Here is a 144,179-nt window from a genome sequence, read left to right as displayed (position 1 = left end):
CTCAGGAAAACTCAGTGCTGACAAGCTGTTTAACTCCGTGAGTGAAAAGACACAGGATCCAGGACAGATGGCAGGGGTAAGTCACCAAATATAAAACCTACAGTCAGGATTGTGACAGTATCCCCCTCTTCAAGGGTGGACTCCGGACACCCATCTTGAATCTTAGAGGAACTTGAGAAATTCATACAGAAGAATTTAGGACCTTCGTTGATGCAGATTCCAAAGGTTTAGGACTAAATTCTTTAACTACAGCGTTACTGAAAGTCTGTAAGTCATGGAACACAGGATCATTACTCTCAAAGAGCATGTTGGCCCACTCCAAAGCTCTTCCTCTGAATGCCAGGAACAGATATCGAGTAACGTTGGAAGGAGTTATTGCACCTAAAGGATCAGACTCCATCCGAGAGAGAAATTGTTCAACCAGAGCGGCATATTGCAATAAATCTCCATCAAAGTAAATAGGTGGAAAACCATCAGACGAAAGCTTAGAGGATGAAACTGAAGAAAGCTTTGGCTGGACGAGTAGGACTGGATTGGATCCGAAGATACTTGAATTGGCTGGAGCCAAAGGAGACGGACCAGGCTGGTCCTGGAGTATTGCTGGACCGGCTGGAACCGGGACGGACTGACCAGGCTGGGCCTGGAGTATAGCTGGACCGGCTGGAACCGGGACGGACTGACCAGGCTGGGCCTGGAGTATTGCTGGACCGGCTGGAACCGGGACGGACTGACCAGGCTGGGCCTGGAGTATTGCTGGACCGGCTGGAACCGGGACGGACTGACCAGGCTGGGCCTGGAGTATTGCTGGACCGGCTGGAACCGGGATGGACTGAGCCCTTTCTTCACGGGGCTGAACTAAGGCAAGAGCCCCCTCTTCACGGGGCTGGGCTGAGGCAAGAGCCCCTACTTCACGGGGCTGGGCTGAGGCAAGAGCCCCCACTTCACGGGGCTGGGCTGAGGCAAGAGCCCCCACTTCACGGGGCTGGGCTGAGGCAAGAGCCCCCACTTCACGGGGCTGGGCTGAGGCAAGAGCCCCCACTTCACGGGGCTGGGCAGCACTCTGTAGAATCTCTGGCTGGGCAGCACTCTGTAGAATCTCTGGCTGGGCAGCACTCTGTAGACTCTCTGGCTGGGCAGCACTCTGTAGACTCTCTGGCTGAGCAGCACTCTGAAGACTCTCTGGCTGGGCAGCACTCTGAAGACTCTCTGGCTGGCTCTCTGGCTGGGCAGCACTCTGAAGACTCTCTGGCTGGGCAGCACTCTGAAGACTCTCTGGCTGGGCAGCACTCTGAAGACTCTCTGGCTGGGCAGCACTCTGAAGACTCTCTGGCTGGGCAGCACTCTGAAGACTCTCTGGCTGGGCAGCACTCTGAAAACTCTCTGGGGCTGGACGCTCTGAACCCCTCACTGGGGCTGGACGCTCTGAAGATGCCCCTCCTGGGGCTGGACGCTCTGAAGATGCCCCTCCTGGGGCTGGACGCTCTGAAGATGCCCCTCCTGGGGCTGGACGCTCTGAAGACGCCCCTCCTGGGGCTGTGGACACGGACTCCTCTGTGACTGTAAATGGCTTGAACATTCTTCTCTGGACACCCAACTTGGGATAAGGTCTTTTAACCACTGGACCCCAGTCATAAATTTGAGTCTCTCTCAGAAGAGTAGCATTCTTGATACCCCCGTCAGCAGCAGGAGGATCGGATACTGTGGATGACTTGTAGACATAAGCACTATGATACTGAGATTTGTCACTATTACCTGGCTTGCGAAGAATGCAGTCTTTAACAAAATGACCAGAATTTCCACAGTAAAGACAGAGATGTAGCTCCTTACGCCGCTGACGTTCAGCTTCAGAGAGCTTGGGCCGTGGATAGCTCTGATGAAAAACTTTCCCTTGCGCAGAGGAAGAGACTCTATTAACTGGATGGGACAAAACAGGATCAACAACGTTGGTAGTATTCCTGAAGAGATCAGGCATCACAGAAGTCCTAGTGCAGAAGGTCAGAGAATCTCTGAAGGACGAATTCCGCTGCAGACACTGTGCCAATTGATGCTGAGTCGACTCCAGACCTTCCAAGCGTCCTGCAATATTGCTTAGGAGGTCATGCGTCAGACAAACACTTTCGGCCGGGTCCATGTGGCCAGTTCCTACTGTCATGACTAAGGTTTTGTGAACCCGGTGTAGTGAAGTCTGTGCGGGCGACTGGAGGATTATGTGAATACTACCACTGACCTGGTTTGGAAATGTTGTGGACTCGAGGATTCTTCCGATGACTGGGAAGAGGAACCGCGGCAGAGATGGCCGAATCTAGGCTCTCCTCATACAGGATTAGGTCGGCAGACAGGAAGCACGTGGGGGCGCTGAAGGTCTCCTGAAAGACAGAACTGGAAAGGCTCTGATGAATCAGTGAAGAATACCAGGTTCAACTGTGCTAAAGGGCACGGGGTGCTTGGAGACACTGAGGTGCTTGGGGACACTGAGGTGCTTGGGGACACTGAGGTGCTTGGAGACACTGAGGTGCTTGGAGACACTGAGGTGCTTGAGGTGCTTGGAGACACTGGGGTGCTTGGAGACACTGGGGTGCTTGGAGACACTGAGGTGCTTGGAGACACTGGGGTGCTTGGAGACACTGGGGTGCTGGAAGCACGGAGATGCTGAGGCACGGAGGTGCTGGAAGCACGGAGATGCTGAGGCACGGAGGTGCTGAGATACTGAGGCACGGAGGTGCTGGAAGCACGGAGGTACTGAGGCACGGAGGTACTGAGTCACTGAGATACCGAGGTGCTGGAAGCACGGAGGCACTGAGGCACGGAGGCACTGAGGCACGGAGGTACTGAGGCACGGAGGTACTGAGACACGGAGGTACTGAGTCACTGAGATACTGAGGTGCTGGAAGCACGGAGGTGCTGAGGCACGGAGGTACTGAGGCACAGAGATGCTGGAAGCACGGAGGTGCTGAGGCACGGAGATGCTGAGGCACGGAGATGCTGGAAGCACGGAGATGCTGAGGCACGAGGTACTGAGCCCTGGAGATCCCAACTACAACAGTAGTAAAACTGAAACACGACAGCTGTGGTTTTCAGTGGAGAACACGGAATTCAGTACTGTGCCTTTAAGACGAAACATTGCAGCTGTACCTTTACATTGAGACTCAGGGAAATGGTGAAATCAAATGGCAACACACAAGTAAACCAAACGGTAACAAGGGAACAGAGTTTCCACAGGAACTTAGGAACAAAGGTTACCTTTAGGGAGCTCAGCTTAAGACCCACACAAGGCTGTATGTGACACAAGGAACTGGCCCAGATTCTAACTCAGCCTCCTGATTTATACTTCCTGGTCCTTGATGATTGGTGGGCAGAATTAGGTGATGTAGAGAGTCTCAGGCTGGCAGAGGATTGGACAACTCTGGGTCTGGTGAAGTCACTGTCATGTGACTACTCTAGAGGAGGCTGTGAAGTGCAGCGAGGCCTAGCAGGCCGAGAGAACACTGAAGCCTGAACTTCAGATTACTGAATTCAGCCTCACACAGGAGATCACCACAGGTGGAGCTAATTAACTATTACCTCTCAGGCAGAGAACTCAGGAAAACTCAGTGCTGACAAGCTGTTTAACTCCGTGAGTGAAAAGACACAGGATCCAGGACAGATGGCAGGGGTAAGTCACCAAATATAAAACCTACAGTCAGGATTGTGACAGTTACTAGCAATGCTATCGCAGCAACGCTTCGAAGCATGTGGGGAGGGATCGCGCTACCGTATCTAGCTGAGCGCTGTAATATGCTACCGGCCTGCTGGCATCACCGTGCTTTTGGGTTAGTACGCCTGCCGCGCAACCAGCACTTTCTGTTCCGTATAGTTCAAAGGGTTTCCCATAGTCAGGCATACCTAATGCTGGTGCCTGCGTTAGGCACTGTTTAAGTCTCTCAAATGCTGTCTCAGACTCGTCTGTATGCGAAATCCGATCAGGTTTGTTTGAGGAGACCATCTCCTGCAAGGGTAACGCTAGGATGGAAAACCCTGGGATCCAGTTACGGCAATACCCACACATTCCTAAAAATGTTCTGATCTGTTGCTGAGTTTGTGGCAGAGTCATGTCTCTAATTGCTTGAATTCTATCAGCGGTCAGGTGTCTCAGTCCTTGTGTTAAACAGTGTCCCAAATATTTTACCTTAGTTTGGCATAATTGCAACTTGTCTTTGGAAACCTTGTGTCCTGTGTCTGAAAGATGAAACAGGAGCTGTTTCGTATCCTTCAGGGATGCTTCCAATGAATCAGAACACAGTAGTAGATCATCCACGTACTGTATTAATACTGATCCACTCACTGGTTGGAAATACTGTAAACAATCATGCAAAGCCTGAGAAAATATACTTGGGCTATCTATGAATCCTTGTGGTAATCGAGTCCATGTGTATTGGACTCCTCTGTATGTAAATGCAAACAAATATTGACTGTCAGGGTGCAGAGGTACCGAAAAGAAAGCGGAGCAGAGGTCAATAACAGTGAAAAATTTCGCAGTGGGAGGGATTTGCATTAGGATGACAGCTGGATTTGGCACTACGGGGAACTGACTCTCAACTATTTTGTTAATCCCCCTTAGATCCTGCACTAGCCGGTAACCCCTCCCCCCACTCTTTTTAACAGGGAAGATGGGACTATTGGCAGTGCTGGACGTTCTTACCAGAATGCCCTGTTGTAGCAAGCGCTCTATTACGGGATACACTCCTAGCTCCACCTCTGGTTTCAGAGGGTACTGTGGGATTTTTGGAGCTATCCTACCATCTTTTACTTGTACAACTACCGGAGCTACGTTTGCCATTAATCCAGTGTCCTGTCCATCTTTAGTCCAAAGTGACTCTGGTATCTGAGATGTCATTTCTTCTACTTGGGAGGGAGTCCTATTTGTCATAATGGTATGTGACATTAATTTTGACGGGGAGTCTAACATGTCTCGCACTTCCTGAGCGTGATTCTCAGGTATGTCCAAGAATACACCTTCAGGAGTACAATAAATGACGCACCCCATTTTACACAGTAAGTCTCTTCCCAGGAGATTAGTCGGTGCCGATGCAGCCAGCAAAAAGGAATGCTTGGTATGTAAAGGCCCTACTGTAATCTCGGCTGGTTTGCTAACAGGGTAGTGCTGGACTACTCCCGTTATCCCTATGGCTGGAATTGTCTTACCAGTGGTTCTCATGCCCACTGTCGAATTTATCACTGATTTGGCCGCCCCTGTGTCTACAAGAAAGTTTAATGATTTACCAGCTACATTGATTGCAATTTCTGGTTCACTTCCAAGACTTGCAATCAATTTTACTGGCTGCAGATTACAGGTATGGCCACACCCCTATTGGGTATGGTGACCTCCCTGAATCCCGGTGGCAGCAACTACTTGTGATGGAGTTAATTGGGAGCTACCAGAGGCTTGCCAGTCTCTGTTCGGGGGGTATCTTTTTGTTTCCCCTGTATGTGGCTCATAACTCCGTTTCTGCGGACCTTGCTCCCAATGTCGTGTGTCGTGTCGTTGTCTAGGGGGTTGGTATGAGTTTCGTGAATTCTTCATTCTACAATCTCGTGCCATGTGTCCCTGTTTATGACAAGAATAACAAGTAACCACACTTGACTTACCCACAGGGTTTGGTGATATAAACAAAGGCTGCCTTGTGGTCAGGGCCTGTATACTTACTGACATTAATTTATCACCTTGTTGTTCCCTGTGTCTGGTGATGTTCCTATCGTGATCAATAGCAGCCTCTCTCAAAGTAGCCACAGACAGACCTCGCCAACATGGTTGTGTGGTCTGTACCCTAGTCTTCAATGACTCTTTTAAACCATCCATCAGTACCGATACTGCTACTTCTCGATGGTTTATGTTTGTTTTAATGTCCTCTATGCCTGTGTATTTTGCCATTTCTGATAATGCTCTGTGAAAATACTCTGCAGCTGTTTCTGACTCCTTCTGTTTAATGGAGAATATTTTGTTCCATTTAACTACGGCTGGGAAATACTCTTTTAACTGTAAGCTTATTCTTTTTACATTGTCTTTGTTGTACACATCTGTAAGAGGTACATCCTGATCTAATCCACAGTCAGCTAAAAATTGAGCTGCGTCGACATTGGAGGGTAAACATGCTCTCAGCAATATCTGCCAGTCTTTGTTGTTGGGCTCTAACGTGTTACCTAGGTCTCTGATGTATTTTTGGCTGGCAACTAAGTCTTTTCTAGGGTCAGGGAATTCCGACACTATGGTCCTTAATTCCATTCGGGAAAATGGGCTGTACATGGCAATGTTCCTAACAGGAGTGACTCCTGAAGTGTCTGTTTTCCCATTTGGAACTACTATTACCTTAACAGGATTAACTCTAACAACCTCATTCTGTGTAGATTCTACAGGCTGTGGTGAAATAGTTTCAGCATAGTGTATGGTGCCGTACTTACCCGTTGATACGACCTCACCTATCCCTCCGCTAGGGGCCTTTGTTACTAATCTCGGGGGTGGAGCTGTGCCTACTGTGGTCTCTGCTATGGTGGCTGCTAGAGAGAGCGCTGAAATTGTTGCCGATTCGTCCTCTTGATCACACTCCTGAGGAAAGTTCAAAACAGGGTACAACTTGCACGGGTTAATACTTGCATTGGTTAATTGGTTAACATTATCTTTAACATTTACACAGTTGCTAAGTGTTTGTTTGTTACACCTTAATGCGTCATTCTCCGCAACCAATTTTTCTCCCGATATATATGGTGGCGGTGGGGCCGTGGCTATCAGTTTTCTGATCGAGCCAGATCCCGCCGCCTGAGCCAATCCTCTCTGTATGTCACCCTCCTGTTGCCACAACTGTAAATAATCGTAATGCTTGATTCGTCTCTTTGCTGATTTAATGAGACATATCCTTCTCCTTAAATTCGTTAACACTTCTGTGCTGAAGCTACCTACTCTTGGGAATTTCTCCCCGTCATGTACCGTCATTCTCTCCCATTCATCACATAAAGCTTCTGTGTGACTTCCGTATTTCTCACACATTACGTATCTTGCCGACCCGACTGGTCGGTTCACTGAATCAACCCGAACCGAGGTTGATCGCCCCCTACCTGAACAAGTGGCCCCCATAGTTCGAAGGTGTTGCTTTATTCAACCAACCCTTACACAAACCAAAATGTTCAAAATAGGCTGACGGTGGCGGTTTACCGAGTACCCCACTCACTCGCCCACGCCGACCAATACGACCTGATCACACCGATATGGTGCTGGCGTACTCGACCCAGGGCCCCTGCGACCTGAACCTCTATTTACTGGAACCTGTGAGGGTGATCCGAAGAACACTTACTCTTTCCAGTAACTATTGGTTGTTGGATAGTTCCTGAGTGAGCAGCGAACCTCCCTTAAAATAAAAAAAATTACACAAATCACGTTAGAATGTACAAATAGCGTTTATGACCTTCGTACACAAATAGTACCGGTCAGGTTTACTAATGCACACAATTACGTGCGGTACAATCGTTCAGCACATAAGCAACTAATCTTATGTACGGAGCGACCAGTGGAATCGAAAATTGCGGCTGCGAATTCCTTCAGCCAGAGCTTGTATGGCCTATATGGGTGTTGCACCAACCCTTTCTTGGTGTTGTGCCTGTGGACTGTATAGCGGACTTCCTTGTCTGCTGTACCTGAACCTGCTGGTCTGCTATGACCTCCTGGTCTGTTACAGTATGACCTCCTGGTCTGCTACACTCTAATGCTCAAATTGAATGTTTTAACCAGGGATGCCTCCCTAGCCACCATGTACGTCACTTACACGCATGTACCTCACGAGAACTCGACTTTTCTTGTGGTTCAACCTCAAAGATTGTAAAAACAAACACTCACTCACCACATATACACTTTTGTTTCTATTTCTATTTCTGCGCAGAAATTTCTCTTTAGACCAGATGTGTTACAAATTAGGAGAAGGATCTGTTAATTTAAATTTCGAATGTTAAAATAGATTTGCGCGATTTATCGCCTTGCGTTATTTATCGCGTTGAAAAAAAAATTAACACTTGTGATTTGAGTTACGTGGGCGTACCCGTATGCTCCGTTGCGTAATATACGCTGCGTGCGTCGGCCCTTGGGTTGCGTACACAAGTCTCAGTCCTTTGTTAGAGACACGTGTACGCAAAGCAAAGATCCACCGTAACACAATTTATACGTTTATCAATGTAGATGATCCTTTATCATCTACCACGCACCACACTGACTTCGCCTTGTCTCTCAGGCACAGCTGTGTGTTTGTCTATACTTTAACTATATTACCTTTACTCTTAAACTATGAAATAGCGGCAAATCTCTCTTAGCACGTTTATCAACTATAAAACTGGCAAACAGGAGAGTGATATACGAAAATACACAAATGAAAAAAAGAAATGCAGATATATATGTGTGCGTGCGTGTGTACGCAAGACAGAAAAATAAACAGTTTTAAAAGAGACTAGCGTGTTGTTCTTACCTCCGGTTCCCGGATTCCTTCAGCACCCTTTACTAAGAGAAGCAGACGTTTATCCAAACAGCACTACGAGGAATATGATCTCCCGCCCTTTGCTGCTGGATAATGTCTGCTGAAATTACCTAGTGCAGATATGTGAAGGACAGGACGAGCCCGCAATTGATAAAGCTAAATATTTATCTTATATAATACCCTTTATGAGGTCTAAGAACACTGTACGCTATCTACGTATGAAGTACCGTAAGGGTACGCACGTTGCGTAACAATCGCTTAGCCGTAGTCGAGACGCTCAAGCGTCACGTTCGCTCACGGCCAAGAGATCACAGGCAGGCACGCTATTGGCTGCTGACTAACTTAATGATTCGCTATAGCGTAGCGGACGCTCGGGACCACGAGGAGATCACCAGCGGCGCTGACACTCACAATGTTAAACCTTTATATCTAAACCATAAACAATGAAATATGCTGTAAAACCTTAGTGTAGAGATAGGGTGTAGATGCAACCTAGTGTAACCTTATTAACTCAAAAGCTGTATGAGCGTCACCGACGCTCTGAGAATACTTAACACTATAAGAATTACACAGATACCGTGCTTAGGGTCCAACGCCTAATATATATATTATGAATGATATACTTGCAAAAGAATTAATACAAATACAAATCATACACTACAATATAACATAGACTACCTAACCAGATAACTACACAGGAAATATAATACAATTACTATTTAAAGGAAAATAAGAGAGAAAGAGGAGAAGGGAGAGAGAGAAATGGCTCATAATAACAAGAAGATCAATATGGTTGCGGAGAAACACTTACGCACAAGGGGAAACGATCGCATGCGCCTCGATATCCAGCTCCCGATTATCAGCAATGAGAACCGTTGAAGAGAGTGAACTGGATATGGTCGGCCTGCCTATTTATGCCCCGCACACAATGCAATTCAATGGTCCCTACAATCTCATTGTTCATTGGACACAGGAATTCGGCTTCGCATTATAACAAAAGGTCATAGGTTGATTCATACAGGTGGGCTGTGACTGCTTCCAACTGGTCAGGTGGGTGGGATACTGAGTTTCCCGCCGCATGACTAAATAAGAACAAATAATAGTAAATGGACATAAACTTCTTATGTCCATAACTATTCGCACGAGCGATTAATCCGCTCCAAACCAACACCGGAATATTGCTATTTAAATACTCTTCCGATGGGTACCAAACACCACTGTATGACCCCTGTTAGACCCTTCGTACAATACAAAGAGGGATCTCTCTGTTCAGGAACATGCTATGTTAACTAAACTTTCAGAATCTATCAAAGGGACCATGATCTACAAAATACATTATATAGTGAAAATATGTAACGATTGAGTCGCACGCTACGATCACATAAACTCTACCGTAAATACGCATACCGTGCGCCTGCGGGTGCCCGCGACTGTGAGTATGTGCACGTACGGGAGAGCGCACGCATGCGCAGCACGGACCTGTGTGAGGTGCAAATATGGTAGTGTGCATAGAGATATTTTTCTGACTTTGACACCACTCACACAATTATGATTGGAGGTAATACTCCACAAGGGTGTGCAAGGGTTAAGAGGGCATAGCACCTTACGGCGGTGTGAAGAGCGCCCACAGGGCGCGATGAATCACCTAGTATATATATATATATATATATATATATATATACACAGTATAGAGATGCCCGGCACTCCCAGTATAGTATGGCAAATCCAGGTGCCCTCCGCATTCAACAATAATGCAGAAAAAGAAAGAGAAGCAGCGGCACTCCGTCGGTGTAAAAAATCATGTGTATTCAAATCAAACACATAACAATGGTCACATAGAGAACCAACGTTTTGGGGTCCTGAGACCCCTTTGTCAAGGCGTGAACAGTAATTAAGAGAGACCCACTTACCTATATAGCACCCAGGTGAAACCCGCACGTGGAGGAAGACACAGGGCCGGGTGCCATAAGTCACGGGGGTCGCCGGAAGTCCTCCGGCGTCTCCAGAAAGTGACGTGGTGTCGGGTGTGCGGCGCAGCTGCCATGGTAACCAGCGGCACACGGCGCGGCCGCCATGGTAACCAGCGGCGCTTCCCGAAGCACCCGCGCCGGCCCTGTGAGAAAAAGTGAAAAAGAGAGAGAGTAAAGTTAAGCAACAGTGATAAGGGCACAATATATTACAAGCACACAGAGGGGCAGAGCTAAGAATGGCATAATGAAACTCCATATATGGAATGAGTAAAAACATGTTATGTAGTGCATAAATTAGTACTATGCGTGAAGTATGCAGGACCACTGTATTCAGTGGAGCAGATGGAGGTACTGTCCCGGGGATGGGGAGGATAATATAGAACAGTGAAGCAGGAGGGAAGGGCCCATTGTGAGGCCGTGGAACAGACATTATAAATAAGGAGAAAGGGAGGAACTAGGGGGGTAAGAAAAACTAGTGCAGTGAAAAGGAAAAGGTAAAGAGTAGAAAAAAGGGGCAGGACCATGGTTATAGGAAAGAGAAGAGAAAGGAAAAGAAGAGGGGTGGGGGTGGGGGTCACCTGTGTGCTATGTGTAGAGTGAGGCTGAACATGGGAAACTGAGTCTAGGAGTTTAGAGAAATCGGGGCTGTGAAGAAGGAAGGAGGAAGAAGGGGGGAAAGAAGAACACAGCCTACTGTGTGGTGTGTGTAAAGCGATGCTGGGATGTGAAGAGGTGAAACTGAGAATTAACGGGCAGAAGTGTAATGGATGTGGTGTGTACAAGAGAGTTGTGGGTGGGGCACCAAAGTGAAATGTCAGGTTGACTGGTACACTTGAACTGGGTGTACAAAGTGGAGAAGTGAGACATGCTGGAGTACAGGGCAAAGGAAACAAAGGCCCAAATACAAATAAGGATAGAGATTGGTGCTGAAAAGTCTAACCATGATTAGAGACAGTACTGTCCACGTATAAATTAGACCTAAAGCTGATTAGGCATGAGAGAATTAAATTAAACAAATTAAAGGCTATTCCACTGGATTTTGTCATTAAGTCCCTTCGGTGGGAAAGTTTCCAGTTTGAATATCCAGCGGGCTTCCAACTTCAGTAGTGCGCCGCTCCTGTCACCCCCTCTGAGATTGGCTGGCACATGGTCGATGATCATATGTTTTAGTGCATCTACTGAATGTCCCTTGGCTGCAAAGTGCTGCGCCACTGGCTGATCAGAACTTCCCTTCTTGATGGCCATATTGATGGCTGATCTATGTTGTGCCATCCTTGTTCTGAAGCTGGTGATGGTCTTGCCAACGTATCCTAGCCCGCAGGGGGCAAGTGATGTAATATACCACATGGGTGGACGTACAGGTCATAACGTGCTTTAATTTGAACACAAGTCCTTGGATGGATGTTTGAAGGATGGTCCACTGATCATGTTCTTACAGGTGGTGCATCCCAGGCATTTATAACAGCCGGGCTGTTTAGTAAGAAAATGGGATGGTGCAGAACTGTTGAAGCCCGTAATGTCAGCATGCACGATGGTGTCTTTGATATTTCTGGCCCTCATGGAACAATTCATGGGCCTCTTATTTTTAAAACAGGCAAGTTTTTCATCAGTGGCCACTATGGGCCAAAGCGCTCGAGTGGCCCGTTGGAACACACTGGGCTAGACGTGCAGAACTGGCTTTTCCAAGGTATTATATCATCTTTCCTTCTTACTGTTGGACGCAGCAGATCCCTCCTATCCATCATCATGACCTCATTCTTGTGCTTCAGCAAGTCAGCCTTATTGTAACCTCTCTGAAGAAATTTGTCAATGACTTTGTCCAGTTGGACTCCCAAAGTATTATGGGTACTGTGGATCCTGGCTGTGCGTATTAACTGAGACCGAGGTAGACCTCTAATGAGAGGTTTAGGATGGTGGCTGCTAGCCAGAAGCATTGTGTTCTTGTCCGTAGGTTTGGTATAGATGGAGGTACAGATGTTGTTGTTGTGAATGGTGACCTGTACGTCCAAATAGCTGATGGTAGAGGCATCACATTGGTAAGTGAATTTGATATGGACCGCTGCTTGATTGATGTCTTCCATCATATTGGTGAATTATTCTTTGCTGCTGGTCCACAGCATGAAGACATCATCGATGTAACGACAATACGCTAGAATGTTCTGGAAGTATGATTGATTAGTAAAAAAGATTTTCTGTTCCTCCTTAAACATGTAAGTGTTAGCGTATGACGGCGCCACATTACTGCCCATTGCGCATCCCGTTAGTTGGAGATAGAATTTACCGTCGAATAGGAAATAGTTTCTTTTTAGAGTAAGTTCCAATAGGCATATAAACAGCATTCTGTCCACATCCTGCATGTTATTCTGTACTAGAAATTCTTGCACAGCAGCCAAGCATCCTTCGTGTGGTATACTGGTGTAAAGGTTGCAAATGTCCATGACGCACAAGAGTGCCTGTAGGAACGGAGGAGATATCGTCCAGTAAATTAAGAAAATCTGTGGTGTCCTTGATGTATGACCGTTGTTTGGTAACCAGTGGTTGGAGAATGCTGTCCAAAAATTGAGATATGGGTTGGTATAATGATGATCTGGCAGAAATAATAGGCCTACCCGGGGGCCTGTGGACATCTTTGTGGATCTTGGGAGTAGTGAAAAAGACTGGTGAAACTGGGTGCCGCTGCTTCTCTTTCTTTTTCTGCATTATTGTTGACTGAGGAGGGCACCCGGATTTGCCATACTATACTGGGAGTGCCGGGCATCTCTACACTGTATACAACGGGCTCCAGGGTTCTGTCCCTGTTGCCCACCCGAGCTAAGGCACCCACCTACAATTCAGTTCTTTTCAACGGTTCAGCATTATTAGGACACCTTAGTAGCAAGCAGAGCCGGCCATAGGCATAGGCAAACTAGGCAATTGCCTAGGGCATTTGATATGCCTAGGGGCATCATCAGCTTCTGCTGATTAAAATGATATGCGGCATGCCTATATTCTTTATGTAGCATTTCATATGCAGATACAGCCACAGTCTCACACAGTATATAGGCATGCTGCATATCAGTTTAATCAGCAGAAGCTGCTTGTGCATCCTATCCACATAGCAATGCAAATAAGATGTATTTTCATTAAAAAAAGGTGCCTGACGTTAGCATTGATGCAAGATTTGTGAGGACACATCTGTATCAAAGTAGAGGCAGAGGTCACAGTGTTAGTGGAAGTGTGAGTGCTGTGTGCATGTGAGTGGGTTGGTTGTGCAGTAGTGTTCAGAATATGTGTAAGGAGCATTATGTGTGTCATGTAAAAATGCATTAATAATGTGCAACATATGTGTAAGGGGCACTATGTCTGTCATTATGTGTGTAAGGGCATTAATAATGTGCAGCATATGTGTAACAGGGTACTACTGTATGTGTGTCATTATGTGTATAGGGGCACTAATAATGTGCAGCAAATGTGTAGGGGGCACTATGTGTGTCATGTAAAAATGCATTAATAATGTGCAGCATATGTGTAAGGGGCACTATGTGTGTCCTTATGTGTATAAGGGCATTCATAATGTGCGGCATATGTGTAACAGGGTACTACTGTATGTGTGTCATTATGTGTATAGGGGCACTAATAATGTGCGGCAAATGTGTAGGGGGCACTATGTGTGTCATTATGTGTATAAGGGCATTAATAATGTGTGGCATATGTGAGGGACATTATGTGTAAAAGGGCATTAATAAAGGTTGTCAATGTGTAAGGTGCATTATGTTTATAAGGACATTAATGTGTCTCATATGTGTAAGGGGCATTACTGTGTGGAATTGTGTATAAATGCATTACTAATGTGTGGCATTATGTGTATAAGGTGCTCTACTATGTGGCGTTGCATATAGAAAGGGCACTACTGTGTCGTCTAATGTGAATAAAGAGCAATAAGGTGTGGTGTAATGTGAATAAGGAGCAATTCAGTGTGATGTAATGTGAATAAGGGGCTCTACTGTGAGGAGTAACATTTATAAGGTAAAGTGATACTACTGTGGGATGTAATATGAATTATGGACACTATCGCAAGATAAAATGTGAATAAAGTTGCAGTACTGTGTTGCGTAATTGGAATTGGGGTTACTATTGTGTGGCCATGCCCCTTCCCAGCAAGAAGATGCCCCTTTTTGGGCTGTGCGTCAAATGTGCGAACTGTTCCTATTTAAAATATAGGGGGTACAAGGACTGCTATGGGTGAGGGGTGATGGTGCTGGGAAAGAGGTGCAAGGTCAGAGGCAGAACCAGCGGTGGTGCTAGGGGGCACCAGCCAAAATCTTGCCTAGGGCATCATATTGGTTAGGGCCAGCTCTGGTAGCAAGGCGGTGTCATCCAGCACCTCTGGACACTTTTCGTTTTGAGGCACTTTTTTCACTTTTTCAAGCAGCACATATACTACAAGCACAGTATGGACAAGCTGCAAGTACCAGGAAATGGCCACCAGGCGGGTTGCCAGACCGGACAGCACTTAAAGGGGACATGTTCAGCTTCAATACGGAGGATGCCATGGATATATATCTGGAAATAGCAAAAGAAGGAGAATCCGCTCATAGTGCAACTCAATTTAATTCATAAACCACATATATGCACAGGATAGGTCAAATGAATAGCAGTGGACTCGTACCCTGATAGCCCACTCTGTGGGCTATGTATCACATGAAAAGTAAAACCACAAGGCAAAAGCATGCAGCCCGCTGCACCTGGATCTGGTACTATGCACCGCACCAGCTTCAGCGACCGATCCGTAAGGACACCTGTACCGGGTAAAGTCGGGGATGACAGCTCATGTGGAACAAAAAGTGCCTGGTAAGCCCCACCTCAATGCATTTCGTAATCACTTCGTCAGGAGGTTGGCTTACGAGAAGTCAGCACGAGCTTTATATAGCAGTCACATATCAATAATGGTACCATTAATTGTTAATTACCATCAGCCGCTCTAATTCACAGCAGCAACAGCCTCACTTAAAAGTGCTAGACAGCAATCATTAATACAATCTGATAAAAAACATCAGTAAATAGACGGTTAATTTCATAAAAACTACGCTAAAGCTACAAGACTGGTGGCTCGTCAGCGACAATTTTCAAAGATAATAAGCACACACAATTTAACACAATACATAAATACAGAATACAAATAGACTTATTTAAAGGTGCAATAAAAAATTAATTAATGCACACCGATATAAGCATTTTGTTTAAAAAACACCGATATAGGCATTTTGTTTAGAAAACAGCAATGCAGTATCATCTCAGCGGTAATACATCCGATATACAGAACATTAATACACATACTAAATAACATGCATAAAGCATTAACGATAAAGTCCATGTCATATCATAAATGCTACAGGCACTATTTAAAGTGACATGAACATATAAAAAAATGACCTGCATGTAATAAGAAAACCTACAGTACCCTATGTATTTATATTACCATCTTCACAGAGAAAAGAACAATCATCAAATATGTTGGAGTTACACAAGAATTCTCCATTGGCTCAGAACGAATAGTATGAGACCCCCACTCATCTCTCCCTAATAAAGGGGGTGATCTCATATTTCTCATTAAGCCCATGGGGCATAAGTGTATTAAGAGAGAGTATCCAGAAAGTTTCTCTTCTAAGGAGTTGTTCTTCCCTATTTCCACCATTAGTAGACACTGTAACATGTTCTATTCCCACAAACTTCAGGAGAGAGGGATCTGCATTATGTAGCTCAGAAAAGTGACGTGTAATACTATGATTCATAAACCGATTTTTTATGTTACGAGTGTGCTGTAGAATTCTAATTTTCAGCACCCTTTTAGTTTTTCCGATGTATCTTAAGCCACAAGGGCATGTTAGAATATATATACAGAAATTTGTATTGCAATTGATGAAAGATCAAATGATGTTAGGACGTGGGTTATTACAACCAATAAAGGATTTTACATTTCTTTCTGCCAGAGTACATATCTTACACTTTCCACAGTGATAAAACCCTTTAAGTGGGGTCAGAAAGTGGTTGGTCTTCTCACTCTGTACTGTGGTTAGTTTGCTTTTAGAAATGATCGATTTGACAGTCGTAGCTGTCCTATAAATAATGTCTGGTTTATTGGGAAGTTCTGGACCAAGAACCGGATCTAACTGTAGGATATGCCAGTTCTTCTTGGCAATTTTTTCTAGTTCTCTGAAGCCAGTACTGAACTGTCTAACTAATGGGCATAACATTATTTTACATTCCTGGATGTGGTTTTACTTTTCATGTGCTACATGAGCTATCAGGGTCAGAGTCCACTGCTATTCATTTGACCTATCCTGTGCATATATGTGGTTTATGAATTAAATTGATTTGTACTATGAGCGCATTCTCCTTCTTTTGCTATTTCCAGATACTTTGCTCTTGAGAGTCAGAGCTATATGAGGAGAACTGCTGCGTTGTGAATATACTTCGGTGCTACAGCCCAGTGTTGTGCTTATACCTGTGGACTGAGACTAACTTATCACCAGCGCACCTGTACACCTCTCTTTTCTGTGGACATATATATATATATATATATATTATAAGGGCACGGTCGTGCCCTTATATTAAGGCTGAATCGAACAAACGGAATTCTCCCATAGGGAACTTCCGAGATGGGGGCATGGTGTTTGAGGGGCTACACCTCAAAAATGATTGGACGTACTGAGCGGAAATTTGGCATGGACGCGTAGAATCGTCACCCGGTGCTGCATGCCACATTTCAGGGCAAAATAATAAAAAATGAGGAATTGGGAGTAACCTAAAGTTTCAACTGTCAGTTTTTTTCTGTTACTTCCTGGTTGGCTTTTGAGGATGGTTTTCCCATAGAGTCTATGGAAAGTTTTTTGGGAAGGCATAACTCAGGGTAGAGGACGAATTAAGACTTGGGGTTTGTTTTATTAGATAGATCTTGTCTCAGTGTAGTGCCTTTTGGGGTTAAGGTTTTTCGGAAAGTTATAGTTTTTTTTTATTTAGTAAAATATGCCCCATTTTAAAGATAGGGCTTTTCAATTTGTTACGGCTGCGCAGTGGCCGCCAGCAGGGGGTGTACAGAGAGTAGCTTCACTTGAGTGGAGCAATATGGCTGATCACTCCTCACATAGCCAATTTATTTTGTGATTATAAAAATAATTAGCTCTATGTGTATTATACAAAATGATTGGGGGGTGTTTTGGGACTGAGTGGATGCACTCTGAGTCTTTTTTTAGTTATGGTGTTGTTTCAGTAAAAATAAGATTTTACTCACCGGTAAATCTATTTCTTGTAGTCCGTAGTGGATGCTGGGACTCCGTAAGGACCATGGGGAATAGCGGCTCCGCAGGAGACTGGGCACAACTAAAGAAAGCTTTAGGACTACCTGGTGTGCACTGGCTCCTCCCTCTATGACCCTCCTCCAGACCTCAGTTAGGATACTGTGCCCGGAAGAGCTGACACAATAAGGAAGGATTTTGAATCCCGGGTAAGACTCATACCAGCCACACCAATCACACCGTATAACTCGTGATACTATACCCAGTTAACAGTATGAAATATAACTGAGCCTCTCAATGGATGGCTCAACAATAACCCTTTAGTTAACAATAACTATATACAAGTATTGCAGACAATCCGCACTTGGGATGGGCGCCCAGCATCCACTACGGACTACGAGAAATAGATTTACCGGTGAGTAAAATCTTATTTTCTCTGACGTCCTAAGTGGATGCTGGGACTCCGTAGGGACCATGGGGATTATACCAAAGCTCCCAAACGGGCGGGAGAGTGCAGATGACTCTGCAACACCGAATGAGCAAACTCTAGGTCCTCCTCAGCCAGGGTATCAAACTTGTAAAATTTAGCAAATGTGTGTGACCCCGACCAAGTAGCTGCTCGGCAAAGTTGTAAAGCCGAGACCCCTTGGGCAGCCGCCCAAGAAGAGCCCACCTTCCTTGTGGAATGGGCTTTCACTGATCTAGGATGCGGCAGTCCAGCCGCAGAATGTGCAAGCTGAATCGTACTACAAATTCAGCGAGCAATAGTCTGCTTTGAAGCAGGAGCACCCAGCTTGTTGGGTGCATACAGGATAAAAAGCGAGTCAGTTTTCCTGACACTAGCTGTCCTGGAAACATAAATTTTCAGGGCCCTGACTACGTCCAACAACTTGGAATCCTCCAAGTCCTTAGTAGCCGCAGGCACTACAATAGGTTGGTTCAAATGAAAAGCTGATACCACCTTAGGGAGAAACTGGGGACAAGTCCTCAATTCTGCCCTATCCATATGGAAAATCAGATAAGGGCTTTTATATGACAAAGCCGCCAATTCTGACACACGCCTGGCCGAAGCCAAGGCCAACAGCATGACCACTTTCCACGTGAGATATTTCAAATCCACGGTTTTTAGTGGCTCAAACCAATGTGACTTTAGGAAATCCAACACCACGTTGTGATCCCAAGGTGCCACTGGAGGCACAAAAGGGGGCTGAATATGCAGCACTCCCTTAACAAATGTCTGAACATCAGGCAGTGAAGCCAGTACTTTCTGGAAGAAAATCGACAGAGCCGAAATCTGGACCTTAATGGAACCCAATTTTAGGCCCATTGTCACCCCTGACTGTAGGAAGTGCAGAAAACGGTCCAACTGAAATTCCTCCGTTGGACCTTCCTGGCCTCACACCACGCAACATATTTTCGCCATATGCGGTGATAATGGTTTGCGGTCACTTCTTTCCTAGCTTTAATCAGCGTAGGGATGACTTCCTCCGGAATGCCCTTTTCCTTCAGGATCCGGCGTTCAACCGCCATGCCGTCAAACGCAGCCGCGGTAAGTCTTGGAACAGACAGGGCCCCTGCTGCAGCAGGTCCTGTCTGAGCGGCAGAGGCCATGGGTCCTCTGAGATCATTTTTTGAAGTTCTGGGTACCAAGCTCTTCTTGACCAATCCGGAACCACGAGTATAGTTCTTACTCCTCTCCTTCTTCTTATTCTCAGTACCTTGGGTATGAGAGGCAGAGGAGGGAACACATACACCGACTGGTACCCCCTCAGTGTTACCAGAGCGTCCACAGCTATCGCCTGAGGGTCCCTTGACCTGGCGCAATATTTGTTGAGGCGGGACGCCATCATGTCCACCTGTGGCCTTTCCCAATGGTGTACAATCATTTGGAAGACTTCTGGATGAAGTCCCCACTCTCCCGGGTGGAGGTCGTGCCTGCTGAGAAAGTCTGCATCCCAGTTGTCCACTCCGGGAATGAACACTGCTGACAGTGCTAACACATGATTTTCCGCCCATCGGAAAATCCTTGTGGCTTCCGCCATCGCCATCCTGCTTCTTGTGCTGCCCTGTTGGTTTACATGGGCGACCGCCGTGAAGTTGTCTGACTGGATCAGCACCGGCTGGTGTTGAAGCAGGGTCTAGCCTGACTTAGGGCATTGTGAATGGCCCTTAGTTCCAGAATATTTATGTGTAGGGAAGTCTCCTGACTCGACCATAGTCCTTGGAAGTTTCTTCCCTGTGTGACTGCCCCCCCAGCCTCGAAGGCTGGCATCCGTGGTCACCAAGACCCAGTCCTGTATGCTGAATCTGCGGCCCTCTAGAAGATGAGCACTCTGCAGCCACCACAACAGCGACACCCTGGCCCTTGGAGACAGGGTTATCAGCCGATGCATCTGAAGATGCGACCCGGACCACTTGTCCAACAGATCCCACTGGAAGATCCTTGCATGGAACCTGCCGAATGGAATTTCTTCGTAAGAAGCTACCATCTTTCCCAGGACTCGCGCGCATTGATGCACCGACACCTGTATTTGTTTTAGGAGGTCTCTGACTAGAGATGACAACTCCTTGGCCTTCTCCTCCGGGAGAAACACTTTTTCCTGTTCTGTGTCCAGAACCATACCCAGGAACAGTAGACGCGTCGTAGGAACCAGCTGCGACTTTGGAATATTCAGAATCCAGCCGCGCTGTTGTAGCACTTCACGAGATAGTGCTACTCCGACCAACAACTGCTCCCTGGACCTCGCTTTTATAAGGAGATCGTCCAAGTACGGGATAATTAATACTCCCTTTTTTCGAAGGAGTATCATAATTTCGGCCATTACCTTGGTAAATACCCTCGGTGCCGGGGACAGACCAACGGCAACGTCTGGAATTGGTAATGACAGTCCTGTACCACAATTTTGAGGTACTCCTGGTGAGGAGGGTAAATGGGGACATGCAGGTAAGCATCCTTGATGTCCAGTGATACCATGTAATCCCCTTCGTCCAGGCTTGCAATAACCGCCCTGAGCGATTCCATTTTGAACTTGAACCTTCGTATATAAGTGTTCAAGGATTTCAATTTTAGAATGGGTCTCACCGAACCGTCTAGTTTCGGTACCACAACCATTGTGGAATAGTAACCCCGGCCTTGTTGAAGGAGGGGTACCTTGATTATCACCTGCTGGAGTACAGCTTGTGAATTGCCGCCAGTACTACCTCCCCTCGAGGGCAGCAGGCAAGGCTGATTTGAGGTAACGGCGAGGGGGAGTCGCCTCGAACTCCAGCTTGTATCCCAGTAATACTACTTGCAGAACCCAGGGATCCACCTGTGAACGAGCCCACTGGTCGCTGAAGTTCCCGAGACGCGCCCCCACCGCACCTGTCTCCACCTGTGGAGCCCCAGCGTCATGCGGTGGACTCAGAGGAAGCGGGGGAAGATTTTTGATCCTGGGAACTGGCTGTCTGGTGCAGCTTTTTCCCTCTTCCCTTGTCTCTGTGCAGAAAGGAAGCGCCTTTGACCCGCTTGCTTTTCTGAAGCCAAAAGGACTGTACCTGATAATACGGTGCTTTCTTAGGATGTGAGGAAACCTGAGGTAAAAATTTTTCTTTCCCAGCTGTTGCTGTGGATACGAGGTCCCAGAGACCATCCCCAAACAATTCCTCACCCTTATAAGGCAGAATCTTCATGTGCCTTCTAAAGTCAGCATCGCCTGTCCACTGCCGGGTCCCAAATACCCTCCTGGCAGAATGGACATTGCATTAATTCTGGATGCCAGCCGACAAATATCCCTCTGTGCATCCCTCATATATAAGACGACATCTTTAATATGCTCTATGGTTAGCAAAATAGTATCCCTGTCCTGACAGGGTAATAGACCACGCTGTAGCAGCACTATCCATGCTGAGGCAATTGCAGGTCTCAATATAGTACCTGAGTGTGTATATACAGACTTCAGGATAGCCTCCTGCTTTTTATCAGCAGGCTCCTTCAAAGTGGCCGTATCCTAAGACGGCAGTGCCACCTTTTTTGAGAAACGTGTGAGCGCCTTATCCACCCTAGGGGATATCTCCCAACGTGACCTATCCTCTGGCGGGAAAGGGTACGCCATCAGTAACTTTTTAGAAATTACCAGTTTCTTATCGGGGGAAGCCACGCTTCTTCACATACTTCATTCACTCATCTGATGGGGGAACAAAACACTGGCTGCTTTTTCTCCCCAAACATAAAACCCCCTTTTTTGTGGTACTTGGGTTAATGTCAGAAATGTGTAACACATTTTTCATTGCCGAGATCATGCAACGGATGTACCTAGTGGATTGTGTATATGTCTCAACCTCGTTGACACTGGAGTCAGACTCCGTGTCGACATCTGTGTCTGCCATCTGAGGTAGCGGGCGGTTTTGAGCCCCTGATGGCCTTTGAGACGCCTGGGCAGGCGCGGGCTGAGAAGCCGGCTGTCCCACAGCTGTTACGTCATCCAGCCTTTTATGTAAGGAGTTGACACTGTCGGTTAATACCTTCCACCTATCCATCCACTCAGGTGTCGGCCCCGCAGGGGGTGACATCACATTTATCTGCATCTGCTCCGCCTCCACATAAGCCTCCTCATCAAACATGTCGACACAGCCGTACCGACACACCGCACACACACAGGGAATGCTCTGACTGAGGACAGGACCCCACAAAGCCCTTTGGGGAGACAGAGAGAGAGTGTGCCAGCACACACCAGAGCGCTATATATACACAGGGATTAACACTGTAACTGAGTGATTTTCCCAATAGCTGCTTGTATACACAATATTGAGCCTAAATTTAGTGCCCCCCCTCTCTTTTTTACCCTATGTAGTCTGGAAACTGCAGGGGAGAACATGGGAGCGATCCTTCCAGCGGAGCTGTGAGGGAAAATGGCGCCAGTGTGCTGAGGGAGATAGCCCCGCCCCTTTTTCGGCAGACTTCTCCCGCTTTTTTATGGATCTCTGGTAGGGGTATTTTTCACATATATAGCCTCTAGGACTATATATTGTGATTTTTTTGCCAGCCAAGGTGTTAATATTGCTGCTCAGGGCGCCCCCCCCCCCCCCCCCCCCAGCGCCCTGCACCCATCAGTGACCGGAGTGTGAGGTGTGCATGAGGAGAAATGGCGCACAGCTGCAGTGCTGTGCGCTACCTTGTTGAAGACCGAAGTCTTCTGCCGCCGATTTTCAGGACCATCTTCTTGCTTCTGGCTCTGTAAGGGGGACGGCGGCGCGGCTCCGGACGATTGAGTCGGGCCCTGTGTTCGATCCCTCTGGAGCTAATGGTGTCCAGTAGCCTAAGAAGCCCAAGCTAGCTGCAAGCAGGTAGGTTCGCTTCTTCTCCCCTTAGTCCCTCGTAGCAGTGAGTCTGTTGCCAGCAGATCTCACTGAAAATAAAAAAAAACCTAAAATATACTTTCTTTTCTAGGAGCTCAGGAGAGCCCCTAGTGTGCATCCAGCTCAGCCGGGCACAAGATTCTAACCATACCTCCCAACTGTCCCGATTTTCGCGGGACAGTCCCATTTTTTGGGGACTGTCCCGCTGTCCCACCCGCGGGCCGCAGTGTCCCGCGGTGGGGGGGGGGGGCAGTTGGGAGGCTCTGTCACCCGCTGCCCTGCTTAGCAGAGCAGCGGTGAATAGACGCTGTGCGCATGCGCACAGCGTCTATTCAGTGCAGACGGAGGGATAGGGAGCATGCCAGCGGCTCACAGAGCGCTGGGCATGCCCCCTCAGTGACGAAAACGGGGGCGTGACTCGCGATCGCGGGTCCTCCCGCGAAACCACGCTCCCTTTCCGTAGGCCACGCCCCCTTTTTGGGAGCGCGCGCGGCTGTCCCGCTTCCCAGGAGAAGAAAGTTGGGAGGTATGTCTAACTGAGGTCTGGAGGAGGGTCATAGAGGGAGGAGCCAGTGCACACCAGTTAGACCAAAAGCTTTCTTTAGTTGTGCCCAGTCTCCTGCGCAGCCGCTATTCCCCATGGTCCTTACGGAGTCCCAGCATCCACTTAGGACGTCAGGGAAAATATATTACATCTGTATATGCTGTGAGCGTGGCCAGGCAGTTTAGATGACGTCACTTAATTTATTCATATGTGTGCCGCAATGCCAGATGGGGCGGCAAATTCAAATGTGCTCTTCTACTCTATGTGACTGTGTCATTGCTGTGTAGCGGGCATGGGTACGTTGCTGCCTGGCCGGCCGCCCTGTTACTGCTGAAACTGAATCTGCCATACAGTAGCAGCAGCACAGGACATCTGACAGGAAGACAGGGCGGGCAGCTAGTCGCCCCTGTCCCCATTACGACTGCCTCTCAGCGGTGACAACCTCGGCAGAGTGTTCCCGGGCCGGGCTCCCAGCAGCGCTGTGCACTAGTGATTCATGCGCTCGCTGGGCCCGGTGCAAAGACTGCAGTTCGCCGGCGGGTAGCCTGATCTGTGTAACCCACTGGAGCTGCAGTACTTCCACTACCTGCGGGAGCATGAGAACCAGAGGCCAGCTCACAGCAGCTACTGGGGAACCTCTGTGACCCTATGTCCCGCTCTATGCTCCTCCTCTACCTGACACTAATGTGCTCCTAGAGACGGGAGGTCACCGGCCACCTGTACCGCCCCCTGCTGCTGACAGTATTTTGGGTGGGTTACTATGGTGCGAGTGCCGGGCAGGAGGCACAGGACACATGCCCACTGTCAGCGCCCGTCATATGCTCCGGAGACCCGGCCCTAGCTATAGGCAACTGCCTATGGCATCGGGAAATCCTAGGGGCATCTGGGCAGGCAGAGCACAGCATACTACTGTCAGTGTCAGCACAGCTGTGAAAGTGAAACTACAGAGGAGTCCGATCAGGGGGCGTGGCTACACGGGTCACTGCTGCCTTCTGTGCAATGTGGGAAACTGAGGGGAGGAATGGCTCTGAGCTGCTGTGTGCTCCTGTAGTGAATACTGAACATTGTGATATGCTGCCATGTAATTGTGATGTGTTAAGGTAAGGGATGCACCATCTATAAGTGTACATGTATGTATAAGTGTGTGGCTGTGAGTATATATGTGTATAAGTGTGTGGCTGTGAGTATATATGTGTATAAGTGTGTGGCTGTGTGTATATATATGTGTATAAGTGTGTGGCTGTGTGTATATAAGTGTGTGGCTGTGTGTATATATATGTGTATAAGTGTGTGGCTGTGAGTATATATGTGTATAAGTGTGTGGCTGTGAGTATATATGTGTATAAGTGTGTGGCTGTGAGTATATATATGTATAAGTGTGTAGATGTGAGTATATATGTGTATAAGTGTGTGGCTGTGTGTATATATGGGTATAGGTGTGTGGCTGTGTGTATAAGCGTGTGTATAGGTGTGTGGCTGTGTGCATATATGGGTATAGGTGTGTGGCTGTGTGTAAGTATGTGGCTATGTGTATAAGTGTGTGACTGTATATTTGTACAGCTGTGTATATATGTGTATAAGTTTACGGCTGTGTGCATATATGGGTATAGGTATGTGCGGATGTATGAGAGCATCAGCGTGTGGACGCATGGAGGTATGAGAGCGTCAGCATGCGGACGTATGAGCGTCAGCGTGCGGACGAATGAGAGCATCAGCATGCGGAATTATGAGAGCGTCAGCGTGCGGACGTATGAGAGCGTCAGCGTGCAGACATATGAGTGCGTCAGCGTGCGGACGTATGAGTGCGTCAGCGTGCGGACGTATGAGTGCGTCAGCGTGCGGACGTATGAGTGCGTCAGCGTGCGGACGTATGAGTGCGTCAGGGTGCGGATGAATGAGTGCGGCAGTTTACGGATGTATGAGTGCGTCACTGTATGGATGTATGAGAGCGTCAGTGTGCCGATGTATGAGAGCGTCAGTGTGCGGACGTATGAATGTAAGAGCGTCAGTGTACGGATGTATGAGAGCGTCAGCGTGCAGATGTATGAGAGCGTCAGCGTGCAGATGTATGAGAGCGTCAGCGTGCGGATGTATGAGTGTGTGGATGTATGAGTGCGGCAGTGTGCGGATGTATGAGTGTGGCAGCGTGCAGACATTTGAGAGCGTCAGCGTGTGGTCGTATGAGAGCGTCAGCGTGCGGACGTATGAGTGCGTCAGCGTGCAGATTTATGAGAGCGTCAGCGTGCGGATGTATGAGTGCGCGGACGTATGAGAGCGTCAGTGTGCGGACGTAAGAGAGCGTCAGCGTGCGGACGTATGAGAGCGTCAGCGTGCGGACGTATGAGAGCGTCAGCGTGCGGACGTATGAGAGCGTCAGCGTGCGGATGTATGAGAGCGTCAGCGTGCGGACGTATGAGAGCGACAACGTGCGGATGTATGAGTGCGGCAGTGTACGGATGTATGGATATTTGAGTGCATCAGTGTATGGATGTATGAGAGCGTCAGTGTGCCGATGTATGAGACCGTCAGTGTGCGGACGTATGAATGTAAGAGCATCAGTGTACGGATGTATGAGAGCGTCAGTGTGCGGATGTATGAGAGCGTCAGCGTGCGGATGTATGAGAGCGTCAGCGTGCGGATGTATGAGAGCATCAGCGTGCGGATGTATGAGTGCGGCAGTGTGCGGACGTATGAGTGCGCAAGAGTGCGGACGTTTGAGAGCGTCAGCAAGTGGTCGTATGAGAGCATCAGCGTGCAGACGTATGAGTGCAGCAGTGTATGGATGTAAGAGCGTCAGTGTGCGGACGTATGAGTGCATCAGTGTGCGGTCGTATGAGTGCGTCAGTGTGCGGACGTATGAGTGCGTCAGTGTGCGGACGTATGAGTGCGTCAGTGTGCAGACGTATGAGTGCGTCAGTGTGCAGACGTATGAGTGCGTCAGTGTGCGGACGTATGAGTGCATCAGTGTGCGGACTTATGAGTGCGTCAATGTGCGGACATATGTATGTAAGAGCGTCAGCGTGCGGATGTATGAGAGCGTCAGCGTGCGGATGTATGAGAGCGTCAGCGTGCGGACGTATGAGAGAGTCAGCGTGCGGACGTATGAGAGAGTCAGCGTGCGGATGTATGATAGCGACATCGTGCGGATGTATGAGAGCGTCAGCGTGCGGACGTATGAGAGAGTCAGCGTGCGGACGTATGAGAGAGTCAGCGTGCGGATGTATGAGAGCGACATCGGGCGGATGTATGAGTGCGGCAGTGTACGGATGTATGGATGTATGAGTGCGTCAGTGTATGGATGTATGAGAGGGTCAGTGTGCCGATGTATGAGAGCGTCAGTGTGCGGACGTATGAATGTAAGAGCGTCAGTGTACAGATGTATGAGAGCGTCAGTGTGCGGATGTATGAGAGCGTCAGCGTGTGGATGTATGAGTGCGGAAGTATGAGTGCGTCAGAGTGCGGACATTTGAGAGCGTCAGCTTGTGGTCGTATGAGAGCGTCAGCGTGCAGACGTATGAGTGCAGCAGTGTATGGATGTAAGTGCATCAGTGTGCGGACGTATAAGTGCATCAGTGTGCGGACGTATGAGTGCATCAGTGTGCGGTCATATGAGTGCGTCAGTTTGCGGACGTATGAGTGCGTCAGTGTGCGGACGTATGAGTGCGTCAGTGTGCGGACGTACGAGTACGTCAGTGTGCGGACGTATGAGTGCGTCAATGTGCGGACATATGTATGTAAGAGCATCAGCGTGCGGATGTATGAGAGCGTCAGCGTGCGGATGTATGAGAGCGTCAGCGTGCGGATGTATGAGAGCGTCAGCGTGCGGACGTATGAGAGCGTCAGCGTGCGGACGTATGAGAGCGTCAGCGTGCGGATGTATGAGAGCGACATTGTGCGGATGTATGAGTGCGGCAGTGTACGGATGTATGGATGTATGAGTGCGTCAGTGTATGGATGTATGAGAGCGTCAGTGTGCCGATGTATGAGAGCGTCAGTGTGCGGACATATGAATGTAAGAGCGTCAGTGTACGGATGTATGAGTGCGTCAGAGTGCGGACATTTGAGAGCGTCAGCGTGTGGTCGTATGAGAGCGTCAGCGTGTAGACGGTTGAGTGCAGCAGTGTATGGATGTAAGAGCGTCAGTGTGCGGACGTATGAGTGCATCAGTGTGCTGACGTATGAGTGTGTCAGTGTGCTGACGTATGAGTGTGTCAGTGTGCGGACGTATGAGTGCGTCAATGTGCGGACATACGTATGTAAGAGAGTCAGCGTGCGGATGTATGAGAACTTCAGTGTGCGGATGTATGAGAGCGCAGCGTGTGGATGTATGAGAGCGTCAGCGTGCAGATGTATGAGAGCGTCAGCGTGCGGACGTATGAGAGCGTCAGCGTGCGGATGTATGAGAGCGACAGCGTGCGGATGTATGAGTGCGGCAGTGTACGGATCTATGGATGTATGAGTGCGTCAGTGTATGGATGTATGAGAGCGTCAGTGTGCCGATGTATGAGAGCGTCAGTGTGCGGACGTATGAATGTCAGAGCGTCAGTGTACGGATGTATGAGAGCGTCAGTGTACGGATGTATGAGAGCGTCAGCGTGCGGATGTGTGAGTGCGTCAGCGTGCGGATGTATGAGAGCATCAGCGTGCAGATGAATGAGTGCGGCAGTGTGCGGACATATGAGTGCGCAAGAGTGCGGACGTTTGAGAGAGTCAGCGTGTGGTCGTATGAGAGCATCAGCGTGCAGACGTATGAGTGCAGCAGTGTATGGATGTAAGAGCATCAGTGTGCGGACGTATAAGTGCATCAGTGTGCGGACGTATGAGTGCATCAGTGTGCGGTCGTATGAGTGCGTCAGTGTGCGGACGTTTGAGTGCGTCAGTGTGCGGACGTATGAGTGCGTCAGTGTGCGGACGTATGAGTGCGGACGTATGAGTGCATCAGTGTGCGGACTTATGAGTACGTCAATGTGCGGACATATGTATGTAAGAGCGTCAGCGTGCGGATGTATGAGAGCGTCAGCGTGCGGATGTATGAGAGCGTCAGCGTGCGGACGTATGAGAGAGTCAGCGTGCGGATGTATGAGAGCGACATCGTGCGGATGTATGAGTGCGGCAGTGTACGGATGTATGGATGTATGAGTGCGTCAGTGTATGGATGTATGAGAGGGTCAGTGTGCCGATGTATGAGAGCGTCAGTGTGCGGACGTATGAATGTAAGAGCGTCAGTGTACAGATGTATGAGAGCGTCAGTGTGCGGATGTATGAGAGCGTCAGCGTGTGGATGTATGAGTGCGGCAGTGTGCGGAAGTATGAGTGCGTCAGAGTGCGGACATTTGAGAGCGTCAGCTTGTGGTCGTATGAGAGCGTCAGCGTGCAGACGTATGAGTGCAGCAGTGTATGGATGTAAGTGCATCAGTGTGCGGACGTATAAGTGCATCAGTGTGCGGACGTATAAGTGCATCAGTGTGCGGACGTATGAGTGCATCAGTGTGCGGTCATATGAGTGCGTCAGTGTGCGGACGTACGAGTGCGTCAGTGTGCGGACGTACGAGTGCGTCAGTGTGCGGACGTATGAGTGCGTCAATGTGCGGACATATGTATGTAAGAGCATCAGCGTGCGGATGTATGAGAGCGTCAGCGTGCGGATGTATGAGAGCGTCAGCGTGCGGACGTATGAGAGCATCAGCGTGCGGACGTATGAGAGCGTCAGCGTGCGGACGTATGAGAGCGTCAGCGTGCGGATGTATGAGAGCGACATCGTGCGGATGTACGAGTGCGGCAGTGTACGGATGTATGAGTGCGTCAGTGTATGGATGTATGAGAGCGTCAGTGTGCCGATGTATGAGAGCGTCAGTGTGCGGACATATGAATGTAAGAGCGTCAGTGTACGGATGTATGAGAGCATCAGTGTACGGATGTATGAGAGCGTCAGCGTGCGGATGTATGAGAGCGTCAGCGTGTGGATGTATGAGTGCGGCAGTGTGCGGACGTATGGGTGCGTCAGAGTGCGGACATTTGAGAGCGTCAGCGTGTGGTCGTATGAGAGCGTCAGCGTGTAGAAGGTTGAGTGCAGCAGTGTATGGATGTAAGAGCGTCAGTGTGCGGACGTATGAGTGCATCAGTGTGCTGACGTATGAGTGTGTCAGTGTGCGGACGTATGAGTGCGTCAATGTGCGGACATACGTATGTAAGAGAGTCAGCGTGCGGATGTATGAGAACTTCAGTGTGCGGATGTATGAGAGCGCAGCGTGTGGATGTATGAGAGCGTCAGCGTGCAGATGTATGAGAGCGTCAGCGTGCGGACGTATGAGAGCGTCAGCGTGCGGATGTATGAGAGCGACAGCGTGCGGATGTATGAGTGCGGCAGTGTACGGATGTATGGATGTATGAGTGCGTCAGTGTATGGATGTATGAGAGCGTCAGTGTGCCGATGTATGAGAGCGTCAGTGTGCGGATGTATGAATGTAAGAGCGTCAGTGTGCGGATGTATGAGAGCGTCAGTGTGCGGATGTATGAGAGCGTCAGCGTGCGGATGTGTGAGTGCGTCAGCGTGCGGATGTGTGAGAGCATCAGCGTGCGGATGAATGAGTGCGGCAGTGTGCGGACATATGAGTGCGCAAGAGTGCGGACGTTTGAGAGCGTCAGCGTGTGGTCGCATGAGAGCATCAGCGTGCAGACGTATGAGTGCAGCAGTGTATGGATGTAAGAGCATCAGTGTGCGGACGTATGAGTGCGTCAGTGTGCGGACGTATAAGTGCATCAGTGTGCGGACGTATGAGTGCATCAGTGTGCGGTCGTATGAGTGCGTCAGTGTGCGGACGTATGAGTGCGTCAGTGTGCGGACGTACGAGTGCGTCAGTGTGCGGACGTATGAGTGCGTCAATGTGCGGACATATGTATGTAAGAGCATCAGCGTGCGGATGTATGAGAGCGTCAGCGTGCGGATGTATGAGAGCGTCAGCGTGCGGATGTATGAGAGCGTCAGCGTGCGGATGTATGAGAGCGTCAGCGTGCGGATGTATGAGAGCGTCAGCGTGCGGATGTATGAGAGCGGCAGTGTGCGGACGTATGAGTGCGTCAGAGTGCGGACATTTGAGAGCGTCAGCGTGTGGTCGTATGAGAGCGTCAGCGTGTAGACGGTTGAGTGCAGCAGTGTATGGATGTAAGAGCGTCAGTGTGCGGACGTATGAGTGCATCAGTGTGCTGACGCATGAGTGCGTCAGTGTGCGGACGCATGAGTGCATCAGTGTGCGGACGTATGAGTGCGTCAATGTGCGGACATACGTATGTAAGAGAGTCTGCGTGCGGATGTATGAGAACGTCAGCGTGCGGATGTATGAGAGCGTCAGCGTGCGGATGTATGAGAGCGTCAGCGTGCAGATGTATGAGAGCGTCAGCGTGCAGAAGTATGAGAGCGTCAGCGTGCGGATGTATGAGAGCTACAGCTTGCGGATGTATGAGCGTCAGCGTGCGGACGTATGAGTGCGTCAGCGTGCGGACGCATGAGTTCATCAGTGTGCGGACGCATGAGTGCGGCAGAGTGCGGACGCATGAGTGCGGCAGAGTGCGGACGTATGAGTGCGTCAGCGTGCAGACGTATGATTGCGTCAGCGTGTGGACCTATGTATGTAAGAACGTCAGCATGCGGATGTATGAGAGCGTCAGCATGCGGATGTATGAGAGCGTCAGCGTGCAGATGTATGAGAGCATCAGCGTGCAGATGTATGAGTGCGGCAGTGTACGGATGTATGAGTGCGTCAGTGTATGGATGTATGGGAGCGTCAGTGTGCACGAGGAGCCTGACTGCCAGCAGGGAGAGATGGTAAGTATTTCTCTCTCTCTCTCTCTCATATGTCCTAGAGGATGCTGAGGACTCCAAAAGGACCATGGGGTATAGACGTGATCCGCAGGAGACATGGGCACTTTAAGACTTTAAATGGGTGTGAACTGGCTCCTCCCTCTATGCCCCTCCTCCAGACCTCAGTTAGATTCTGTGCCCAGAGAGACTGGACACACACTAGGGGAGCTCTACAGAGTTTCTCTAGAAAAGACTTTTGTTAGGTTTATTATTTTCAGGGAGCACTGCTGGCAACAGGCTCCCTGCTTCGTGGGACTGAGGGGAGAGAAGCAGACCTACTTCTGTGAGTTCAAAGGCTCTGCTTCTTAGGCTACTGGACACCATTAGCTCCAGAGGGTCTGATCACTTGGTATAGCCTAGCTGCTCTTTCCCGGAGCCGCGCCACCGTCCCCCTCACAGAGCCTGAAGAGAGAAGCCGGGTGAGTAACAGAAGCAAAGAAGACTTCAGTGAAGGCGGCAGAAGACTTCAGATCTGCAGAGGTACCGCGCAGCGGTCGCACTGCGTGCCACTGCTCCCACACACAAGCGGCACTACATGGGTGCAGGGCGCAGGGGGGGCGCCCTTGGCAGCAATTAAACCTCTTTTAAGGACTGGCACAGCAGTATACAGTGCATAGGCACTGTATACAGACCCCCGCCAGTATAAATAAAAGCGGGACACTAGCGCGCCATTTAGGAGGCGGGGCTTTGTCCTCCAGCTCTAAACAGCGCCATTTTCTCTTCACAGCAAGCTGCAGAGACGCTGGTCATGGCCCTTCACTTCTGTCACAAGTAACAGGGTGCAAAAACAGGGGGGGGGGGCGGGCAGAGCAAATTTGGTGTTGTATATATTTATATATAAAAGCGCTGCTAGGTCTGGGGCATTGTATATTCCTTCAGACCGGGCGAGTTGCTGGGTGTGAGCTGGCAAACTCCCTCTCTGTCTCTCTGAAGGACCTTACTGTGGGTCTGTCCCCTATAGCCCAGTGTGTTAGTGGGCGTCGGTACGCGTGTGTCGACATGTCTGAGGCTGAATGCTTGTCCCAGGAGGAAGCTGGTGTGGGGGCGGAACAGAGTGCGGGAGTGAATCTGTCTGCACCGCCGACTGCTGATTGGGTGGATATGTGGAGTGTCTTAAATGCAAGTGTGGCTTTGTTGCATAAAAGATTAGACAAATCTGAGTCTCAGAACCAAGCATGGAGACAATCCATGGGAGATGTTTTGTCACAAACTCAGACCCCCTCGGGGTCACAGAAATGTTCGTTTACCCAGATAGCAGACACAGATACCGACACGGATTCGGACTCCAGTGTCGACTATAGTGATGCCAAATTGAATCCTAAACTGGCTAAGAGCATTCAGTACATGATTGTGGCAATAAGGGACGTGTTACATATCACGGAAGACCCTGCTGTCCCTGAGACAAGGGTTTGTATGTGTGAGGATACTGGGTTCAAAATCACTCAGTCACGGTGGTAGATGAAAAACCAACAGTGGTTTATTGACAGAATAGGTTATAACACAGTTCAGCACACTTCTGTGATCCAATTCTACACGACAATTCCCTCCTGGAACTCCTGACAGAACATTACTTCTTAGTCAGTCTCCTGCCACTCTCTCACGTCCCCTGTTTGCTATTATCAAACCTTTGTCTTTTTCTACAATAAGGCGACACCCCCAGAACAGTTTCACATGCCCAGGCATGTCCCCTAGGCCACAATAGATGTTATCTAAAGTAACCTTACTTAATCTGATTGTGTGGCCTGGAATCCATTGTGTGGGGAAGAATGAGGGGGGTGTATGGCCTGACATCTGAGACTGGCTGTATCTACACAACAGCAAACACACAGGTTATCTGATCAGTCATATTGGGAAAACATTATTTTACAAACTATAACACAATAACCATTACATTCATATATATATACATTGAAAACATAACTGTACCCTTGTAACAATAACATCATACAATATAATACGATATTGCCTAATACATAGCCAAATACAGATCATCAATCAGTGTAGTCCATGGGTCAGACCAGGGCTAGGGAAGTAGCTGCGTGTCTTTTACCACTGTGTGACACAACGCGCCGGCTGTGTTGTCACATTTCCTCCCTCTACTTCCAAGCCCGGTGTCCTGGGTGGCTTAAGCTTGCTGAGAGTAATGGTATTCTCCTGTACCCTGGGTATTTGTACCGAGGGATTTCCTGGGCTTGCTCGGCGCTTGGTCTGGTTCCTGCTGACGGGACAGGCCATCTGCGTTCCCGTGATCTCTGCCCTTTTTATGAGAGATAGAGAAATTGTATAGTTGTAGGGCTAAGCTCCATCTCAGCAGTCGTCCATTGTCTCCGGCAGTGCGCTGTAACCAACTAAGGGGACTGTGGTCTGTTACCACTGAGAACTCGCGCCCGTACACATATGCCTGCAATTTCTTGAGTGCCCAGACTATGGCCAGGCACTCCTTTTCAATAGTGGCATAGGCTATCTCACGGTCCATAAGTTTTCGGGAGAGAAAGGCAACTGGGTGTTCACAACCATCCTCCCCTACTTGGCTCAACACAGCTCCTATTCCACAACCCGAGGCATCTGTTTGCACAATGAACCGCCGGCGGAAGTCGGGGGCTGCTAACACTGGGGATTGGGACAAAATGTCCTTCAGCTGGGAAAAAGCCTGCTCACACTCTGGGCTCCAGTCAATTTGTCGGGTGTATTTTTTTGTTGTTAGGTCAGTCAGGGGTTTGGCAATGGTGCTGTACTGGGGCACAAATTTACGGTAGTACCCTGCTGTTCCAAGGAAGGCCCGCACCTGCTTTTGGTTAGTGGGCCGAGGCCATTTCAGGATGGCCTCAATTTTAGCTGGCTCTGGACGAATATGGCCTCCGCCAACCCTATGCCCGAGGTACAACACCTCTGCCATCCCCATCTGACATTTGTCAGGTCTGATTGTTAACCCTGCCTTGCTGATCCGTGCCAACACCTGGGCCACATGCTGCAGATGCTCCTCCCATGTCTGACTAAAAATGGCTATGTCATCAAGGTATGCCTGGGCAAAGTCCTGACACCCTGTCAGTAGGTGATCTATGGTACGCTGAAAGGTGGCTGGGGCATTCTTCATCCCAAAGGGCATGGCAGTAAATTCAAAGAGCCAAAATGGGGTGCTGAATGCAGACCTCTCCTGTGCCTCCCTGGTAAGGGGTATCTGCCAGTATCCTTTGCTAAGATCCAGAGTGGATACATAGCGTGCCATTCCCAACCTGTCTAACAGCTCATCTACCCGGGGCATGGGGTATGCGTCTGTCACTGTCACCTCGTTCAGCCTCCTATAGTCCACGCAGAAGCGGGTACTGCCATCTTTCTTGGGCACTAGGACTACGCTGGCGGCCCAGGGACTATGGGACGGTACAATAACACCAAGCGCCAGCATTTCATCGACCTCCCTTTTGATCATATCAATCACCCTGGGGTTCACCCGATAAGCGGGTTGCCTAGTGGGCCGGGCCTCCCCGGTGTTGACATGATGGGACACTACATGAGTGCGCCCTGGCCTGCTTGTGAATTGTGGCCTCTCTACCTCCAATACCTCCCTCATCTGTAGGGCCTGGGTTTCTGTTAATTGCGAGCCTATGGGAACCGCCTCCACTCCTAGGTCCCTCTTGGTGGCTGCTAGAATGTCAGGGATGGGGTCAGTCTCTGGGTCATCCATAGGTGGGCAACAGATTGCCACCGCCCCTATCTCCCTGGTGACATATTTCTTTAACCTATTTATGTGGTAGGTACCCACCCGCTTCCCTGTTTGGTCTAGGGCAATAATGTAATCTACCCGTCCCTGCCTATCCACTACAGTATAAGGCCCTGCCCAGGTCGCCTGTAACTTATGCTTTCGGGCAGGTACTAGCACCATCACTTTCTTTCCAACCTCTAGTTCCCTGTCCTGCGCTCGTTGGTTATAGTACCGGCACTGTCTTTCCTGCGCGCCCAGGGTGTGGTCATGCGCAAGCTGCATCAGCCTGTGCAGTTTCTCCTTCATTTGGACTACATATTCCAAGATGGGAACCTCAGGTTCCTGAAATGACCCTTCCCAGCTTTCCCTGACTAGGTCAAGTGGTCCCCTTACCCTTCGGGCATATAGTAACTCAAAAGGAGAGAATCCGGTTGAATCCTGCGGCACTTCGCGGTACGCGAATAATAGCTGTTGCAAGGACTTCTCCCAGTCTCCCCCCTCCGATTCAGCAAATGCCCGCAGCAACTGCTTTAGGGTCGAATTGAATCTCTCACAGAGCCCATTAGTCTGGGGGTGATAAGGGGTGGTGCGTAAGGGATGGACCCCAAAGTTGTCCCATACTGTCTGCAGCAATTCCCCTTGAAATTGCGTACCCTGATCAGTAACTACTTCTTGGGGAAATCCTACGCGACTAAAAATATCCATAAGAGCCTGGGCGATATGTTCAGCATCTATGGATGCCAGTGCCACTGCCTCAGGGTATCTAGTCGCGTAATCAACTACAGTCAGTATGTATCTCTTTCCTGTTCGGCTCGGTTTCTTAAAAGGCCCCACAATGTCCATGGCCACTCTCTTAAATGGCTCACTTATGACAGGCATGGGTTGTAGGGGAACCCGGCGTGGGGGTCCCCCGAGGCGTTGGCAGACCTCACATGACTCTCTATACTGTTTTACCTCCTGGTTAACCCCAGACCAGAAGAAATGTCGCAGCAGCCGGGCACGGGTTTTCCGAACCCCTAAGTGGCCTGCTAAGGGAATGTCATGGGCAAGGGCCAGCAACCGGGCACGGTACTGCTGTGGAACAATCAACTGTTTTCTTAGGACCCCGGGCTCTAATGGGTCTGCTTTTGCTGGCACCCGGTACAGTCTCCCCTCCTCCCACATAATGCGATCCTCCTGAGGCCCCCAATCTGTTCGTCCCGCTGCCCTGCGGAGGCTAGCTAGGGCTATCCTCCTGAGGCTTCCCTAAAGGCTACCCTATCTACTTCCCCCAGATTCTCATCACAGTCAGGCAAGTCTGGTACAGGGTTACTTACCGCCAACGGTTCACGGTTTGTGGCTGTCACTTCCACAGGGACTCCAGGTGCTGGTATGAGAGGGTCCTCATGCACTGTCTCCAATGCCTGTGCTTGGCTTCGGGTGATAGCTCCCACAAAGTAACTAGCCAATCCAGCACTCAGATCGTTGCCCAGAATGACGTGAGTGGGTAATCCATCCAAAAGTCCCACATTTACTTCTCCAGAGTCCAGGCCCCAGTCCAGGTGTACCCTTGCCATAGGTATTACAGTGATCTGCCCTCCTGCCATGGAAATTTTAACTTTCCTTTTCTTCAGTATCTGGCAGGGGGGAATTAATTCTGGCCGTATAAGGGTGATAGAAGCTCCAGAGTCTCTCAACCCTTGCAGCTCCTTCCCATTAACTTTTACAGGTTGTAGGTGGGTCTTCATATTATCCGGGGTGGATTTCCCAATAGCTGCTACCACCTCTACTTGGTATGCTACCTCCTCCGCCTCTGGCGCATCAGAAAAGTAGTCCACCTCGCCCGTTCCAAATGATTCGTGGCACACAGCCACCCGCGACATGGCAGATTGGGTACCTGGGAATGGCCGTCTTACCCGTGTACAGTCACGAAGTAAATGCCCCACCTGGTCACAGTTGTAGCAGCGTCGGCTTGCAGGTGACGCTGGTCCCCGAGACCTTGAATTTCTGGCTAGGGAAGCTGGGGTATGTATTGGGGCCGGCCGGTGGGGGAGCAATGGTAGATCACGATCCTGTTGGGGCCGTCGGAGGGTTGTCCTCTCCTCTGTATTGGCACCTCTCCACCGAGGCCTGTTAGCTGTGAACTCATCTGCTAGGTGTGCTGCTTTTTCCGGAGTGGTAGGGTTCCGGTCTGCCACCCACTCCCTGATCTCTGGAGGCATCTTGTTTAGCAGCTGCTCCAAAATAAAAGCATTTTTAATGTCTGCTACAGTAAGGGCCTTCTTCACAGCCAGCCACTTATCACAGTTCCTCCGCAGCAAGTTATTGAACTCTATAAATTAGGCATCTCCTTTCCGCGCCATAGACCGGAACTTTATGCGATACGATTCAGCGGTCACCGCATATCTGGCAAGCAGCACACTCCGTACCTCCTCATATACCAGGATCTGCTCTGGACTCAGGGCAGGGAATGCCTCCAGTGCCCGCCCTCTCAGACTGGGTACCAAATATCGAGGCCACTCTGTTGCCTCAATTCCATGCATTATCATAACAGATTCAAACATCTGCAAATGAGTATCAATATCCGAACTGACCTCATCAAAAGGTGGGACCTCATTATACCTCAGCCGGGATGTCTGCCTTACCGCTACTGCCGGGGCGGTTATACCGGTTTGCGCCCCCAATGCGGCTCCCAGTACTGATGCTCCTTGTCCTAGGGCTGCCAGCAACTCCCGCAACTGGTCTGTACTTCCAACGGCCAGTGCAGGGCTCGTTGTAGCAGTTCCAGTGGTTCCTTGACCCTCGGCCTGCTCTGGGATGCAGTCCTCATCATCCTCCTGCCCAGGGTGTTCTTGGTCCCATTCAGCTAGCTTTGCCATTAAGACTGCTCTGGTGTCCGATGCATTAAACTCAATCCGTCTTGTTCGACAGAGGTCCTGTAGTTGATCCTTCTTGCTGTATCGGTAACATAGCGGGGCAGAATCCATTGCCTGCTGTGGTTTATACCTTTCTGCTGGTGTCTTGAGTGATCCCACTGCTGCCGCCAAATGTGAGGATACTGGGTTCAAAATCACTCAGTCACGGTGGTAGATGAAAAACCAACAGTGGTTTATTGACAGAATAGGTTATAACACAGTTCAGCACACTTCTGTGATCCAATTCTACACGACAATTCCCTCCTGGAACTCCTGACAGAACATTACTTCTTAGTCAGTATCCTGACACTCTCTCACGTCCCCTGTTTGCTATTATCAAACCTTTGTCTTTTTCTACAATAAGGCGACACCCCCAGAACAGTTTCACATGCCCAGGCATGTCCCCTAGGCCACAATAGATGTTATCTAAAGTAACCTTACTTAATCTGATTGTGTGGCCTGGAATCCATTGTGTCGGGAAGAATGAGGGGGGTGTATGGCCTGACATCTGAGACTGGCTGTATCTACACAACAGCAAACACACAGGTTATCTGATCAGTCATATTGGGAAAACATTATTTTACAAACTATAACACAATAACCATTACATTCATATATATATACATTGAAAACATAACTGTACCCTTGTAATAATAACATCATACAATATAATACGATATTGCCTAATACATAGCCAAATACAGATCAACAATCAGTGTAGTCCATGGGTCAGACCAGGGCTAGGGAAGTAGCTGCGTGTCTTTTACCACTGTGTGACACAACGCGCCGGCTGTGTTGTCACAGTATGTATAAGGGAAAGAAACCTGAGGTAACGTTTCCTCCCTCTCATGAACTGAACACTCTTTCTCTGACGTCCTAGTGGATGCTGGGGACTCCGTAAGGACCATGGGGAATAGACGGCTCCGCAGGAGACTGGGCACATCTAAAGAAAGATTTAGGACTATCTGGTGTGCACTGGCTCCTCCCCCTATGACCCTCCTCCAAGCCTCAGTTAGATTTCTGTGCCCGGCCGAGCTGGATGCACACTAGGGGCTCTCCTGAGCTCCTAGAAAGAAAGTATAGTTTAGGTTTTTTATTTTACAGTGAGACCTGCTGGCAACAGGCTCACTGCAGCGAGGGACTAAGGGGAGAAGAAGCGAACCTACCTAAGTGGTGGTAGCTTGGGCTTCTTAGGCTACTGGACACCATTAGCTCCAGAGGGATCGCACACAGGACTCGACCTCGTCGTCCGTTCCCGAAGCCGCGCCGCCGTCCCCCTTACAGAGCCAGAAGCAAGAAGGTCCGGAAAATCGGCGGCTGAAGACTTCTGTCTTCTCCAAGGTAGCGCACAGCACTGCAGCTGTGCGCCATTGCTCCTCATGCACACCACACACTTCGGTCACTGATGGGTGCAGGGCGCTGGGGGGGCGCCCTGAGCAGCAATATTAACACCTTGGCTGGCAAAACTGACACCATATATAGCCCCAGAGGCTATATAGGTGTAAATTACCCCTGCCAGAATAACACAAAAAGCGGGAGAAAGCCCGCCGAAAAAGGGGCAGAGCCATCTCCCTCAGCACACTGGCGCCATTTTCCCTCACAGCTCCGCTGGAAGGATCGCTCCCTGACTCTCCCCTGCAGTCCTGCACTACAGAAAGGGTAAAAAAGAGAGGGGGGGCACTAAATTTTTGGCGCAGTATATATATATAATACAAGCAGCTATAGGGGAAAACACTCTGTATAGTGATATCCCTCTGTTATATAGCGCTCTGGTGTGTGCTGGCATACTCTCCCTCTGTCTCCCCAAGGGGCTTTGTGGGGTCCTGTCGACTGTCAGAGCATTCCCTGTGTGTGTGCAGTGTGTCGGTACCGCTGTGTCGACATGTATGATGAGGAAAATGATGTGGAGGCAGAGCAAATGCCTGTAAATGTGTTGTCACCCTCTGAGGGGTCGACACCTGTGTGGATGGACTTATGGAAGGAATTACGTGACAGTGTCAGCTCCTTACATAAAAGGTTTGACGACATAGGACAGCCGGCTACTCAGCTTGTGACTGTTCCAGCGTCTCAAATGTCATCAGGGGCTTTAAAACGCCCGCTACCTCAGATGGCAGACACAGATGTCGACACGGATACCGACTCCAGTGTCGACGACGATGAGACTAGTGTACCCTCCAATAGGTCCACCCGTTACATGATTGAGGCAATGAAAAATGTATTACACATTTCTGATAGTACCCCAGGTACCACAAAAAAGGGTAATATGTTCGGTGAGAAAAAACTACCAGTAGTTTTTCCTGCATCTGAGGAATTAAATGAGGTGTGTGAGGAAGCCTGGACTTCCCCCGATAAGAAATTGATAATTTCTAAACGGTTATTGGCAGCGTACCCTTTCCCGCCAGAGGATAGGTCACGTTGGGAAACATCCCCTAGGGTAGATAAAGCGCTTACACGTTTATCAAAACAGGTGGCACTACCGTCTCAGGATACGGCCGCCCTAAAGGATCCTGCTGATAGAAAGCAGGAGGCTACCCTAAAAGCTATATATACACACACGGGCATTATATTGCGACCAGCGATTGCATCAGCATGGATGTGCAGTGCTGCTGCTGCGTGGTCAGATTCCCTGTCGGATAATATTGATACCCTGGATAGGGACAATATTTTGCTGACAGTAGAGCATATAAAAGACGCTGTCTTATACATGCGTGATGCACAGAGGGATATTTGCCGGCTGGCATAAAAAATAAGCGCAATGTCCATTGCCGCCAGAAGGGGGTTATGGACTCGGCAGTGGTCAGGTGATGCCGATTCAAAAAGGCACATGGAAGTTTTGCCTTATAGGGGGGTGGAACTGTTTGGGGATGGTCTTTCAGACCTCGTTTCCACAGCTACGGCTGGGAAATCGACATTTTTGCCACAGGCTACCCCACAGCAAAAGAAAGCACCGTATTATCAAGTACAGTCCTTTCGGCCCCATAAACGCAAGAGGGCTCGAGGCGCATCCTTTCTGCCGAGAGGCAAAGGTAGAGGGAAAAAGCTGCAGCATACAGCCAGTTCCCAAGAGCAAAAGTCCTCCACCGCGTCCGGTAAGTCCACAGCATGACGCTGGGGCTTCACAGGCGGACCCGGGTACGGTGGGGGCCCGTCTCATAAATTTCAGCACACAGTGGGCTCTCTCACAGGTGGATCCCTGGATCCTTCAAGTAGTATCTCAGGGGTACAGGCTGGAATTCGAGACGTCCCCCCCCCCCCCCCCCCGCCGTTTTCTAAAATCTGCCTTACCAGCAACTCCCTCTGCCAGGGAGGCAGTGTTGGTGGCTATCCAAAAACTGTATTCACAGCAAGTGATTGTCAAGGTACCCCTCCTTCAGCAAGGAAAGGGTTACTATTCCACAATGTTTGTGGTACCGAAACCGGACGGTTCGGTGAGACCCATCTTAAATTTAAAATCCTTGAACACGTATATCAGAAAGTTCAAGTTCAAGATGGAATCGCTCAGGGCGGTTATTGCGAGCCTGGACGAGGGGGATTACATGGTCTCTCTGGACATCAAGGATGCCTACCTGCATGTCCCCATTTACCCTCCTCACCAGGAGTACCTCAGATTTGTGGTACAGGACTGTCACTATCAGTTCCAGACGCTGCCGTTTGGGTTATCCACGGCACCGAGGGTCTTTACCAAGGTAATGGCCGAAATGATGATACTCCTTCGCAAGAAGGGAGTTTTAATTATCCCGTACTTGGACGATCTCCTGATAAAGGCGAGGTCCAAGGAACAGTTGGTAGTGGGGGTAGCACTTTCTCGGGAAGTGCTACAACAGCACGGCTGGATTCTCAATATTCCAAAGTCACAGCTGGTCCCGACGACACGTCTTCTGTTCCTGGGAATGATTCTGGACACAGACCAGAAAAAAGTGTTTCTTCCAGTGGAAAAAGCAGAGGAGTTGTCATCTCTAGTCAGAGACCTCCTAAAACCGGGACAGGTGTCGGTACATCAATGCACACGAATCCTGGGAAAAATGGTAGCTTCGTACGAAGCAATTCCATTCGGAAGGTTCCACGCAAGGACTTTCCAGTGGGACCTGTTGGACAAATGGTCCGGGTCCCATCTCCAGATGCAACAGCGGATAACCCTGTCGGCAAGGACCAGGGTGTCGCTGCTGTGGTGGCTGCAGACTGCTCATCTACTAGAGGGCCGCAGATTCGGAATACAGGTCTGGGTCCTGGTGACCACGGATGCCAGCCTTCGGGGCTGGGGTGCAGTCACACAGGGAAGAAATTCCAAGGACTGTGGTCAAATCAGGAGATTTCGCTTCACATAAATATTCTGGAGCTAAGGGTCATTTACAATGCCCTAAGCCAAGCAAGGCCCCTGCTTCAGAACCAACCGGTACTGATCCAATCAGACAACATCACGCAGTCGCCCATGTAAACAGACAGGGCGGCACAAGAAGCAGGAGGGCAATGGCAGAAGCCACAAGGATTCTCCGATGGGTGGAAAATCATGTGTTAGCACTGACAGCAGTGTTCATTCCGGGAGTGGACAACTGGGAAGCAGTCTTCCTCAGCAGGCACGACCTCCTCCCGGGAGAATGGGGACTTCATCCAGAAGTCTTCCAAATGCTGGTAAACCGTTGGGAAAGACCACAGGTGGACATGATGGCGTCCCGCCTCAACAAAAAGCTAAAAATATATTGCGCCAGGTCAAGGGACCCTCAGGCGATCGCTGTGGACGCTCTAGTAACACCGTGGGTGTACCCGTCGGTTTATGTGTTTCCTCCTCTGCCTCTCATTCCCAAGGTACTGAGAATAATACGAAGGCGAGGAGTGAAAACTATACTCGTGGTTCCGGACTGGCCAAGAAGAGCTTGGTACCCGGAACTTCAAGAGATGCTTTCAGAGGACCCTTGGCCTCTGCCGCTCAGACAAGACCTGCTGCAGCAGGGGCCCTGTCTGTTCCAAGACTTACCGCGGCTACGTTTGACGGCATGGCGGTTGAACACCGGATCCTGAAGGAAAAGGGCATTCCGGAGGAAGTCATCCCTACCCTGATCAAAGCCAGGAAGGATGTCACCGCAAAACATTATCACCGCATTTGGCGGAAATATGTTGCTTGGTGTGAGGCCAGGAAGGCCCCAGCGGAGGAATTTCAACTGGGTCGATTCCTGCATTTCCTGCAAGCAGGGGTGACGTTGGGCCTCAAATTGGGGTCCATTAAGGTCCAGATTTCGGCCCTGTCGATTTTCTTCCAGAAAGAACTGGCTTCACTGCCTGAAGTTCAGACTTTTGTCAAAGGAGTTCTGCATATTCAGCCTCCTTTTGTGCGCCCAGTGGCACCTTGGGATCTCAATGTGGTTTTGAAGTTCCTGAAATCACATTGGTTTGAACCACTTAAGACTGTGGATTTGAAATATCTTACGTGGAAAGTGGTCATGCTGTTGGCCCTGGCTTCGGCCAGGCGTGTGTCAGAATTGGCGGCTTTGTCATATAAAAGCCCTTATCTGATTTTCCATATGGATAGGGCAGAGTTGAGGACTCGTCCTCAGTTTCTCCCGAAGGTGGTATCAGCGTTTCACTTGAACCAGCCTATTGTGGTGCCTGCGGCTACTAGGAACTTGGAGGATTCCAAGTTACTGGACGTAGTCAGGGCCCTGAAAATTTATGTTTCCAGGACGGCTGGAGTCAGGAAAACTGACTCGCTGTTTATCCTGTATGCACCCAACAAACTGGGTGCTCCTGCTTCTAAGCAGACTATCGCGCGCTGGATTTGTAGCACTATTCAGCTGGCGCATTCTGCGGTGGGACTACCGCAGCCTAAATCTGTAAAAGCCCATTCCACAAGGAAGGTGGGCTCATCTTGGGCGGCTGCCCGAGGGGTCTCGGCTTTACAACTTTGCCGAGCTGCTACTTGGTCAGGGGCAAACACGTTTGCAAAATTCTACAAATTTGATACCCTGGCTGAGGAGGACCTGGAGTTCTCTCATTCGGTGTTGCAGAGTCATCCGCACTCTCCCGCCCGTTTGGGAGCTTTAGTATAATCCCCATGGTCCTTACGGAGTCCCCAGCATCCACTAGGACGTCAGAGAAAATAAGAATTTACTCACCGGTAATTCTATTTCTCGTAGTCCGTAGTGGATGCTGGGCGCCCATCCCAAGTGCGAATTGTCTGCAATACTTGTAAATAGTTATTGTTACACAAATCGGGTTGTTATTGCGAGCCATCTGTTCAGAGGCTCCGTTGTTATCATACTGTTAACCGGGGTTCCTATCACGAGTTATACGGTGTGATTGGTGTGGCTGGTATGAGTCTTACCCGGGATTCAAAATCCTTCCTTATTGTGTCAGCTCTTCCGGGCACAGTGTCCTAACTGAGGCTTGGAGGAGGGTCATAGGGGGAGGAGCCAGTGCACACCAGATAGTCCTAAATCTTTCTTTAGATGTGCCCAGTCTCCTGCGGAGCCGTCTATTCCCCATGGTCCTTACGGAGTCCCCAGCATCCACTACGGACTACGAGAAATAGAATTACCGGTGAGTAAAATCTTATTTTTTGAAAGGGCTTGGGAAACTCCTGACTAAAAGTTACTGATTCCCAAGAGAATTTCTATGGCATATCCTTTTCCCTCTGAGGATAGGATAAGGTGGGAGTCAACACCCACGGTGGACAAAGCTCTAGCGTGGTTGTCCAAGAAGGTGGCGCTGCCGTCCCCTGACACGGCAGCCCTAAAGGATGGAAACTACCTTGAAATCTATTTATGTCACTACGGGTATGCTGCTCAGGCCGGACGTGGCATCGGCATGGGTGAGTAGCGCTATTGAAAAGTGGGCAGATACCTTGTCATCTGAAATAGACACCCTGGATAGGGATAGCGTGCTTTTGACGCTGGGTCATATCAGGGACGCTGCGGTCTATTTAAAGGAGGCTGCGAGAGATATTGGCCTCTTGGGATCAAGGGCCAATGCCATGGTAATCTCGGCTAGGAGAGTGTTGTGGACTCATCAATGGAATGGTGATGCTGACTCTAAAAAGGCTATGGAGGCTCTGCCCTATAAAGGTGGCGTTTTGTTTGGTGAAGGCCTTGCAGACCTGGTATCTACAGCTACCGCGGGTAAGTCATCTTTTCTACCTTTTGTCCCTCCACAGCAAAAGAAAACGCCTCAGTATCAGATGCAGTCCTTTCGGTCTAATAAATTCAAAAAAGGACGAGGGTCCTCCTTCCTTGCCGCTAGAGGTAAGGGAAGGGGAAAAAGATCGCCGGCTGTGGCAAGCCCCCAGGAGCAGAAGTCCTCCCCGGCTTCTACCAAGTTCACCGCATGACGCTGGGGATCCACTGCGGGAGTCAGCACCAGTGGGGGCACGTCTTCAGCTCTTCAGTCGGATCTGGGCTCACTCAGGCATGGATCCTTGGGTGCTGGAAATTGTGACCCAAGGGTACAAACTAGAGTTTCAAGACGTGCCCCCTCACCGATTTTTCAAATCGGCCTTGCCAGCTTCTCTTCTGGAAAGGTAAGTAGTGTGCGCTGCAATACAAAAGCTGTGTCAACAAGAAGTCATTGTCGCGGTACCCCCGTCACAACGAGGAGAAGGGTTTTATTCATGCCTGTTCGTGGTCCCGAAGCCGGATGGCTCGGTCAGCCCGATTCTGAACTTAAAATTCCTCAACCTGTATTTGAAAAGATTCAAATTCAAAATGGAATCTCTCCGAGCAGTGATATCCAGTCTGGAAGGGGGGGATTTTATGGTGTCAGTCGACATAAAGGATGCTTACCTACATGTCCCCATAAATCCTCCACATCAATCTTACCTGAGGTTTGCTGTTCAGGATTGTCATTACCAATTTCAGACGTTGCCGTTTGGGCTTTCCACGGCTCCGAGGATTTTCACTAAAGTAATGGCAGAAATGATGGTGCTCCTGCGAAAGCAAGTTGTCACAATTATCCTGTACTTGGACGATCTCCTGATAAAGGCGAGATCAAAGGAGCAGTTACTAAGAAACGTTGCGCTCTCCCTGACAGTGCTGCAACAATATGGTTGGCTCCTGAATTTGACAAAGTCACAGTTGGTTCCGACAACACGGCTGTCATTCTTGGGCATGATTCTGGACACGGACCTGCAGAGAGTTTTTCTCCCAGTGGAAAAAGCTCTGGAAATCCAGAACATGGTCAAAGGGATTCTGAAACCGGCAAGAGTGTCGATTCATCAATGTACTCGGGTGCTGGGGAAGATGGTGGCGGCCTACAAGGCCATTCCGTTTGGCAGGTTCCATGCCAGGGTGTTTCAGTGGGACCTGTTGGACAAGTTGTCCGGGTCTCACCTGCACATGCACCGGAAAGTAAGCCTATCTTCCAGGACCAGAGTTTCTCTCCTGTGGTGGCTCCAAAGTTCTCACCTCCTAGGGGGACGCAGGTTCGGGATCCAGGATTGGATCCTGGTGACCACGGATGCAAGTCTCCGAGGCTGGGGAGCGGTCACACAGGGGGAAAATTTCAAAGGAAAATGGTCAAGCCAGGAAGCTTGTCTGCACATAAACATTCTGGAATTAAGAGCCATCTACAACGGCCTTTTACAAGCGGAACATCTCCTTCGAGGACTGCCAGTCCTGATTCAGTCGGACAACATAACAGCAGTGGCGTACATAAACCGCCAAGGCGGAACAAGGAGCAGAGCAACGATGGCGGAGGCCACAAGAGTTCTCAGCTGGGCGGAAAAACATACAAGCGCTCTCTCGGCGGTGTTCATTCCAGGCGTGGACAACTGGGAAGCAGATTTCCTCAGCAGACACGATCTCCATCTCGGAGAGTGGGGTCTTCATCAAGAGGTCTTTGCAGAAGTGACAAGTCATTGGGGAATTCCTCAAATAGACATGATGGCGTGTCGCCTCAACAAGAAACTTCAGAGCTATTGTTCCAGGTCGAGGGACCCTCAAGCCAGTGCGGTGGACGCCCTGGTGATGCCCTGGGTGTTTCAGTCGGTCTATGTGTTCCCTCCACTTCCACTCATTCCAAAGGTGATAAGCCTCATAAGAAGAACAGGGGTTCAGGCGATACTCTTTGTTCCAGATTGGCCACGGAGCGCCTGGTATCCGGATCTTCAGGATCTGCTCATAGCAGATCCCTGGCCTCTTCCTCTAAGAGAGGATCTGTTACAGCAAGGGCCGTGCGTGTTTCAAGACTTACCGCGGTTGCGTTTGACGGCATGGCGGTTGAACGCCAGATCTTAGCCCTGAAGGGTATTCCCGGTGAAGTCATCCCTACACTGCTTAAAGCAAGAAAGGAGGTAACGGCGAAACATTATCACCGTATTTGGAGAAAATACGTGTCTTGGTGTGAAGCCAAGAAGGCTCCTACGGAAGAATTTCAGCTGGGTCGTTTTCTACATTTTTTTGCAGGCCGGTGTGGATGCGGGCCTAAAGTTGGGCTCCATTAAAGTCCAGATTTCGGCCTTATCGATTTTCTTTCAAAAAGAATTGGCCTCCCTTCCGGAAGTTCAAACTTTCGTGAAGGGCGTTGCACATCCAACCTCCATTTGTGCCCCCGGTGGCACCATGGGACCTTAACGTGGTGTTGCAGTTCCTTATGTCACATTGGTTTGAACCTTTACAGAAGGTTGAGTTAAAATTCCTCACTTGGAAAGTGGTCATGCTATTGGCCTTGGCATCCGCAAGGCGGGTGTCGGAATTAGCGGCCTTGTCTCACAAGACTCCCTATTTGATCTGCCATGTGGATAGAGCGGAATTACGAACTCGTCAACAATTTCTACCAAAGGTGGTTTCTTCGTTTCACATGAACGAACCTATTGTGGTGCTTGTGGCTACTGAAGCCTTGGCTGATTCGAATTCTCTCGATGTAGTCAGAGCTTTGAAGATTTATGTCACCAGAATGGCTCGTATTAGGAAAACAGAGGCTCTGTTTGTCCTGTATGCTCCCAAGAAGATTGGGGCTCCTGCTTCTAAACAGACTATTGCACGCTGGATCTGTAATACGATTCAGCATGCGCATTCTACGGCTGGATTGCCGTTACCGAAATAGGTGAAGGCCCATTCTACCAGAAAGGTGGGCTCATCTTGGGCGGCTGCCCGAGGGGTCTCGGCGTTACAGCTTTGCCGAGCAGCTACTTGGTCTGGTTCAAACACTTTTGCAAAATTCTACAAGTTTGATACCCTGGCTGATGAGGACCTCATGTTTGCTCAATCGGTGCTGCAGAGTCATCCGCACTCTCCCGCCCGTTCTGGAGCTTTGGTATAATCCCCATGGTCCTTTTGGAGTCCCCAGCATCCTCTAGGACGTAGGAGAAAATAGGATTTTATTACTTACCGGTAAATCCTTTTCTCTTAGTCCGTAGAGCATGCTGGGCGCCCGTCCCAGTGCGGACTCTATCTGCAGTTCTTGCTATAGTTATTGCTTATGTTACACAAAAGTTGTGTTTCAGTTGTGATCAGCCTGTTGCTGATTTTGGTTCATTCCGTTAACTGGTATTTGTTTAAAAGCCATGTTGTACGGTGTGTTGTGGTGTGAGCTGGTATGTATCTCACCCTTAGTTAACAAAAATCCTTTTCCTCGAAATGTCCGTCTCCCTGGGCACAGTTCCTATAACTGAGGTCTGGAGGAGGGGCATAGAGGGAGGAGCCAGTTCACACCCATTTAAAGTCTTAAAGTGCCCATATCTCCTGCGGATCCCGTCTATATCCCATGGTCCTTTTGGAGTCCCCAGCATCCTCTACGGACTAAGAGAAAAGGATTTACTGGTAGGTATTAAAATCCTATTTTTGCTATGTGTGTTTAGCTGTTTGTGTGTTTTGTCATATGTGTGTATGTGTGTTTTGCTATATGTGTGTCTTTTACTATGTGTGTGTATATACAGGGCCGGCCTGACTGTTACATCGCGGAGAGTACCATATGTGGAGGGTGCTGCCGCTGCCTTCTCATCTCCTCCCGAGGTGTGATTGCACCCCTGCTGCACTGCCCCAAGAGAGAGCCTGGATCACAGGGTGAGGTGAGTGCGGAGCCAGGGAGGGAAACCACTGGGACAGGGTCGCACACTGCAGCCGCCATCTTTCTGCACCTCTGCCTCAGTCACTCACTCTATACCTGTCACCCACTATCTCCCTGTCAGCCCTGTCTCAGTCACCCGGGTGTAGCAGGGTATGCTGGCGGCCGGGCTCCCGGCGACCAGCATACCGACGCTGGAGTCCCGACTGCCGGCATACCGACAGCTGGGCAAGCACAAATGAGCCTCTTGCGGGCTCGCCACGCTGCGGGCACTGTGGCTCGCCGCGCTATCTATACTCCCTCCAGGGGGGTCATGGACCCCCAAGAGGGAGAAAAGATGTTGGTATGCCGGCGGTCGGGATTCCGGCGCCAGTATGTTGGTCGTCAGGAGCCCGGCCACCGGCAAACAGAAGACCACCCCAGTCACCCACTGTCTCCCTGTCACAGTCACCCACTGTCTCCCTGTCACCCCTGTCTCAGTCACCCACTATCTCCTTGTCTCCTCTGCCTCAGTCACCCACAATTTCCCTGTCATCCCTGCCTCAGTCACCCACTATTTCCCTGTCGCCCCTGCCTCAGTCACCAACTCTCTGTCACCCCTACCTCAGTCACCAACTCTACCTGTCACCCCTGTCTCAGTCACTCACTATCTCTCTGTCATCCCGGCCTCAGTCATCTACTCTCTACTTGTCACCCCTGCCCCAGTCACCCACTATGTCCATGTCACCCCTGCCTCAGTCACCCACTATCTCCTTGTCTCCCTTGCCTCAGTCACCCACTATCTCCCTTTCACCCCTGCCCCAGTCACCCACTATCTCCCTTTCACCCCTGCCTCAGTCACCCACTATCTACCTGTCACCCCTGCCTCAGTCATCTACTATCTACTTGTCACCCCTGCCTCATTCACCCACTATCTCCCTGTCGCCCCTGCCTCAGTCACCCACTCTGTCACCCTGCCTCAGTCACCAACTCTTCCTGTCACCCCTGCCTCAGTCACCAACTCTGCCTGTCACCCCTGCCTCAGTCACCAACTCTACTTGTCCCCCCGGCCTCAGTCACCCACTATATCCCTGTCACCCCTGCCTCAGTCATCTACTATCTACTTGTCACCCCTGCCTCATTCACCCACTATCTCCCTGTCGCCCCTGCCTCAGTCACCAACTCTACCTGTCACCCCTGCCTCAGTCACCAACTCTACCTATCACCCCTGCCTCAGTCACCAACTCTTCCTGTCCCCTCCGGCCTCAGTCACCCACTATCTCCCTGTCCCCCCGGCCTCAGTTACCCACTATCTCCCTGTCACCCCTGCCTCAGTCATCTACTCTCTGCTTGTCACCCCTGCCTCAGTCACCCACTATGTCCATGTCACCCCTGCCTCAGTCACCCACTATCTCCCTGTCAGCCCTGCCTCAGTCACCCACTATCTCCCTGTCACCCCTGCCTCAGTCACCAACTATCTCCCTGTCACCCCTGCCTCAATCACCAACTATCTCCCTGTCACCCCTGCCTCACCAGTCACCAACTATCTCCCTGTTACCCCTGCCTCAGTCACCCACTATCTACCAGTCACTCCTGCCTTACTCGCACACTATCACCCTGTCACCCCTGATTCAGTCACCCACTCTCTGTCACCCCTGTTTCAGTCACCAACTCTACCTGTCAAATTTCCTCAGTCACCAACTCTACCTGTCACCCCTGCCTCAGTCATCTACTCTCTGCTTGTCACCCCTGCCTCAGTCACCCACTATCTCCCTGTCAGCCCTGCCTCAGTCACCCACTATCTCCCTGTCACCCATGCCTCAGTCATCTACTCTCTACTTGTCACCCCTGCCTCAGTCACCAACTATCTCCCTGTCACCCCTGCCTCAGTCACCAACTATCTCCCTGTCACCCCTGCCTCACCAGTCACCCACTATCTCCCTGTTACCCCTGCCTCAGTCACCCACTATCTACCAGTCACTCCTGCCTTACTCGCACACTATCACCCTGTCACCCCTGCTTCAGTCACCCACTATCTCCTTGTCACCCACTATCTCCCTGTCACCCCTGCCTCAGACACCCACTCTCTGTCACCCCTGTTTCAGTCACCAACTCTACCTGTCAAATTTCCTCAGTCACCAACTCTACCTGTCACCCCTGCCTCAGTCATCTACTCTCTACTTGTCACCCCTGCCTCAGTCACCCACTATGTTCATGTCACCCCTGCCTCAGTCACCCACTATCTACCTGTCACTCTTGCCTTACTTGCACACTATCTCCCTGTCACCCCTACTTCAGTCACCCACTTACAGTTTTTTTTGTGGCGCATGCGATCCCTAATTTTAGTAAGGGAGAGGGGCCCAATGCATATTGTTGCACCTAGGCCCACTATTCTCTAGTTCCGCCACTTCCCTTGTCTGTCTCTATCTCTCTCGCTGCCCCTGGTGTGTCTGTCTCTCTTGCTGCCCCTGGTCTGTCTCTCTCTCTCTCGCTCCCCTGGTCTGTGTCTCTCTCGCTGTTCCGCCATTGGGGAAATGTAAAAGCTGCAGAATGCTGTGTTCCAGGCAAGGGGCGTGGGCTCATTAAAATGGGCATGGCCTCACCAGAAAAGACTACCTTACACCCCAGTTTTTGGCCCTGCACCAACATACCTTGGCCACCACAGGGAAAATAAGATTTTACTTACCGATAAATCTATTTCTCGTAGTCCGTAGTGGATGCTGGGGACTCCGTCAGGACCATGGGGATTAGCGGCTCCGCAGGAGACAGGGCACAAAAGTAAAAGCTTTAGGATCAGGTGGTGTGCACTGGCTCCTCCCCCTATGACCCTCCTCCAAGCCTCAGTTAGGATACTGTGCCCGGACGAGCGTACACAATAAGGAAGGATTTTGAATCCCGGGTAAGACTCATACCAGCCACACCAATCACTCTGTACAACCTGTGATCTGAACCCAGTTAACAGCATGATAACAGCGGAGCCTCTGAAAAGATGGCTCACAACAATAATAACCCGATTTTTGTAACAATAACTATGTACAAGTATTGCAGACAATCCGCACTTGGGATGGGCGCCCAGCATCCACTACGGACTACGAGAAATAGATTTATCGGTAAGTAAAATCTTATTTTCTCTGACGTCCTAGTGGATGCTGGGGACTCCGTCAGGACCATGGGGATTATACCAAAGCTCCCAAACGGGCGGGAGAGTGCGGATGACTCTGCAGCACCGAATGAGAGAACTCCAGGTCCTCTTTAGCCAGGGTATCAAATTTGTAGAATTTTACAAACGTGTTCTCCCCCGACCACGTAGCTGCTCGGCAGAGTTGTAATGCCGAGACCCCTCGGGCAGCCGCCCAGGATGAGCCCACCTTCCTTGTGGAATGGGCCTTGACAGATTTAGGCTGTGGCAGGCCTGCCACAGAATGTGCAAGTTGAAATGTGCTACAAATCCAACGAGCAATCGTCTGCTTAGAAGCAAGAGCACCCAGTTTGTTGGGTGCATACAGGATAACAGCGAGTCAGTTTTCCTGACTCCAGCCGTCCTGGAAACCTATATTTTCAGGGCCCTGACAACATCTAGCAACTTGGAGTCCTCCAAGTCCCTAGTAGCCGCAGGTACCACAATAAGCTGGTTCAGGTGAAACGCTGACACCACCTTAGGAAGAAACTGGGGACGAGTCCGCAGCTCTGCCCTGTCCGAATGGACAATCAGATATGGCTTTTGTGAGACAAAGCCGCCAATTCTGACACTCGCCTGGCCGAGGCCAGGGCCAACAGCATGGTCACTTTTCATGTGAGATATTTCAAATCCACAGATTTGAGCGGTTTAAAATGTGATTTGAGGAATCCCAGAACTACGTTGAGATCCCACAGTGCCACTGGAGGCACAAAAAGGGGGTTGTATATGCAATACTCCCTTGACAAACTTCTGGACTTCAGGAACTGAAGCCAATTCTTTCTGGAAGAAAATTGACAGGGCCGAAATTTGAACCTTAATGGACCCCAATTTGAGGCCCATAGACACTCCTGTTTGCAGGAAATGCAGGAATCGACCGAGTTGAAATTTCTTCGTGGGGCCTTCCTGGCCTCACACCACGCAACATATTTTCGCCACATGTGGTGATAATGTTTTGCGGTCATCTCCTTCCTGGCTTTGACCAGGGTAGGAATGACCTCTTCCGGAATGCCTTTTTCCCTTAGGATCTGGCGTTCCACCGCCATGCCGTCAAACGCAGCCGCGGTAAGTCTTGGAACAGACCTGGTACTTGCTGAAGCAAGTCCCTTCTTAGCGGCAGAGGCCATGAGTCCTCTGTGAGCATTTCTTGAAGTTCCTAGTGCCACGTCCTTCTTGGCCAATCCGGAGCCACGAGTATAGTTCTTACTCCTCTACGTCTTATAATTCTCAGTACCTTGGTTATGAGAAGCAGAGGAGGGAACACATACACCAACTGGTACACCCACGGTGTTACCAGAACGTCCACAGATATTGCTTGAGGGTCTCTTGACCTGGCGCAATACCTGTCCAGTTTTTTGTTCAGGCGGGACGCCATCATGTCCACCTTTGGTCTTTCCCAACGGTTCACAATCATGTGGAATACTTCCCGATGAAGTCCCCACTCTCCCGGGTGGAGGTCGTGCCTGCTGAGGAAGTCTGCTTCCCAGTTGTCCACTCCCGGAATGAACACTGCTGACAGTGTTATCACATGATTTTTCGCCCAGCGAAGAATCCTTGCAGTTTCTGCCATTGCCCTCCTGCTTCTTGTGCCGCCTTGTCTGTTTACGTGGGCGACTGCCGTGATGTTGTCCCACTGGATCAATACCGGCTGACCTTGAAGCAGAGGTCTTGCTAAGCTTAGAACATTGTAAATTGCCCTTAGCTCCAGTATATTTATGTGGAGAGAAGTCTCCAGACTTGATCACACTCCCTGGAAATTTTTTCCCTGTGTGACTGCTCCCCAGCCTCTCAGGCTGGCATCCGTGGTCACCAGGACCCAGTCCTGAATGCCGAATCTGCGGCCCTTTAGTAGATGAGCACTCTGCAGCCACCGCAGAAGAAACACCCTTGTCCTTGGAGACAGGGTTATCCGCTGATGCATCTGAAGATGCGATCCGGACCATTTTTCCAGCAGATCCCACTGAAAAGTTCTTGCGTGAAATCTACCGAATGGAATCGCTTCGTAATAAGCCACCATTTTTCCCAGGACCCTTGTGCAATGATGCACTGACACTTTTCCTGGTTTTAGGAGGTTCCTGACTAGCTCGGATAACTCCCTGGCTTTCTTCTCCGGGAGAAACACCTTTTTCTGGACTGTGTCCAGAATCATCCCTAGGAACAGCAGACGTGTCGTCGGAAACAGCTGCGGTTTTGGAATATTTAGAATCCACCCGTGCTGTCGTAGAACTACTTGAGATAGTGCTACTCCTACCTCCAACTGTTCTCTGGACCTTGCCCCTATCAGGAGATCGTCCATTTTCTTTGAAGAAGAATCATCATTTCGGCCATTACCTTGGTAAGGACCCAGGGTGCCGTGGACAATCCAACCGGCAGCGTCTGAAACTGATAGTGACAGTTCTATACCACGAACCTGAGGTACCCTTGGTGAGAAGGGCAAATTGGGACATGGAGGTAAGCATCCCTGATGTCCCGGGACACCATATAGTCCCCTTCTTCCTGGTTCGCTATCACTGCTCTGAGTGACTCTATCTTGATTTGAACCTTTGTATGTAAGTGTTCAACTATTTCAGATTTAGAATAGGTCTCACCGAGCCGTCTGGCTTCAGTACCACAATATAGTGTGGAATAATACCCCTTTCCTTGTTGTAGGAGGGGTACTTTGATTATCACCTGCTGGGAATACAGCTTGTGAATTGTTTCCACTACTGCCTCCCTGTCGGAGGGAGACGTTGGTAAAGCAGACTTCAGGAACCTGCGAGGGGGAGACGTCTCGAATTTCCAATCTGTACCCCTGGGATACTACTTGTAGGATCCAGGGGTCCACTTGCGAGTGAGCCCACTGCGTGCTGAAACTCTTGAGACGACCCCCCCCACCGCACCTGAGTCCGCTTGTACGGCCCCAGCGTCATGCTGAGGACTTGGCAGAAGCGGTGGAGGGCTTCTGTTTCTGGGAATGGGCTGCCTGCTGCAGTCTTCTTCCCTTTCCTCTATCCCATGGCAGATATGACTGGCCTTTTGCCCGCTTGCCCTTATGGGGACGAAAGGACTGAGGCTGAAAAGACGTTGTCTTTTTCTCATTTATACGGCAATACTTCCATGTGCCGTTTGGAATCTGCATCACCTGACCACTGTCGTGTCCATAAACAACTTCTGGCAGATATGGACATCGCACTTACTCTTGATGCCAGAGTGCAAATATCCCTCTGTGCATCTCGCATATATAGAAATGCATCCTTTAAATGCTCTATAGTCAATAAAATACTGTCCCTGTCAAGGGTATCAATATTTTCAGTCAGGGAATCCGACCAAGCCACCCCAGCGCTGCACATCCAGGCTGAGGCGATCGCTGGTCGCAGTATAACACCAGTATGTGTGTATATACTTTTTAGGATATTTTCCAGCCTCCTATCAGCTGGCTCCTTGAGGGCGGCCCTATCTGGAGACGGTACCGCCACTTGTTTTGATAAGCGTGTGAGCGCCTTATCCACCCTAAGGGGTGTTTCCCAACGCGCCCTAACTTCTGGCGGGAAAGGGTATACCGCCAATAATTTTCTATCGGGGGAAACCCACGCATCATCACACACTTCATTTAATTTATCTGATTCAGGAAAAACTACAGGTAGTTTTTTCACACTCCACGTAATACCCTTTTTTGTGGTACTTGTAGTATCAGAAATATGTAACACCTCCTTCATTGCCCTTAACAAGTAACGTGTGGCCCTAAAGGAAAATACGTTTGTTTCTTCACCGTCGACACTGGAGTCAGTGTCCGTGTCTGTGTCTGTGTCGACCGACTGAGGTAAAAGGACGTTTTAACGCCCCTGACGGTGTTTGAGACGCCTGGACAGGTACTAATTGGTTTGCCGGCCGTCTCATGTCGTCAACCGACCTTGCAGCGTGTTGACATTATCACGTAATTCCTTAAATAAGCCATCCATTCCGGTGTCGACTCCCTAGAGAGTGACATCACCATTACAGGCAATTGCTCCGCCTCCTCACCAACATCGTGCTCATACATGTCGACACACACGTACCGACACACAGCACACACACAGGGAATGCTCTGATAGAGGACAGGACCCCACTAGCCCTTTGGGGAGACAGAGGGAGAGTTTGCCAGCACACACCAAAAACGCTATAATTATACAGGGACAACCTTTATATAAGTTTTTTTCCCTTATAGCATTTTAATATATATAGTCATATCGCCAAATAAGTGCCCCCCCTCTCTGTTTTAACCCTGTTTCTGTAGTGCAGTGCAGGGGAGAGCCTGGGAGCCTTCCCACCAGCATTTCTGTGAGGGAAAATGGCGCTGTGTGCTGAGGAGAATAGGCCCCGCCCCCTTTTCGGCGGGCTTCTTCTCCCGTTTTTCTGAGACCTGGCAGGGGTTAAATACATCCATATAGCCCCCAGGGGCTATATGTGATGTATTTTTAGCCAGAATAAGGTACTATCATTGCTGCCCAGGGCGCCCCCCCCAGCGCCCTGCACCCTCAGTGACCGTTGCTATGAAGTGTGCTGATAACAATGGCGCACAGCTGCAGTGCTGTGCGCTACCTTATGAAGACTGAAAAGTCTTCTGCCGCCGGTTTCTGGACCTCTTCACTTTTCGGCATCTGCAAGGGGGTCGGCGGCGCGGCTCCGGGACGAACCCCAGGGTGAGACCTGTGTTCCGACTCCCTCTGGAGCTAATGGTGTCCAGTAGCCTAAGAAGCCAATCCATCCTGCACGCAGGTGAGTTCACTTCTCTCCCCTAAGTCCCTCGATGCAGTGAGCCTGTTGCCAGCAGGACTCACTGAAAATAAAAAACCTAACAAAACTTTTACTCTAAGCAGCTCTTTAGGAGAGCCACCTAGATTGCACCCTTCTCGGCCGGGCACAAAAATCTAACTGAGGCTTGGAGGAGGGTCATAGGGGGAGGAGCCAGTGCACACCACCTGATCCTAAAGCTTTTACTTTTGTGCCCTGTCTCCTGCGGAGCCGCTAATCCCCATGGTCCTGACGGAGTCCCCAGCATCCACTAGGACGTCAGAGAAAAAATGTTTTTCACCATATTAAGCCCTACACTGCACCATATGCCCCACACTTTAATGCCCGTGATACATTATGCCCTACAGTAAAGCTTCTACATGCTGGGTGTCATACTCATTGACTGGGGTTTCTTAGGCTTGCTGTCTTGCTCATTGCCAGAAATTTCATGCACAGGGACAGGTGTCATACTCGTTGCCAGGGGTTTGTAATGCTTGTGGCCAGGGGTAATGCTCGTTGCCAGGGGTGTGTTGTTGTTAAACATTTAAAAAAATCAAAAGTTTATTCTTACAGTGAAATTTTACATTTCTGAATTACAAAAAATAAATTGAAAAAAAGCTATGAAATTCCATAGACAAAAAACCTTACGGTTTTACATGTCCCATTAAGGCTTCTTACACATGATCTGGCATTTCAGAAACCTGTTGTAACTCTTCCACTCAAACTCCAAAAAGCAATGAAATTACGATCATTAAGACTGACGCCTTAATGGACGTGTTTCTTGCACAATACAGATATGGTATGCCATCCCAGCCTGTGGGTAAGTGCAGATTCAGCACTCTCACAGAGTGAGATTGCTGTCACTCACACAATGGTGGAGCTGCTAATTCACAGATTTGTGTGCGCATTGGAATACACACATGCAGTCTATGCAACTGAAGGTCTGAGTGGAAGACAAAGCTGCTTGGATGAGGTAAGAGTGGTGTGGATATGGGGGACGAGACAGAGCAGTGTGGATGAGGGGACAGAAATGTGTGGATAGGGCGAAGACTAAGCAGCACTGATGGGGGGACAAAGAAATGCAGAAAACAGTGGTGCAGACGGGAGGAGGTAAGACAGAGTGCAACAGATGGCAGAAAGAATGGTGCAGATGGGGAAAAGACAGTGGCACAGATGGTGGGAAGACAGAATGGTGTGGATGGGTGGACAGTGCCGTGTGGATAAGCAGGACAGAGCAGCACAGATGTAAAGGGGTGAGAGCAGTACAGATGGAAAGAAACAGTGGCATGGATGAGGGGAAGGAAGTCCCAATATCGGAGGGGGTAAGTATTTTACCTACCCTTGGGGCTTGGCAGCTATGTCTAATCCTCGGAGAGGGGTGGCTAATGCTAACACTTTCCCCTCCCCGGGCCATAACCCTAACAGTGACCCTGATACTTACCTTCAGGATGTCGGCGATGTCCACTACATGAATGGAGTAAGAGTGGTGTGCATGGGGGGAGATTAAGCAGCATGTATGGGAAGGGGAGGCAGAGTGGTGCGGATGGAGGTCAACAATGCAGATGGGTTGAAAACACTTGCACGGATGGGTTGAAAACTGGTGCAGATGGGAGAGAAGACAGTATAGCATGTATGGGAGGAGGCAGAGTGACACTGAAGAGGGAAACACTGAGCAGTGCAGAGAGAAGGAAACGATGGTATGGACAAGGCACAGATGGGGAAAGACAGATGGTGCAGACAAGTGAATACAGACCAGCACACATAGGAGAACACAGCAGTAGGGATTGGGGAAAACAGAGCAGCATGGAGGCATGTAGAGGAAGTGTAGATGCATAGACCGTAGATGGGGTATTATAGTTTTAGCAATTACCTAAGATGTTTAAGGAAGCTAAATGTGTATACTAAATTAAGATGGATTTATGGAGTGAGAAGGATGTTGGAACAAGGTGGGATTTGTTGTGGTAACCAAATGGAATGGTTGTGGACACTGAGCAGGATGGGTGAACTACATAACTGCTCAGACCTTAAGTTGCATAGACTGCATGTCTGAATTAGCAGCTCCACCATTGTGTGAGTGACAGCAATCTCACTCTGTGAGAGTGCTGAATCTGCACTTACCCACAGGCTGCGATGGCATACCATATCTGTATTGTGCAAGAAACACATCCATTAAGGCGTCAGCCTTAATGATCGCAATTTCATTGCTTTTTGGAGTTTGAGTGGAAGAGTTACAACAGGTTTCTGAAATGCCAGATCATGTGTAAGAAGCCCTAATGGGACATGTGAAACCGTAAGGTTTTTTTGTCTATGGAATATATATATATATATATATATATATATATATATATATAAAACTTGTCATGTTTCCGCTATATATGAATATTGTATGGGTACACACACTACAGTACATGAATACGCAGATATCTGTGAAAGTCATAGCCATATCAGTAGACTTGATTATCATATTGTTTACCTGGATACTACCCACTTAAAAGGGTGACTTTCACCTTGGTGTTGAATTTCATATTAATTTAGGAATTCACCTACAAATACACTGCTCAAAAAAATAAAGGGAACACTAAAATAACGCATCCTAGATCTGAATGAATGAAATATTCTTATTAAATACTTTGTTCTTTACATAGTTGAATGTGCTGACAACAGAATCACACAAAAATTATCAATGGAAATCAAATTTATTAACCCATGGAGGTCTGGATTTGGAGTCACCCTCAAAATTAAAGTGGAAAAACACACTACAGGCTGATCCAACTTTGATGTAATGTCCTTAAAAGAAATCAAAATGAGGATCAGTAGTGTGTGTGGCCTCCAAGTGCCTGTATGACCTCCCTACAACCCACACAAGTGGCTCAGGTAGTGCAGCTCATCCAGGATGGCACATCAATGCGAGCTGTGGCAAGAAGGTTTGCTGTGTCTGTCAGCGTAGTGTCCAGAGCATGGAGGCGCTACCAGGAGACAGGCCAGTACATCAGGAGATGTGGAGGAGGCCGTAGGAGGGCAACAACCCAGCAGCAGGACCGCTACCTCCGCCTCTGTGCAAGGAGGAGCACTGCCAGAGCCCTGCAAAATTACCTCCAGCAAGCCACAAATGTGCATGTGTCTACTCAAACGATCAGAAACAAACTCCATGAGGGTGGTATGAGGGCCCGACGCCCACAGGTGGGGGTTGTGCTTACAGCCCAACACCGTGCAGGACGTTGGGCATTTGCCAGAGAACACCAAGATTGGCAAATTTGCCACTGGTGCCCTGTGCTCTTCACAGATGAAAGCAGGTTCTCACTGAGCACATGTGACAGACGTGACAGAGTCTGGAGACGCCAAGGAGAACGCTCTGCTGCCTGCAACATCCTCCAGCATGACCGGTTTGGCAGTGGGTCAGTAATGGTGTGGGGTGGCATTCCTTTGGGGGGGCCGCACAGCCCTCCATGTGCTCGCCAGAGGTAGCCTGACTGCCATTAGGTACCGAGATGAGATCCTAAGACCCCTTGTGAGACCATATGCTGGTGCGGTTGGCCCTGGGTTCCTCCTAATGCAAGACAATGCTAGACCTCATGTGGCTGGAATGTGTCAGCAGTTCCTGCAAGACGAAGGCATTGATGCTAATGACTGGCCCGCCCGTTCCCTAGACCTGAATCCAATTGAGCACATCTGGGACATCATGTCTCGCTCCATCCACCAATGTCACGTTGCACCACAGACTGTCCAGGAGTTGGCGGATGCTTTAGTCCAGGTCTGGGAGGAGATCCCTCAGGAGACCATCTGCCACCTCATCAGGAGCATGCCCAGGCGTTGTAGGGAGGTCATACAGCCACGAGGAGGCCACAGACACTACTGAGCCTCATTTTGACTTGTATTAAGGACATTACATCAAAGTTGGATCAGCCTGTAGTGTGTTTTTCCACTTTAATTTTGAGGGTGACTCCAAATCCAGACCTCCATGGGTTAATAAATTTGATTTCCATTGATAATTTTTGTGTGATTTTGTTGTCAGCACATTCAACTATGTAAAGAACAAAGTATTTAATAAGAATATTTCATTCATTCAGATCTAGGATGTGTTATTTTAGTGTTCCCTTTATTTTTTTGAGCAGTGTATTATTTTGCAAAGTGAGAAGATCGCTAATTTTCCCACCCTATGAATTTATGCATAAAATTGACCCAACCTGATTGGTATCAAGAAGATATGGCTAACGGAATTCTAATATTCTTTACACTTTTGACCCAATAATTACTCTACGTAGCCATATTTGCAGTTGTATCGCTGTGGCCAGGGGAACTGTATTTTGTACTTGGTGTGTGCACTCATAATCAGGAGAGTATTTTTCAACCTTCTGGTTAATTCTCTTGATAAACATCTGTGTGCAACACCATTTTACTATGTTTATTACTGTATGTCTTTGCATTTCTCGGTGTGTAGTTTGTATTTGTCTGTTTTGTAGGGAAATGATAGCCCCTTTCTTATTGACATTATTTATTAAAAGTAGGGATTTGCACTGAGGATTTTGGGGGTTTTGTGTTTTGGTATTGGATTTGGTTCCGCGGTCGTGTTTTGAATTCGGACGCGTTTTGGCAAAACCTCCCTTAAGAATTTTTGTCGGATTCGGGTGTGTTTTGGATTTGGGTGTTTTTTAAAAAAAAAATCCCTCAAAAACAGATGAAATCATAGAATTTGGGGATAATTTTGATCCTATAGTATTATTAACCTCAATGATCATAATTTCCACTCATTTCCAGTCTATTCTGAACACCTCACACCTCACAATATTATTTTTAGTCCTAAAATTTGCACAGAGGTTGCTGGATGACTAAGCTAAGCGACCCAAGTGGGCGGCACAAACACCTGGCCCATCTAGGAGTGGCAATGCAGTGTCAGACAGGATAGCACTTAAAAAAATAGTCCGCAAACAGCACATGATGCAAAGATAAATAAATAAAAAAGAGGTGCAAGATGGAATTGTCCTTGGGCCCTTCCACCCACCCTTATGTTGTATAAACAGGACACGCACACTTTAACAAACCGATCATTTCAGCGACATGGTCTGCCACACGACTGTGGCTGAAATGACTGTTTGGTTTAGGTCCCCACCAAAAAAAAAGCAATCAATCTCTCCTTGCACAAACTGGCTCTACAGAGGCAAGATGTCCACCTCCACCTCATCGTCCGTTTCCTCACGCCTTTCACTGTGTACATCCCCCTGCTCACAGAGTATTAATTCGTCCCCACTGGAATCCACCCTCACATGTTCCTGTGTACTTTCTGGAGGCAATTGCTGGTAAATGTCTCCACGGAGGAATTGATTATAATTCATTTTGATGAACATCATCTTCTCCACATTTTGTGGAAGTAATCTCCTACGCTGATCGCTGACAAGGTTACCGGCTGCACTAAACACTCTTTCGGAGTACACACTGGAGGGGGGGCAACTTAGGTAGGTAAAATAAAGCCAGTTTGTGCAAGGGCCTCCAAATTGCCACTTTTTCCCGCCAGTATATGTACGGACTGTCTGACATGCCTACTTGAAAGCTGTCACTCATATAATCCTCCACCATTCTTTCAATGGTGACAGAATCATATGCAGTGACAGTAGACATGTCAGTATTCATTAGCAGGTCCTTCAGTCCGGACTAGATGTCAGCTATCGCTCCTGACTGCCCTGCATCACCGCCAGCGGGTGGTTTTGGAAATGTTATACTTTTCCTGGCAGCTCCAGTGGCGGTAGAAAATGAAGGAGGAGCTGTTGGTGTGTCACGTTCCGCTTGACTTGACAATTTTCTCACCAGCAGGTCTTTGAACATCTGCTGACTTGTGTCTGCCGGAAAGAAAGATACAACTTAGGCTTTGAATCTAGGATCGAGCATGGTGGCCAAAATGTAGTGCTCTGATTTCAACAGATTGAAAACCCCTGAATCCTGGTTAAGCATATGAAGGGCTCCACCCACAAGTCCCACATGCCTAGCGGAATCGCTCCATTTTAGCTCCTCCTTCAATCTCTCCAGCTGCTTCTGCAAAAGCCTGATGAGAGGAATGACCTTACTCAGGCTGGCAGTGTCTGAACTGACTTCACGTGTGGCAGGTTCAAAGGGTTGCAGAACCTTGCACAATGTTGAAATCATTCCCCACTGCGCTTGAGTCAGGTGCATTCCCCCTCCTTTGCCTATATCGTAGGCAGATGTATAGGCTTGAATGGCCTTTTGCTGCTCCTCCATCCTCTGAAGCATATAGAGGGTTGAATTCCACCTCGTTACCACCTCTTGCTTCAGCTGATGGCAGGGCATGTTCAGGAGTGTTTGCTGGTGCTCCAGTCTTCGGCACGTGGTTGCTGAATGCCGAATGTGGCCCGCAATTCTTCGGGCCACCAACAGCATCTCTTGCACGCCCCTTTCATTTTAAAAAAAATTCTGCACCACCAAATTCATTGTATGTGCAAAACATGGGACGTGCTGGAATTTGCCCACATGTAATGCACGCACAATATTGGTGGCGTTGTCCGATGTCACAAATCCCCAGGAGAGTCCATTTGAGGTAAATCAATCTGCAATGATGTTCCTCATTTTCCGTAAGAGGTTGTCAGCTGTGTGCCTCTTATGGAAAGCGGTGATACAAAGCGTAGCCTGCCTAGGAACGAGTTGGCGTTTGCGAGATGCTGCTACTGGTGCCGCCGCTGCTGTTGTTGCTGCGGGATGCAATACATCTACCCAGTGGGCTGTCACAGTCATATAGTCCTTAGTCTGCCCTGCTCCAATTGTCCACATGTCCATGGTTAAGTGGACATTGGGTATAAATGCATTTTTTAAGACACTGGTGACTCTTTTTCTGATGTCTGTGTACATTCTCGGTATCGCCTGCCTAGAGAAGTGGAACCTAGATGGGATTTGGTACCGGGGACACACTACCTCAAGCAATTCTCTAAGTCCCTGTGAGCTAACGGCGGATACTGGATACATGTCTAACACCAACACAGTTGTCAAGGTCTGAGTTAGCCGCTTTGCAAAAGAATAACTGCTGTGATATTTCATCTTCCACACAAAGGACTGTTGGACAGTCAATTGCTTACTGGAAGTAGTACAAGTGGTCTTCCGACTTCCCCTCTGGGATGACGATCGACTCCCAGCAGCAACAACAGCAGTGCCAGCAGCAGTAGGTGTTACACTCAAGGATCCATCTGAGGAATCCAAGTTAGGAGAGGACTAGTCAGACTTGTCAGTGACATGGCCTGCAGGACTATTGGCATCCCTGCCTAAGGAGGAAATTGACATTGAGGGAGTTGGTGGTGTGGTTTGCAGGAGCTTGGGTACAAGAGGAAGAAGGGATTTAGTTGTCAGTGGACTGCTTTCACTGTCACCCAAAGTTTTTGAACTTGTCTATGACTTTTGATGAATGCGCTCCAGGTGACGTATAAGGGAAGATGTTCCTAGGTGGTTAACGTCCTTACCCCTACTTATAACAGCTTCACAAAGGCAACACATGGCTTGACACCAGTTGTGCGCATTTCTGTTGAAATAATTCCACACCGAAGAGGTGATTTTTTTTTGAATTTTGACCAGGCATGTCAATGGCCTTATTCATCCCACAGATAACAGGTGTCTCCCTAGATGCATGACTTAAACAAACCACCTCACCATCAGAATCCTCCTTGTCAATTTCCTCCTCAGCGCCAGCAACACCCATATCCTCATCCTGGTGTACTTCAACAGTGACATCTTCAATTTGAATATCAAGAACTGGACTGTGGGTGCCCATTCCAGCACTTGCAGGGGGCGTGCAAATAGTGGAACGAGCCACCTCTTCCCATCCAGTGTTGGGAAGGTCAGGCATCGCGATCGACACAATTGGACTCTCCTTGGGGATTTGTGATTTAGAAGAACGCACAGTTCTTTGCTGTGCTTTTGCCAGATTAACTCTTTTCATTTTTCTAGTGGGAGGATGAGTGCTTCCATCCTCATGTGAAGCTGACCCACTAGTCATGAGGAACATAGGAGAGGGCCTTAGCCGTTCCTTGCCACTCCGTGTCGTAAATGGCATATTGGCAAGTTTATGCTTCTCTTCAGATGCTTTTAATTTAGATTTTTGGGTAATTTTACTGAACTTTTGTTTTTTGGATTTTACATGCTCTCTACTATGACATTGAACATCAACCTTGGCAGATGACGTTGATGGCATTTCATCATCTCTGCCATGACTAGTGGCAGCAGCTTCAGCACTATGTGGAAGTGGATCTTGATCTTTCCCTATTTTACCCTCCACATTTTTGTTCTCCATTTTTTAATGTGTGGAATTATATGCCAGTAATATATCTGGAGTTAGACGGCAGTAATGTCTGGAATTAGATATCACTAGATAGATACCAGATACCACTGTGACTGGAATGATGATGACCTATGCACAGTGACATGATACTAGCACAGCACCCTACAGCAGCAAGATGCAGCACAAGACACTGGACTTTTAGTCAACACAATGCAGCACTGATACTGATCACAGATATTGAGTACTGTTCAGAATACTAGAACTGACACTGGGCAGCCAGAACAGCACTAGACTACTGTACTATACTACTATGTACTGGTCATCACAATTCAGCACTGATACTGAGCACAGATATTGAGCACTGTTCAGGATACTAGAACTGACACTAGGCAGCAACAACAGCACTGGACTGCTGTACTGTACTACTAGATACTGGTCACCACAATACAGCAATAATAATAATGAGCACAGACATTGAGCACTGTTCAGGATAATAGAACTGACACTGGGCAGCGAGAACAGCATTGGACTACTGTACTGTACTACTATATACTGGTCACCACAATGCAGCAATGATAATAATGAGCACACATATTGAGCACTGTTCAGGATAATAGAACTGACACTGGGCAGCGAGAACAGCACTGGACTACTGTACTATACTTCTATATACTGGTCACCACAATGCAGCAATGATAAAAATGAGCACACATATTGAGCACTGTTCAGGATAATAGAACTGACACTGTGCAGCGAGAACAGCACTGGACTACTGTACTGTACTTCTATATATTGGTCACCACAATGCAGCAATGATAATAATGAGCACAGATATTGAGCACTGTTCAGGATAATAGAACTGACACTGGGCAGCGAGAACAGCACATGACTACTGTACTGTACTACTATATACTGGTCACCACAATGCAGCAATGATAATAATGAGCACACATATTGACCACTGTTCAGGATAATAGAACTGACACTGGGCAGCGAGAACAGCACTGGACTACTGTACTGGCCTACTATATACTGGTCACCACAATGCAGCAATGATAATAAAGAGCACAGATATTGAGCAATGTTCAGGATAATAGAACTGACACTGGGCAGCGAGAACAGCACTGGAAAACTGTACTGTACTACTATATACTGGTCACCACAATGCAGCAATGATAATAATGAGCACAGATATTGAGCACTGTTCAGGATAATAGAACTGACACGGCAGCGAGAACAGCACTGGACTACTATACTGTACTACTATATACTGGTCACCACAATGCAGCAATGATGCACTGTTCAGGATAATAGAACTGACACTGGGCAGCGAGAACAGCACATGACTACTGTACTGGACTACTATATACTGGTCACCACAATGCAGCAATGATAATAATGAGCACACATATTGAGCACTGTTCAGGATAATAGAACTGACACTGGGCAGCGAGAACAGCACTGGACTACTGTACTCTACTACTATATACTGGTCACCACAATGCAGCAATGATGCACAGATAATGAGCACTGTTCAGGATAATAGAACTAAAAATGGGCAGCGAGAACACCACTGGACTACTGTACTGTACTACTGTATACTGGTCACCACAATGCAGCAATGATAATAATGAGCACAGATATTGAGCACTGTTCAGGATACTAGAACTGACACTGGGCAGCAAAAACAGCACTGGACTGCTGTACTGTACTACTATATACTGGTCACCACAATGCTGCAATGATAATAATGAGCACATATATTGAGCACTGTTCAGGATAATAGAACTGACACTGGGCAGCGAGAACATCACTGGACACTGTACTGGACTATTATATACTGGTCACCACAACGCAGCAATGAGAAATAATGAGCACACATATTGAGCACTGTTCAGGATAATAGAACTGACACTGGGCAGCGAGAACAGCTCTGGATTACTGTACTGTACTACTATATACTGGTCACCACAATGCAGCAATGATGCACAGATATTGAGCACTGTTCAGGATAATAGAACTGACACTGGGCAGCGAGAACAGCACTGTACTACTATACTGTACTACTATATACTGGTCACCACAATGCAGCAATGATAATAATGAGCACAGATATTGAGCACTGTTCAGGATAATAGAACTGACACTGGGCAGCGAGAACAGCACTGGACTACTGTACTATACTACTATATACTGGTCACCACAATGCAGCAATGATAAAAATGAGCACAGATATTGAGCACTGTTCAGGATAATAGAACTGACACTGGGCAGCAAGAACAGCACTTGACTACTGTACTTTACTACTATATACTGGTCACCACAATGCAGCAATGATAATAATGAGCACAGATATTGAGCACTGTTCAGGATTATAGAACTGACATTGGGCAGTGAGAACAGCACTGGACTACTGTACTGGCCTACTTTATACTGGTCACCACAATGCAGCAATGATAATAATGAGTACAGATATTAAGCACTGTTCAGTATAATAGAACTGACACTGGGCAGTGTGAACAGCACTGGACTACTGTACTGTACTACTATATACTGGTCACCACAATGCAGCAATGATAATAATGAGCACAGATATTGAGCACTGTTCAGGATAATAGAACTGACACTGGGCAGCGAGAACAGCACTGGACTACTGTACTGTACTACTATATACTGGTCACCACAATGCAGCAATGATAATAATGAGCACACATATTGAGCACTGTTCAGGATAATAGAACGGACACTGGGCAGCAAGAACAGCACTGGACTACTGTACTGTACTACTATATACTGGTCACCACAATGCAGCAATGATGCACAGATATTGAGCACTGTTCAGGATAATAGAACTGACACTGGGCAGCGAGAACAGCACTGGACTACTGTACAGTACTACTATATACTGGTCACCACAATGCAGCAATGATAATAGTGAGCACAGATATTGAGCACTGTTCAGGATAATAGAACTGACACTGGGCAGCAAGAACAGCAATGGACTACTGCACTGTACTACTATATACTGGTCACTACAATGCAGCAATGATAATAATGAGCACAGATATTGAGCAGTGTTCAGGATAATAGAACTAACACTGGGCAGCGAGAACAGCACTGGACTACTGTACTGTATACTGGTCACCACAATGCAGCAATGATAATAATGAGCACAGATATTGAGCACTGTTCAGGATAATAGAACTGACACAGGGAAGCGAGAACAGCACTTGACTACTGTACTGTACTACTATATACTGGTCACAACAATGCAGCAATGATAATAATGAGCACAGATATTGAACACTGTTCAGGATAATAGAACTAACACTGGGCAACGAGAACAGCACTGGACTACTGTACTGTACTACTATATACTGGTCACCACAATGCAGCAATGATAATACTGAGCACAGATATTGAGCACTGTTCAGGATAATAGAACTGACACTTGGCAGCAAGAACAGCACTGGAAAACTGTACTGTACTACTATATACTGGTCACCACAATGCAGCAATGATAATGAGCACAGATATTGAGCACTGTTCAGGATAATAGAACTAACACTGGGCAGCGAGAACAGCACTGGACTACTGTACAGTACTACTATATACTGGTCACCACAATGCAGCAATGATAATGAGCACAGATATTGAGCACTGTTCAGGATAATAGAACTGACACTGGGCAGCGAGAACAGCACTGGACTTCTGCACTGTACTACTATATACTGGTCACTACAAATGCAGCAATGATAATAATGAGCACAGATATTGAGCAGTGTTCAGGATAATAGAACTAACTGGGCAGCGAGAACAGCACTGGACTACTGTACTGTACTACTGTATACTGGTCACCACAATGCAGCAATGATAATAATGAGCACAGATATTGAGCACTGTTCAGGATAATAGAACTGACACTGGGCAGCGAGAATAGCACTGGACTACTGTACTGGACTACTATATACTGGTCACCACAATGCAGCAATGATAATAATGAGCACACATATTGAGCACTGTTCAGGATAATAGAACTGACACTGGGCAGCGAGAACAGTACTGGACTACTGTACTATATACTGGTCACCACAATGCAGCAATGATGCACAGATAGTGAGCACTGTTCAGGATAATAGAACTGACACTGGGCAGCGAGAACAGCTCTGTACTACTGTATACTGGTCACCACAATGCAGCAATGATAATAATGAGCACAGATATTGAGCACTGTTCAGGATAATAGAACTAACACTGGGCAGCGAGAACAGCACTGGACTACTGTACTGTACTACTGTATACTGGTCACCACAATGCAGCAATGATAATAATGAGCACAGATATTGAGCACTGTTCAGGATAATAGAACTGACACTGGGCAGCGAGAATAGCACTGGACTACTGTACTGGACTACTATATACTGGTCACCACAATGCAGCAATGATAATAATGAGCACACATATTGAGCACTGTTCAGGATAATAGAACTGACACTGGGCAGCGAGAACAGTACTGGACTACTGTACTGTACTATATACTGGTCACCACAATGCAGCAATGATGCACAGATATTGAGCACTGTTCAGGATAATAGAACTGACACTGGGCAGCGAGAACAGCACTGTACTACTGTATACTGGTCACCACAATGCAGCAATGATAATAATGAGCACATATATTGAGCACTGTTCAGGATAATAGAACTGACACTGGGCAGCGAGAACAGCACTGGACTACTGTACTGTACTACTATATACTGGTCACCACAATGCAGCAATGAAAATAATGAGCACAGATATTGAGCACTGTTCAGGATAATATAACTAACACTGGGCAGCGAGAACAGCACTGGACTACTGTAGTGTACTACTATATACTGGTCACCACAATAAGCAATGATAATAATGAGCTTAGATATTGAGCACTGTTCAGGATAATAGAACTGACATTGGGCAGCGAGAACAGCACTGGACTACTGTACTGTACTACTATATACTAGTCACCACAATGCAGTATTAATAATAATGAGCACAGATATTGAGCACTTTTCAGGATAATAGGACTGGCACGTAGCAGCAAAATACAGCAATGGACTACTGTACTATACTACTATATACTGGTCACCACAATGCATCACTGATACTGAGCACAGGTTTTGAGCTGATATTTAGCTGATATTGGGCTATTCAGGCAGAGAACGTAGCCACATCCTCCGCTCAATCTACAATGCACGAGTGAAAATGGCGGCGACGTGCGGCGCTTTATATGAAATCCGAATCTTGTGAGAATCCAACAGCGGGATGATGACGTTTTCCCCTGTTCGGGTTTTGCGAGTAAGGCGGGAAGAACCGAGGCTGCCTCAGACCCGTGTAAACCACGTGAAGTTCAGGGGAGTTCGGATCTCGACGAACCGAACCCGCTCATCTCTAATTAAAAGCTAAGTTTTATACTTAATTGTGGGTTTGTGCCTCTGGGAAGAGAGTACTTTTCTTTCCTCCATTACTACCTATACTCATACATTACTCTCAGGGGAGCACCTCCTTGTTACAGAATCATTATTCCTTGATTAGGATTTATTTATCCCTATTTGGAGCTACCCACTACATATTTTCTTATACACGTTGTTACTGAAACAGTACTCAGGTCCCTATCCCCCCCATTTACCCTGCACACTAAACAGTTATTAATATGGCACAAACATATTCTGCATTGCCTTATAGAGAAAATATTTGGCCATTCATATCAATCCCTACACCAGTGGAGATTACGATCTATATTCCCTACCACATATACACATTTATGCTAGGGTTAAATTTTGTTTGGAGCCAATTGACCTACCGGTATATTTTTAGATGTGTGGGAGGAAACCAGAGTAGCCGGAGAAAACTCCCGCAAGCACGGGGAGAATATACAAAGTCCACACAGTAAGGGACATGATTGGAACCGAACCCATGACCTCAGTGCTGTGAGGCAGTAATAGTAACCACTACACAGTCCATGCTGCCCAAGATATGGATTGATAACTGTGTGGCTGCTCGACATTTTCACCTTGGTTTGTGCCGTTAGCATGGATTTAATCACTGAATTCACCACAGTCATTGTTACCGACATATGTCCAGTGCTCTGGGATGCAGCAACCGCTGTTGCACTTGATCTAGGTGCTAGAACAAGAGTGAATGCAACATCCTCATCACTGTTGTCTCAGCAGTCATTGCCATTATCACAGCGCATACTGTACATACAAAAACACATATACACTTTACAGATATGTATACACACACTGTACATACATGCATATATACATACACATATACACTGTACATACATACATAGATGCATAGACACACTGTACATACATATACACTGTACATTCATACACACACAATTCATACACATATACACTGTACGTACGTACGTACGTACGTACGTACGTACGTACGTACGTACGTACGTACGTACATACATACATACATAGATGCATAGACACACTGTACATACATATACACTGTACATTCATACACACACAATACATACACATATACACTGTACATACATGCATACACTCACTGTACGTACGTACGTACGTACGTACGCACACATATACACTGTACATACATACACACATACACATATACACTGTACATGCATACACACATTGTACCTACATACATACACACACACATACAGTATACACACACTGCACATACATACACACATATACATCCATAAACATATACAAAAAATACATACATACACACTGTACATACATATTTACATATACACTGTACATCCATAAACATACACTAAACATACATGCATACATGCACGGACACTGAACATACACATACATACATACATACATATATATATATATATATATATATACACATACACACATATGAACTGTATATACATACACATACAATTTACATACATATATACTGTACATATATACATGCATACACACACTATAAATACATACACACATATACACTGTACATACATACAAATAAAGACAATAGAGTGCCACCAGCACATTAGAGATGCAGGCAGCATATACACATTTCCACTCTCTCTTACCTGCCTCTTCCCCCTGAGCCCCGAGTAATACATTAGCCAGGCAAAGGGACAAACATCACCTTACCCCAAGCACCAATCAGGGGGGACAGCGGGGCCTACAGGCCAGCATAGGGACCAGGGCCGGCTCCAGGCCTACTAGCACCCTGAGCGAGAAAATGTAAAAGCGCCCCCCCCCCCCCCCATGCGCGTGCCGAAGGCGGGCGCGCTCCCGAAAAAGTGGGTGTGGCCTCTGGAAAAGTGGGCGTGGCCTCGTAACTTCATATCATCAAACTATAAATATATTTTCACACAATTAGCAGCCTTACACATAGCCACAGTAGTGTTCCTTACACACAATGTCTCCAGTATAGTGCCAGATACACATAATGTGCAGTGCCAGATAGACATGACATGCCCCCCAGCAGTGCCAGCTACACATGACATGCCCCGCAGCAGTGCCAGCTACACATGACATGCCCCGCAGCAGTGCCAGCTACACATGACATGCCCCCCAGCAGTGCCAGCTACACATGATAGTGTTCACTTTTTAGGGCAGGGTGCTGATCACAGGGAGGCCACATTTTTAAGTTAGGAGGGCAAAATGATGTACATACTGCTTGTTGTTCCCATACCTATATGTCAAAGCATGGACAGTGCGTGCCGAAGGCGCGCAGCAAAAATTAAGGGGAGTTACTTCGTGGGGAAGGTACGTGGCCACATAATAGTGGCAATTTGCATTACACCACACAGTAGTGCAGCTAATACACACTGCACCAGGTAGAACCTCCTATACACTTTGCGCCAGGCACAGCACTGAGACACATTGCACCAGGGAGAGCACTGAGACACATTGCCTAGCCACAGACGCCTAGCGGGAACACTACATGACATGCCCCCCAGCAGTGCCAGCTACACGTGACATGCCCCCCAGCAGTGCCAGCTACACGTGACATGCTCCCCAGCAGTGCCAGCTACACGTGACATGCCCCACAGCAGTGCCAGCTACACGTGACATGCCCCCCCAGCAGTGCCAGCTACACGTGACATGCCCCCCAGCAGTGCCAGCTACATAAATGGCCACACAGTGCCAGATATGCACCCACAGTTCAGATACATAAATGCCCCCCAAAGTGCCAGATACATAAATGCCCCCACAGTGCAGATATGCCCCCCACAGTGCCAGATACATAAATGCCCCCACAGTGCCAGATACATAAGTGCCCACACAGTGCCAGATACATAAGTGCCCCCACAGTGCCAGATATAAAAATGCCCACACAGTGCCAGATATGTCCCCACAGTGCCAGATATAAAAATGCCCACACAGTGCCAGATATGTCCCCACAGTGCCAGATATAAAAATGCCCCCACAGTGCCAGATATGCCCCCACAGGGCCAGATACATAAATGCCCCCAGTGCCAGATACATAAATGCCCACACATTGCCAGATGCATAAATGCCCACACATTGCCAGATGCATAAGTGCCCACACAGTGCCAGATACATTATTTCCCCCCACAGTATCAGATACATTAATGCCCCCAGTGCCAGATATGCCCCCACAGTGCCAGATACATTAATGCCCCCAGTGCCAGATATTCCCCCACAGTGCCAGATACATAAATGCCCCCAGTGCCAGATATGCCTCCACAGTGATAGATACATTAATGCCCCCAGTGCCAGATATGCCCCCACAGTGCCAGATACATTAATGCCCCCAGTGCCAGATATTCCCCCACAGTGCCAGATACATTAATGCCCCCAGTGCCAGATATGCCCCCACAGTGATAGATACATTAATGCCCCCAGTGACAGATATGCCCCCACAGTGCCAGATACCTTAATGCCCCCAGTGCCAGATATGCCCCCACAGTGAGAGATACCTTAATGCCCCCAGTGCCAGATATGCCCCCACAGTGCCAGATACATTAATGCCCCCAGTGCCAGATATTCCCCCACAGTGCCAGATACATTAATGCCCCCAGTGCCAGATATGCCCCCACAGTGATAGATACATTAATGCCCCCAGTGCCAGATATGTCCCCACAGTGCCAGATACCTTAATGCCCCCAGTGCCAGATATGCCCCCACAGTGAGAGATACCGTAATGCCCCCAGTGCCAGATATGCCCCCACAGTGCCAGATACATTAAATGCCCCCAGTGCCAGATATGCCCCCACAGTGCCAGATAAATAAATGCCCCCCACAGTGCCAGATAAATAAATGCCACCCACAGTGCCAGATAAATAAATGCCCCCACAGTGCCAGATAAATAAGTGCCCCCACAGTGCAGATATACCCCCACAGTGCCAGATACATAAATGCCCCCACAGTGCCGATATGCCCCCACAGTGCCAGATACAGAAATGCCCCCACAGTGCCAGATACATAAATGCCCCCACAGTGCAGATAGATAAATGCCCCCACAGCGCAGATATGCCCCCACAGTGCCAGAAATGCCCCCACAGTGCCAGATACATTAATGCCCCCTCACAGTGCATAGATAAATGCCCCCCCCCCCCCGCAGTGCCAGATAAATGAATGCCCCCCACAGTGCCAGATAAATGACCCCACAGTGCCAGATAAATGCCCCCCACAGTGCCACATATGCCCCCAGTACCTGCTGTGCCGAGGGAGGGGGAGTGCTGCTGGGAGTGCTGCTGTGCGCGCCGCTGCGGCCGCTGCCTGTGCTGTCTGCCGCTGTCTGTGCGCGCTGTGCGGCGCCGGTGTCTGACATCAGACGCCGGCGCCGCATAGCGCACACAGCGGCGGCGCACACAGCGGGAGCCGGGAGGACAGCAGGGGAGATCAGGGCCGGCTCCAGGCTCCGACATGGCGGCGACATGGCGGCGCCAGCGCGCGGCGCCCTTTAAGGGTGGCGCCCTGCGCGGCCGCTCGAGTCGAACATGCCTCGAGCCGGCCCTGATAGGTACAACCATCACTCTCCCCAGACACACAGCACAGGGTCAAGTATCGCCATTCCCGGGAACACAGCACAGGGAGACACATCATTATACCCAGGCACCGGAGATAGCAGGGAAGAAGCCAGATGTATTACTAGTAACATCTCATCGGGTTACACAAATCCAAGAGAGGGAGAAAAGACAAAACAGTCTCTTCCAGGTGCACTCTTTATCAAAAATTATGAATATACATATTCTCCTTTCATGAGAAAGTACAGTTTCCAGTTCTGCATTCAAAAAAAGAGGGAAGCATAAATTTTGCAATAAAACCTAACTTTTAATTCAAATACACCTAAAAAAAAAAAAAAAAGGGACAGTGGAGAACGGGTCCTGCAAATGCACAAAGTACCAAAAATTGGTACTCTGCACTGATGGTTTCAGGTGAAACCACACCTGAATGACCCCCACTACGTGATGGGTGCTGCCGATCGCATAGAGTGATTATCGTCTCCATGGCACCCATACACAATGATCAGTTTCTTGCTCAGTGTATACTTTTCTTTCACTTTTTATTTGTATCGGGAGGTCAGCATTGACATTGCATGTGTAGCACAAGCTATATTGTTACCATCGATGTGATCATTGTAGGAGAGTTTACAGCCATTTTTGGCTTCAAACAATTAAATGGTCCTGCCTACACACCAATATACCAGCTGATTATCCGCCTGATAATTGGATAATGACTACCCAGCATTACTCCCTCCCCAGGACAGTAATATTAATCATCTGAACTCATCAATATCCCTTTTATGGCATTATATAAATAAGGCATACAATTTTCATGTAGTGAATTTCATACATGACATATCTCAAATGCTGTATACCCCCTTAAGTGTTCATTCAATTAAGGTTCTATTGTCAGAGGAGCACAGAAAATGACAAAATTTAAATGTTGCAATAGAAAACATAATTCAGGTATAGCTGACACAAAATTTATGTCACAGACTTATCAACCATAATACTTTTTTTAAAGCAATACACAATGTGTCACATTTGCAATAGCAAATATTACAATCTGTTTCTCTTCCCCCAAGAGGGGTTAATTGAATTAAATTACTTCTTCAATGTGAAATAAAATGGATAAACCAATTAAGCACTCTCTTTCTGAAAAGCCCTAATGGAGATGTAGGATTTAGACCACTTTTTCTAATTATTTCTTTAATCCTGTGCACAACTATATGTAACTCATAATGGTTTTTCAACAGCTTTTTTGTAACGATATGATTAATGATTTTGTGAAAACTTGAATCACTCAGTATTGATATTTGGCACTTCATGCAATTTTTTATACCATATGATATACTACAGTATGTCTTATGTCTTATATAATACTCTGTATTTTCAAAAAGTTACAGTCGTATGATAAATAAATTATGCTTCATATCCCTTTGTATTAATATAATGGGGTATATTTACAAAAATTCATATTTTTCCGAATGAGGTTAAAGTTCAATCACGAATGACATCGAAAGTGTAAAATTGCAACTTTTTGAATCTATTACGACTAAATTACTAAACTGTCGTATTCTGCATTTTCGTATTTACTGATGTCGATGTCATTCGTATTTTTTGTCAGTGTTTTACGGGAGTGAATTGTAAAACACTGCCGACTTTAACACAATGAATCTCGGCCGGATCTGTGAGATCCGTGCTGGCCCTCATTGTGCACCTTTCGTAAAAAATAAAACATTGTAAAATTAAAAAAATGCGTGGGGTCCCCCCTCCTAAGCAAAACCAGCCCCGGGCTCATTGAGCCGGTCCTGGTTGAAAAAATATGGGGGAAAAATTGACCGGGGTTCCCCCATATTTAATCAACCAGCACCGGGCTCTGCGCCTGGTCCTGGTTCCAAAAATACAGGGGGCAAAAAGCGTAGGGGTCCCCCGTATTTCTGAAACCAATACCGGACTCCACTAGCCAGATACATAATGCCACAGCCGGGGGACACTTTTATATTGGTCCCTGCGGCCCTGGCATTACATACCCAACTAGTCACCCCTGGCCGTGGTACCCTGGAGGAGTGGGGGCCCCTTCAATCAAGGGGTCCCCCCCCTCCAGCCACCCAAGGGCCAGGGGTGAAGCCCGAGGCTGTCCCCCCCATCCAAGGGCGGCGGATGGGGGGCTGATAGCCTTTTTGACAACATTTGAATATTGTGTTTAGTAGCAGTACTACAAGTCCCAGCAAGCCTCCCCGCAAGCTGGTACTTGGAGAACCACAAGTACCAGCATGCGGTTGAAAACCGGGCTCGCTGGTACCTGTAGTACTACTACTAAAAAAATACCCCAATAAAAACAGAAGACACACACCTTGAAAGTAAAAGTTTAATTCATACATCTACACCTCCAAACATACATACTTACCTATGTTCACACGAGGGTCGGTCCTCTTCTCCATGTAGAATCCATGGGGTACCTGTTGGAAAAATTATACTCACATAATCCAGTGTAGATCGGTCCCCTTCTGTTCTATTTGTAATCCACGTACTTTGCAAAATAAAAAAACGGACACCCGACCACGCACTGAAAGGGGCCCCATGTTTTCACCAATGGTGGGAACTTTGTGGTCAGCGGTGAGGTTACTTTCGGTCAACTTTCGGTCAACCGCTGACCACAAAGTTCCCACCATTGGTTACAATGGAGCGCATAGGCGCTACATTGTATCACTGCCGTGTGCTGCCTGACATACACTACAGGAGCACACAGCCAATCAGGAGGGTGCCGCGACGTGGCGCTCCCTGATTGGCTGAAGGAACCCTCTTAGACAGAAGTCAGGGGGGGTTCCTGGCAGTCGGGGAAAGGGGTCCCATGTGAAAACATGGGGCCCCTTTTAGTGAGTGGTCGGGTATCCGTTTTTTTATTTTGCAAAGCGTGAGGAGAAGCGTAAACTTGCCAATATGCCATATACGACATGGAGTGGCAAGGAACGGCTGAGGCCCTGGCCTATGTTCATGGCTAGTGGTTCAGCTTCACATGAGAATGGAAGCACTCCTCCTCTCGCTAGAAAACTGCAGTGCCACTCCTAGATGGGCCAGGTGTTTGTGTCGGCCACTTGTGTCGCTTAGCTTAGTCACACAGCGACCTTGGTGCGCCTCTTTTTTTCTTTGCATCATGTGCTGTTTGGGGACAATTTTTTTGAAGTGCCATCCTGTCTGACACTGCAGTGCCACTCCTAGATGGGCCAGGTGTTTGTGTCGGCCACTTGTGTCGCTTAGCTTAGTCACACAGCAACCTTGGTGCGCCTATTTTTTTCTTTGCATTATGAGCTGTTTGGGGACTATTTTTTTTAAGTGCCATCCTGCCTGACACTGCAGTGCCACTCCTAGATGGGCCAGGTGTTTGTGTCGGCCACTTGGGTTGCTTAGCTTAGTCACACAGCTACCTCATTGTGCCTCTATTTTTCTTTGCATCATGTGCTGTTTGGGGACTATTGTTTTGAAGTGCCATCCTGCCTGACACTGCAGTGCCACTCCTAGATGGTCCAGGTGTTTGTGTCTGCCACTTGGGTCGCTTAGCTTAGTCACACAGCAACCTTGGTGCGCCTATTTTTTTCTTTGCATTATGAGCTGTTTGGGGACTATTTTTTTTAAGTGCCATCCTGCCTGACACTGCAGTGCCACTCCTAGATGGGCCAGGTGTTTGTGTCGGCCACTTGGGTTGCTTAGCTTAGTCACACAGCTACCTCATTGTGCCTCTATTTTTCTTTGCATCATGTGCTGTTTGGGGACTATTGTTTTGAAGTGCCATCCTGCCTGACACTGCAGTGCCACTCCTAGATGGTCCAGGTGTTTGTGTCTGCCACTTGGGTCGCTTAGCTTAGTCACACAGCGACCTTGGTGCGCCTCTTTTTTTCTTTGCATCATGTGCTGTTTGGGGACAATTTTTTTGAAGTGCCATCCTGCCTGACACTGCAGTGCCACTCCTAGATGGGCCAGGTGTTTGTGTCGGCCACTTGTGTCGCTTAGCTTAGCCATCCAGCGACCTCGGTGCAAATTTTAGGAATACAAATAATATTGTGAAGTGTGAGGTGTTCAGAATAGACTGAAAATTAGTGGAAATTATGATTATTGAGGTTAATAATAAGAATTTACTTACCGATAATTCTATTTCTCGTAGTCCGTAGTGGATGCTGGGGACTCCGTCAGGACCATGGGGATTAGCGGCTCCGCAGGAGACAGGGCACAAAAGTAAAAGCTTTAGGATCAGGTGGTGTGCACTGGCTCCTCCCCCTATGACCCTCCTCCAAGCCTCAGTTAGGATACTGTGCCCGGACGAGCGTACACAATAAGGAAGGATTTTGAATCCCGGGTAAGACTCATACCAGCCACACCAATCACACTGTACAACCTGTGATCTGAACCCAGTTAACAGCATGATAACAGCGGAGCCTCTGAAAAGATGGCTCACAACAATAATAACCCGATTTTTGTAACAATAACTATGTACAAGTATTGCAGACAATCCGCACTTGGGATGGGCGCCCAGCATCCACTACGGACTACGAGAAATAGAATTATCGGTAAGTAAATTCTTATTTTCTCTGACGTCCTAAGTGGATGCTGGGGACTCCGTCAGGACCATGGGGATTATACCAAAGCTCCCAAACGGGCGGGAGAGTGCAGATGACTCTGCAGCACCGAGTGAGAGAACTCCAGGTCCTCCTCAGCCAGGGTGTGCCCCTGACCAAGTAGCAGCTCGGCAAAGTTGTAAAGCCGAGACCCCTCGGGCAGCCGCCCAAGATGAGCCCACCTTCCTTGTGGAATGGGCATTTACATATTTTGGCTGTGGCAGGCCTGCCACAGAATGTGCAAGCTGAATTGTACTACACATCCAACTAGCAATCGTCTGCTTAGAAGCAAGAGCACCCAGTTTGTTGGGTGCATACAGGATAACAGCAAGTCAGTTTTCCTGACTCCAGCCGTCCTGGAAACCTATATTTTCAGGGCCCTGACAACATCTAGCAACTTGGAGTCCTCCAAGTCCCTAGTAGCCGCAGGTACCACAATAAGCTGGTTCAGGTGAAACGCTGACACCACCTTAGGGAGAAACTGGGGACGAGTCCGCAGCTCTGCCCTGTCCGAATGGACAATCAGATATGGGCTTTTGTGAGACAAAGCCGCCAATTCTGACACTCGCCTGGCCGAGGCCAGGGCCAACATCATGGTCACTTTCCATGTGAAATATTTCAAATCCACAGATTTGAGCGGTTTAAACCAATGTGATTTGAGGAATCCCAGAACTACGTTGAGATCCCACAGTGCCACTGGAGGCACAAAAGGGGGTTGTATATGCAGTACTCCCTTGACAAACTTCTGGACTTCAGGAACTGAAGCCAATTCTTTCTGGAAGAAAATCGACAGGGCCGAAATTTGAACCTTAATGGACCCCAATTTGAGGCCCATAGACACTCCTGTTTGCAGGAAATGCAGGAATCGACCGAGTTGAAATTTCTTCGTGGGGCCTTCCTGGCCTCACACCACGCAACATATTTTCGCCACATGTGGTGATAATGTTGTGCGGTCACCTCCTTCCTGGCTTTGACCAGGGTAGGAATGACCTCTTCCGGAATGCCTTTTTCCCTTAGGATCCGGCGTTCAACCGCCATGCCGTCAAACGCAGCCGCGGTAAGTCTTGGAACAGACATGGTACTTGCTGAAGCAAGTCCCTTCTTAGCGGCAGAGGCCATGAGTCCTCTGTGAGCATCTCTTGAAGTTCCGGGTACCAAGTCCTTCTTGGCCAATCCGGAGCCACGAGTATAGTTCTTACTCCTCTACGTCTTATAATTCTCAGTACCTTAGGTATGAGAAGCAGAGGAGGGAACACATACACCGACTGGTACACCCACGGTGTTACCAGAACGTCCACAGCTATTGCCTGTCCGCAATACCTGTCCAGTTTTTTGTTCAGGCGGGACGCCATCATGTCCACCTTTGGTCTTTTCCAACGGTTCACAATCATGTGGAAGACTTCCCGATGAAGTCCCCACTCTCCCGGGTGGAGGTCGTGCTGAGGAAGTCTGCTTCCCAGTTGTCCACTCCCGGAATGAACACTGCTGACAGTGCTAACACATGATTTTCCGCCCAGCGAAGAATCCTTGCAGTTTCTGCCATTGCCCTCCTGCTTCTTGTGCCGCCCAGTCTGTTTACGTGGGCGACTGCCGTGATGTTGTCCCACTGGATCAATACCGGCTGACCTTGAAGCAGAGGTCTTGCTAAGCTTAGAGCATTGTAAATTGCTCTTAGCTCCAGTATATTTATGTGGAGAGAAGTCTCCAGACTTGATCACACTCCCTGGAAATTTTTTCCCTTGTGTGACTGCTCCCCAGCCTTTCAGGCTGGCATCCGTGGTCACCAGGACCCAGTCCTGAATGCCGAATCTGTGGCCCTTTAGTAGATGAGCACTCTGCAGCCACCACAGAAGAGACACCCTTGTCCTTGGAGACAGGGTTATCCGCTGATGCATCTGAAGATGCGATCCGGACCATTTTTCCAGCAGATCCCACTGAAAAGTTCTTGCGTGAAATCTGCCGAATGGAATCGCTTCGTAAGAAGCCACCATTTTTCCCAGGACCCTTGTGCAATGATGCACTGACACTTTTCCTGGTTTTAGGAGGTTCCTGACTAGCTCGGATAACTCCCTGGCTTTCTCCTCCGGGAGAAACACCTTTTTCTGGACTGTGTCCAGAATCATCCCTAGGAACAGCAGACGTGTCGTCGGAGACAGCTGCGATTTTGGAATATTTAGAATCCACCCGTGCTGTCGTAGAACTACTTGAGATAGTGCTACTCCGACCTCCAACTGTTCTCTGGACCTTGCCCTTATCAGGAGATCGTCCAAGTAAGGGATAATTAAGACGCCTTTTCTTTGAAGAAGAATCATCATTTCGGCCATTACCTTGGTAAAGACCCGGGGTGCCGTGGACAATCCAAACGGCAGCGTCTGAAACTGATAGTGACAGTTTTGTACCACGAACCTGAGGTACCCTTGGTGATAAGGGCAAATTGGGACATGGAGGTAAGCATCCTTGATGTCCAGGGACACCATATAGTCCCCTTCTTCCTGGTTCGCTATCACTGCTCTGAGTGACTCCATCTTGATTTGAACCTTTGTATGTAAGTGTTCAAATATTTCAGATTTAGAATAGGTCTCACCGAGCCATCTGGCTTCAGTACCACAATATAGTGTGGAATAATACCCCTTTCCTTGTTGTAGGAGGGGTACTTTGATTATCACCTGCTGGGAATACAGCTTGTGAATTGTTTCCAATACTGCCTCCCTGTCGGAGGGAGACGTTGGTAAAGCAGACTTCAGGAACCTGCGAGGGGGAGACGTCTCGAATCTCCAATCTGTACCCCTGGGATACTACTTGTAGGATCCAGGGGTCCACTTGCGAGTGAGCCCACTGCGCGCTGAAACTCTTGAGACGACCCCCCACCGCAGCTGAGTCCGCTTGTACGGCCCCAGCGTCATGTTGAGGACTTGGCAAAAGCGGTGGAGGGCTTCTGTTCCTGGGAATGGGCTGCCTGCTGCAGTCTTCTTCCCTTTCCTCTATCCCTGGGCAGATATGACTGGCCTTTTGCCTGCTTGCCCTTATGGGGACGAAAGGACTGAGGCTGAAAAGACGGTGTCTTTTTCTGCTGAGATGTGACTTGGGGTAAAAAAGGTGGATTTTCCAGCTGTTGCCGTGGCCACCAGGTCCGATGGACCGACCCCAAATAACTCCTCCCCTTTATACGGCAATACTTCCATGTGCCGTTTGGAATCTGCATCACCTGACCACTGTCGTGTCCATAAACATCTTCTGGCAGATATGGACATCGCACTTACTCTTGATGCCAGAGTGCAAATATCCCTCTGTGCATCTCGCATATATAGAAATGCATCCTTTAAATGCTCTATAGTCAATAAAATACTGTCCCTGTCAAGGGTATCAATGTTTTCAGTCAGGGAATCCGACCAAGCCACCCCAGCGCTGCACATCCAGGCTGAGGCGATCGCTGGTCGCAGTATAACACCAGTATGTGTGTATATACTTTTTAGGATATTTTCCAGCCTCCTATCAGCTGGCTCCTTGAGGGCGGCCGTATCTGGAGACGGTAACGCCACTTGTTTTGATAAGCGTGTGAGCGCCTTATCCACCCTAAGGGGTGTTTCCCAACGCGCCCTAACTTCTGGCGGGAAAGGGTATAACGCCAATAATTTTCTATCGGGGAAAACCCACGCATCATCACACACTTCATTTAATTTATCTGATTCAGGAAAAACTACAGGTAGTTTTTTCACACCCCACATAATACCCTCTTTTGTGGTACTTGTAGTATCAGAAATATGTAACACCTCCTTCATTGCCCTTAACATGTAACGTGTGGCCCAAATGGAAAATACGTTTGTTTCTTCACCGTCGACACTGGAGTCAGTGTCCGTGTCTGTGTCTGTGTCGACCGACTGAGGTAAATGGGCGTTTTAAAGCCCCTGACGGTGTTTGAGACGCCTGGACAGGTACTAATTGGTTTGCCGGCCGTCTCATGTCGTCAACCGACCTTGCAGCGTGTTGACATTATCACGTAATTCCCTAAATAAGCCATCCATTCCGGTGTCGACTCCCTAGAGAGTGACATCACCATTACAGGCAATTGCTCCGCCTCCTCACCAACATCGTCCTCATACATGTCGACACACACGTACCGACACACAGCACACACACAGGGAATGCTCTGATAGAGGACAGGACCCCACTAGCCCTTTGGGGAGACAGAGGGAGAGTTTGCCAGCACACACCAAAACGCTATAATTATACAGGGACAACCTTTATATAAGTGTTTTTCCCTTATAGCATCTTAATATATATAATCATATCGCCAAATTAGTGCCCCCCCTCTCTGTTTTAACCCTGTTTCTGTAGTGCAGTGCAGGGGAGAGCCTAGGAGCCTTCCCACCAGCATTTCTGTGAGGGAAAATGGCGCTGTGTGCTGAGGAGAATAGGATCCGCCCCCTTTTCGGCGGGCTTCTTCTCCCGTTTTTCTGAGACCAGGCAGGGGTTAAATACATCCATATAGCCCCAGGGGCTATATGTGATGTATCTTTTAGCCAGTATAGGTATTTCATTGCTGCCCAGGGTGCCCCCCCCCAGCGCCCTGCACCCTCAGTGACCGCTGGTGTGAAGTGTGCTGACAACAATGGCGCACAGCTGCAGTGCTGTGTGCTACCTCATGAAGACTGAAAAGTCTTCTGCCGCCGGTTTCTGGACCTCTTCACTCTTCGGCATCTGCAAGGGGGTCGGCGGCGCGGCTCTGGGACCGGACTCCATGGCTGGGCCTGTGTTCGATCCCTCTGGAGCTAATGGTGTCCAGTAGCCTAAGAAGCCAATCCATCCTGCACGCAGGTGAGTTCACTTCTTCTCCCCTAAGTCCCTCGTAGCAGTGAGCCTGTTGCCAGCAGGACTCACTGAAAATAAAAAACCTAACAAAACTTTTACTCTAAGCAGCTCTTTAGGAGAGCCACCTAGATTGCACCCTTCTCGGCCGGGCACAAAAATCTAACTGAGGCTTGGAGGAGGGTCATAGGGGGAGGAGCCAGTGCACACCACCTGATCCTAAAGCTTTTACTTTTGTGCCCTGTCTCCTGCGGAGCCGCTAATCCCCATGGTCCTGACGGAGTCCCCAGCATCCACTTAGGACGTCAGAGAAAATACTATGGGATCAAAATGACCCCCAAATTCTATGATTTAAGCTGTTTTTGAGGTTTTTTTGTAAAAAACACCCGAATCTAAAACACACCCGAATCCGACAAAAAATTTTCAGGGAGGTTTTGCCAAAACGCGTCCGAATCCAAAACACGGCCGCGGAACGGAATCCAAAACCAAAACACAAAACCCGGAAAATTTCCGGTGCACATCACTAACTATAATACTTGTTTAAGCTGCTCCTGTTTGCAACATCCAATCTAAGGGTAATGCAAAAGTCCCTTACTAGTATATATACAAATCTCAGCCAGCGTCTCTGTATCTCTGTATTTATTAGCTTCAGTGTCTACTTAAGCTCTAGCAGTAAGAGGTTCATTAGGGCTGTTGCTGTAATGCATCACTATGATGTAGACTGCACTAGGTGATTTATTTTTTACAGACCTCTCACAGTTGCTTGCTTAGCTGGTATGTTTTTTCCTGCAATCACCAATGCCTCACTGTCCCCTCCCTCTGTGGAGGTTGCCAGTTCTCTGTTATTTGCAGAGGGGTGGGCCTGCTTCTCCGTGGACTGCTTACTGCCTGTCTCCAAGGGAGAAGCTGCATCACCACTCCGACCGCCCTCTCACCTAAGATGGCTGCTCCAACTGCCACCAACTGTCACACTAGCCAGCATGAGCCAGCCTCTCTCTGGAGCTGCATGTGACCCCAAACTGTCACACTAGCAAGCACGAGTCATATTAGATCCACCCACGGCAGCATATTATTGTAGCATGGGGGTCTATGTGTTGGCACAATTGCACTGTACATAGTTGGGGTTTTACATTCTGTAACCTAAATGTCCCATAATTAAAATCATTATCCCCCTCCTGCTAGAGAACTTTTCACTGACTAATTATGCTTCTATTTTGTGCCACACCATAAATGTATTGCCATTAGAGATGAGCGCCTGAAATTTTTCGGGTTTTGTGTTTTGGTTTTGGGTTCGGTTCCGCGGCCGTGTTTTGGGTTCGACCGCGTTTTGGCAAAACCTCACCGAATTTTTTTTGTCGGATTCGGGTGTGTTTTGGATTCGGGTGTTTTTTTCAAAAAACCCTAAAAAACAGCTTAAATCATAGAATTTGGGGGTCATTTTGATCCCATATTATTATTAACCTCAAAAACCATAATTTCCACTCATTTTCAGTCTATTCTGAATACCTCACACCTCACAATATTATTTTTAGTCCTAAAATTTGCACCAAGGTCGCTGGATGACTAAGCTAAGCGACCCTAGTGGCCGACACAAACACCTGGCCCATCTAGGAGTGGCACTGCAGTGTCACGCAGGATGGCCCTTCCAAAAAACACTCCCCAAACAGCACATGACGCAAAGAAAAAAAGAGGTGCAATGAGGTAGCTGTGTGACTAAGCTCAGCGACCCAAGTGCCCGACACAAACACCTGGCCAATCTAGGAGTGGCACTGCAGTGTCACGCAGGATGTCCCTTCCAAAAAACCCTCCCCAAACAGCACATGACGCAAAGAAAAAAAGAGGCACAATGAGGTAGCTGTGTGAGTAAGATTAGCGACCCTAGTGGCCGACACAAACACCGGGCCCATCTAGGAGTGGCACTGCAGTGTCACGCAGGATGTCCCTTCCAAAAAACCCTCCCCAAACAGCACATGACGCAAAGAAAAATAAAAGAAAAAAGAGGTGCAAGATGGAATTGTCCTTGGGCCCTCCCACCCACCCTTATGTTGTATAAACAGGACATGCACACTTTAACCAACCCATCATTTCAGTGACAGGGTCTGCCACACGACTGTGACTGATATGACGGGTTGGTTTGGACCCCCACCAAAAAAGAAGCAATTAATCTCTCCTTGCACAAACTGGCTCTACAGAGGCAAGATGTCCACCTCATCATCATCCTCCGATATATCACCGTGTACATCCCCCTCCTCACAGATTATCAATTCGTCCCCACTGGAATCCACCATCTCAGCTCCCTGTGTACTTTGTGGAGGCAATTGCTGCTGGTCAATGTCTCCGCGGAGGAATTGATTATAATTCATTTTAATGAACATCATCTTCTCCACATTTTCTGGATGTAACCTCGTACGCCGATTGCTGACAAGGTGAGCGGCGGCACTAAACACTCTTTCGGAGTACACACTTGTGGGAGGGCAACTTAGGTAGAATAAAGCCAGTTTGTGCAAGGGCCTCCAAATTGCCTCTTTTTCCTGCCAGTATAAGTACGGACTGTGTGACGTGCCTACTTGGATGCGGTCACTCATATAATCCTCCACCATTCTTTCAATGCTGAGAGAATCATATGCAGTGACAGTAGACGACATGTCCGTAATCGTTGTCAGGTCCTTCAGTCCGGACCAGATGTCAGCATCAGCAGTCGCTCCAGACTGCCCTGCATCACCGCCAGCGGGTGGGCTCGGAATTCTGAGCCTTTTCCTCGCACCCCCAGTTGCGGGAGAATGTGAAGGAGGAGATGTTGACAGGTCGCGTTCCGCTTGACTTGACAATTTTGTCACCAGCAGGTCTTTGCACCCCAGCAGACTTGTGTCTGCCGGAAAGAGAGATCCAAGGTAGGTTTTAAATCTAGGATCGAGCACGGTGGCCAAAATGTAGTGCTCTGATTTCAACAGATTGACCACCCGTGAATTCTTGTTAAGCGAATTAAGGGCTGCATCCACAAGTCCCACATGCCTAGCGGAATCGCTCCCTTTTAGCTCCTTCTTCAATGCCTCCAGCTTCTTCTGCAAAAGCCTGATGAGGGGAATGACCTGACTCAGGCTGGCAGTGTCTGAACTGACTTCACGTGTGGCAAGTTCAAAGGGCATCAGAACCTTGCACAACGTTGAAATCATTCTCCACTGCACTTGAGACAGGTGCATTCCACCTCCTATATCGTGCTCAATTGTATAGGCTTGAATGGCCTTTTGCTGCTCCTCCAACCTCTGAAGCATATAGAGGGTTGAATTCCACCTCGTTACCACTTCTTGCTTCAGATGATGGCAGGGCAGGTTCAGTAGTTTTTGGTGGTGCTCCAGTCTTCTGTACGTGGTGCCTGTATGCCGAAAGTGTCCCGCAATTCTTCTGGCCACCGACAGCATCTCTTGCACGCCCCTGTCGTTTTTAAAAAAATTCTGCACCACCAAATTCAAGGTATGTGCAAAACATGGGACGTGCTGGAATTTGCCCATATTTAATGCACACACAATATTGCTGGCGTTGTCCGATGCCACAAATCCACAGGAGAGTCCAATTGGGGTAAGCCATTCTGCGATGATCTTCCTCAGTTGCCGTAAGAGGTTTTCAGCTGTGTGCGTATTCTGGAAAGCGGTGATACAAAGCGTAGCCTGCCTAGGAAAGAGTTGGCGTTTGCGAGATGCTGCTACTGGTGCCGCCGCTGCTGTTCTTGCGGCGGGAGTCCATACATCTACCCAGTGGGCTGTCACAGTCATATAGTCCTGACCCTGCCCTGCTCCACTTGTCCACATGTCCGTGGTTAAGTGGACATTGGGTACAACTGCATTTTTTAGGACACTGGTGAGTCTTTTTCTGACGTCCGTGTACATTCTCGGTATCGCCTGCCTACAGAAGTGGAACCTAGATGGTATTTGGTAACGGGGGCACACTGCCTCAATAAATTGTCTAGTTCCCTGTGAACTAACGGCGGATACCGGACGCACGTCTAACACCAACATAGTTGTCAAGGACTCAGTTGTCCGCTTTGCAACAGGATGACTGCTGTGATATTTCATCTTCCTCGCAAAGGACTGTTGGACAGTCAATTGCTTACTGGAAGTAGTACAAGTGGGCTTACGACTTCCCCTCTGGGATGACCATCGACTCCCAGCAGCAACAACAGCAGCGCCAGCAGCAGTAGGCGTTACACGCAAGGATGCATCGGAGGAATCCCAGGCAGGAGAGGACTCGTCAGAATTGCCAGTGACATGGCCTGCAGGACTATTGGCATTCCTGGGGAAGGAGGAAATTGACACTGAGGGAGTTGGTGGGGTGGTTTGCGTGAGCTTGGTTACAAGAGGAAGGGATTTACTGGTCAGTGGACTGCTTCCGCTGTCGGCCCAAGTTTTTGAACTTGTCACTGACTTATTATGAATGCGCTGCAGGTGACGTATAAGGGAGGATGTTCCGAGGTGGTTAACGTCCTTACCCCTACTTATTACAGCTTGACAAAGGGAACACACGGCTTGACACCTGTTGTCCGCATTTCTGGTGAAATACTTCCACACCGAAGAGCTGATTTTTTTGGTATTTTCACCAGGCATGTCAACGGCCCTATTCCTCCCACGGACAACAGGTGTCTCCCCGGGTGCCTGACTTAAACAAACCACCTCACCATCAGAATCCTCCTGGTCAATTTCCTCCCCAGCGCCAGCAACACCCATATCCTCCTCATCCTGGTGTACTTCAACACTGACATCTTCAATCTGACTATCAGGAACTGGACTGCGGGTGCTCCTTCCAGCACTTGCAGGGGGCGTGCAAATGGTGGAAGGCGCATGCTCTTCACGTCCAGTGTTGGGAAGGTCAGGCATCGCAACCGACACAATTGGACTCTCCTTGTGGATTTGGGATTTCGAAGAACGCACAGTTCTTTGCGGTGCTACTGCTTTTGCCAGCTTGAGTCTTTTCATTTTTCTAGCGAGAGGCTGAGTGCCTCCATCCTCATGTGAAGCTGAACCACTAGCCATGAACATAGGCCAGGGCCTCAGCCGTTCCTTGCCACTCCGTGTGGTAAATGGCATATTGGCAAGTTTACGCTTCTCCTCCGACAATTTTATTTTAGGTTTTGGAGTCCTTTTTTTACTGATATTTGGTGTTTTGGATTTGACATGCTCTGTACTATGACATTGGGCATCGGCCTTGGCAGACGACGTTGCTGGCATTTCATCGTCTCGGCCATGACTAGTGGCAGCAGCTTCAGCACGAGGTGGAAGTGGATCTTGATCTTTCCCTAATTTTGGAACCTCAACATTTTTGTTCTCCATATTTTAATAGGCACAACTAAAAGGCACCTCAGGTAAACAATGGAGATGGATGGATACTAGTATACAATTATGGATGGACTGCCGAGTGCCGACACAGAGGTAGCTACAGCCGTGGACTACCGTACTGTACTGTGTCTGCTGCTAATATAGACTGGTTGATAAAGAGATGTAGTAGTAGTATGTATGTATAAAGAAGAAAGAAAAAAAAACCACGGGTAGGTGGTATACAATTATGGACGGACTGCCCAGTGCCGACACAGAGGTAGCTACAGCCGTGGACTACCGTACTGTACTGTGTCTGCTGCTAATATAGACTGGTTGATAAAGAGATGTAGTAGTAGTATGTATGTATAAAGAAGAAAGAAAAAAAAACTACGGGTAGGTGGTATACAATTATGGACGGACTGCCGAGTGCCGACACAGAGGTAGCTACAGCCGTGGACTACCGTACTGTACTGTGTCTGCTGCTAATATAGACTGGTTGATAAAGAGATGTAGTAGTAGTATGTATGTATAAAGAAGAAAGAAAAAAAAACCACGGGTAGGTGGTATACAATTATGGACGGACTGCCGAGTGCCGACACAGAGGTAGCTACAGCCGTGGACTACCGTACTGTACTGTGTCTGCTGCTAATATAGACTGGTTGATAAAGAGATGTAGTAGTAGTATGTATGTATAAAGAAGAAAGAAAAAAAAACCACGGGTAGGTGGTATACAATTATGGACGGACTGCCCAGTGCCGACACAGAGGTAGCTACAGCCGTGGACTACCGTACTGTACTGTGTCTGCTGCTAATATAGACTGGTTGATAAAGAGATGTAGTAGTAGTAGTATGTGTCACAACTGAGGGCCTGAGCTGACGGGAGGCAGCCTCAGTTGTAGGGGCTGAGATGTACCGGAACCTGGGAGGTTGTATCAGACCCCTGGACATGTAAGTAACATGAATAATAACTGCCCGAAGGCGTGACCACGACAACTTAGATAAAAGTCAATGATGTTTATTATGACAACTCCGCATCACAGCAGCAATAAAAGAAAACGTAAAAGTCAGCAAAGAATAAATACAGTTCCTGAGTACTACAGCATGGCAGGAGCCACAGGGCACTGGTAGTGTGAGATAGTTCTTATGATCTTCTAGATGGAAAGTCCTTACCAGGCCCGGCTGTAGCAATGGAGATAACCCAGGATTGTACCAGCTGGTGTTCCAGGAAGAGCTGGGTTGCTGAAGGTAAAACAGCTGCTGTGGATACTGGCTGGAACCAGACTGTTGTTAGCACGGAGTGGATACTGGCTGGAACCAGTTAAATAATAAATGAACTTTGGGAGCGATGAAATGTGAACTGAAATGTAGAACTTGAGAGCGGAGAAATAATAATTCCGGTGGAGAGTGGTAAAGTGTAGAAAGGACACCGGCCCTTTAAGGGAAGCTGTATTCTGCTGGAAGCTGAGGCTGGAAGCAGGTAGTGTTGTAGCTGGAAACAGATGAATCCACAATGGATTGGAGAGTCAGGCTACACCGCAGGTGGAATGCTGGTGCGGGTCTCTATGGTGGAAGTCTTGAGACAGGAGCTGGAACCTGGAAGACAATCATAGAAGAGAGACAAACAGGAACTAGGTTTGACAACCAAAGCACTGACGTCTTCCTTGCTCAGGCACAGCTTACTTATACCTGCAGCAAGGAAGGGGTTGGCTAGGCAATTATGCAAATCAACAATACAAACAGCAGATTGGTGGAAATGATCAGATGACAGAATCCAAGATGGCTGCGCCCATGCAGACACTTGGAGGGAAGTTTGGTTTGTAATCCATGTGGTCTGGGAAACAGTAATGGCGGCGCCGGCCACCGGAGACAGGAGACGCCAGGCTGATAGATGCACATTTAACCACGCGGGCACAGCGGAGGCCGCGGCTGATGAAAACACCACTCTGACACTCTGCATGTGGAAACTCAGGAACAGCGGAATCTGGTCCTGGAGCGCTGAGCCCGCCTTAGGAGGCATCTGAAGGGTAAGTAATGGCGTCCAGATACCCGGATCGTGACAGCACCCCCCCCTTTAGGAGTGGCCCCAGGACACTTCTTAGGCTTTAAAGGAAACTTTGCGTGGAAATTTCGGACCAAGGCAGGAGCATGGACGTCAGAGGCATTGGTCCAAGAGCGTTCTTCAGGACCATAGCCCTTCCAGTCAATGAGATACTGAAGTTGACCGTAACGGTGACGTGAGTCCAGGATCTTGGCCACTTCATACTCAACGCCTCGTTGAGTTTGGACTTTCGGAGTTGGTGGAAGTGAGGAATGAAACCGATTCAAGATTAGCGGTTTCAACAGGGAAACATGGAATGTCCTGGGTATTTTTAAGAAGGGAGGTAACTGGAGTCTGTAAGCAACAGGATTGATGACTTGATCAATTTTAAAAGGACCGATGTAGCGAGGTGCAAACTTCATACTGGGAACTCTTAACCTCAAATTCTTCGTGGATAACCATACCCGATCACCCACCTTGAGAGCAGGAACTGCTCGACGCTTCTTATCCGCAAACTTCTTGTACCTGAACGATGCCTTGAGCAGAGCTGATCGTACGCTCTTCCAGATATTGGCAAACTGATGCAAGGTGATATCCACTGCGGGAACAGAAGTTGCTGGAAGCGGTTGGAACTCAGGGACTTTAGGGTGGAATCCAAAGTTGGTGAAGAATGGTGTTGAAGAAGATGAAGAATGATACTGGTTGTTATGACAGAACTCGGCCCAGGGAAGTAATTGAACCCAGTCATCTTGAGAGGAGGACACATAGATGCGGAGGAAGGCCTCCAAGTCCTGATTCACCCTCTCAGTTTGACCATTGGTCTGAGGATGGTAAGCCGTGGAAAACTTTAACTTGACTTGGAGGACTTGACATAAACTTCGCCAGAATTTGGCTGTGAATTGAACTCCTCGATCTGAGATAATTTCTTCTGGAAGACCGTGGAGTCGGAAGATCTCTTGTATGAATACTTGAGCCAACTTGGAAGCTGACAGAAGACCGGTGAGAGGAATGAAGTGTGCCATCTTGGTGAACCGGTCAACTACCACCCAGATGGTATTGAACTTGTTGCACATGGGCAAATCTGTAATAAAATCCATCGACAAATGGGTCCATGGTCGACGGGGAACAGATAGTGGAACCAGTTGCCCCGCAGGCGACTGGCGGGATACTTTATGTTGAGCACACTTTGGGCAAGATGCAATAAACTCCAAAACGTCCTTTTTCAGAGTTGGCCACCAATAGGACCTAGAGATAAACTCCAGGGTTTTTTGGATACCTGTATGTCCGGCAAAACGGGAAGCATGGGCCCAATGCATGAGCTTCTTCCTTAGTGTCGGCTTCACAAAACTTTTCCCTGATGGGGGCGTAGAGTCCATCCCTACCGTGGAGAATGCCAACGGATTTATAATAGGATGCTTGTCTGAAGACTCTGACTCATTTTCTTGCTCCCATGAGCGGGAAAGGGCATCGGCCTTGCGATTCTGAGAGCCCGGACAGAACTGGAGTTTAAAGTCGAACCTGGAAAAGAAAAGTGCCCATCTGGCCTGACGAGGGTTGAGACATTGTGCGCCTTTTAGATATAGAAGGTTCTTGTGGTCTGTAAGGATGGTGATTGAATGAGAAGCTCCCTCCAACAGATATCTCCACTCCTCTAGAGCGAGCTTGATGGCTAGCAACTCCTGGTCGCCAATGGCATAGTTGCGCTCCGCTGGGGAGAACTTCCGTGAGAAGAAACTGCAAGGATGTAAATGACCATCTTTAGCCCTCTGAGATAACACCGCTCCTACTCCAACGGAGGAGGCATCCACCTCTAAGATGAAAGGAGAGTCGACGTCAGGCTGTTTCAGGACAGGTGTAGAGATGAACCTCTGTTTTAAAAGATGAAAAGCTTGCATGGCTTCTTCAGACCACTTGGACGGGTTAGCACCCTTCTTGGTGAAAGCAGTAATAGGCGCCACAATGGTGGAAAAGTCTCGTATAAACTTTCGGTAATAATTGGCGAACCCTAAGAACCTCTGGACCCCTTTGAGGGTTAAGGGTACTGGCCAATTCTGGATTGCTTGTAGTTTCTCAGGATCCATCTCTAGTCCGGAACCGGACACAATGTACCCTAGAAACGGAATGGACTTGACTTCAAAGACGCATTTCTCTAATTTGCAGTAGAGATGATTGACACGGAGACGGGACAGAACCTCCTTTACCCAGAAACGATGTTCCTCTAAATTGTTGGCAAAAATGAGGATATCATCTAGATAGACCACGACATGACGGTATAGAATGTCTCTGAAGATCTCATTGACGAAATGCTGGAAGACAGCTGGAGCATTGCTCAATCCGAAGGGCATGACGAGGTACTCATAATGTCCGTCACGGGTGTTAAATGCGGTCTTCCACTCGTCACCCTCACGGATCCGGATGAGATTGTATGCACCTCTCAGGTCCAGCTTTGTAAAGATGGTAGCTCCGCTAACTCTGTCAAAGAGCTCAGTAATCAGGGGTAAAGGATAGCGGTTCTTGATGGTAATGTCGTTCAAACCTCTGTAGTCGATGCACGGCCGCAGACCACCATCTTTCTTCTTTACAAAAAAGAAGCCTGCGCCGGCTGGAGAAGAAGAAGGTCGAATGAACCCCTTTGCTAGGTTCTCTTTTATGTATTCCTCCATAGAATGCGTCTCGGGGAGAGACAACGGATAAGTTCGGCCTCGAGGTGGAACCTTCCCTGGAACGAGATCAATCGGGCAGTCCCATTCTCTATGAGGGGGAAGGATATCAGCAGAAGCTTTACTGAACACATCCGTGAAATCTTGATATGGAGGAGGTGGAACATCAGACGACCTGGGGGAGGAGGAACAGACAGGCAACACTTTAAACAAACATGTCTTAGTACAGGAGGAACCCCATGCCAGGATTTGCGTAGTCGTCCAATCAATTGTAGGATTGTGAAGACGGAGCCATGGAAGGCCCAGGACCACAGGATGTGTGGCTCTTGGAATCACTAAAAGTGAAATAAGTTCGGAATGAAGAACTCCCACTCTCAGACGAACTGGTAGAGTCCTTAGAGAAATAACTGTATCAAAAATTTTACTGCCATCCACAGCAGTTAAGGAAAAGGACGAAGGAAGTCTCTCGGTGGGTAGGGACCACCGTTTAACATAGGCTTCGGTAATAAAGTTCCCAGCTGCTCCGGAATCCAGGAGGGCAATGACGTTCTGATAACGTTGAGCAACTTGAAGCGAGACTGGGAGGTTACAATCTTGAGGAGATGGAGAGGAGATCATTACTCCTAGCCGGCCCTCTCCTTGGCGAGCTAGGATTTGGAGTTTCCCGGACGTTTGGGACAGGCATTAATGGTGTGAGACGGAGCTGCACAGTACAAACAGAGAAACTCGGAGAGACGTCTTCGGCGCTCAGCAGGAGTTAAACGGGAACGGCCAATTTGCATGGGTTCATCTTTAGTTGGTGACAGTTGGCGAGGAGGAGGAGCAGAAGATTTTGGAGCAGATGATCTTCCACGCTCAGTTGCTCTCTCTCTGAAACGTAAGTCAACTTTCGTACAAAGTGAGATTAACTCATCTAACTTGGAGGGTAAGTCTCTGGTAGCTAACTCATCTTTAATACGCTCGGATAAACCATGCCAGAATGCAGCATACAGGGCCTCGTCGTTCCATGCCAGTTCGGATGCCAGGATCTGGAACTGTATAAGATATTGTCCTACAGTACGTGATCCCTGGCGTAAACGGAGAATCTCAGACGAAGCTGAAGTTACCCGGCCTGGCTCGTCGAAGATGCGCCTGAATGTTGACACGAATGCAGTGTAAGAAGATAGCAGGGTGTCGGACCTCTCCCATAACGGTGATGCCCAATCGAGGGCTGAGCCACTGAGAAGAGAAATAATGTAGGCAATTTTTGTACGGTCACTGGGGAAATTGCCAGGTTGTAGCTCAAACTGAATCTCACACTGGTTGAGAAATCCCCTGCAGAATCTTGGAGATCCGTCAAATTTTGCTGGCGTTGGAAGATGAAGACGTGGAGCAGGAATGGGTAAGGTGGGTGGGGTTATAGCTGGAGTCACTGTGGTTGACGCACCAGACGCGCCTGATCCACGGAGAGTGGTCTGAATCCCATCCAGCCGAGTAGAGAGATCCTGGAGACAGCGGATGATGTGGCCCTGTGCAGCCTCCTGATGTTCTAGTCGGGCTGCCAGTTCTTGCATCGGCCTGGCCGCTTGATCCTGGTCTCCGGCTGGATTCATTAGGTCAGTGCTTACTGTCACAACTGAGGGCCTGAGCTGACGGGAGGCAGCCTCAGTTGTAGGGGCTGAGATGTACCGGAACCTGGGAGGTTGTATCAGACCCCTGGACATGTAAGTAACATGAATAATAACTGCCCGAAGGCGTGACCACGACAACTTAGATAAAAGTCAATGATGTTTATTATGACAACTCCGCATCACAGCAGCAATAAAAGAAAACGTAAAAGTCAGCAAAGAATAAATACAGTTCCTGAGTACTACAGCATGGCAGGAGCCACAGGGCACTGGTAGTGTGAGATAGTTCTTATGATCTTCTAGATGGAAAGTCCTTACCAGGCCCGGCTGTAGCAATGGAGATAACCCAGGATTGTACCAGCTGGTGTTCCAGGAAGAGCTGGGTTGCTGAAGGTAAAACAGCTGCTGTGGATACTGGCTGGAACCAGACTGTTGTTAGCACGGAGTGGATACTGGCTGGAACCAGTTAAATAATAAATGAACTTTGGGAGCGATGAAATGTGAACTGAAATGTAGAACTTGAGAGCGGAGAAATAATAATTCCGGTGGAGAGTGGTAAAGTGTAGAAAGGACACCGGCCCTTTAAGGGAAGCTGTATTCTGCTGGAAGCTGAGGCTGGAAGCAGGTAGTGTTGTAGCTGGAAACAGATGAATCCACAATGGATTGGAGAGTCAGGCTACACCGCAGGTGGAATGCTGGTGCGGGTCTCTATGGTGGAAGTCTTGAGACAGGAGCTGGAACCTGGAAGACAATCATAGAAGAGAGACAAACAGGAACTAGGTTTGACAACCAAAGCACTGACGTCTTCCTTGCTCAGGCACAGCTTACTTATACCTGCAGCAAGGAAGGGGTTGGCTAGGCAATTATGCAAATCAACAATACAAACAGCAGATTGGTGGAAATGATCAGATGACAGAATCCAAGATGGCTGCGCCCATGCAGACACTTGGAGGGAAGTTTGGTTTGTAATCCATGTTGTCTGGGAAACAGTAATGGCGGCGCCGGCCACCGGAGACAGGAGACGCCAGGCTGATAGATGCACATTTAACCACGCGGGCACAGCGGAGGCCGCGGCTGATGAAAACACCACTCTGACACTCTGCATGTGGAAACTCAGGAACAGCGGAATCTGGTCCTGGAGCGCTGAGCCCGCCTTAGGAGGCATCTGAAGGGTAAGTAATGGCGTCCAGATACCCGGATCGTGACAGTATGTATGTATAAAGAAGAAAGAAAAAAAAACCACGGGTAGGTGGTATACAATTATGGACGGACTGCCGAGTGCCGACACAGAGGTAGCTACAGCCGTGGACTACCGTACTGTACTGTGTCTGCTGCTAATATAGACTGGTTGATAAAGAGATGTAGTAGTAGTATGTATGTATAAAGAAGAAAGAAAAAAAAAACACGGGTAGGTGGTATACAATTATGGACGGACTGCCGAGTGCCGACACAGAGGTAGCTACAGCCGTGAACTACCGTACTGTGTCTGCTGCGACTGGATGATAAATAATGATATAAAAAATATATATATATCACTACTGCAGCCGGACAGGTATATATTATATAATGACGGACCTGCTGGACACTGTCTGTCAGCAGAATGAGTTTTTTATAGAATAAAAAAAAAAACACCACACAAGTGAAGTCACACGACGAGTGTTTAACTTTTTCAGGCAATCACAATATAGTATACTATACTACTAACTATACTGGTGGTCAGTGTGGTCAGGTCACTGGTCAGTCACACTGGCAGTGGCACTCCTGCAGCAAAAGTGTGCACTGTTTAATTTTAATAATAATATGTACTCCTGGCTCCTGCTATAACCTATAACTGGCACTGCAGTGCTCCCCAGTCTCCCCCACAATTATAAGATGTGTGAGCTGAGCACAGTCAGATACGAGTGTTTAACTTTTTCAGGCAATCACAATATAGTATACTATACTACTAACTATACTGGTGGTCAGTGTGGTCAGGTCACTGGTCAGTCACACTGGCAGTGGCACTCCTGCAGCAAAAGTGTGCACTGTTTAATTTTAATAATAATATGTACTCCTGGCTCCTGCTATAACCTATAACTGGCACTGCAGTGCTCCCCAGTCTCCCCCACAATTATAAGATGTGTGAGCTGAGCACAGTCAGATATATACATAGATGATGCAGCACACTGGGCTGAGCAGTGCACACAGATATGGTATGTGACTGAGTCACTGTGTATCGTTTTTTTCAGGCAGAGAACGGATATAGGCCCTCATTCCGAGTTGTTCGCTCGGAGATTTTCATCGCATCGCAGTGAGAATTCTCTTAGTGCGCATGCGCAATGTTCGCACTGCGACTGCGCCAAGTAACTTTACTATGATGAAAGTAAGTTTACTCACGGCATTTTCATCGCTCCGACGTTCGCATTGTGATTGACAGGAAATGGGTGTTACTGGGCGGATGCACGGCGTTTTAGGGGCGTGTGGCTGGAAACGCTACCGTTTCCGGAAAAAACGCAGGAGTGGCCGGAGAAACGGTGGGAGTGCCTGGGCGAACGCTGGGTGTGTTTATGACGTCAGCCAGGAACGAAAAGCACTGAACTGATCGCACAGGCAGAGTAAGTCTGAAGCTACTCAGAAACTGCTAACTCGTTTGTAATCGCAATATTGCGCGTACGTCGGTCGCAATTTTAAGAAGCTAAGATTCACTCCCAGTAGGCGGCGGCTTAGCGTGTGTAACTCTGCTACATTCGCCTTGCGAGCGAACAACTCGGAATGAGGGCCATATTAAATAAAACTGCACTGTCTGGTGGTCACTGTGGTCAGTCACTAGTAAACTCTGCACTCTCTACAGTTCTACAGTACTCCTAAGCTCCAGTAAATCAGGTCAATCTCTCTCTCTCTCTCTTCTAATCTAAATGGAGAGGACGCCAGCCACGTCCTCTCCCTATCAATCTCAATGCACGTGTGAAAATGGCGGCGACGCGCGGCTCCTTATATAGAATCCGAGTCTCGCGAGAATCCGACAGCGTCATGATGACGTTCGGGCGCGCTCGGGTTAACCGAGCAAGGCGGGAAGATCCGAGTCGCTCGGACCCGTGAAAAAAAACATGAAGTTCGTGCGGGTTCGGATTCAGAGAAACCGAACCCGCTCATCTCTAATTGCCATGACTGTTGCACTAAGCCCTGTCACAGTAGCACTTAGCCTTATTATAGTAGTGCTAATACCCATAATTGTGAAAAAGAAAATTACAAGCAAATCAGCCTATACAGTTATCATAATGCGTTAAAATTAATTGTTGAAAATATTCATTTCTGCTGCAGGGTACACTGGGCTCCACAAGGATGGACAATGGGGTGTAGAGTAGGATCTTGATCCGAGGCACCAACAGGCTCAAAGCTTTGACTGTTCCCAGAATGCACAGCGTCACCTCCTCTATAACCCCACCTCCCTGCACAGGAGCTCAGTTTTGTAGTTGGTGCTGCAGTAAGCAGGCACATAACAGAGGGGCTGCTCCAGGCAGCCCTAAGAAGAGCTTTTTTATGAAGAAAAAGTGAAGACTTCAAGGGCAGCAGCAGTGGTAAATGTCAGAAGACATTCACTGCTGCAGCTCCAGCTCTCCCCAGCGGCGCTGTACACTCCCGAGCCCTGGTTGCCGGGTGACTACAGCAGGAGGCTCCGGTTATCTTCACGTTAGGCACACACGACGGGGGCTCTCTGGGATCGCATGGCCACGCTTCGGGAGGTGGTAAGTTGGTCCGCTTGCGGGACCCGGTCTTTATCGTGATTCGGCGTGGTCAGTGGGAGGCGGGCCGCGCGCGCTGGTGGTTGACACTGTAGCAGTACATGCGATCCCACTAGATCACCAGGGCATGGGCGCAGGTCAGGTTTTCTCTCTAAACCAGTTTACTAAGAGCCCACAGTACCCGGTGGTTTTGCCAACAGGGGGATAAGGCTTAGACCTGAAGCCCCTCCCCCAGCCCCAGGGCGCCATTTCCCGCAAATGTTCCCGCCCTGGAGCCTCATATCTGTCTCTCCCTCACTCCCTGTCAGTGTCTGGGCGCCATTATCCCTCAGCTTCACTGTTCCTGGGACTGCTTGGGCAAATCCTCCTGTGTAAAGCCACCTGGTTGTCAGTGCTGTGACTTTACATGACACTTAAGTATTCTACCTGCCTTTTTAGACAGTGCTAGTTAAAAAAGAGTGCATTTAATCAGGGTTTTCTAGTACAATTACCCTGTGATATACATCCAGTTCTTACTGTGTAGTGTTACATCTATTGACTATATAGCTTTATATATAAGCTAGTTCAGTGCAGTATTATTGTTAGTAATAACCTCTGCATTGTACAAACTGTGACTATCTGTGTGTGCATTAGATAGCTGAGTGGTGTCCATTTCGTGGTACTTCAGATGCCTGGGTACGGGAAGTCGTCACTCGAGGTTATGCCATAGCCTTCAAAAACCGACCCCCTCATCAATTTTGACAGACAGACATCCCGTCGGACCAGACAAAGGCAAACACTCTGCATTTGGTGGTACAGACCCTCCTGGATACAGGAGTCGTAGTACAGGTGCCTCTTGCGCAGAGGGGCCGGGGGTACTATTCTCCGCTGTTTCTAGTCCCGAAACCAAATGGGTCCTCCCGGCCCATTCTCAACCTCAAGGCATTGAACAGGTTTGTGAAGGTTTCCAAGTTCTGTATGGAAACCCTTCGCTCTATAGTTCTAGCCTTGGAACCTGGGGACTACATGGTCTCCCTGGACATGCAGGATGCTTACCTGCATATTCCTATAGCAGCATCACATCAGCAATACCTGAGGTTTGCTATTGGCAACCTCCATTACCAGTTTCAGGCGTTACCTTTTGGTTTAACAATGGCTCCGCGAGTCTTCACCAAAGTAATGGCGGTGATGACGGTGGTACTCTGCCGTCAAGGGGTCAGGATACTGCCGTATCTGGACGACTTGTTAATCCTTGGAAATTCCCCAGAACTTCTTCTACGTCATATGGATATGACGGTCCGGTTTCTACAAGCCCACGGGTGGCTCATCAACTGGAAGAAATCCTCACTGATCCCTGCTCAGAGCATGGTGCATCTGGGAGCGCTATTGGACACTCACAACCAGAGGTTGTTCCTGTGTCAGGAGAAGGTCCTGAAGCTTCAGGACAGGATTCATTGCTTCCTTTCTCGTCTGCAAGTGTCGATACATTAGGCTATGCAGGTGCTGGGCCTCATGGTATCAGCATTCGACATGGTGGAGTATGCTCAATTCCACTCTCGCCCCCTCCAGAGGCTGATTCTAGCCAAGTGGGATGGACTGCCTCACCGGATCAGGTCTCAAATGATCTCCTTGACTCTGGAGGTCCGTCTGTCGCTGCACTGGTGGCTCCAGGACCAACAACTGTGCAGGGGCCGTCCCTTCTGGATATCCGACTGGGTCCTGTTAACGACAGATGCCAGTCTAAGAGGTTGGGGTGCGGTGCTGGAGCAACACTCTCTTCAGGGTCGGTGGACCAAGGAGGAATCTCTCCTCTCGATCAATATTCTGGAATTGAGGGCGGTCTTCAATGCATTGAACCTGGCCCAGCATTTAGTTCAGAACCGTCCTGTTCAAGTACAGTCGGACAATGCCACCACAGTGGCTTACATAAATCATTAAGGCGGCACTCGAAGCCGTTTGGCAATGAAGGACGTCTCACGGATTCTACATTGGGCAGAACGCCATCTACCGGCCATATCGGCAATATTAATTCCAGGTGTCCTGAATTGGGAAGCGGACTTTCTCAGTCATCAGGACATGCATGCCAATGAGTGGGGCCTCCATCCAGAAGTGTTTCAACTCCTAGTGTAAAAGTGGGGTCTTCCAGATGTAGATCTGATGGCGTCTCGACAAAATCACAAGGTTCTGGTCTTCGGAGCAAGGACAAGGGATCCTCAAGCAGCATTCATGGATGCGCTGGCGGTGCCGTGGAGGTTTCGGCTGCCGTACATGTTCCCTCTGGTGTCACTTCTGCCCAGGGTAATTCGGAAGTTCAAGCAAGAAAAAGGAAATCTGCTTCTCATAGCTCCAGCATGGCCCAGATGGCACTGGCTCTCAGACCTGCAGGGCCTATCGTCAGAGCTTCCAATTCTACTTCCACAACACCCAGACCTCCTTGTTCAGGGCCCCTGTGTCTACCAGGACCTAGCCCGGCTGTCTTTGACAGTGTGGCTCTTGAAGCTTTCGTCTTGAGGGCTAAGGGTTTTTCTGAAGAGGTCATTAAAACTATGTTGCAAGCCCAGAAACCGGCTTCTGCCCGGATTTACCATAGGGTCTGGCATTCCTACTTTATTTGGTGCGCTTCTAACAATTATGACGCTTCCAAGTTTAGTACAGCCAAACTTTTGGCTTTTCTGCAACAGGGCCTGGATTTAGACCTGCGTCTTGCCTCCCTCAAGGTTCATATTTCTGCCTTGTCGGTGTGGTTTCAGAGAAAAATTACGACTTTACCTGATGTTCATACTTTCACTCAAGGTGTGTTGCGTTTCCAACCTCCCTATGTCCCACCTGTGGCTCCTTGGGACTTGTTGGTGGTTTTGGAGGCATTGCAGGAGCCTCCATTTGAACCCCTTGGTTCAGCTGATCTTAAGTAGCTTTCCCTTAAGGTGGTGTTCTTGCTGGCTATTGCCTCTGCTAGAAGAGTGTCGGATTTGGGGGCCCTTTCCTGTAGTTCCTCATATCTGATTTTTCACTGTGACCGGGCGGTACTTCGGACTCGTCCCGGTTATTTACCGAAGGTGGTGTCCTCGTTCCACCTTAATCAGGAGATTGTGGTTCCGGCCTTTGTCTCTCCTGATTTGTCTCCCAAAGAGCGGTCTTTGGATGTGGTACGGGCTCTCGGTATCTATGTGAAGAGAACTGCTTCTATTCAAAAATCTGATTCTCTCTTTGTTTTGTTTGGATTTCACAAACGTGGTTGGTCTGCTCACAAGCAGACCCTGGCCAGGTGGATTAGAATGGTGATTGCACATGCTTATGTGAAAGCTGGTTTGTCAGCTCCTGCTCACATTACGGCCCATTCTACTCGGTCTGTTGGACCTTGTTGTGGGGCGGCACAACGTGGTGCGACCCTTGACCAATCGTGCAAGGCGGCTACGTGGTCCTCCGGGAACATGCTCATAAGGTTCTATGCCTTCGATACTGCCGCTTCCCAGGATGCTTCCTTTGGACGCCGGGTTCTTGTGCCCGCTACAGTGCGTCCCCTCCCATAAGGAACTGCTTTAGGACATCCCCATTGTCCATCCTTGTGGAGCCCAGTGTACCCTGCAGCAGAAAACGAGTTTTATGGTAAGAACTTACTGTTGTTAAAACTCTTTCTGCGAGGTACACTGGGCTCCACAAGGCGCCCACCCTGACGCACTTACCTTCTTCAAGTTGGTATGGCATTAGCCGCTGACACTTCTCTTGTCATGAGAGTGTGGTGTATGTGGCTACTAACCGTTGTCGTCTCTTTTCCTGCTACTGCATTGGGCTGGTTAACAAAAAACTGAGCTCCTGTGCAGGGAGGCGGGGTTATACAGGAGGCGGCGCTGTGCATCCTGGGAACAGTCAAAGCTTTGAGCCTCTTGGTGCCTCGGATCAAGATCCTACTCTACACCCCATTGTCCATCCTTGTGGAGCCCAGTGTACCTCGCTGAAAGAGTTTTAACAATGGTAAGTTCTTACCATAAAACTCGTTTTTTGTCTATATGTTTTGTTGTGTCTCACAACTGCTAACTTCAATACTAACTTGATATTAACTTAAAGTATGTATTTTAATTGTATTTCTCTGACGTCCTAGTGGATGCTGGGAACTCCGTAAGGACCATGGGGAATAGCGGCTCCGCAGGAGACTGGGCACAAAAAGTAAAAGCTTTAGACTAGCTGGTGTGCACTGGCTCCTCCCCCTATGACCCTCCTCCAAGCCTCAGTTAGATTTTTGTGCCCGAACGAGAAGGGTGCAAGCTAGGTGGCTCTCCTGAGCTGCTTAGAAGTAAAAGTTTAAATAGGTTTTTTATTTTCAGTGAGTCCTGCTGGCAACAGGCTCACTGCATCGTGGGACTAAGGGGAGAAGAAGCGAACTCACCTGACTGCAGAGTGGATTGGGCTTCTTGGCTACTGGACATTAGCTCCAGAGGGACGATCACAGGTTCAGCCTGGATGGGTCCCGGAGCCGCGCCGACGGCCCCCTTACAGAGCCAGAAGAGCGAAGAGGTCCGGAGAAAGCGGCGGCAGAAGACGTTCCTGTCTTCAAATAAGGTAGCGCACAGCACTGCAGCTGTGCGCCATTGCTCTCATCACACTTCACACTCCGGTCACTGAGGGTGCAGGGCGCTGGGGGGGAGCGCCCTGAGACGCAATAAAAACGATATAAAAACCTTATATGGCTAAAAAAAAATGCATCACATATAGCTCCTGGGCTATATGGATGCATTTATCCCCTCCCAGTGTCCTGAAAAAAGCGTGAGAAAAGGCCGCCGTGAAGGGGGCGGAGCCTTTCTCCTCAGCACACAAGCGCCATTTTCTTTCACAGTTCCGCTGGAAGGACGGCTCCCTGACTCTCCCCTGCAGTCCTGCACTACAGAAACAGGGTAAAACAGAGAGGGGGGCACTATTGGCAGCTAATATATAAATACAGCAGCTATAACAGGGAGTAACACTTATATAAGGTTATCCCTGTATATATATAGTGCTCTGGTGTGTGCTGGCAAACTCTCCCTCTGTCTCCCCAAAGGGCTAGTGGGGTCCTGTCCTCTATCAGAGCATTCCCTGTGTGTGTGCTGGGTGTCGGTACGATTGTGTCGACATGTATGAGGAGGAAAATGATGTGGAAGCAGAGCAATTGCCTGTGTTGCCTGTCACCTCCTAGGGAGTCGACACCTGACTGGATGGTAGTAATTAAAGAATTACGTGACAATGTCAGCACTTTGCAAAAAACTGTTGACGACATGAGACAGCCGACAAATCAATTAGTGCCTGTTCAGGCGTCTCAGACACCGTCAGGGGCGCTAAAACGCCCGTTACCTCAGAGGGTCGACACGGATACTGAATCCAGTGTCGACGGTGACGAGACAAACGTAATGTCCAGTAGGGCCACACGTTACATGATCACGGCAATAGAGGAGAAGGCCAGGGAGTTATCTGAGCTAGTCAGGAACCTCCTAAAACCAGGACAAGTGTCAGTGCATCAGTGCACGAGAGTCCTGGGAAAAATGGTGGCTTCTTACGAAGCGATTCCATTCGGAAGATTCCATGCAAGAACTTTTCAGTGGGATCTGCTGGACAAATGGTCCGGATCGCATCTTCAGATGCATCAGCGGATAACCCTATCTCCAAGGACAAGGGTATCTCTCCTGTGGTGGTTACAGAAGGCTCATCTTCTAGAGGGCCGCAGATTCGGCATTCAGGATTGGATGCTGGTAACCACGGATGCCAGCCTGAGAGGCTGGGGAGCAGTCACACAGGGAAGAAATTTCCAGGGCTTGTGGTCAAGCATGGAAACGTCTCTTCACATAAATATCCTAGAGCTAAGGGCCATTTACAATGCCCTAAGTCAAGCAATGCCTCTGCTTCAGGGTCAACCGGTATTGATCCAGTCGGACAACATCACGGCTGTCGCCCACGTAAACAGACAGGGCGGCACAAGAAGCAGGAGGGCAATGGCAGAAGCTGCAAGGATTCTCCGCTGGGCGGAAAATCATGTGATAGCACTGTCAGCAGTGTTCATTCCGGGAGTGGACAACTGGGAAGCAGACTTCCTCAGCAGACACGACCTCCACCCGGGGGAGTGGGGACTTCATCCAGAAGTCTTCCAAGTGATTGTAAACCGTTGGGAAAAACCAAAGGTGGACATGATGGCGTCCCGTCTCAACAAGAAACTGGACAGATATTGCGCCAGGTCAAGGGACCCTCAGGCAATAGCGGTGGACGCTCTGGTAACTCCGTGGGTTTTCCAGTCGGTATATGTGTTCCCTCCTCTTCCTCTCATACCAAAAGTACTGAGAATCATAAGAAGGAGAGGAGTAAGAACGATACTCGTGGCTCCGGATTGGCCAAGAAGAACTTGGTACCCGGAGCTGCAAGAGATGCTCACGGAGGACCCGTGGCCTCTACCTCTAAGGAAGGACCTGCTCCAGCAGGGACCTTGTCTGTTCCAAGACTTACCGCGGCTGCGTTTGACGGCATGGCGGTTGAACGCCGGATCCTGAAGGAAAAAGGCATTCCAGATGAAGTCATCCCTACCCTGATCAAGGCCAGGAAGGATGTAACTGCAAAACATTATCATCGCATTTGGCGAAAATATGTTGCGTGGTGTGAGGCCAAGAAGGCCCCTACGGAGGAATTTCAACTGGGTCGTTTCCTACATTTCCTGCAAGCAGGATTGTCTATGGGCCTAAAATTAGGATCCATTAAGGTTCAAATTTCGGCCCTGTCGATCTTCTTCCAGAAAGAACTGGCTTCAGTGCCTGAAGTTCAGACGTTTGTCAAAGGGGTACTGCACATACAGCCTCCTTTTGTGCCTCCAGTGGCACCTTGGGATCTCAATGTAGTTTTAGGGTTCCTAAAATCACATTGGTTTGAACCACTTGCCACAGTGGATCTGAAATATCTCACATGGAAAGTGGTAATCAGAATTGGCGGCTTTATCCTATGAAAGCCCTTACCTGATATTTCATTCGGATAGGGCGGAATTGAGGACTCGTCCTCAATTTCTCCCTAAGGTGGTTTCAGCGTTTCACATGAATCAACCTATTGTGGTACCTGTGGCTACTAGGGACTTGGAGGACTCCAAGTTGCTGGACGTAGTCAGGGCCCTGAAAATATATGTTTCCAGGACGGCTGGAGTCAGAAAATCTGACTCGCTGTTTATACTGTATGCACCCAACAAGCTGGGTGCTCCTGCTTCTAAGCAGACGATTGCTCGTTGGATTTGTAGTACAATTCAACTTGCACATTCTGTGGCAGGCCTGCCACAGCCAAAATCTGTAAAAGCCCATTCCACAAGGAAGGTGGGCTCATCTTGGGCGGCTGCCCGAGGGGTCTCGGCTCTACAACTTTGCCGAGCAGCTACTTGGTCAGGGGCAAACTCGTTTGCTAAATTCTACAAATTTGATTTCCTGGCTGAGGAGGACCTGGAGTTCTCTCATTCGGTGCTGCAGAGTCATCCGCACTCTCCCGCCCGTTTGGGAGCTTTGGTATAATCCCCATGGTCCTTACGGAGTTCCCAGCATCCACTAGGACGTCAGAGAAAATAAGAATTTACTTACCGATAATTCTATTTCTCATAGTCCGTAGTGGATGCTGGGCGCCCATCCCAAGTGCGGATTGTCTGCAATACTTGTATATAGTTATTGTTACAAACAAATCGGGTTGTTTATTGTTGGAAGCCATCTTTTCAGAGGCTCCTACGGTTATCATACTGTTAACTGGGTTCAGATCACGAGTTGTACGGTGTGATTGGTGTGGCTGGTATGAGTCTTACCCGGGATTCAAGATCCTTCCTTATTATGTACGCTCGTCCGGGCACAGTATCTTAACTGAGGCTTGGAGGAGGGTCATAGGGGGAGGAGCCAGTGCACACCAGCTAGTCTAAAGCTTTTACTTTTTGTGCCCAGTCTCCTGCGGAGCCGCTATTCCCCATGGTCCTTACGGAGTTCCCAGCATCCACTACGGACTATGAGAAATAGAATTATCGGTAAGTAAATTCTTATTTTTTTGACACACATTTCTACTAATACTGAAAGTCACTAAGTGCAGGATGTACTATACGGAAAATGCGGTAAACCCCCATTTACCGCAATTTCCAAATGCACTAAGCCCCGGCCGCCGGGACAGTGCTGCGGAGAGGATTTCCAGCTTTTGCTGGCGATAACCCATAGAAGCCTATGGGCAGTGCTGGTGTGAGGGATCTGATCGTATCCCTCCCTGCATGCACCACAGCTGCACTTGTCACTCTGCGCATGAGCAGAATGCCTCCCGGGGATGGAACCCGGAAGTCACGGAGCCTCCGGAGATCGCGAAGAACAGCTCTTATCGGGAGAGCAGTCCTTCGCAATGCTAATCGCATATATACAGTTAGTAACTACATCTCGCTGTATAAGTTTTTGTGCTATTAAAAAATACATACTGTATGTTAAATGTAAACGGTAAATAGTATTATCAGTGCTGCCTCACAGCACTGTGTGGGTTTCCTCTGGGTGCTCCAGTTTCTTTATACAATCCAAAACTATACAGGTTGGTTAATTGCTCCCATCAAAAATGAACCCTAGTATGTAATAGAGATGTGCCCTGGACCTTTTTTGCTGGATTTCAATATGGCTCTGATTCATCCTCCAATTTTGGATATGAATTTGCCAAACCACCTTGACAGGTTTTGGATTTGGATTTGGAATTGCATTTTTAAAAAAAAATTACAAATAAAACTAAAATGACATACTTTAGGACTTTTTTGTACATAGAGTATTATTAACTTAAATAGCATTACTTTCCATTCAATTCAGTCAATTTTGACTACCTCACAGCTCACAGTGGGGTCTTTTCATAAAGCAGAGAAAAGCCCAGTTTTGTGGATAACAGGGCTGTTCTCTGCTTTGGGCTATTCACAGAGCGGGAAACTGTGGAGAAGTTGCTGACTTCTCCAGTGGCTCCACCGCTCCATTCCTAAATCGTATCCCTGCTTACCTGCTCTTTCCCCAGCACTTATGCTGGCTCCACCACGTGACCTTCCGGCAGCCCCTGCAGTCTCCTGGGATATCAGCTCAGGCTTGGACTGGCCCACAGGGGTACAGGGGAAACCGCCAGTAGGCCTCACTGCCTGGGGGCCCACCTCCTGCTCTAAGGATCAGGTTCCAGACTGTGCACTTGAATTATACATTATACATATGTTACCTTATACTGTACTATAGTGTATTTTCAAGAGTGCATTGCTGATAAGTTATCTGGTACATTATCATGCATGCAGCAGCTGAATTTACTAAATATTTATAAAAGGGCCCAGACATTGCATTCTGTAATCATTGGTCAAACCAATGAGGTGGCAGGCCACACCCCCTCTGCAGACTGGCTACGCCTCTAAACATGAGCCCCTACCACTGCATTCCCCCGGTGGGCCCTACATGCCCCAGTCCAACACAGGTGGCACATGCACAGAGGGACCTGCCGGTTGACTTGCAGTGGCGGTCATAGTGTGAATTAGGATGCATAGCAATTGATAGACAGTGGCCACTTGTGGCACTAACATAGGGATGATGCTACAAAAATGCAGGTGTTTCACAACAGTTTCAGGGGGCGTAAAACAACAGATTATGCATCCTCATACATGGTCAGTTTGACCCTGGCATCATACAGTAGTTCCATCGGATGAGGTGATCAATGTGCATCTGATGGTGCAACTGAAACACCGAATGTGGGCACCTCAGTACAAATCCTGGCAGTTGTAACATGTTCACATATCCACTCTGCATATCAATACACAGCAGTAACGTAATTATCGTCCACCTCAGAATCAGACCCATGGTGGCTTAATAGCAGGGAGACACACAGCATTTAAATAGAGTGAAATTATTCTCTAAGACAGAGGATCCCAAATGTTTTCTGAATCACTACACCCAAGAGTATCAGATTTTTTTTCACGGCAATCCTAGGCCAAATGTTTCTTATTGGGAAATTTAGAAAACAATATTAAATTAAGCCAATTGAGTCATCCTTCAGTTCAGTTATATGATGAGGGACAGGATTTGCTTCTGTTCACATATGTTATGATTGTTAGCCACCAACACTAGTTTTGCCTATTACATTGACCATAAATAATTTTAATTGGTCCTGGACCGCCAACCCAGGGCACCTCTGCAAGTGTCCTGAGGCAGCCCGGGGTGCCACGACACACAGTTTGAGAACCACTGCTCTAGGGCAACTGAAGTCACATAGGCCTAATAACATATTATAATATGTGTTTCTAATATAGTAACACTTCTTCATCCTCCTTTGTTTCTTGAAATGAACCACAGAGATGATTGTATAGTTCTTTTTTTTCCATAAAGTTTATTAAAGGCATTTTGCAATGTACAGGGTATAGCCACATTGAGAAAAGAAAAATGCAATGCTCCTGTGCAGAGGATCAGCGGTACAAATACAATTCAGAATAAAAATGAAACAATACTTCTAAGAGGGAACAAAGATGCCAGAGATGAGGAGTGATATTACCTATACGTCTAAACCAAAATAGATTAGATATATAGAACTAAAATGCATACAAGTTTAAAAGTTAAGAAAGTAAGCAAGTAGAGGGAACAAACACGGAGACGAGAAGGAGGGAAGGAAGATCTCTCATGCGGTATGGAATCTACAATATCTGGAAGGGAACACCATTTTGAAGTGTCCAGGGATCCCATACCTTATGAAATGACCGTGCGTTACCACGTATTATGCTTGTCATGAGCTCCATTTCATAAATGTTCCATTTTTTTTTTTAATAAATAGCATTCATAGATGGTGGGGAAGGAGATTTCCATGCACTGGTTAAAAGACAGGTGGCAGCCCTTAGAACATAGGGGGTCATTCCGAGTTGATCATAGCCCTGCAAAATTTTGCAGGGCTACGATCATGACAATAGACATGTGGTGGGTCGCCCAGCACAGGGCTATCCCACCCCGCATGCCAGTGCCCCCCCCCCCCCAGTAGAATTGCAAAAGCATTGCACAAATTTTGCACTTTAGGAGTAGCTCCCAGCCAGCGCAGCTTTAGCGTGCTGGCCAGGGGCTACTCGTTGCTCCCCAGCCCGCAGAGGCTGCGTGTGATGTCACGCAGCTGCTGTGGCCCGCCCTGTGCATGGTTTGGCCATGCCTGCCATTCCGCACCCCCTGCCCAGCGACCGCCTCTGCCTGTCAGGCAGAGGCGATCGTAGCTCAGAGAAGGCCTTCGGTCATCTGGCATGCACTGGCACACTGCGGCTCCAGCGCATGGGCAGTTCTGACCCGATCGCTGTGATGCGATAAACTGTAGCGTGCGATCGGGTCAGAATGACCCCCATAATGGGCTAATTTATTAGCATGGGTAGGGAAGTCTGAAAGAGCAAAAAGTACTTAAAATTGATCAGAACAGATAGACCCAGTAGGGAAATGAGAACAGTAAGCACTTCAGACCAGAATCACTGCACAATATAGATTTCAATGTCACCTCAGTTATGGAATTAGAACCCCAATACATGGATACAGAATATCTATAGAGCATTATCCACAGCAGTTGTCTTCCAGTCTCCAGTAATAGACCTTTAATTATCATTAGGAAACGTATGCCATTACTGAATACTGATTCTCACAACATAAATAAGACATATCAACCACAGACAATATAGGGGTTTTAAAATAATCCCAGCACATCCAGACCAAGACTAAATTAAAACCCACTATAAGTCTAAAATGGACCCACATTATGTTCCATCCAAATAGGTATAGGATCATCCCTATAGGCAGGCCCATTGCAAAGACTCAAAGCTTCAGCCTAGCACTCCCTAGTCTGCAACCCCCCGCCCCCCCCCACCACCACCACCACCACGACCACCACCACCACCTCTGGGAGGGAAGAGGCAGGTGGCCACTAGGAGGTCTGGGATGAATTGCATCATTATACATTATACCGAGAAAAAGGACAACACTCAAGGACTTTTAAAGTGAAAAAGTATAGTTTGTTTTTTTCTTCACAATATACATTCACTTTCAAATCCTTCAGTGACGACCATTCTTTCTACCTATGTATACATGCTAGCTGGAATGTTAGAAATTATATAGGACAGTGAGGCAAATGTCACATTTTTGCTGAGTGCCGAGATTATATATATATATATATATATATATATATTGGTCCTTATTGTTTTCCATCCGCCATCTGTAACTTCATTACTGACTCCCCCCGCCTCCATATGTACAGGGTGATTCAAAAGTTGCAGTACACCCTTTTGTTTTAAAAACTGTGCAGGAAATGGGAAATCTGAATACTCCAGTAAGGTATGGGTAAGGTGTGCTATCTTTTAGGGTATGTACCGAATATGGGCGTCCATCTTGAATCTAAGTCAGTTTTTTCAAATGAAAAGGAGGTTGCGAAACATGTCAGACAACATCAGAATTTGCTGAAAAGATTATTTCTGCAAACAGATTTGAAATAGCAGCTATGGTTCAAAAGTTACAACACTTTTTGTTGTTGTAGGTAACTGAAGATGGCTTGACAAAAGACAAGAGAATTGAGGTAATTTTGATGTGAAACATCATGTGCTGCGTTGTGGGCTCTTCACAAAGGATGCCAAAACCATTGTTGAGGTTGTCTCGTCAGTAGCACTTTTTGGCTGACCACTCCGTGACTGGTCAGCCAGTCCCAGTTTCTTGGAATTTGGAAATTAGTCACCTGACATTGTTATGTGAAATTTGAGGTCTTTCTGAGTGCTGGTTGTTAAAATCTGCAGCTATGACATGGAAACTTCATTCTCCAGACATCAAAATGACCTCAGTTCACTCTTTTGTGAAAGCCACCTTCAGTTACCTGCAACAAATAAAGTGTTGTAACTTTTGAACCATAACTGCTATTTAAGATCTATTTGCATCAATAAACTTTTCAGCAAATTCTAATGTTGTTTGACATGTTACACAACCTCCTTTTCATTTGAGAAAACTGACTTAGATTCAAGATGGCCGATTCCAAGATAGCGCCCATGTTCAGTACATACCCTAAAATATAGCCCACCTCACCTATACCTTACTGGAGTATTCAGTTTTCCCATTTCCTGCAAAGTTTTTGAAACAAAAGGGTGTACTGCGACTTTTGAATCATCATATACTGTATTGTGCACCAGTGCCTGTGTTTTCCCTATTATGCTATTTACAAGTGCAAACCATCCATCTGGTTGTAAGATATGCACTGTCTGAGGTCCCACAGAAAGCCCCATTGGTTACTTACCTAAAAGTTGTTTCCTTGTTTTCCCTTGTAATTGGCATGGTCCCCTTACAGGCGTCAGCAGCATTACAGCAACGCTTTCGGGGTGCAGACATGTAGTCAGGTGCTGGAAAGCAAGGATCCAGGGGCTTGGAGGAGGTGCATCAGGGCTATGAGGACCAGCCACAGTTATATTCGCCTTCTATGTTCCTTAACATGACTTGATGTTACACGTGTTGGCATGTAGGAAGCAATGAAACACTATGTGGTACAGACTGATAGTGGTGATTGCACCTGATTAGACCCGCAGCAGCTAGCGCAGTGTAAAAGGAGTAGGCCGCATACATCCTTCAGTTTTTGATAGATGAATTCAGTGGCGCCTTCTAGGGACTGGTGTCCCTAGGCAGCCACCTAAAGCTGCCTAATGGTAGAGCCGGTGTTAGGGTCTCCTGCTCTGTTCTGCCACGTCGTCATGGCAACCGGGAGACAAGTGCTAGCGGAGTAACCTGAGCGTAGCTGATACTCCGGTTCGGGTCTTTTGCTGTGCAGTGGTTACAGGCTCTGTGCACAGCAGGGGATCCGGTGCTGGTTTTTGTGCTCACAGTCTGTGAGGTCTGAGTGGGGCGTGGACAGCACCTGCTATATAAACCCTCTTCTCAGGTTAGGCAGATGCTGCTGAATCTTTGTTGGTTAGTCAGTTCCTGAAAGCTAGCTAGTACTGTGTAAACTTTGTATTTGTTTGTTGCTTACTGCAAATAGGCCTTGGGATTTGGTATTACACTCTGCCAATCCAGACCTAGCAGTAAGACTGGAGTCAGTCGTTTAACCTGCTGGGGTTCTTTTGCTACTCTGTGAACCTAGCAAGTTTGCGGCTGTATTCTCAGACTTGCCTGCCAAAATCCTTTCTCACTGTGCAAGGTGTTCAGGTGTCAGTTTAGTGGCAGTAAGCTGAACCAGTGCACTGCGAATGAGGACTAGGATTGTGGAGACTCTCCTTGTGTCTATTATTCCATCTCTGACCAAGGAGTTTACTGCCACACCCGTTGGTAACCCTTTAGGGTTTTGCTGTTGCCCTTAGCAACAGCATTTCGGGTTCTCTACGTATTAAATCACAACATCTCACTTCTTTCCATCTGAGCATTCCTAATACTAGGGAGACACCCAGTTTCTTAGCCTTTGGGCTTCTCTGTTCACTTTGTGTTTATTTTGTTACCCTATCACCTTCTGTGTATGTAATGTCATATTCCCCAGTCTGTCTGTGAGTTCATTTGTTTTGCATTCCTCTCCGTTCAGACACCAGTACATTCCTGCTGGCACTGGTGTGCATAACATATTCAGCAGCCTAATACTCCTGTTGAAATTTTGTGGGAATATGGAGCATACCCCTCAAAATACTTTGCAACAGGTGGTCGATCAGGTGCAGGTCCTGACTCGACAATTTAATGATTTGTCCATTAAAATGCACACCTCGCAGGCGTCTGGCGGAGCTCCCGCAGCAGCAGTACCTTCAGGGGGTTAAGGAGCCGAAAGTTAATCTCCCGGATCATTTTTCTGGAGATCGCTCGCAGTTCTTTTGTTTCAAGGAGAGCTGCAAGCTATATTTCCAGCTTAGGCCTCAGTCTTCTGGGTCGGAGATTCAGCGGGTGGGCATAGTGATTTCCTTGCTACAAGGAGACCCACAGGTCTGGGCATATGGGTTGCAGCCTGACTGTGTTGATGTTTTTTTTACGGCACTGGGCATGTTGTATGATGACCCTGACAAGACGGCCTCAGCCGAGGCTCAGATTTCGATCCTTAAGCAAGGGCGAAGGCCAGTTGAGGTTTATTGTACGGAGTTTGGGAGGTTGGCCCATGATACCCAGTGGAATGACCCAGCCCTGAGACACCAGTACCGAAGAGGTCTTTCTAACCAGTTAAAAGACCAACTGGTACAATATCCCTTGCCTGATAGCTTGGATCAGCTCATGCAGTTATCCATTCGGGTGGATAGACGGCTGAGAGAGCGCAGGCTTGAAAGGGAGACCGAGGTTTCCTTCTTTCCCAAGGGAACCTCAGACTCTGAGGAATTTTCCGAGGAGCCTATGCAGATTGGGGCTACCCGCCTCTCCTCGCGTGAGAAGACGCGGAGGAGACAGCAGGGGTTATGTTTGTACTGTGGGAATAAAGGTCACGTGGTAGTATCATGCCCAGAAAAGCCGGAAAACTTCAGGGCCTGAGGGTGATGGGAAATATCCTGTCAGGCCAGAAGTCAGAATTTCCCAAGAAGACTTTTATCATTCCGGTGACCTTGAAGATCCTCGGTCAAACTGTCAAGACTGAGGCCTTTGTGGACAGTGGGGCCGATGGGGTTTTTATGGACCGCCAATTCGCCCTGAAACACTCTGTTCCCTTAGTACCCTTGGCATCGGAAATTGAGATTTGTGGGTTAAACGGGGAACCATTATCCCAGGGTAAAATTACCTCTTGCACTAGCCAGATTTCTTTGTTTATTGGAGCCACACACTCTGAAAAATTGTCCTTTTATGTGACTGTCTGTACTTTTGCCCCATTGGTGTTGGGGTTACCCTGGTTAAGGGCCCACAATCCTCAATTTGACTTGGTCTCTGGGGAGATTCTTAGTTGGGGTACTGATTGTTTCAGGAGTTGCTTGAGCCTTCCAGTTAGGCTTTCGCAGCTAAGTTTGCCAGGATTGCCAGTATGTTATGCAGATTTTGCGGACGTGTTCTCCAAAAGAGTTGCAAAGGTACTACCTCCCCATCGCCCCTATGACTGTGCCATTGATTTGTTGCCGAATGCTAAGCTTCCCAAGAGCAGGTTGTACTCCCTGTCACGTCCTGAGACTCAGGCTATGGCAGAGTAAATTCAGGAGAACTTGGCTAAGGGATTTATCAGACCTTCACAGTCTCCAGATGGGTCGGGGTTCTTCTTCGTGGATAAAAAGGACGGTTCATTGCGACCCTGCATCGACTTCAGGGAATTGAACCGTATCACGATTAAAAACTCATACCCACTGCCTCTCATTTCGGTCTTGTTTGACCAGCTTCGTACTGCCACCATTTTTTCTAAGATTGACCTACGCGGTGCGTACAATCTAATCCGAATAAGAGAGGGGGATGAATGGAAGACTGCCTTTAATACCCACTCAGGGCATTATGAATATTTGGTGATGCCTTTTGGGCTCTGTAATGCCCCGCAGTCTTCCAGGACTTCATGAATGATGTGCTCAGGGAATATTTGGATAGAGTCTTAGTTGTATACTTAGATGACATCCTAATCTTCTTCCATTCCCTGGAGGAACATCGGAAGCATGTACGCTTAGTCCTCCAGAAACTCAGAGACCACCGGCTTGGGGCGAAGCTGGAGAAGTGCGAATTTGAAGTTCAGCAAATCGCATTTCTAGGATATATTATCTCCCCAGAAGGTTTCCAAATGGAGGGTTCCATGGTACAGGCAGTCCTGGATTGGGTGCAGCCCACTAGTTTGAAGGCGCTTCAGCGTTTTCTGGGCTTTGCGAATTTTTATAGACGATTTATCGCTGGATTTTCGTCTATAGTGGCGCCCTTGGTGGCACTCACTAAGAAAGGGGCGGATGTTGCTCACTGGTCTTGTGAGGCCAAAGCGGCTTTTGCCCGTCTCAAAAGGGCATTTGTCTCGGCCAAGGTGCTGCGACACCCAGATCCAGAGCGTCCTTTTGTGGTGGAGGTGGATGCCTCTGAGATGGGTATTGGGGCAGTGCTCTCTCAGATGGGGGTGTCTGATAATCGCCTTCATCCCTGTGCTTACTTTTCCCGTAAATTTTCGCCTGCCGAGATGAATTATGACGTGGGTAACCGGGAATTGTTGGCTATTAAGGATGCACTCGAGGAGTGGAGACACTGGCTTGAGGGGGCTAAGTTTGTGGTCTCAATTCTCACCGACCATAAGAATTTGGCATATTTAGAGTCAGCGAAGCGCCTCAATGCCAGGCAGGCACGATGGGCTTTGTTTTTTGCTCGCTTTAATTTTTTGATAACATATCGCCCTTGGTCAAAAAACATCAAGGCTGATGTGCTCTCGCGGAGTTTTGCTCCAATCCAGGAGACCACCGAGGAGCCATTGCCCATTGTGTCCCCATCATGTATTAAAGTGGGCATTACCCAATACCTCTTGTCATTAGTCCTTAGAGCACAGGAGCAGGCTCCTCCAGACCTTCCGGTAGGTCTTTTGTTTGTGCCTCCTAGGTTAAGACAGCGAGTGTTCCTGGAATTCCATGCCAAGAAGTCGGCAGGTCACCCGGGTATTGCCAGAACTCGGGAGTTGCTATCTAGGGCGGTGTGGTGGCCCTAGGTGGCTAGGGATGTGGATCAGTGGGTTCGGGCATGTGACATCTGTGCCCGAAATAAGACTCCTAGAGGGGTTCCTGTTGGCCCATTACATCCACTCTCTATTCCATCTAAGCCATGGACCCACATTTCAATGGATTTTGTGGTGGACTTGCCCAAATCCTCGGGGATGACAGCCATCTGGGTTGTCGTTGACAGGTTTTCGAAGATGGCGCACTTCGTTCCATTGGTTGGGCTGCCATGGGCCAGACGCCTGTCTGAATTATTTATGCTGCATGTTGTGCGCCTCCACGGGTTGCCACTTGATGTGGTCTCTGACCGCGGATCCCAGTTTGTGGCCAAATTCTGGAGGGCATTTTGTTCCGATCTCCAGATTTCTGTCAGCTTGTCGTCAGGCTACCATCCGCAGTCTAATGGGCAGACTGAAAGGGTGAACCAGTCCTTGGAGCAGTTCCTCAGGTGTTATGTCTCCAAGTGTCAGACTGACTGGGTTGCTCATCTGTCCATGGCGGAGTTTGCCTATAACAACGCGGCTCACTCTGCTACAGGGATCTCTCCCTTCCTTTGTGTGTATGGGCATCATCCTAAGGCCAATTCTTTTGACCCCCTGGACTCCACGCCTGGTGGTTCCTCTGTGGTTTCGGTCCTTAGAGGTATTTGGAGGAAAGTGAAGAAAGCCCTTGTGTATGTGTCATTAGTGACCAAAAGGGTTTTTGATAAGCGGAAAAGACCCTGCAGCTTCAAATTAGGAGACTTCGTCTGGTTGTCTACCAAGAATTTGAAGTTGAGACAGCCATCTCATAAGTTAGGCCCCCGGTTCATCGGTCCTTATAAGATCACTAGGGTTATCAATCCGGTGGCATTTCAGTTAGATCTACCCCGTTCTTTGGGTATCAATAAAACATTTCATTGTTCCCTTTTAAAACGGGCGATTAGTAATCCTTCTTCCAGTGGAAGACCTTCCCCTCTTCTGATACGTGGCCAGAGGGAGTTTGTTGTTGAAAGGATTCTTGACTCCAAGATGGTTCGGGGTCGGCTGTCATTTTTGGTGCACTGGAAGGGGTATGGCCCGGAGGAGCGGTCGTGGGTGCGCAGTTGTGATCTTCATGCCCCCAGACTGTTACGCTCTTTCTTCTCGCAGTTCCCCGATAAACCCGGTGGTAGGGGTTCTTTGACCCCTCGTCAGAGGGGGGGTACTGTTAGGGTCTCCTGCTATGTGCTGCCACGTCGTCATGGCAACCGGGAGACAAGTGCTAGCGGAGTAACCTGAGCGTAGCTGATACTCCGGTTCGGGTCTTTTGCTGTGCAGTGGTTACAGGCTCTGTGCACGGCAGGGGATCCGGTGCTTGTTTTTGTGCTCACAGTCTGTGAGGTCTGAGTGGGGCGTGGACAGCACCTGCTATATAAACCCTCTTCTCAGGTTAGGCAGATGCTGCTGAATCTTTGTTGGTTAGTCAGTTCCTGAAAGCTAGCTAGTACTGTGTAAACTTTGTATTTGTTTGTTGCTTACTGCAAATAGGCCTTGGGATTTGGTATTACACTCTGCCAATCCAGACCTAGCAGTAAGACTGGAGTCAGTCGTTTAACCTGCTGGGGTTCTTTTGCTACTCTGTGAACCTAGCAAGTTTGCGGCTGTATTCTCAGACTTGCCTGACAAAATCCTTTCTCACTGTGCAAGGTGTTCAGGTGTCAGTTTAGTGGCAGTAAGCTGAACCAGTGCACTGCAAATGAGGACTAGGATTGTGGAGACTCTCCTTGTGTCTATTATTCCATCTCTGACCAAGGAGTTTACTGCCACACCCGTTGGTAACCCCTTAGGGTTTTGCTGTTGCCCTTAGCAACAGCATTTCAGGTTCTCTACGTATTAAATCACAACATCTCGCTTCTTTCCATCTGAGCATTCCTAATACTAGGGAGACACCCAGTTTCTTAGCCTTTGGGCTTCTCTGTTCACGTTGTGTTTATTTTGTTACCCTATCACCTTCTGTGTATGTAATGTCATATTCCCCAGTCTGTCTGTGAGTTCATTTGTTTTGCATCCCTCTCCGTTCAGACACCAGTACATTCCTGCTGGCACTGGTGTGCATAACAGCCGGCCCCACCTATAGGTGCTTTATAGGTACTGAACATGACCGTTAAGGATTTTCCTCCTTTCCTATCCCCTATTCTTCCCTATGCCCTTTTTCCTCCCCTTCCAACACCCTTCAAACTACCCTACAAATTCCGTACTGCATATATGTTTTTAAGTATTTGGATACACTGAATATATACATTCTCCAAATATCTAGATACAGATAATATATCACAGTCTTTACAACAAGAAACACAATATTTTCCATCACAGATATGAAGTTAATGTAATACTGCCAACGTTTAATTAGCATACTACTGTCTAATCACATACAGTAAAACCACTATAGCTTCATAAGGCATGATATTCCATTTATGGATCAACATGTTAGAGCCATTGATGGCTGCCAACTATGCAAAGGGTGATCATTGATGGTTTTTACAACCGATGATCATCCCATTCCTTTCATTGACTGGCATTTGGGCCAATCAGAACATAGAGGTGAGGCTGCATGGGTATCAGGGGGAGGAGCTATGCTCTGTGTCTCACGACCTTGTTAAAAAAATAACAATTTAAGTTGTGTCAGTCCATCTATGGAGGAAAACCATCTGGCAAAAGTATTCTACATCAGCAATAATCATTGATTTTTATGAATCATCAATGGTTAATGGCCATCCCTAGTTTAAATAAGACACCCGCACAAGGCATATCATTCTTGAAAAAGGCACTAGGTGCTGAAAAGCTTGGACGCTTGCCAGGGAATGTAATCACTCCCCACACATTCAAAACACGAAGCTGCACCAACTCTTTCACACTCCAGCTGGAGAGAGACAAAACATTGCAGGTTATAATGAGAGAAGCTGCAGATCATGTAACCCCAGACCCGGAAGTCCATACCTCCCAGCCAGAGGAGACGAACAGCTGCTATGTTCCCCAGCTACGTGAAGTGGGAGACTGGTGACTGGGACCAGAGGGATGAAGTGAGGAGCAAACCACAGCACAGGGGCTAAAGGTGAGCTGGCACAGGAGCGCATCCATGGTACACAGACATTTTATTTATAGTGGGGACCAGTAAGCAGGATGCTGCTAGAGGTTTCTACATACTTGGATGATGATCACAAAGAACTATTCACACCAATAGGGGAACATAGGTTCTGGGAGAAGACCCTATGAATAAATGTTTTACCTAAAATTTTATCTGGCACCTGCTCATAGAGGGGTTTCATAGAAGTGGCAGGATACCACTGAGAAAAATATACACTGTAAAGTGTAGTCCTGAGTGACATAGATGATAAGCGAGCACTGTGACTCCTTTTATTTTAAATAAATTACTTCTATGTATTAGTACTAATTCCAGTGCATTTGATTGAAGATTAATAATCACACACATGCAACACAAAATCACTATTTCCCATCCTCTCACATTTCTGAGTTGCACCAAATTCAGAAAACGTCTTCCGCCACCCCTCCATCCTTGACCACGGGTAACCATTTGAATTGAATGTTTTTATGCATCACACTATCCAGCGACATCATCATATTGCATGGTTCCCAGATTTGTGAATACTGGGCAGTATATGGTGCACCGTTCTATATACTTTATGTACACTTAACTCACAGTGGGTATGCAGCCTGTGTAGCGGTCTTAATTAATATTGGCACCCTTACCAGGACCTGAGTAATTGGCCTGCATGCTACATCCAGTTGGTAACATATTTGTTGGTTTTTCTGCAGCTATCTAACTTATGCAATACTTCACTTATTTCTGACACTCTGTATCTTGACAAGTATTTAAACTTGTGCAGGACAGTTTATCTGGTTTTGTAAGCACTTTTGCATAACCACAGGCATCCTGCCTATACAGTATATAGATACTTTTCAAATCATTAAATTTGGAGATGTTGCACATTTGGGATAATACACCTCTATCCAGCTATCATACCTTTATAATAAATCTAATATATAGATTATCTGTTATAAATTCCTCAACAAACTAAGGACATAAGTACCGCTGGAATGTGATCTCCTACCTTGTCAAAAGTATTCTAACTTTCACACAACTACCACCTTACTATTTTATTGGACTCTCACCAGCAATCCATTGGTATATAGTAAGGACCCGAAACTACACTGCATACCCCCTTACCTTTGCCTAACACTGACAGCAGATCAATCTTTTTGCTCCTCCTTTTTTCTGGTATCTGGTTTTTCCCATCTTCCTTGGGACTCTCATCAGTAATTCCAGAGTAAGAAGCTTAATTAACTACTATCATACCACACTGTAAATGCCCGACCCCATCCGATCTTCAAAGCTAAGCAGTGTCGGGCTTGGTCAGATGTGAGACCTCCTAGGAAGACCAAGTTTAGTAGAAATTGGAGTGTTTGGTGTACTCTGTGCCTAATGTTGACAGCAGATTCACCACTTTGTCTCTCTTCTCTTCAATTCTCTTATTAGCTTGATCATATATTTCATCTACTGCAACTATCGGTTACCTCATGACACCCCACTGTGCAATTAGTGACTGAGATAATCTGCAGTTAAATTCAAATAGGAAGCTCAGTAATTTACTATTTGTGATACTAAACGGCCTGGCAATACTTATTTTAGAATACACCCATGAGTCCTTCCATAATTAACATAGATTTGGTCATTACCACTAACATCCATCCATCTGGTCTCAGTAATTTGGAAAAATTGACATGACAATCATGTAGATTCTGATATATAGATGGACCATATATGTTGATTTTTTTTAACATATCTTTTTAATGAATACCTAATAAAATATTTTCTTGTTTTAAATCGACAACCAATTTAGCTTTTTTCTGACTAATTTTAAGAAAGCGCCCAAACAAGAATCTTCTTTTTCTTGCTATCTTACACTTTAAGTTATCAACTTTAATTTCATTACACAAGGTGTCAAACATACCATTTAGTGTCTTTTAGTTCAACTTCAGGCACAGAAGCACCACCAGTCACTCACCAAATAGTGGCCCTCATTCCGAGTTGTTCGCTCGTTGCCGAGTTTCGCTATATTGCGATTAGTCGCTTACTGCGCAATGCGCAAGGTTCGCAGAGCGCATGCGCTTAGTTATTTTACTCAAAAGTTAGGTATTTTACTCACGGCATAACGAGGATTTTTCATCGTTCTGGTGATCGGAGTGTGATTGACAGGAAATGGGTGTTTCTGGGCAGAAACTGGTCATTTTATGTGAGTGTGCGAAAAAACACTGGCGTTTCTGGGGAAAACGCGGGAGTGTCTGAAGAAATGAGGGAGTGTCTGGGTGAACGCTGGGTGTGTTTGTGACGTCAAACCAGGAACGAAACTGACTGAACTGATCGCAATGGCTGAGTAAGTCTGGAGCTACTCAGAAACTGCTAAGAATTTTCTATTCGCAAATCTGCTAATCTTTGGTTTGCAATTCTGCTATGCTAAGATCCAGTCCCAGAGGGCGGCGGCTTAGCGTGTGCAATGCTGCTAAAAGCAGCCAGCGAGCGAACAACTCGGAATGAGGGCCAGTGAGCGCAGTCTTCTACAACCTACTTACAGAATCCATGCTCAGCTGGGCATTCCCACCAAATACTGTATGTATAAAGGAAACTGTCATCTGGTAGTTTCTCCAGCAGAGGGGGGATGAAAAGGAACACATTCTGTGCAATGTGGAGGGCACTAAGAACCAACAAAACATAAGTGTATACACATTTTCTTTAGTACAAACACATATGGGGGATTTGGCAGCTCCTAACCATATGTCAGACCAATCTTAAGCATCTGAGAGGACTAAAAGATTTTTTCAGAGATGTAAAACTTCGTGAAACGTAGAGGTGGACAGAGTTTCTGCTGAAGGGAAAAAAGGGTGGGTAATCCCCCATAGCCAATAAATAATTAAGTAAGTGTATCAAAGAGTGGGTCCAGAAGGATGAAGCTGAGTAACAGTGACAAGGCAAACATTCTGGGTTGTACCAGAGTGGAATTATTAGAGAGGGAGATGGAGCCTGGAGTTGCGTATGGGCTGGGTGGAGAAAGAAATTCAGAGTCTCCATTACATCATAGTTAATTTTAAAGTTAGATATTTAATTTAGGATATCCAGCTCTCAAACCTATTTGGTAATTATATAAGGAGCTTAGTGAAAAATAAAAGGATATCGTTGGGGTAAAGGTAAGCTCATGTTTACTAAAGCCAAGCTTACCCACCAAATATGACCATATTTCTGTGGAACCAAAAGGTTCAATTGAGAGAGCAAATACAAAGAGGGGCAGCAGGCACCCCTGGTGCATAGCCAGATTATGGGGGGTATGCAGGGCATACTGTATCCCGGGACCGCCTCTGTCAGAGGGACCCCCGGCCAGAGCACACTGACATCACTAGCTTTCCCTCTTATGCAGCAGCAGATCCAGACAGCCATAATGCGAGCAGAACAGTATGCAGTGCAGGCAGAGACACAGGAGTATCAGATTTTATGAGTATTAGGGGAGCAACAATGACAAAAATGCCAAGTCAAGAGAGTGTCTGCTTTGTCAGATTTTTCAAAATACCTTTGGTTAAGTCACTGCAAAGTCTTTGCAGCCTGTTTGGCTAAGATCATGTTAAGCTGGCCCAGCAGGGGCGTGAGTGTCTGAAGAGAGGAGTCAGAGGGAGAAGCCTCATGCTTTGATCTGGTGGATAAGATTTGAGCCTCAAAAGAGCATATGAACTCCAGATCAGCTTGTCTCTGATCAGTTTCTCTCTAATGATTACTCTATGAGCATCTGAGACCATGGAAAGAGAAGCCTCTTCAGAGGAGTTAATCTGGAAACACTCAGTGAGTGTGTTGCAAACAGTAGAAAAAAAATCCAATCTCCATGAGAACTATTTAGGAATGGGGTGCAAGATATCTAAAAAGTTCAGAGTGGCCGTTTGATCAGTCCATGAGAAGTGGATCATGGCAACTTGAAGCAAGATAAAAAAAACAAGTATTTGCAAGACCATTCTTGTTCTGTAAATCTCTGAATCAGGTCTAACGTCCTTATATCACTACTCATTAGTAGGTATTTACATAAACTATATAATTAACCAAAAATAGCTCAGGTAAAGAATTGAAAAACCAGGGTGTAAATAGGGACTCTTAAAGTAGCTTTATTTTGGAGTCTACAATTATTATCACAACGTGTAGCTGACAATAATGGGGTGTGGGCCTATACTATAATTTATTATTATACAAACTATGTTAATTATTCTTGAAGGTAAAATATGACATACTGTATATACTGTGCAAAAAAACCTTTATTTAAATACATAGAAATAAATTTAACATTTGTAACCTCATGCACAAGGATCAATGACAGCAACAGCCAAGAGGGGTAACATGACACTCAAAGAAGATTCAAGTGGGCAGTCCAAGGGGTAAATGTAACAGGTTGCAAGAACCTGGAGGTGCAGGAGTTTGTGCGAGAATGCCCATATTTTTAAAGTGGTAATCATTTTTTGAGGCAACACCAACCTTGTTTTGCATTGTAAATGATTGCCACTTTAAAAATATGGGTATTCTCATATAGACACCCACACCTCCATCTTCTAGCACCATATTACAATTACCTTCAAGTGTGAGTTCTGCTCAGATACGTTGTTTGTATATTTCTGGACACTTCAGCTGTGGTACAGTCATTTTCAAAAGGAGGAGCTGTGTGACTGTGTGCTATGTTCAGCTGGATTTCTCAACTCCCAAATTACTTCCAGTCCAGCTTCTGTGGACAGAGACATGGATGTTTAACTAATCTATGAAATTGGAGGTTCATATATCCCAAGGTTTGCAATGACTGAATGAAATAGCTTTTTAACCCCTAGAGTCAAATGAGACAGGCAAGAGAACTTTTATATATCCATTAAAGTGCTATTTGTGCTTGAAGCCTGTTTTTTGGCTTAAGTACTTGAAATGAAATATGACAAAAGTGAACACTCAGGGGTTTAATTACTAAACTACAAGCCTCCTGTCATGTTTAAGCTCAACAACTAAAAAGGCAATGCTTTTAAAAGCAAAACACAAGCTTTAACATGACACTTAGTAAATAACCCCCTCCCCATCTTTTTTGATGGATTTTTCATAAGAATGTGACTTGCCTATGCCATCTTTCAATAAACCACAAAATAAAACAGCAGACAATTTTTTATTGACACAGCAGTTTCCTCAGAGAAAAGTGTCCTGGCACAGAAATGTGTGATAATGATGACTTATTCATTTTTTACAATAATAACGTTAAAAAAAGTACAACGGCAGCTTGCGATCAACTCGGAATGACCCCCTTAGTTCTTAACAAATGAAATCATTGTTGGTTTCTATGTGTTCATATGGTTGATTGAACTGCCTTTCTGTCTGCCACTGCAGTGCTATTCTGTTTCAAAGATGTGCTGTGTTGGATGTTTAAGTGCTACATGTTTGTGCCATCCACCGCTGTTGCTTAGCTTAGTCATCCAGTTACTTCTGGGCAACCTTTTGGCCTAAACTGGATGAAACCAATATTGTGAGGTGGTCAAAATTGACTGGAAATGAGTGTAAATTAATATTATTGAGGTTAATAATAATACTGTAGTAACAAAAACAGGCCAAAAGTCTGTGAGTTTAGCTGTTTTTTTCAAATATATTTATTTGATTTTCAACAAAAAACAAAAGGTGACATAACTGATAAGCCGTGCCCAAATAGTAGTACAATAGTACATTACAATACATGGCGATTGAGTACAGGTACATTCATTGTCATATAAGTACAGCATAGCCCTGAAAACTCAGGAATTATTCCCAAAATGGTCAAATTTTCAAAGACCAATATAAAAAAATTGAGTTTGCCCTTGCAAGGAACGAAATCTCACAGTGAAAATAAAGGTACAGTGTTGTACCCGTATTTAGATAAACTATCATAACATACACATAATACTATAGAAATGACAAAACAAACACGGGGAAGTTAGGGTGGGAAAGAGTAGGTTAGAGTAGGAGGGTGAGGATCAAAGCGGGTCACCTCTAGCATCAATGAGCCGAGTCAGGCAGACTATCAGTTCTAATCAGTTGTTTAATCTCAGGGAACAGCACATCATCAGCAGATGCAGTTGACGTTTAAGAGGTTCCTGTGATTTTTCTAAGGATATACCATTCTGTAGTCTCAAAGATTTTAAAAATGTGTGTTGATGTATCCAATGGTAAAACATTAATGTATGGGCCTCATTTATGGTAAAAAATGAACCACACCTGTCTCCAAGTTTGGGGATACTGAGTGCCTATCAAAGTAAAGGAGCCTCAACAACATCTGGGTGACAGCAGTAAGCGTAGGGGGAGAGCAAGTAATCCAGTTAGTAAGGATATTTGTTTTAGCTACCGTGCGTAGGATCGTAAGGAATGGTCTAAGTCTTGCAGTATCCTGGCCCAATTCCCAATTTTCAAAATCAGCAAATAAAAGAGCAAGAGGATCCAATGGGACTCTGTACTGAAATTTCATATAAATAAATCCAATAATTTTATACCAAAATTTTTAATGATCCCACAAGACCAAAAATGATGGAAAAAGGTGGCTGAAGCTCCCTTACATTTGGGACATGCACCCGTCCCACCTTGGACATAGTGACTATGCTGGGCTTGAGAAATATATGCCCTGTGGATTACTTTTACGTGTACTTCTTGCAGCAAGGTGGAGTGTAGAGTTTTTAATGTGATTTCATGCCTAAGCAGCGATGTTTTGTGTACAATACATGGAAGGTAATTTTGCCAGGTAGACACAGTCCTTGACCAAGCAACATCAGCATCTACAGCGACCATTGGTACATAAAGATATCTTGTTTGGTAAGTCATTTTACGTATGATAGTATATAGAGACATGGCAGGATCATCAATCAGAGGTGTGCGCATGGCTTCTGGCACCAATCTAATATAATGAGTAATTTGTAAATAAGCAAAAAAGTGGTTTGCAAGTAGCCCATATTTCTCCCGTAGTGCAGAAATTGTCATGAGACCTCATCCATGACCAAAAACATCTGCTGTACTTGAATCCCCTTCAGTTTCATTTGTGTTATAGCATTGTTCTCTAAACCAGGAAGGAACATTGGATTTCCCCATAACGGGATCATATTAAAACTTGCTATTCAACAATTAATTGATTCCACACCATGCCAAATATGTATAAAAATATTATCAATAATGCCAGAGGGAAGGAGAGCTTTAGGGACAAATAAAGCTCCTGGGGAGTATGGAGAACAGGATGCACAATCAAGTACATAGGTCGTATAAATATCTTGCTCAAGAATCCAATCAGATATATATCTAAAAAATATTGCGTATGAAAATCTCGGCAAGTCTGGGAGTCCCAGACCCCCCTCACTACGCGTTAAGTGCAGTTTCGTCCTAGAGATCCTTGGTCGGCATTTCTACCATATGTACAATTGGAAGAGCTTGTCAAGTTTGTTAATGTCCTAATTGGAGGCACGAATCGGGATCATTTGCACGGCATAGGATAATTTTGGAAAAATGATGGTTTTAATCACCGCCATCCTACCCATAAGGGACAGATGCAAATATGCCAACTGTCCAGTAGCTTCGATATAGTATTAATCAGTGGGGTAAAATTCAGTGAATATAAATCAGAAAGCCTAATGGGAATGGGAATCCCTAAATACTTAATATGGGAAGTGGCCAATTGAAATCGTTTTGCAGCGGCCAAGACCTTCAAACTAGAAACATCTCCTGCCAAAGGCAACAGTTCAGATTTTGATATATTTATTTTATAGCCAGAAAAAGTACCCAAATTAGCAATAGTTTCCAATACAACTGGTAAAGTAGAGCAGGGATCATTGAAAAAAAGTAGCATATTGTATGCAAATAAGGCAAAACGGAGATCAACACTACCCACTATGATGCCTTGGTACAATGGAGACTGTCTGATAGCTATCGTTTAGGGTTCTAAAGCAACCGTAAATAGTAGTGGGGACAACGGGCATCCCTGTCTTGTTCCCCGCTGGATCGGGAACGGGTCTGACAAATAGCCATTAGATAATATCTGAGTGGACGTGTCAGAGTATAACACTTTAATAAAGCCTATGGACTGTTCTGGTATCCCAAATTTCAATGACACAAGTGATCCCAATGCACATTATCAAAACCCTTTTCAGCGTCTAATGAGATAAAATATATGGGGGTGTCAGATTGTCTGGATTGTGACGAGTGGATCGCTGCTAAGACTCTCCTGGTGGAATTTCTTCCAAAAATAAAGCCAGTTTGGTCAATATGAATAATGTGCGGCAACACAGGTTTCAGTCTCTCTGCTAAAATCTTTGCCAGCATTTTATAATCAGTGTTGAGTGACGATATTGGCCTATATGACCCAGGGTCCGCTAGATCCCTTCTGGGATTTGTTATTACATTAAGCGTAGCCACGTTGAAATACGCAGGCACAGAATCAGAAGTTAAGAGGACGTCGTAAAACGTGACTAGTGTTGGAATTCTGGATGGGGCCAATATCTTGTAGTACTCTGCGGTAAGCCATTCTGGGCCTGGAGCATTACCCCTTTTCAATTTAGAGATATCCCAGGACACCTATACTTCAGTAATAGGCGAGGTCAGAGATTCCAAAAATGTGGCGGGTAACTGTGGGATGGGAAGATTTTCCCAAAATTGTTCAGAGATGGCAGGAGGAGGGGAGTTAAGGCAGGAATATAATTTGGCATAAAAAGCTTGTAACAGAGAAGCTATCTAGGCATTGGAAGTGGTAGAAGTGCCGTCAGATTTATGTAATGGGCGTACAACCACTGGGGGTCATTGGCCCCACAATAAATTAGTGAGAATTTTGCCAGATTTGTTTCCAAATTTGTAAAACCTATGATCCCTCTGAAAAGAGAAACTAGCTTCCATCTTAGAAAACAACCCTTCAAAATAAGTCTTCGCCTCCAAGTACCTAGCCCTGGTATGAGGAGAGTTGCGAGCTTTAAACTCTTGGAGCTTGTATATAATGATTACGGAGAGATGTTTTCATTAAAGTAGTGTACGATATTATGGTACCTTTCAAAACTGCTTTTGAGGCCTGCCAAAATAGCCAGGGATCTTCAGTAGCAGTGATTAAGTTGTTTAACTTATACTCTTCCCAAGAAGATTCTACCTTTTGCCTAAATTTAAAGGAGTCGGATATTGCCGGTGGGAATCTCCAGGATCTATGAGTACTGCACTCCATGGTAGTAGTTAGTTTGAACCATAACAGGGCATGGTCTGAGAGGCAAATAGGTTCCTTATGGACTTCAGCAATTTGTGACAATAAAGTAACTGAACATAACACATAGTCTATTCTAGACAGCATGCCATGAGCCACTGAAAGACAGGAGAAATCCTTATCAATGGGATGGAGAAATCTCCAGAAATCTAAAAGCTGCAACCTCTTAGCAAACCGACTTTTAGACTTTTAGAAGGGTATTGCTTGTCCAAAGTATTGGAGGAAACTAAATTAAAATCTCTTCGCACAAGGGCCCTCATTCCAAGTTGTTCACTCTCTAGCTGCTTTTAGCAGCATTGCAAACGCTAGGTCGCCGCCCTCTGGGAGTGTATCTTAGCTTACAGAATAGCGAACGAAAGATTAGCAGAACTACTACTAAATAATTCCCTGCAGTTTCTGAGTAGCTCTAGACCTACTCCTAGATTGGGATCACCTCAGTCCGTTTAGTTCCTGGTTTGATGTCACAAACACGCCCTGCGTTCAGCCAGCCACTCCCCCATTTCTCCAGCCACTCCTGCGTTTTTACCTGGCACGCCTGCATTTTTTAGCACACTCCCTGAAAACGGCCAGTTTCCGCCCAGAAACACCTACTTCCTGTCAATCACACTACGATCACTCTAGCGATGAAAAAACGTCGCTCGAGCTTGTGTAAATCTACAAAGTTTTGTGTGAAAGTATTTAGCGCATACCATGCGCATGCGCATTTTTGCCATTTTTTTACTTAATCGCTGCACTGCGAAAATCGTCAGCAAGCTATCAACTCGGAATGACCACCAATAAGAGGAATATTACTAAACACTGACAATTTAGCTATTAAAGATTGGAAAAAAAACTTTAGAATAAATATTAGGAGCGAAAACGGTACAAAACAAATATCTGGATTTAGCAATAGAGATTTCACACAATAAATACCATCCCTCAGGATCCGCAAAAGAAGAAATCATCTCTAGGTTTAAATGCTGTTTTACCAAGACAGTTGCCCTCTGGCCTTAGAGGTATATGGTTCTGAAAATAGTACCTTCCATCTCAGCATATTTAATTTTAGAATCTCCTCTGGAATTACGTGTGTTTCCTGTAAAAACAACATATCAAGATGAAGCTTATTTGCATACAATAAGATGTTCTTCCGTTTTTGGAGGGAACAAATGCCTCCCATATTCTAAGAGCCTATTTTCCAAGTAGCCATTACTTTCTAAGCATAAAATGAAACATTTTCGGAAAACCCACATCAGACTTAACAATAATATCAAAGCATTCGTCAGGATTCAAAAATAACAGTAGCCCACTACTGGAACAGAGAAGGGAAGGGAGACACATGAGGGAAGAGACTAACTAGGAAAATATAAATGGAAACACATAGAAAAAAAAAGGTTACACCACTAGGTGGCAACATTCTCCAAAGAGACTTCCGGAGAAAATTCACAAATGAATAAAACCCAAAAATTTGAATATGCGGAGTAGCATTCCTAGCCACACCGCCTTTTAGAAGTAAGGCCATCCAGTCAGTCATATGTGCCCAGAACCAAACCTGTCTGAAATAGATTCAAGGCAAAAATATTGCAGGAGGTTTATCATCCCTGGCGGAAATGCAGTTTGCAAGGACATCCATGAAGGCAGTTATTCACCAGCGCCCTGCTGGGTCTGATTGCCTGTACTTTTCCAAGTATGCTTGAGCATCCTCCACATAAGTAAAGTCCATATAGGAGGAGCCATTGACAATGCAGAGGTAGGCAGGGCAAAGGAGAGCGAATTTGCGGCCACATTTGATTAAGTGTGCACAGAGTGGGGATAATTCTTTCCTCACCTTAGTGAGTTCTGCAGAGTAATTTTGAAATAGGTAAATCTTCTGCCCTTCCCAGACTAGGTCTCTGTGTTGGCGGGAGGCTTTCCAGAATGCTTCCTTGTGCAAATAGTTTAAACATCTAAATAAGACGATTCTGGGTCTCACTCCAGGAGGTGTACGATGAGGACCAATACGGTGGGCTCTCAATGACTAGATAAGAACAAGAGTCTTGAATGTGAAGCAGCGACGGTAAAGAAACCTTCAAAAATTAAGCCGTTCTGTCCCTTTAATTGCTTCAGGTAACCCCACAAACCTGATGTTATACTATTTTCAAGGTCATCAAGTTTGTTCCAAAGCTGGTATTGAGAGCGTTCCAGCTGGACCCGTGTAGTTTGCAAAGAAGAGACATCAGAGAACAGCTCTCCCATTCTATGTTCAGTGTCTTGCAGCCTTCCAGTGAGCTGCGAGATCCGATTTGTAATGCTGGCAGTGTGTGCCTGTAATGTGGGTCCTATTGCCTCCCTGATGGCTCCAATCATGTCCCCATATGTCACTGGAGTGTCTAAGGGCAGAATAGGGCTATGTGGGGAGCACTGGAGTGCAGGTAAATGCTGGCTCACCTCAGTCTCAGCAGAGCTGTGGGAGGGAGAGGAGTGTGCAGAGCTGGCTCCGTCCTGGCAGGGAGCAACTTCTGGCACCAGCTTGGATTTCCTGGAGACTTTCAACTCCTTCTGCTTCTGCATTTTTCCAGGCATTAGTGGGGAGAAGTATTTCTCCATGCAGCGGAGAGCGATCAGGAGGCACTCCCAGGTAGGCTGGGGACACAGGAGGCTGCAAAACAGCCTTGAAATGTGGTGCTGAGTGGCGGGTAATGTATCAGCACCAGGATGCGGCCTCACATACTGGAGGCAAAACCGGATGTCCGATTTTAGCTGTTTTTATGATTTTTGTAAAATAAAATACAGATCCAAAACCCAAAGGAGATATAGCTCTAAACCCAAACCAAAACTCAGGATTTGGGCCAGTGTACATTCCTATTAGTAATACTGAAGAAGTAACATCTGGTTCAAAAATTACATGGTTTTTGCTGTTTTTATTAATTTTAAAGAAATCCAAAATCAAAACACTTCAGGGTGGTTTTGCCAAAACCAAACCAAATCCAAAATATGGTGTCTGAGAATATTTCTGTTAAAAAACACTTTAAAATTTTGAGTTTGCTATTCAACAAAAATATTGACTGATGCTTTGAGCAGTTATGAAATGTTGACTTGCATAAAGCTGGTTAGGATTGTAAAAGTAGCTCTAAAAGTCTTGATGATCATGTATATACAGAACGGTAAGACAAATTATCTACAAATGGAGCATGCTCAAATTGATGAAGAATAATCCTAGAGTACCAGCTAAAGACTTAAAGAAATCTCTGCAACTTGCAAGCATATCTATTGAGGAATCTACAATCCATAAAATACCGAACAATAATAGTGTTCATGGAGGACACTGCAGGAGAAGCCACTGCTATTGAAAAAAATAGCTTCACATCTGAAGTTCCAAAAGGAGCATCTGGATGTTTCATAGTGATTACTGTCAAAATTATCTGTGGACAGATTATGAATGGTCCAAAATTCCTCCTGAATGTTGTGCTGGGCTGATCTGTCGCTAAAGGAAACATTTTGTTGATGCTGTTTCTTCCAATGCAATGTCAGCCAGTTATTAGATCCAAAAGTTCACATACTTTTTCTACTCTGCATTGTGCATTTTTACATGATGTGCTCAAAAATATCATTAAAACATCATTATTTGTGTTATTAGTTTAAGCAGAAAATTTGTCTATTCTAATCACATTGATGAAGATCAAGTCCCATTTTACAGTATGACAAATATATGCAGAAATCTATATAAGTCCAATTTGTTCACGTACTTTTTATTGCCACTGCAAAGTAGGAGTTTTGGAACAAGATCCATTGGTTTCCATTGTGAATGATAGTACAACCTCATCTCCCATTTTATTAATCGTAATCAAAATCACATACATCTTTATTTTTTTTATAATATAAAACTCAATTATTTCATGAAACAATAAAATCTTTTTCTTCAACTTAGTCCAATAGGAAGTTTTCTCCCTTGACACTATTGATTCTTTATTCTACATGGAATAGTATGAAAAATTGTATTCAGTGCAGAGGTATAACTAGGATTGATGGCGCCCAGGGCAAATTAAAACATGGCATCCCCCCATGTGGCCATGAGAAAGAGAGGGAAGGATGCGTGGTTACAGAGGGAAAGGCGAGAGAGAGATCAGGGCTGGATTAAGGCTCCACAGGGCCTGGGGTACTTAAAACAAGGGGGACTATATATAGTGTGTATATAAGGGGGGATTATAGATATATATATATATATATATATATATACAGCAGCACAATTTGAGAGGCATTTCTCGGCTTTGTAAATAGTTTCCACAGCTACAACGGAAGTTGTAGTTGTGGAAATTATTTACAAAGCCGAGGAGTGCCTCTCAAATTGTGCTGCTGTACATTGTGCCCTAGAGGTTCGGAGGGGGCACCCAAGTACTATCTGTTACTGTTTTGTGGAGTGCCGGTCAAAACTGCTGGACTATATATATATATATATATATATATATATATATATATATATATATATAATTTTTTAATACACAAATATAAGCAGAAAGCTGTATATATTATTGAACAGAAAAATAGGAAGCACATTTATCCAATGTAGTAAAACAAAAACAATATCACACTGTCACATGGTAGGAGCTATAGTATGATGCTGAGGAATGCTCTGCTAGCATCTAAGGGATCATAAACTGCTGGCTACAATAGTACAGGTCTATATAATCTGCCTGTCACAAAATTAATTTTCTGACAGCCCTACTTCAAGACAAAATCTTAAACATGCACAGCATACCTACAAACACACACATAGCATTCAAACAGCATACACACATCATACATACTGTATATACACACAGCACACACAGCATGCCTACAAACACACACAGCATACATACACACCATACGTACTGTACTGTACATATACACAACACACACACATAGCATGCATACACATACATACACATACAAACAGCATACATACATACATACATAACAACACACAGCATACATACAAACACATACTGTAGCATACATACACACAACACACACACAGCATACATACATACATACATACATATAAACAAACAAACACAAAAACACACACGCACAAGTGAATGGAGAGCGTCTCCATCTGGGTGTGAGTGCCTGTCCAGATGGATACGTTCACAGAGTCCAGGCATGCCCAGGCGGGCAGACCTAGTCACAGACAGAGCCACAACTAGCGTATCTCCATCTACAGTATATATATGACTGTATTTGAATCAGGAATATATGATTTTATATACTATTTAATTTATACTGTAGGTCAGTCGTTGATTGGGTCCTTATACAGATGTGTCCACATACACCTTTCCTTTATACTGCCATGCATGGCACAAAGTGGAATTCCATAGTCCAGTGGTTATCAAACTATGTGCCATGGCACCCTGGGGCGCAGCGGGGCTCTTGCAGGAGTGCCTCAGGTAGGTTGTCCAGGACCAATTAAAAAATTTTCTGATCAATGTATTAGGCAAAACCAGTATTTGGGGCTTTTAATCATAAAATATGTCTAAAAACTCAAGCAAATTCTGTCCCTCACCTCACAGTTAAACCTAAGGATCACATATAAATACAATTTACTTAATTTAATATTTCTTCTAAATTTGTCAATAAGAAATATATGGCCTAGGGGTGCTGTAAAAAAAAATCTGATTCACTAGGGTGCTGTGATTCAAAAAAGTTTGAGAACCACTGCCATAGATTATGAAATTTAGCCATGCTTTGTGATTTTTCTTAATTTGATTCTTTAATATACTACTTTATACATTATCTATTATGGCAAATAAAAATGTTAAAATTGATTCACTCGCTAATCATAGAAAAAATGTAGCCATGCTATGCATAGCATGCCGAATTGAGAAAAATAGAAAAGGTGTATATTTTAAAATTGGGATATTACACATTATTACATATTTATTACTCTAAATTGACTGCTGACGTAGGGAATTGTCACTGTGTAGTCGCTATAAATAAGAAGTGTTTTTAGTTTCAAGAGTAATAATATCATAATTTGATGCAGATCATTTTAGCAGTTCAAAATATAAATATTATCATCTATGCAAAACTGTATTAATAAATATAAACAATAAAAAAGCTAATGTACATGAATTATAAAATCAAGCTTGTAGCATTTACATCAATATGGTAGAAATGAAAAAAATGTAAATGTGTACATTAAAAATATTTAGCAATATTTTACAACATAAGGAATATCTAATAGCTTTAATGCTTGTACAAAAATAACGGTGTACTCATTCTAAGCAATCACATTTAGTAACTCTGCACATTTTAAGAGTTATAGCGGTCATATGGTTTTGTTTTATCCTGATTAAACTACTTAACATATTTCTATATTTAGATTTATATGGAATACCTTTTTCTCCCAAGGACAATTTTAGTATATATTATGACTTTTAGAAAATGCAAGTTGCTTTATAAAAACTGCTGATGCTGAACACTATTCTTATTTATCTTTGTCTTATTGGTCTTTGTCTTTCAGAAACTGGACAAATGGCAAAACTGTATCATCTAACAATGTCACATAGTCCACCACTTTCATGCAATTTGACACCTAAACCAATGGTCCAGCTCCAGCACTCAAAATACACCCACAAAAATTATGCTTTCACCTCATTTTTGCACAGCTCATTGGATACAGTCTGGTTGTAACGCTTCCCCAGCCCTCCACATGACTCTGGAGCAGCCATCATTAGAATATAAGCAACATCTTGATTCATCAGGCCATATGATGTGTCTTCACTGTTCTATGGTCCAGTAACAATGCTGTTTGGCCCATGTTAGACGCTGTTTCTTTTGGATGGTTGTTAACCTGGGAGGCACCCGGGCTATACAACTGAAAATTTCTAACACTGTGCATTTTGCACCGAAGTACTCATTCTGATATGGTTTGGTTAGGTCCAGCATTGTACTGTTGGAGCAGTTCAAGATGCATTTGGAACTGATTGGTGGTTGCTAGAAACCCTAAATGCCTGCTGTCCCGATTTATCATGATCAGCTTTCGGACACTGTTCCGCTGCTGAGATGATAGGGGTCCATGCTTTTTCCACTGTAGATGGATACTGCTCACTGTCTTCGAGGGCACACCATTAAATGCTGCCACCTCCACCAAGCTATGGCCATGTTCTCGGCCAAAAACATATAAATATACATGATGATGATGATGACGACACCATTTAGCTATGTAGCTATTTTTGTACTGTATTGATGACTACTGTATACTGATAAAGCTGATGTGTTATTTCCTTTTGGAAAACGTTACATCAGTAAAGAAGATCTTCTATTGTACTGTAGTTAGGAAGCAGTAAATGACAGATGTGAGGAAGATGGTGGGGTGGTTTGCATTTAATTATATTTTGAATGGAAAATATGACTTTCTGGATTTATATTATTAAAATCATGTTCCCTCTTGTGTGTATACTACTTCACTATTTTATATTGAGTATTATTAGGTCTATGTGAGTTTTGCATTTACTGTATAACTTGCACTGTAAAAACTCAGCTCTATGATATTTTGTGGACATAAGTATTCATATTTGTGCACCTCACGTATGCTAAGAAAAGATTCTGCAGTACAATCTGTGGCTAGAAGCTGATGTTTGGGTATATTGTGAAACAATATGTAGCAATATTCACTCTCAGCAATTTCTTTAATCTGCTTATAGGGGGTCATTCCGAGTTCTTCGCTCGCAAGCTGCTTTTAGCAGCTTTACACACGCTAAGCCGCCGCCTACTGGGAGTGAATCTTAGCTTCTTAAAATTGCGAACGAAAGATTCGCAATATAGCAAAAAGACATCTCTGTGCAGTTTCTGAGTAGCTTCAAACTTGGCATCTGCGATCAGTTCAGTGCTTGTCGTTCCTGGTTTGACGTCATAAACACACCCAGCGTTCGCCCAGACACTCCTCCGTTTCTCCAGCCACTCCCGCGTTTTTCCCAGAAACGGTAGCGTTTTTTCACACACACCCATAAAACGGGCAGTTTCCGCCCAGAAACACCCACTTCCTGTCAATCACATTACGATCACCAGAACGAAGAAATAACCGTGAGTAAAATACCTAACTGCATAGCAAATTTACTTGGCGCAGTCCCACTGCAGACATTGCGCATGCGCATTAGCGACTAATCGCTCCGTTGCAAAAAAAATATAACGAGCGAACAACTCGGAATGACCCCCATACTGCAAATGTAGTAACTAGTAAATCTTTAGCTATTCGTCAATGAAACCTTTTAATGGCCCTCATTCCGAGTTGATCGGTCGCAAGGCGAATTTAGCAGAGTTACACACGCTAAGCCGCCGCCTACTGGGAGTGAATCTTAGCTTCTTAAAATTGCGACCGATGTATTCGCAATATTGCGATTACTAACTACTTAGCAGTTTCAGAGTAGCTCCAGACTTACTCTGCCTGTGCGATCAGTTCAGTGCTTGTCGTTCCTGGTTGACGTCACAAACACACCCAGCGTTCGCCCAGGCACTCCCACCGTTTCTCCGGCCACTCCTGCGTTTTTTCCGGAAACGGTAGCGTTTTCAGCCACACGCCCCTGAAACGCCGTGTTTCCGCCCAGTAACACCCATTTCCTGTCAATCACATTACGATCGCCGGAGCGAAGAAAAAGCCGTGAGTAAAATACTTTCTTCATAGTAAAGTTACTTGGCGCAGTCGCAGTGCGAACTTTGCGCATGCGTACTAAGCGGATTTTCACTGCGATGCGATGAAAAAGAACGAGCGAACATCTCGGAATGAGGGCCAATGTTCATATATTTATATTTTCCTTTATCCAATTGCAAATTAAAATTCCCTTTTAATTCCACAACAGCCCCCACCTGCTAATAAATCAATTATGACCATCTCAAAACAAGGTTGAACCAGACTGTGATATGGGAGATGATCAGGTGAGGGAGTTGCAGATGAAACCAATCTCACAATCATATACTCCTTTGACCTCTGTACATGCTGTGCTGCAAACCAGCAACACTTACACATGCATGAGCGTATCTGCGGACCACACAAACCACTACAGGTAAACCAATTTGCATCTCAGAGCAAATTGTATTATTAGTATGTGAGAGTCATCCTGAAATAACTGGAAACCAATTCACTAAGTTTAGTTATGGAAACCATAAACTCCAAGAATCACTATTTTCCCCTGGGGACTCTGTAGGTGCTGTTAACATATCCCCTTATCTAAACCTTGTCTTTATCACACTAGTCTTACGTAGTTCATTATCTATGTGCATGTCGGGGTTGTCTGTATGGTTGGTAATATATTAACAACATACAATACCATACTAGGTTTTTAATGTGTGAGAATACCATCTTTCCTGAGTTACAGTATATTAATTCAGTTTTGAGAGTATGCAACCATTGAACAATATAACTGATACCCCTTTTCCACTAGCTCCTTAAAACATGGGTAAATGCGCGGGGGCACGCATTTGCCCATGTTTTTCCCTAGTGGAAAAGGGTCCCCCTGCAAATTCCCGGATCAAGTGATCCGGGAATCCTACCCAGGTAGCTAGCTGGGTTGAACACGTGTTCAATCCGGCTAGCTGTCTAGTGTGAACGGCAGCCGTGTCGAGGCATCAAGGCTCCCGTTCACAGTGTATGGGAGGGCGGCGCTGGGAGATCATGTGATCTCCCAGCACCGCCCCTGCCACGTCACTAGCATCGTCACCAACCCGGCAATATGCCGGGTTGGGAAGCGCTGTCTGAAAGGGGCTGTAGCACGGGTCGCAGCCGCGTCAGGCGACACGGCTGTGACCTGTGCTACTAGGGAAAAAGGGGTATGAGTGATATATCATAGATACCTGTCATAGTATCAGCAATGTTTCCAAGGTCTTTTATTTACATAGTTGTTTAGGTTGAAAAAAGACAATTTGTCCATCGAGTTCAACCTATATTTAAGCTAATTATTACAGGTTATATCCTAGGATTTGTTTTTCTGCTAAAAATTTGTCTAACCTTTCTTAAATTTATCAATTGAGTCAGCTAAAACAACCTTCTCCGGCAGAGAATTCCATATCTTTACCACCCTCACTGTGAAGAAACTCTTCTTTAGCTGGGTCTGAAAAGTCCTCTCCTCTAACCTTAGTGGGTGGCCAAGTGTTCTGTGTACAGATCTCTTGTTAAACAAATTGCCTGATAATTCCCTATATTGCCCCTTAATGTATTTATAAATATTAATCATATCTCCTCTTAGTCGCCTCTTTTGTAATGTAAACATATCTAACCTGGTTAGCCTTTCAGTATAGTACAATGACTCTATGCCCTTAGTCAATTTTGTAGCTCTTTTCTGAACTTTTTCAGGTTCCAATATGTCTTTTTAATAGTGTGGTGCCCAGAACTATATACAGTACCAATGATTTATACAGTGGCAGTATTACACTTTCTTCCCTTGTCTCCATCGCCCATCTTATGCATGCTAATACCTTATTTGCCTTAGCTACTGCACATTCACACTGGGCACTGCTACTAAGTCTGTTGTCAATGAGCACACCCAAATCTTTCTCCATTACCGATTCCCCTTCCATTTCCCCATTTAATTTGTAAATTGCATATTTGTTCTTAGTCCCAAAGTACTTAACTTTACATTTCTCTATATTAAACCTTATACTCCACTTTTCTGGCCAAACTTCCAATTTGATTAAGTCATTTTGTAGACAGTTAACATCTTTATTTGTCCAGACCGCGCACCCCCAACACCGCCAAAACACCATACCAACACTGCTGACATGCCCCAACCACCCCGAAGCTGCCCCATGACCGCCCCACGACCACCTGTGTCTGTTCTAATCAGCACATTCCCCATGTTCTCAGTCCTCCTGAGCTGCTAACTCCAGCACTGGGCCCCCTACCCTCTCATCCTCATCTCCCTGACTCAGCAGCTAAGTGGCTCTGTGTTAGCTTGCATGGAGCAGCAACCCTATCACCATACTACCTTGCTACCTGATCCATACAGCATGTGCTCTGTCCTCCCCAGCTGCACTTCTGTTTCATGTCTCAAGTTCACTTCTGTTTTCCGGTCATACCCTCACAGCGTCTTTGTCACAGCTTACAGCGACATTGGACATTTACTGTATTTATTTATGCTCCCTAGGGCATCTTTTCTCTTTTGGGATATCACATCTGCAAATTCTAGAATCTTCTAAGGAGGATCAATTGTAACATACAACAATGGAACAGGAAAAATGTATTTGGGATAGGTTGATAGCCAGTGCCACTGGTTTGGCAGCATGTTTGGTGTGAAGACTTACTACTACTATGCTGATCCCTGACTAGTCTCCTGTAGGTAACCATTAATCCACAGTTGTGACACTCAAGCACCTGCATAATCTACATTTCCTTAACCAAAGACAATGCTAATTTAAGTTGTGCATGATCATCACAGGGCATGCACAACGTAAATAAGTATTGTCCCTTTACTAAACACATGTGTACTTGTAAATTCTGATACAGAAGGTGTGAAGATATCGGGTTCCAAATCACTCAAGCTTGGTGGTAGATGAAAAACCAACCAGGGTTTATTGACAGAATAGCTTATCACAGTTCAGCACACTTCTGTTATACAATTCCACATGACAATTCCCACCACAATCTCCTGACAGAACATTACTTCTTAGTCTGGGAGCAGAGAGTCTCTTCTTGCAATACAGAGTCCCAGATAAATCCAATATAATGGGTCCCCAAGCAGATCCCTGGAAGAACATTACTTCTTAGCCTGGGATCAAAGAATCTCTCTTCAGCTCTCTGGGTAGCTCTACTTATATCTTCAGAAGCTTCATATTGCTGGGGTCTGTGTGACCTCTGTGTCTTAGGATCTTACAGCATTGGAATACAATACATATTCTAATTAGACATGTGCAGCGGGCATTTTTCGGGTTTTGTGTTTTGGTTTTGGATTTGGTTCCGTGGTCGTGTTTTGGATTCGGACGCGTTTTGGCAAAACCGCCCTTAAGAATTTTTGGCGGCTTCGGGTGTTTTTTTCAAAAAACCCTCAAAAACAGCTTAAATCATAGAATTTGGGGGTCATTTTGATCCTATAGTATTATTAACCTCAATAACCATAATTTCCACTCATTTCCAGTCTATTCTGAACACCACACCTCACAATATTACTTTTAGTCCTAAAATTTGCACCGAGGTTGCTTGATGACTAAGCTAAGCGACCCAAGTGGGTGGCAAAACACCTGGCCTATCTAGGAGTGGCACTGCAGTGTCAGACAGGATGGCACTAAAAATATAGTCCCCAAACAGCACATGATGCAAAGATAAATAAATAAAAAGAGGTGCAAGATGGAATTGTCCTTGGGCCCTCCCACCCACCCTTATGTTGTATAAACAGGACATGCACACTTTAACGAACCCATCATTTCAGCGACAGGGTCTGCCACATGACTGTGGCTGAAATGACTGGTTGGTTTGGCCCCCACCAAAAAAGAAGCAATCAATCTCTCCTTGCACAAACTGGCTCTACTGAGGCAGGATGTCCACCTTCTCCTCTTCGTCCGTTTCCGCACCCCTTTCACTGTGTACATCCCCATCCTCACAGAGTATTAATTCATCCCCACTGGAATCCACCATCACAGGTCCCTGTGTACTTTCTGGAGGCAATTGCTGGTAAATGTCTCCATGGAGGAACTGATTATAATTCATTTTGATGAACATCATCTTCTCCACATTTTCTGGAAGTAACCTCCTATGCCAATCGCTGACAAGGTTACCGGCTGCACTAAACACTCTTTCGAGGTACACTGTGGAGAGGGGGGCAACCTAGGTAAAATAAAGCCAGTTTGAGCAAGGGCCTCCAAATTGCCTCTTTTTTCTGCCAGTATATGTACGGACTGTCTGACATGCCTACTTAAATGCTGCCACTCATATAATCCTCCACCATTCCTTCAATGGTGACAGAATCATATGCAGTTACAGTAGACGACATGTCAGTAATTGTTGGCAGGTCCTTCAGCCTGGACCAGATGTCAGCACTCGCTCCTGACTGCCCTGCATCACCGCCAGTGGGTGGTTTTGGAAATGTTATCTTTTTCCTGGCAGCTCCAGTGGCAGGAGAAAATGAAGGAGGAGCTGTTGGCGGGTCACGTTCCGCTTGACTTGACAATTGTCTAACCAGCAGATCTTTGAACATCTGCAGACTTGTGTCTGCCGGATAGAGAGATACAACGTAGGCTTTAAACCTAGGATCGAGCACAATGGCCAAAATGTAGTGCTTTGATTTCAACAGATTGACAACCAGTGAATCCTGGTTAAGCGAATGAAGAGCTCCATCCACAAGTCCCACATGCCTAGCAGAATCGTTCCATTTTAGCTCCTCCTTCAATCTCTCCAGCTGCTTCTGCAAAAGCCTGATGAGGGGAATGTCCTGACTCAGGCTGCAGTGTCTGAACTGACTTCACGTGTGGCAAGTTCAAAGGGTTGGAGAACCTTACACAACATGGAAATCATTCTCCACTGCGCTTGAGTCAGGTGCATTCCCCCTCCTTTGCCTATATCATAGGCAGATGTATAGGCTTGAATGGCCTTTTGCTGCTCCTCCATCCTCTGAAGCATATAGAGGGTTGAATTCCACCTCGTTACCACCTCTTGCTTCAGCTGATGGAGGGGCAAGTTCAGGAGTGTTTGCTGGTGCTCCAGTCTTCGGCATGCGGTGGCTAAATGGTGCCTCCGCTGCAGTTGTTGCTGCGGGAGGCAATACATCTACTCAGTGGGCTGTCACAGTCATATAGTGCTTAATCTTCCCTGCTCCACTTGTCCACATGTACGTGGTTAAGTGGACATTGGGTACAACTGCATTTTTAGGGCACTGGTGACTCTTTTTCTAACGTCTGTGTACATTCTCGGTATCGCCTGCCTAGAGAAGTGGAACCTAAATGGTATTTGGTATCAGGGACACACTACCTCAAGCAATTCTCTAGTCCCTGTGAACTAACGGCAGATACCGGACGCACGTCTAACACCACAATAGTTGTCAAGGCCTGAGTTATCTGCTTTGCAACAGGATGACTGCTGTGATATTTCACCTTCCTCGCAAACGACTGTTGGACAGTCAGTTGCTTACTGGAAGTAGTACAAGTGGTCTTCCGACTTTTCCTCTGGGATGACGATCGACTCCCAGCAGCAACAACAGCAGCGCCAGCAGCAGTAGGCATTACACTCAAGGATCCATCGGCGGAATCCCAGTTAGGAGATGACTCATCAGACTTGCCAGTGACAATGCCTGCAGGACAATTGGCGTTCCTGTCTAAGGAGTAAATTGACACTGAGGGAGTTGGGGGGTGGTTTGCAAGAGCTTGGGTAAAAGAGGAGGAAGGGATTTAGTTGTCAGTGAACTGCTTCCACTGTCACCCAAAGTTTTTGAACTTATCAATGACTTCTGATGATTGCGCTCCAAGTGACGTATAAGGGAGGATTTTCCTAGGTTGTTAAT

General features: G+C 47.1%; 1 long non-coding RNA gene across 1 annotated transcript; it reads left to right on the top strand.

Annotated features, from left to right (window-relative positions):
* Window positions 1-24,194: 24,194 nt before the first annotated feature.
* Window positions 24,195-137,145, top strand: LOC135050784 (uncharacterized). Its single transcript, XR_010241815.1, has 3 exons — window positions 24,195-24,714; window positions 48,928-49,059; window positions 136,223-137,145. It is a non-coding gene; the product is annotated as an uncharacterized LOC135050784 (long non-coding RNA).
* Window positions 137,146-144,179: the final 7,034 nt, after the last annotated feature.

The sequence above is a fragment of the Pseudophryne corroboree genome, chromosome 2 (genome assembly GCF_028390025.1).
Source record: "Pseudophryne corroboree isolate aPseCor3 chromosome 2, aPseCor3.hap2, whole genome shotgun sequence".
Taxonomy (NCBI): domain Eukaryota; kingdom Metazoa; phylum Chordata; class Amphibia; order Anura; family Myobatrachidae; genus Pseudophryne; species Pseudophryne corroboree.
The sequence above is the reverse complement of the archived record's forward strand: the minus strand, read 5'-3'. Positions and strand labels throughout refer to the sequence as shown.